The 123,151-nt window shown below is 57.6% G+C and overlaps 7 protein-coding genes across 18 annotated transcripts; 3 read left to right on the top strand and 4 right to left on the bottom strand.

The window, feature by feature from the left end:
• Positions 1–2,545: 2,545 nt before the first annotated feature.
• On the top strand, positions 2,546–18,412 carry LIPE (lipase E, hormone sensitive type). 3 transcript variants are annotated; one of them, XM_055311972.1, is made up of 10 exons: positions 2,546–2,797; positions 9,495–10,030; positions 12,230–12,320; positions 12,436–12,581; positions 12,808–12,993; positions 13,142–13,436; positions 14,452–14,679; positions 14,899–15,075; positions 17,131–17,555; positions 17,762–18,412. In XM_055311972.1, the coding sequence occupies exons 1-10, from the start codon at positions 2,680–2,682 to the stop codon at positions 17,981–17,983; spliced, it is 2,424 nt and encodes an 807-aa protein (XP_055167947.1). In that variant the 5' UTR covers positions 2,546–2,679; the 3' UTR covers positions 17,984–18,412. The 3 variants fall into 3 exon arrangements, with proteins under 3 accessions (XP_055167947.1, XP_055167946.1, XP_055167948.1); XM_055311971.1 differs by lacking the exon at positions 2,546–2,797 and adding an exon at positions 8,088–8,237; XM_055311973.1 differs by lacking the exon at positions 2,546–2,797 and adding an exon at positions 8,162–8,563.
• An 8,867-nt stretch (positions 18,413–27,279) lies between these two features.
• On the top strand, positions 27,280–29,455 carry CNFN (cornifelin). 3 transcript variants are annotated; one of them, XM_055311981.1, is made up of 5 exons: positions 27,289–27,368; positions 27,901–28,081; positions 28,524–28,634; positions 29,013–29,149; positions 29,240–29,455. In XM_055311981.1, the coding sequence occupies exons 2-5, from the start codon at positions 28,045–28,047 to the stop codon at positions 29,327–29,329; spliced, it is 375 nt and encodes a 124-aa protein (XP_055167956.1). In that variant the 5' UTR covers positions 27,289–27,368; positions 27,901–28,044; the 3' UTR covers positions 29,330–29,455. The 3 variants fall into 3 exon arrangements, with proteins under 3 accessions (XP_055167958.1, XP_055167956.1, XP_055167957.1); XM_055311982.1 differs by having other exon boundaries at positions 27,314–27,368; positions 27,961–28,081; XM_055311983.1 differs by lacking the exon at positions 27,901–28,081 and having other exon boundaries at positions 27,280–27,368.
• A 4,509-nt stretch (positions 29,456–33,964) lies between these two features.
• On the bottom strand, positions 33,965–76,359 carry MEGF8 (multiple EGF like domains 8). Of its 2 annotated transcripts, none has more exons than XM_055310435.1 (41): positions 75,427–76,359; positions 67,802–67,965; positions 67,276–67,482; positions 66,303–66,483; positions 66,133–66,221; positions 64,952–65,367; positions 64,384–64,529; positions 64,124–64,246; positions 61,539–61,693; positions 61,120–61,239; positions 60,611–60,755; positions 60,365–60,528; positions 57,509–57,709; positions 56,904–57,104; positions 56,225–56,461; positions 55,284–55,402; positions 55,063–55,194; positions 54,851–54,964; positions 54,190–54,438; positions 53,500–53,699; positions 52,966–53,176; positions 52,613–52,862; positions 51,988–52,120; positions 50,378–50,625; positions 50,187–50,297; positions 49,918–50,036; positions 49,320–49,527; positions 48,624–48,804; positions 47,967–48,130; positions 47,056–47,200; positions 46,004–46,235; positions 44,753–44,876; positions 44,427–44,640; positions 44,076–44,290; positions 40,080–40,287; positions 39,758–39,917; positions 39,238–39,430; positions 38,542–38,712; positions 38,307–38,437; positions 37,686–37,818; positions 33,965–36,818 (listed from the first exon to the last, which is right to left on the bottom strand). In XM_055310435.1, exons 1-41 carry the CDS (start codon positions 75,611–75,613, stop codon positions 35,550–35,552), a joined length of 8,370 nt encoding a protein of 2,789 aa, XP_055166410.1. In that variant the 5' UTR covers positions 75,614–76,359; the 3' UTR covers positions 33,965–35,549. The 2 variants fall into 2 exon arrangements, with proteins under 2 accessions (XP_055166410.1, XP_055166409.1); XM_055310434.1 differs by having other exon boundaries at positions 44,744–44,876.
• Positions 76,360–76,814: 455 nt separating this feature from the next.
• TMEM145 (transmembrane protein 145) lies at positions 76,815–85,561 on the bottom strand. Its single transcript, XM_055310987.1, has 15 exons — positions 85,442–85,561; positions 84,606–84,680; positions 84,412–84,489; positions 84,243–84,329; positions 84,048–84,149; positions 83,844–83,928; positions 83,661–83,732; positions 83,477–83,545; positions 82,602–82,682; positions 82,440–82,518; positions 82,201–82,294; positions 81,316–81,488; positions 80,390–80,510; positions 78,090–78,296; positions 76,815–77,601 (listed from the first exon to the last, which is right to left on the bottom strand). The coding sequence occupies exons 1-15, from the start codon at positions 85,559–85,561 to the stop codon at positions 77,353–77,355; spliced, it is 1,692 nt and encodes a 563-aa protein (XP_055166962.1). The 3' UTR covers positions 76,815–77,352.
• Positions 85,562–87,490: 1,929 nt separating this feature from the next.
• Positions 87,491–89,093, bottom strand: PRR19 (proline rich 19). Its single transcript, XM_055311338.1, has 2 exons — positions 88,077–89,093; positions 87,491–87,957 (listed from the first exon to the last, which is right to left on the bottom strand). The coding sequence occupies exons 1-2, from the start codon at positions 88,681–88,683 to the stop codon at positions 87,491–87,493; spliced, it is 1,074 nt and encodes a 357-aa protein (XP_055167313.1). The 5' UTR covers positions 88,684–89,093.
• Positions 89,094–91,781: 2,688 nt separating this feature from the next.
• Positions 91,782–94,250, top strand: PAFAH1B3 (platelet activating factor acetylhydrolase 1b catalytic subunit 3). Its single transcript, XM_055310338.1, has 5 exons — positions 91,782–92,140; positions 92,322–92,411; positions 93,028–93,144; positions 93,223–93,345; positions 93,923–94,250. The coding sequence occupies exons 1-5, from the start codon at positions 92,063–92,065 to the stop codon at positions 94,208–94,210; spliced, it is 696 nt and encodes a 231-aa protein (XP_055166313.1). The 5' UTR covers positions 91,782–92,062; the 3' UTR covers positions 94,211–94,250.
• Positions 94,251–95,148: 898 nt separating this feature from the next.
• Positions 95,149–121,650, bottom strand: CIC (capicua transcriptional repressor). Of its 7 annotated transcripts, none has more exons than XM_055310340.1 (21): positions 121,582–121,650; positions 115,587–118,406; positions 103,895–104,044; positions 103,578–103,812; positions 103,368–103,497; positions 103,091–103,273; positions 102,842–103,007; positions 101,836–102,038; positions 101,527–101,752; positions 100,990–101,093; positions 99,507–100,743; positions 99,238–99,425; positions 98,737–98,858; positions 98,462–98,628; positions 98,064–98,354; positions 97,642–97,967; positions 97,132–97,388; positions 96,878–97,032; positions 96,667–96,798; positions 96,240–96,371; positions 95,149–96,141 (listed from the first exon to the last, which is right to left on the bottom strand). In XM_055310340.1, the coding sequence occupies exons 2-21, from the start codon at positions 118,393–118,395 to the stop codon at positions 95,774–95,776; spliced, it is 7,581 nt and encodes a 2,526-aa protein (XP_055166315.1). In that variant the 5' UTR covers positions 118,396–118,406; positions 121,582–121,650; the 3' UTR covers positions 95,149–95,773. The 7 variants fall into 7 exon arrangements, 6 of the variants coding, with proteins under 6 accessions (XP_055166315.1, XP_055166316.1, XP_055166317.1 ...); XM_055310341.1 differs by lacking the exon at positions 121,582–121,650 and adding an exon at positions 120,796–120,895 and having other exon boundaries at positions 97,642–97,964; XM_055310342.1 differs by lacking the exon at positions 121,582–121,650 and adding an exon at positions 120,796–120,895 and having other exon boundaries at positions 96,878–97,029.
• Positions 121,651–123,151: the final 1,501 nt, after the last annotated feature.

A 123,151-nucleotide genomic window follows, 5' to 3' on the forward strand; every position in this document is an offset into this window, starting at 1 on the left:
TTGCCCAACATGAAGCTGAATCCCAGCAGGAACCTAGCACCCACCAAAATTCAGCTTTGCAGAAGGAACTTCCTGCCCCACAGGAGCCTGCACCACAGCAATCACCTCCCATCCACCAGGTGCCATTTTCTCCACAGGAAGTTGCCTCACAGCAGACACCTGGGTCAAGAAAAGAGCCTGAAACTCAATGGGAACCAGAACTGAGAGAGGCAAAGGTTGCCCAGCCAGGACCTGGCCCAGAGCAGAAACCTCCAGCTAAGCAAAAAGCTGGAACAACACCTCCAATCCAGCCTAGACCCAAGATTAGATCACCTGCTCAGATTGAATCTATATCCCAAGAGAGAATGGGACATTCAGACCCTAAAGCCCAGCAAACAGATCCAGCTCAAGGAGCCAAATCCCAGCAAAGATCGCCGATCGAATGGGGATTTCTATCAAAACTGCACCAGCTATCCACACAGGGGCCAGCTTCAGAGTGGAGGACATTGTTTGAGTGGGTCACGGATTCTGACTCAGAATCAGATCTGAGGTCTCCATTAAAGAGCAATTCACCAGCCAAGAGGAGTGGAACAGTTGCCCAGGGAATGAAGCTGGCCTCCAAGGGGAAACATGAAGTGGCATTAGGACACAGTGGGACAACGGCACACGGGAAGAAAACTGGCAGCCAGAGTCAAAGACGCTACAGGGACACAGGTGAGTCTGAGGCCAGAGGAATGGGAGCCTCCCAGGGACAGTCATTTATTCAGTCGGGAGGAGGTAAGGACCACCAGTGCGTCAGGCTGGCTCAGGGGATCCCTCAATGTTCTTCCAGACAAAGATCAACAGCTTCATTTGATAGATGAGGAAGCTGAGGCATGGACACGTCAAGGCCCTTGCAGGAGGTGGGGCAGATATAGGGACTGGCACTTCTTCCCCTGCACCGGGCTGCCTCTCCACTGGGAATTTGGGGGAAATCAGACAGAAACAGGACAGGGCTCTGGGTTAGGGAAGGGGCCAGGAAATGGAGAAGCTGTCCCCCCACCCAACGCCAGTATTCACCCATCAGTCCCCAAACTCAGCCCTGCGGCACCCTCTGCCTTAGGCACCGGCCACCTGGTGCTGCACATACACCCTTACCCTCTCGGCGTTTCCATCCCCACTAGGTGGAAAATCCAGGTCTCAGCCAGTGACCCTTGAGCTCTCCAGGTCCCCCGGGGTGGGCAGGGACACGCTTCTCTGCCAGGCCGCCCCTCAGAGGAGCCCCGGTCCAGCCAGCACCGGTGGCCTGGGGGTTGTGTTCTCAGGAACGGCAGCGTAGGAGAGGGGCTGCGGGGTCTGCCAATGTCCCGGGCAGGGCGGAGGCTGGGCCAAGGGAGATCTGCCGGGAGCAGCATCGGAGCGGCCGGCCCCTGGACCCCGCTGGCCGCCAGGGATGCCCTCTCCTCTGACGCAGGCAATGGTGTCCCTGGGGGGATGGGGGGAGGCGGGGGCAGGCTCCAGCTCCACGGCGCTCAGGCAGAAGCGGGCACGGAATGCGGGGCTACTGCCGAAGCAGCCTGAGAGGAGGCAAGGCAGCCCCAATCCAGAAGCAGAGGGCTCCCGCACAGCCGTGGAGTCCGAAGGGCCGGCAACGGCGGCCTTGGCCCGGAGGCCAGTCCCTCTCCGAAGGGCTGGGCCATCTCTCAGGGCCGACCAGACTAACGAGGTCTCAGGGTCAGGGCTCCTCGTGCGCTTCAGGAGGGAAGGCGGGAGGGCAGGATGGAAAGGGAGGGCCCGAGGTCGGCTATCTCTGCCAATGAAGACGAAGAGCTGTTTCTCCAGGCTCCTGAACCCAGTCTTAAGGGACGCCCTCCCCACACCGCCGCGGCGGGCCCGGCCGCCACTCCCACGCTCTGTCGGCGGTTGACTGAGTGCGCATGCGCGAGCCTCGAGCCTCTCCCGTTTCCCGCCTTTTCCCAGGCACCCGCCGGCACTCTACGGTAACTCGCTCTCGGCTGGCGGAGCCTTGGCTTCGGGCCAGTGCGCAGGCGCCGGGCCTTCTCCTTCCCCCGCCCTTCCATTCTCTGAGAGACGGGCCAGGCAGAGCAAGGAACCCCCGAGAAAGCGAGCAATAATAGGACGCAGAGGTCGGGGGAAGAAGACGGGGCTTCCTTCTCCAACGGCTCGCAGGCGGAGCCCCGCCTCCAGCGCTGTCGCCCCTCCCCGGCTTTGAATTGCCGGAGGACCTGGCCCGCCTCGCCCCCCCCCCCCCAGGCGGAGGCTCAGAGGCGCCCCGCTTTCCCCTCCAGCAGGCGGGCCGGGTCGCGTTCTAGGGGATCCCTACTTGGGAAGGTGAGTGGGAAAGCGAGGCTGAGAGCCAGCACGTAAGAAGATCGAGGCTTCCCTTCTGGCGTGACCCCCGCGGGACTCCCCACGAGTCCTGTCCGAAGGACACTTTTCGCCGCCTCCAGGGCTGCATTTTCGTTAGTCACGGGCCCTTTAAAGAGAGTAAGGAGGCGGGGCCAGGCTTGAGGCCCCGGGGCTTGGGGGCGGGACCCGGCAGTGGAGAGCGTCCCGGATTGCTCAAGGGGCGGGACCCAGAGAGGAGCAAGCCCAGGATTGGCTGGCAGGGGGCCCGATGGCAGTGTGCGGCGAGGATTGGCCATCCGGGCGGGGCCTGGCGACTGGAATCGGCCCCCGCGTGGGGACGGCGGAGAATTGATGGAGTCTGTCTGGGGAACCGGGGCAGCCAGGGCCGACGGGGCCCTGGCCTCGAAGAGGGCCAAAGAGGACTCCAAGAGCCGTAGCCGCCGGCGGTGGCGAAAAAGCAAAACCAAAGGTGAGCGCGCGGGGGCCGGCAGCAAAACGGAAGGAACCTTGGACATCCTGCGGAGAACTGGGGACGAGTGGACTGACCCACTGCCACGAGAAGTGGGGGAGCCCGTGGGCTGGCCCATTGCCGCCCTGCGAGGGGGTGCGGGGCTGATGCACTGTGAGAATGGGTGATGTGAGAGTGGAATATTCCCCTCAGCATAGAGACCACCGTTCGCCGCCGTGCCGACTTGGGAAGAGTGGCCTGAATGCAAGTCTCCTAGACTAGGGTTCCCGGGCAGGCTTCGTGCTCAATGTGTGACCCTGGGGTCAATTCCTGGCCTCAGTTGTTTCCTACCAGCCCCGGTTTTCAGGTCCCTGGTGCTCATGAGAGGATAACGGAGAGGTTTAGAAACTGTTGCTCAAGGAGGAAGTTTAGAGGACATTCACTGTCAGAGAAAGGTAGGAGGAAGGGTGCCTCGTAGTGGGAAATGCCCCAGTATGGCTCAAAACAGTCCACCGTCCCATCCTTCATTCGATCCATGCATCCATTCCTTGTCAGCCACCTGCTTAGCCCAGCACCACTGGAGCCTAACTTCCTGACCCCCACTCTTTTTAGGACGAGGGGGCCCTGGGTAGGCTTCAGACTACCACACCTTCCCTACGGCAAAGAAGAGAGGGCTGTCAACTGGGTTCCTAAGGTGTCACATTATTTACAGATCTCAGCAAGCTGGAGAAAGACAGACCCACAGATGCTGCAAGCCTCAGGCAGGGGCACACGTTAAGTTCTCCTTAGGTTATGGGTATTTGTGAAGCCAAGGGAGGACCTATGGGAAGTTCAGGTGAAGGAAAGAAACCGAGGTAGCCCCCCAGGCCCTAGAGACATCAGGCCCATTGTTCTCTCTGCTTTAGGCAACATCATCAGCCAAAGATAGAACTAGAGTTGGCTACACACAAGCATGTGTGTGTGTGCACACACGCAGGCGCAGACAGGCTCAGAGCTCAGACTGGGACCTGAGGGCATTCACTGTCATACTGCCAGACACAGCCTCAGAAGCAGGACAGCATGCCCAGAGGCAGTACAGACCAAAGTTAAGAATGTGGCCATTGGGGGCCTAGTTCCTGGGTCATAAACTGGCACATTGGGCAACAGGTTTCTTCTTTCCCTGTCTGAACTTTCTGAGCTGTAAAAGGGGCACAATGATAAGACTCCCTGACTTGTGGTGGTGTTGTAAGGTTTGAATGAGTGTAGCATATTTGGCACTGGCACACAGCCTGCCTGCATGAGGGGTAGAGGTTATTATTACTGTTACTCCCCATTAGAGAGCGAGTTCCCTAAGCCGGGGACTGCATCTGCCTTGTTTATCCCACATTTTCATAGCCTGATATACCAGGCATAGAGGCACTCAAATATTTATTGAATTAGTAAGTGAAGGAATGTATGAACTGTAACACTGGGATAATAATAATCGTGCTGCCCTTAGGGTTGTCATGAGGAATCAGAATCCTCTTGGGTGGGGTGCCTTGCACGGGGCTGAGCCAGTCCTACCCACAAACCCATGGGCCCACCTACTCACAAAGGCTCATTCCAGTAAGCTCTGAGATTCACCTGTCATTTCCTGAGGCTCAGGAAGGATGCCACACCTCAGCAGAGTGAATCAGACCTTGCCCCTCCCCTGAGGGCATCCAGGCTGGCTGGAGCTGTCCCTAGTCATCAATTTGATCTTGCCAGTAACCGATGACTCTAGTGTCATTATGATCACCCCATTTCCGAGATGATAATGCTGAGGCTCTGAGGGAGCAAGGTCACCTGAGCTTCCTTACCTGGCCAGTGAGGGCAGAGAGATGGCCAACCCAGCCTCCTGAGGGCAGGGTGTGTGAACTCAAAACTGCTCTGTGCCCCAACCTTAATTATGAACCCAGAAAGCTCCAGTCATACAGATTCATTCAGCAGACATTCACTGAATATTTACTTGAGTCAGGCCTGGACTCTATGTGGTGAGGACAGACTCACATTTGACCTGGGGACACAGACATCAATCAAATAATCCACAAATCAGATATAATTATAAACTGGCAAATACAATAGGGAAAGTCCTGAGAAAAATGTAAGAGGTAGGCTTCCCAGGAAGGTGACATTGGGCCCAAGGATGAGCAAGTGTTGACTACTGGGCAAGGGGGCAGGGAGGCGAAGGGGACAGTGTGGGCAGAGACCTTGAGCCCCAAGGAAGTGGCTCATTATAGCACAGAGGGAGCTCAGCAAGGGAGGGGAGGGCGAGGGGGGCTGGGTGGCAGGGAGCCCAGATAGCACCTGGTTTAGGAGGCCATGTCCAGGATTTGGGGCTTTATCCTGAGAGCAAGGGTGGGGGTGTTGCAGGGTTAGGAGTATGTGACCGGATTGAAAGTTCTAGAAAAATCCTTTAGCTGCTATGCAGAAAAGAGATTGAAGGGGGCCAAATCAGAAACACAGAAGGACTTGTTACAGTCATCTAGATGTGGGGTCAGTGGAGGTGGGAGAAAAGCCAGATTCCAGAAGTTTCTGTGGGGGCAGAGGGGAAGAACTTTATGATGCATTGAATGGGAGTGGGAAGTGGCCACACACACACACACACACACACACACACACACGACCACAGTGCACACAAACGGGAGTATATATGTCCATACACATACAAACACATGCCCGTGCAATCTCACAGGGCAAGGAAAACACACAGATACACTCAGGCCAAGAAGCACAGGCCATGACACATACGTACAAACATGCCTTCAAGCAGACCGAGAAATAGACAAAAGCACAGACTGGGAAAAAATGTCAACACACCCACCCACAAACATCCCGGCCGGCAAACACAAGGCATGACATGCACCCACATATGTATATCTGTGTGAGCCTCAAAGACACTCACACCTGACCACCCAGAGAGCTGCCAGTTTAGACATGATGGCGAGGAGACACACACACACACACACTCTGCAGAAACGCTGCAGGGACCAGCTGAGCCATCCCTGCCGGCCCTGTGACTGTGGGCAGTCCCATCCTCCTCTGCCTCTCACTTTTCTCTTCTGCCAAAGGGGTGATGATGATGATGATGACTGTCCCCATGATGAAATGAGTTACTTCCCGTGAAGCCCGTACAGAACAGTGCCTGGCCTTGGCCCACAGGGTCGTTAGAGCAGTGTTTGCTTTTTTTTAGGCAGACACACTCAGGGCGCCGGCTACACTCACTGTCCCCAACCCAGCAGCTGCCTGGCAGGCTCCCAGGCCTCAGACCTGGCCCTTCCTCCTCCATCCTCCCGGAGTTTCCTTCCCTACCACCCTTCTCACCTCTGCTCAGTCCTCAGGGGCCAGAATCCAGGCTGGATCCAGCTGCCCTGTGGCTCTTTAGGGTAAAGGGCTGGCACCAGGCAACAGGACCCCTTGGCCCCACCTCTACTCCACTTGTTGCCCACGGGCCTTGTGCGCCTGCCTCTGCCCCAGTGCCCTCTGCCTGAGATTCTTGGCAAGCTTCTGGCAACTTCAACATCCCTCTGGTCTCCACCCAACGGCCCCCATGGACCTGCCTAGAACAGGGCAAAAGGCAGGGCCTGGAATCCTGAAGGCCTCGGATTCAGCCTTTCCTCACTGCTGCTCACCCAGGCCCATCCAGGCTCCCCCGGCCACCAAGCTTAGCGCCGTCTCCACAGGCCTCTGTCTGTTCATGAGGGTGGTCCTCTCCCAGGCTCCCATTCACCTGCTTCTGCCCCCACTCTGACTCTTTACTCTTCCTTTCCATCATCAAATATTTGCTAAGCACTACTATGTGCCAGACCCTGTGATGAGCCCTGCGGCCACCCCCTGCCCTAGGGGTCATGATAATCAAAGACGAGAAACAGGGACGCCTGGGTGGCTCAGTCGGTTAAACGTCCAACTCTTGGTTTCCGCTCAGGTCCTGATCTCAGGGTCTTGAGGTTGAGCCCCACATTGGGCTCCCTGCTCAGAACAGAGTCTACTGGAGATGCTTTCACCCTCTCCTTCTTCCCCTCCTGCTTATTCTCTCTCTCTCTCTCTCTCTCTCAAATAAATAAATAAATAAATAAATAAATAAATAAATAAATAAATAATTTTTAAAAGATTTTATGTATGTATTCATGAGAGACACAGAGAGAGAGAGGCAGAGACACAGGCAGAGGGAGAAGCAGGCTCCATGCAGGGAGCCTGATGTGGGACTTGATCCCAGGACTCCAGGACTATGCCCTGAGCCAAAGGCAGATGCTCAGGGGTCCCTAAATAATAAATTAAAAAAAAAAAAAAAAAAGAGGAGAGACAGGATTCACCCATAGCCAAGCCAATGACACTGAGGTCTCAGGGCCTCTCATTCATGCAGACCCCTTCCAAAGCCTTGTCCCTAAGTTTGTATTTGTGATCTTATATCTTTTTTCCTAAAGAGCTCTACCTCTACACATATAAGCTTCACAGCTCCATGAAGTCTGGTTCTGTCCCAGGGAACGGGGAGGGGGGACAAACAAACATGTAAACAAATGCATATAATTACAAGTGTGTAAAATTCTAGGAAGAGACACAAGTATGAAAAAAAAAAGAGACACAAGTATGATGGCAGAAAGTAATGATAGGCGTATGTATCTTAGGTGGGGAGGAGTAGTTAAGGAAGGCCTCTTTGAGGAGGTGACAGGCTGAGCCCTGAAGGGTGAGAAGGAGCTGGCCAGGCAGGAAACATGTGGAATAACATAGGTAAAGTATTTCTTGGAGCTTCAGTTTCCCATATGTGAGGCAAGGATGACAGTCACAGCAGGATGGCCTGTGAAGTGTAAGTGGCAGGTGCCCAGTATGGGAACACCACACAGTAGGACCTGTGGCTCAGAACCCCCAGCTGAGCTTGGCACCACCCTTAATCGGCCTTTGTCCTCTTGGGAGGGACAGGCAGGGCTGGCTACCCTCTCTCTCCCCCCAGCAGCTGGGGCCGGCTGTGCCAGGGCCAGCCTGGGGGCCCAGGAGCTGAGATCACTGGGCCTAGGGAGAGGGAGTTGCAGCAGGACTGGGTGAGCAGGGACAGTGTGTTCAGAACTGAGGGTGAGGTTCCTGGCTGCTAAGGGAGAAGAGGGTTGGCAAGCTAGATGCCAGATGCCTCAGGTTCTGATTGTTGAGGAGGGAGTTGAATGCCTGGACTCCTAGACCCAAGGGAGGAAGGGGCTGGGGCCCAGACTCCTGGGTTCTAAGGCAGAGGAGCCTGGGACAAGGACTGTCATTGGAGCGGGAACCGGCAGAGGGGGCTGGGAGTTGGGCTCGCTGCTCTGTTTATAGCACATGGTTTCCGTGTCCTTTCTGGCTGGGAGGTGGAGCCGGGTGGCCACACACTGGGCAGGCTCTGTCCCTCCCCCTGGTTTATCGTCCCAGGACTCTACTGGCACTAGCCACACTGCGCAGCCTGCAGCTCAGCCTAGGGGAGCTCAGAAGAGGTCTGGGAGGGGTGAGTGCACTGTCTGCTGAGAGACAGGAATGGCCACGCTATAAAACCCAGGGCCTGGAAGGGAGACACCTTCTGGGAAACGAGGCAGTAGCCAGGCAAGGTCCTGAGTGGGCTTCAGGAGGAAAGAGTCTCCAGAGCACAGAGCGCCATCTCCACCAAAGGGGTGCAAGAGTGGCTTGTCCAGGACCTGGGTGACAGTACAGGGATCCTGGAGGGACACACCAGGGACCCTGAAGTGCGGGAAGTCGGACCTAGTCCAGAGCAAGCCTTTGAGGGCCATAGCTAAAGGTGCAGCCTCCAGAGCCCTCGGAGCGAGGGAGACCAGCGTAAGTAATGGCTCTGGACCCAGAGATCTGGGTTTGAATTCTGCACTTCCGCTTTCAATGCAAGCTTTAGCTCCTTACTGAACAGCCCTGAGTCTCAGTTTCTCCTGTAAAATGGGGATGCTACCGGTAATAATTGAAATGTGAACAGAAGCAGTCTGGTTCTCAGGGTTAGCAAGCACTAAATGAGCAAACACACAGAAAGTTCTTAGCGCAGGTCTGGCACAGAGTGAGCTCAAGGCTAATGGCAGGGATGAGGACAGCTGGCCCGTGCAATCCAAACCAAGTGGAGAGGCCTGAAGGCCAGGGGATCCAGCTGAGGAGTGGTGGAACCAAGTTTTGGGGATCCCACAGAGGAGCAGGGAAGCAGCCAGAACTTAGGGGGGTGGTTCCACAGTCAGATATGAGGGACCAGGAGGGGGCAGGAGTGACTCCTCAGTTTTAAGTAAGTCTAGAATTACAAACTGGGATCAGGGAGAGTTGGGCTTGAGACCGGGGTCCTAGGACACCACCAGGTTGATGGGAATGGATGGGCTATGGGCTGAGCTCTCCCAAATACTGGTGGAGGCGAAGAGCCTGTGGATGACGCCTGGGGCCTGAGAAGGAGGTAGGATGGGGGCCTGAACTGGGTCCTGAGAGAGGGCATCGGGTAGGGTTCCACACCTCTCAGAATCTCTGAATCCTGGGCCCCAGGAGAATAAGTGGAGATGGATACCTGAATTATTGGGTAATTCTGGAAGGAAGCAGAGAGTTGGATAGACTTCTGGGTTGTACGTGAAGCAAGGAGTTAGGAAACCAGTAAGCGTCCCACACAGGAGCCGGCAAAGAAAAGAGGGGTCTGGGGCCTGGACTCTTGGGTCTGAAAAAGGAAGATCCTTTTCAGGGGCACCCTTGGTCCACTCCTGCCTAATAGGGGCTCCCCACTTGCCCGCAGCCTCGCAGCTCACACAAAACATGGACCTGCGCACAATGACACAGTCGCTGGTGACTCTGGCAGAAGACAACATGGCCTTCTTCTCAAGCCAGGGCCCTGGGGAGACCGCACGACGACTGTCCGGCGTCTTTGCGGGTATTCGGGAGCAGGCGCTGGGGCTGGAGCCAGCCCTGGGCCGCCTGCTGAGCGTGGCGCACCTCTTCGACCTGGACGCAGAGACGCCGGCCAATGGGTACCGCAGCCTGGTGCACACAGCCCGCTGCTGCCTGGCACACCTGCTACACAAATCCCGCTACGTGGCCTCCAATCGCCGGAGCATCTTCTTCCGCACCAGCCACAACCTGGCGGAACTTGAGGCCTACCTGGTCGCCCTCACCCAGCTCCGTGCCCTAGCCTACTACGCCCAGCGCCTGCTGGCCACCAACCGGCCTGGGGGGCTCTTCTTCGAGGGCGACGAGGGGCTCATTGCTGAATTCCTGCGCGAGTATGTCACTCTGCACAAGGGCTGCTTCTACGGTCGCTGTCTGGGCTTCCAGGTAAGCCCCCCGCCCCCCTCCTCCCGGCCAACAGTGAAGGCACGTGGTGGACCCCGACCTGTCCCGACAGCATCACTGAATAACCACAGTGATCAGTATCACCAAACTTCAGAAAGAGTAGATTCAAGAAAGGAGAAGCGGTCTAGGGCTCAGACGGCTGCACCGGGGGTCTCAAACCTGTGGCCCCTGGGTCGATTCTACTTTGTAATAAGAAATCTTTAACTTGGTAGCTCTTTCCGCCAGGATCCCCACTGCTCCCTTCCATCCTACACTCAGGGGAGAGTCGTTTACCCTTTGCCATGACCTGTCTGGCCCCTGAAATCATTTGAGACCCCTTAGGAGGGGAGTATTTTCTCAAAGACCCATTTATAAGAGCACACCCCATCTAGTCATCCACACTGAAGGCGTGGGCAGGATGGAGGGTGCCACCGCCACTTTACAGAGGCTCAAGGGGCTCAGGCCACAGCTGCTCAGCTAGAGCCCAGTCGGCCTGGGCTTTCTTCTGGCTCACCTAAAGAACTGTAGAATCAGGGTTTTCAGGCCACAGAAAAGGCCAAGGAGCACTTCTGAGTTGGTGAGAGCAAGGAAGACCTAGCAGTGGCCCCTCTCCTCCCAGACTCAGGGCCCTGGCTGCCGGGTGCAGGTCTTCCACCCTCTGCCCATCCTAACCACCCCCAGGGGGTAACTGCTCACCTTAGCACTGAGAGGAAAGCAGCCTGGGAGCCTTTGGACTCAAAGTAGTTAAGGATCTCAGAACTGGGGGGAGGGGGGGGTCCTTGGACTCAGAGCAGAGGCCGAACTTGTTCCTGTGTGAGGTCAGTGCTGGGTCACCCAGGCCCCAGCCACATCAGGGAACCCCCGCAAGAGTATCTGGACCTGCGTGACACCGCAACCGTTCAGATCCTCTCTGGGCCTCCCCATCCCCACTCCAGGTGAGCTTGACAGTTTCTCAGCCTTCATCCCACCTCACCTTTCCACACTTCCCCACAGAGCAACCTGTCCTCACCAACCCAGCCTGGGAACTTCCCTTCACCTGAGCTGACCCCACAAATATTGATCAGCCCAGCTGGGCCAGCTGGCTCCTCCCTGTGTCTGGGCCATGACCTTAGAGTCACGGGAGAGAGATCCTGGGGCCAGAGAAGCCAGCATTCCGGTCAAAATGGCCAGGCACCGCTGTGCTCTCTGGCCCACTGGGCCCCTGGCCAGGGGCAAGGGCATGCTGGATAGCTATTCTCTGAGGGCCCAGCTGCTATGCTGCCAGACAGCCCCTGCCCCCAAAACGTCAGCTCCCATAGGCAGAAGCCTCTGGTATGTGGCTCCAGCTCAGCCCCCTACTCTACACCCCCCCCCCCAATTCAAGCCTCCTACTGAGCACACAGTTAGGATATATAGGCCTGTTGTGGAGTGAACAAAGCTGGCCCTTGCCCAGCTTCCTGTGTTTTTTTTTTCCCCTCTGATCTGGTCTCCCTATTGTCTTTTCTTAGCCTGCTGAGCTCCTCTCTCAGACATAGTCTCCCCTTTCGCTGTCTTTCTGCCTCAAGATCTCTGGCCCTGTCCATCTCTAACCATCTCCTGTCTGTCTTCCTGCTGCCCAGGAACTGGTCCCCATCCGTCTGCCTGGCCTCGTCTCTGTCCTCACTGACTTTCAGGAAATCCCTGCACCTTCCTCCCAGCCTTCTATGGCTCCACCAACATCTGGAATAATATATCCAAATGCCTCAGGCCTTGCGAGAGCTCCCTCTGCTTCTCTGACCTTGGCTGCTGCCCCTTCCCCTGGCTCAGTGCTCCAGCCACACGTTATTCCCGCCAAGCACAGGCTGCCTCAGAGCCTTTGCACTTGCCATGTCCTCTGCAGGGAGCAGCCTTCCCTCCCTTCATCTGGACCCCTCCTCCAGTGCTCCCCAGATAACCATCTAAGCAGCCTGACCCGAGTTGCCAGTCTATGTCCCTTCCAATACTGTTTTTCCAAAGCATTGGTCATGAAGCATCATATAACATATGCCTTTATTTGCTTATTGTTGGTCTCCCCTTTGACATCAGCTCCCCGAAGGTGCCTAGAGCAATGCCTGGCACATGGCAGGAGCTCACTAAGTGTTTGTGAATGACCATGTCTCCTCCCAAAGCACGTCTCTGCCCCTCATTCCTGCCTGCCTCCAGTCCCTCCTGGGCAGTGGGTGACCTAGCAGCATCTCTCCACAGTTCACACCAGCCATCCGGCCATTCCTGCAGACTATCTCCATCGGGCTGGTGTCCTTCGGGGAGCACTATAAGCGCAATGAAACAGGCCTTGGTGAGTCCTGGCCAGGTCCTGCCTGTGGCCTCACCTCCTTTCCTGTCCCTCCTCCTCCTCTGATTCCCACCCCCTCCACCCCGCTGGGCTCCCTGACATCCCTCCCAACCCCTAGGTGTGACCGCCAGCTCCCTCTTCACCAGCGGCCGGTTTGCCATTGACCCAGAGCTGCGTGGGGCTGAGTTTGAGCGGATCATACAGAACCTAGATGTGCACTTCTGGAAAGCCTTCTGGAATATCACCGAGATTGAGGTGCTGTCGGTAAGCATGGGGCCTGACGAAGGTCCTACCTGTTACAAGATGGGCACACAGAAGACCCAGAGACCCAGCCCAGCCCAATCAGGCATCCGCAGGGCTCCAGGCCCAGGGACAGCCTGTGATGGCAAAGAAGGGATAAGGGTGGGGAGGAGGGCGGGGAAGGAGAGGAGGCTTGAGGGCAACCCCTGCAAGCAGCTCCTCCCAGCATCCCTCTGTTCCTTCCCACCAGTCTCTAGCAAACATGGCATCAGCCACCGTGAGAGTAAGCCGCCTGCTCAGTCTGCCACCAGAGGCCTTTGAAATGCCATTGACTGCTGACCCCAAGCTCACAGTCACCATCTCACCTCCACTGGCCCACAGTGGCCCGGGGCCGGTCCTTGTCAGGCTCATCTCCTATGACCTGCGTGAAGGACAGGTAGGAGACAGCCCTCCCACAGGTGCCCTCCCACCTCCCACCACTTACACCTGCCCCCCAATCCTGTCTCTCTGAGCACATCCCCTTGGTGGGGTGAGCCTGTCAGGCTGCCCCGGCCTCACCCATACCCTCCTCCCTCACCCCCCAGGACAGTGAGGAGCTCAGCAGCCTGGTGAAGTCCGAGGGGCCCCGGAGCCTGGAGCTGCGGCCGCGCCCGCAGCAGGCACCCCGCTCACAGTCCCTGGTGGTGCACATCCATGGTGGTGGCTTTGTGGCCCAGACCTCCAAATCCCATGAGCCCTACCTCAAGAGCTGGGCCCAGGAGCTGGGTGTCCCCATCGTCTCCATCGACTACTCCCTGGCCCCTGAGGCCCCCTTCCCCCGCGCGCTGGAGGAGTGCTTCTACGCTTACTGCTGGGCTGTCAAGCACTGTGCCCTCCTCGGTGAGCCCCCGCCCCTCACTGTCACCCACTCCCTGCTCCAGCCCCAGCCCACTTCAGCCCCCACCCCGGGACTGCAAGGGGGATGAGCCATGTATTCCCTCATGCCTTGGCCTTGCGCCGCTAGGGCCTGCCCTCCCATCTCCTACCACCCAGCGCTGCCATCTGTTCACCCCCTCTTGCTCCACTGCTCCCCAGATCTTCTGTCCCAACCACCTCCTTCTTCTGCTTCCTGCTCCCCAACTCTAGCCCTGATGCCCCATCCCCCCATCTCTTCAGCAGCTCTGACCTTTTGTTTCTCCTCCTTTTTCCACCCTCTTGTCCGGCACCGCCAGCCTCCTGGCCCACGCCCCAGCTCATTCTTTCAGCTCCTCTGACCTCCTGCTCCTCTTTTTTTTTTTTAATCTAGATTTTATTTATTTGAAAGAGAGAGAGACAGAGATAGCAGCAGAAAGCACAAGCAGGGAGGAGAGGGACAAGCAGGTTCCACGCTGAGCAGGGAGCCTGACATGGGGCTGGATCCCAGGACCCTGGGATCATGACCTGACCCAAAGCCAGACGATTAACTGACTGAACCACCCAGGTGCCCCTGACCCCCTGCTTCTGACCTCTTCAGAGGCAAAGGGCAAAGTGGCAAGGCGGCACAGGGCAAGGCACAGGCCACATCCCTGGGGCACAGGGATGTGGCTCTTTCGCATGGTCAGCTGAACCCTGCCCTTCCATCCCCAGGCCTCAGCTGCCCCTGAAATGGGCCCTGGTTTCCCCTCTCCCACCACCTGTCCCCCTAAGCTTCTGACCTCCAACCTTCCCAGAGCTTCCTAATCTCCACATCCTCAGTAGGCTTGATCCCCTTTACCATTGTCCCCCAAGCCCCTCCCTCAGTTTGCCATCTCTAAAATTGCAGTTGGCTAGACCTTGGGCTTGGGGGGCCCCCATACCCCACCTCTGAGAGTCCAGCGCTCCTGGCTCAGAGCTTGAGTTCCTCCCTGCGAGGCTGATCAAGCCCCCTCCAACCCAGGCTCGACAGGGGAACGGGTATGCCTCGCAGGAGACAGCGCAGGTGGGAACCTCTGCTTCACCGTGTCCCTTCGGGCAGCAGCCTATGGGGTGCGGGTGCCAGATGGCATCATGGCAGCTTACCCGGCTACGATGCTACAATCTACCGCCTCACCCTCCCGCCTTCTGAGCCTCATGGACCCACTGCTGCCCCTCAGCGTGCTCACCAAATGTGTCAGCGCCTATGCTGGTAAGGCCAGCACACACAGAACTGGGGGCCCGGGGGAGGCTTGGGTGCTTGAGTCCTGCAGGGACGGGGCTAGAGCCCAGGCCTCTGGGACTCAGGAAAGGAAATCTGAGACTCCTTGTCCCTACTGAAGCCATCAGAGCTTCTTGGGTCCCCAGGGGCACAGATGCCTGAAGTTTCGGGTATTGAGCTGGGCCTCAGCCCTCCACATATATTCCACAGGTGGAGAGACAGAGGACCGCTCTGACTCAGACCAGAAGGCACTGGGCATGATGGGGCTGGTGCGGCGGGACACGGCCCTGCTCTTCCGAGACCTCCGCCTGGGTGCCTCCTCATGGCTCCACTCATTCTTGGACCTGAGTGGGCACAAGTCCCATACGAATTCAGTGCCCACGGCAGGTGAGTGAAGCCCCTCCCCTCACACACCCATTCCAGGTAGACAGCAGGGAGGGCCTGGTGCACCTGAAGTCTGGGTGAAGAAAGGGACTGTGCCCTGGGGTGCTCATGGGAGCAGAGATCACCTGGCTCTAACCCCTTATTTATCCCCAGCAACTTCGGCACAGCCTTGATTTTCCACAATGCCCCTCATCCCAGAATTTCCAGGACTTCCAATCCACCAGGTCATCTCAGAACTCCCAGAACTATACGAGTTAACCTTCCAAACAGCCCATCCCACAAAAAGAGTGTAGAAATAACTCAGAAGGCCTATGACATGTGCCGATTTTCAATCCCAAGAATGCCACTCAAATCCAGCCCTCCCAGATTCTTTCCAGACTTTTAACATGGGGGGAACACCCTACTCTGGGGCTGGCCTAGGAACCTGGACTTACAGAGATCAGAAGATTGGATAGACCTTGGTCAGTGGAAGAGGTTCCCAGCCTGGGGCAGGTGGCAGGATCCTCATGCAGCCAAAAACCACTAACAGCCAGGGATCTATTATTTTTCCCACCATTTTTTAAAAACATTTTAATGATTTTAAAGTATAGCCAACTCATTTTCTATCTCCAGCAAAGCAACAGTATTTTCTGAATAATAGTGCATGTTCAAAAGTAGGTACCATTCCTATTCAGAAAATTATTCCAACTGAATGTTTTACTTTAACTTTTTTAATTTTAGGGTATTCAAATGGATGCAAATAAATACAAAAACAATCAAAAGGGATTTGAACCATGGGCCACTGAACACTGGAGCTTTCCTTATACAGGTTAGAGGTGACAAGTGTAGCTCCTAGAGGCACATGGGCCAGTCTAGCAACTTGCTGTAGTAGAAGTTCCCTGGTTGCCAGGTGACAGGGGCCAGGTACATATCTGTGAGCCTTCTTTGCTCCTCCATGAAATGAGTACAGTAAGAGTACCTCCCTCATGAGGTTGTTGTAATGATTTCATGCAGCTATTTGTGCCAAGCACCCAGCACAAACCTGACACAGAGTAGGTGCTCCTAAGCAGATGCTGGCACCCTGACAGGCTGTGCCCTGTGACTCCGGTCAGTGGTTCTCTTCCAGTGACCCTCTGGGTCACAGAGCACTTACACAGTTGTTCTCATATTGTCTTGCATCTTACCTTCGTGGATTTATAAAGATAAGTTAAAAAAAAAAAGTGAAAAAGGCAGGGTCCTGGCCCTCGTGGTAAGCATCATGGATCTGATAAAATTAATGGAGCTGAGACCAAAATGAGCGTTCCATGTGGGTCAAGGCGCATCTTTAGCATCATTGAAGTGATAACAATATGCCAGATCACTCAAAGGGAAGGGATAAAACCCAAGAACACGAAGGAACTGTGGGGAGATCTATGTGGCTGCAGGTGTGGGATCCCTGAGGACTGAACAGGCTCCCTAGACTGTCTTTAGCTCCCCACGAACCTGGCCTTGTTTCAAGCTGTGTGGGCTTGCTCACCCCTCCACTTGGATCTGTTCACACCCTCTGTATTGAGTGGCCCTAACAGGTTGGCTACCCGTCACTGCGAGGCAGCCAGAATGTAATGTTACTAGGCACCATAAAACATGATAGCAAAAAAACAAAAAACAAAAAAAAAACATGATAGCATGTGACTTCCCAGGGGGCAGCAGTACTGCATCCCACCCAGTCCTACATTTCCTATGAGGTAAGGACTATTTTTATCCCCTCTTTGTACAGAGGAGGAAACTAAGGCTCCCAGAGGTAAACTGACTTACATTTAACCCTCCCAGTGACCACACACACACCCTTCCACCTCCACCGCCAGGTGACTCCTCCTACCTCCCCCTTGGAGTTGTAGCCTGGGGCACTTGGGGCTCCCCTCCCCTCCCCAAGGATGGATTCTGGGGGAACACTCTGCCTCCAGAGCCCTAGGACACAGCTCCTCCTGCAGAGGCCACTGCCCTTCCCATGACCTTTCTTGCCAGCCACCCTCACACCAGCCCACAGAGCCAGGCTGATCTGTGGCCCAGCCTGGCCACCTGACCCTGCTCCTCTTGCAGAGCCGGTGCGTCGCAGCGTGTCTGAGGCAGCCCTGGCCCAGCCTGAGGGCCTGCTGGGCACGGACTCCCTCAAGAGCCTGACACTCCATGACCTGAGCCTAAAGGGCAGCTCTGACACATCAGAGACCCCTGAGCTGTCGCTGTCTGCGGAGACACTGGGCTCCTCCACACCCTCCAACGTCAACTTCTTAGTTGGCCCAGAGGAGGCCCCGGAAGAAGCCGCCAAGACGCAGGAGGAGTTGAGCACCAAGGACAGAGGCTGTGGCGCGCGAGCCGCTTTCCCTGAGGGTTTCCACCCCAGGCGCTCCAGCCAGGGCTCCACTTGGATGCCCGTCTGCTCCTCGCCCATTGTCAAGAACCCCTTCATGTCGCCGCTGCTGGCGTCTGACAGCATGCTACAGAGCCTGCCGCCCGTGCACATTGTGGTGAGCGCCTGGGTGGGGCGGCCCCGGGCGGGGAGGGGGGGGCACGCAGGTGCCACCGGGAGGAATGACCCACAAGGGGAGGGCTGGGGGCACAGGGGGGGCGCTGGGGGCACATCGGGGAAGGGGAAAGAGGCGGGATGGTGGGTTTGGGGCGGGGGAGAGGCTGGGCAGAGGCTCATTCTCCGCCTCGCCGCCCCATCCCGCAGGCGTGCGCGCTGGACCCCATGCTGGACGACTCGGTCATGTTCGCGCGGCGGCTGCGCGGCCTGGGCAAGCCGGTGACGCTGCGCGTGGTGGAGGACCTGCCGCACGGCTTCCTGAGCCTGGCGGCGCTGTGCCGGGAGACGCGACACGCCGCCGCGCTGTGCGTGGAGCGCATCCGTCTCGTCCTCACCCAGCCCGCCGCGCCCTCCTCACCGCCCCTCTGAGCCCCAAGCCCGAGCCGCGCCGCGCGGGGGATGGGGCTGCGGGGGGCGGCACTAAAGGCCTCTTGTTCCCTCCGAGCCGGCCTCCGTGATGAATGCGCCCCGGGGTGGGCGGCGGGACCCCCGCGAGGGGCTCCCGGCCCATGCGGCCCCTCCCTCGGGCCGGGCGGGAGGGGCAGACTGTGCCTTATGGTGGGGGGGGCGGGGATGGTCGCCGGGTGGGCGGGGGGCGGGGCGGCGCCGAGAGCCCAGACCCCGGCCTGGGGGGAGGGGGCGCACACCGACCAGTCTCCGAGACAGCTGGAGCTGCACTCCACCATTGCCTTCTGCTGCTGCTGCTGCTGCTGCTGTGACCGCCGCGGGGTCGGGGGCCTGGCCCTACCCGGCAAGTCAGTTGTTTTGTTCCTTTGTAAATAAAAGTATTTAATTAGTTTGGTCTCTTGCAAATAGGGACGGGTGTCGTCCACCAGGGGGCAGCATCAGACTCTGCTGCTGGGATCCGAGAAACCCGGCCGGCCGGTAGAAAGCTGGGAGCCCAACTTCTGGGTCTTGAGCAGGGAGGGGGCTGCGGCCCCAGATTCTTGGATACAGAGCGATTGGACTCCACTCCTAACACAGACCGCCTCCCCTTCAGACAATCCAGGTGACTACCAGAGGGCCCTGGGTTCTCAGCTATTTCCCTTTACAGACCCAGCCCCAGCACCCACCCCCCCAAAAAACCCAAACTCCCTAGGGAACTGCAGCAAATATAACAGGAAACCAGAAGCAAAGCTGGTCACCCCAAATACTGGAAGCCCAAGCTCTGCCCAGCTGTGACAGTCAGTCCCTCAACCAAGACTCTGCGGCTCTTGCCCTTTTGTAGACCTGGGTTTGGAGCAGAGATGATTTTTTATCCAGGGCCTGCCCTCAAGGGACTCAGGGAGCGTGGGCAGAGCGGCTGAGACACAGCCAGTCACAGTCCCCCCAGGCTCCATCTGTGGTAATCAAGGAGGGCTTCAAAGTGGAGGTGATCTGAGCTTGACCTTAAAGGATAAGCAGAAGTTTGCCAGGCAGAAGAAACATGCAAAGTTGTGAGAGCCAGTGGGCAGTTAAAGCCTCCACCTGGCCAAGAGGTCAGGTGTAAAGTGGGAAGCGGCCTGAGGGGCCTGGAGCAGTCAGCAAGAGCAGATCCTGAAGGGCCTGGAGTACAATCTGGACTGTAATGAGAACAGTGGGAGCCACAGAGGAGCTTTGAACAGGAGAGGGCCAGGATCAGCTAAGGTCCTGAAAGGGCCTGCTGGGACACTGGGGAATAGACCAGAAAGGGCAAGACTAGAGGTAGAGGAAGCCAAGGAGGCTGGGGACAGGGAAGACAGGCCTGAGCTGGGGCACAGGCTGTGAGTTTAGGGAATAGGAGTAGGAGCCATAACTGAGGTTGAAGAGGACTCCTTGAGGGCAGAGCAGATGTTACAGGAGAGCAAGGGGGTGAAGGGGGCACTCGGGCCTAGCCACAGAAGCATGTAGACAGTGAGCTGTGTCTTTACTGGGAAGAGGCTCTGGTGTGTACAAGGTAGGTGTTGGGGTTCTGAGAGCTGTTTTGCACATGGAGAGATCAAAAGGTCTCTGCGAGACAATCCAGGGGGACATCTGGGAGGCAGCAGGGGGCAGGAGAGCAGGCTGGGTGCTCACTTCTGGCTGAGGGACCAGAACCTTTCCAGGAAGAGTAGACAGGTGGGATGAGCCAAGGGCCAGGACAGAGAGAGCCGTGAGGACGACAGCCCCCAGTAAAAGGATGGACAGTAAAAGGGGAGTCAGTCCTGGAAGGTTCTAAGGAGCAGCCAGAGAGGGAGGAAACTAACCATGAAACAAGAAAGATGTAAGTAGAAGGGATTTCAGGTGGGAGGGCGTGGTCTGGGTCAGATGAGGATGGAAATGTTATCCTCACCAGGGAGCAGGTGGGACCGACCTTGGTGACCTTGTCCAGAGCCATTGCAGGGCCATGGCATGTGGGCAGCCAGGCATGGAGGGCTGAGGAGGGAGAGGAAGGTAAGAGATTTAGCCAATGGGTAGCACAAGTGTTCAGCTGTAAAAGGGATGAGAAATAATGCAAGGGAGCTTGGTGTGTGTGTGTGTGTGTGTGTGTGTGTGTGTGTGTGTGTGTGTGTGTGTGTGTCTGTGTTTAGAGGTGATAGAACATGTTTTAATGCTGCCAGGAAAGGAGGGGGAAGAGGGAGAGGCTGAAGATGCAGAAGCACAAGAAAAGTCTCCTGAGGGGCTAGGGACAGAGGGACCCTCATCTCAGAGGCCCTCTTTCACCCAGCAAGTGACTTCAGAGCCAGGGCTGTGATGGGGGACGGAACCATGGCCCAGAACTGTCCCTGAAGGTCCTGTTGCCCCTGAGAGCTCATAGGACCCTTTGTTCATCTCTCCCAAAACAGTCATCCACCCACCAACCTGCCTCTTATTTCCTGTCCCCATCTCAGGGACGGCTCTTCTACCCCTGTACCCCAGGCCAGAACTCTGGGTCTTGTCCTGGACAGCCCCTCGTCCCAAAGCCCATCAAGCCCCATATCCTGTTGTTTCGGCCTCCTGAACCCTCTGCATTATTCCCTCGGTCTCTGTCCTAACCCAGGCTTCATCTTCTCCTGCCTGTATCCCTGCCCAAGCCACCTTCTGGGCCACTGGCATCCAGTCTCACTTCTCCAGTTCTGGCTCCAGCTCTGACCTGGCTCCCCACTACCACCCTACCCCAGGACAAAGTCCAAGATGCCAAGGCTGCCCTTGTGCACTTCTTCATCCTCTTCCAGCCTTACAGTTACCCCATCACAACATGGACGTGACCGGCCTCCTTCTTGGGCACCTACACACAGTAATACTTTGCTTGTGCTGAAACACCCTCCCACGTACTCATCTCCTTTGCTTGGCACCTCCTGCCCCTCCAGGATCCGGTCCCAATGTCCCCTCCTCTGGAAGCCCTTCCCTGTCCCAGCAAAGCCAAGAGAAGGGTCTCCTGGAGAGACTCACCCCTGCCCATCAACGTGTCTGTCCTCCCGTCTGACCCGGGATCCTCGAGGGCAGGGCCTCGATCTGACTCATCTCGGTCACCACCGTCGCCCGGCACAAGGCCTGGCACACTGGAAGCCTCGGGAAACGTTTAAGTAATAAGTGTCTGGGTGTGCGACGAGCGAGCGAGTGAGTGGCAAGAGAAGGAAGTGGGAAAGCCAGTGAGTGGGAGAGACAATGAGGCCAAGCGAGACTGAACGGATGGGTGTGCAGGCCGGGAAGGGGCAGAGAGAATGAGGCTCGGGGCGAGAGGCTTGGAACGGAGAGATGGGTGTCTGGGACTCAGTTTCTCCATCAAAGCAAACGCGCGGTCTCCCGGGCTCAGCGGCCCCGTCCGCCTCCAGCCCCACCAAGCCTCGCCGTTTTCCCTCCGAACTATCTCCAGAATCCCAGTACGGGGCGTGCTGGAAAGGCCTTACCCACTGGTCCCGCGGAACCCGTTTCCCGCACGAGCAGCTCCAGCCTCTGCAGTGCGCCGCGGGAGTCCCACCCCGCAGGTGCCCCGCCTATTGGCTGGCTGGCGGAGACTGGCGTCTTCCAGAGCCAATCGCTGCCCGACATAGGCCGTGGGCTCCGCCTACCGGGGAACCTGCTCCTATTGGTCAGGGCGGTAGGAGGCGGAGCGTCTATTGGCTGGAAGATAGTGATTGACGTAATGGGTGGCTTATCCCAGCTAGCCGCCGGAGGACCGTGTCACGCCCGCCTCTGGAAATACGCGGAGCGCTGCGGGCGGAGGGCGTGGTGGGCTGCGCGGGGTCCGGAGAGTGGCCGCTGGCCTCATCCCTGGGTCTTGAGGGAAGATGGGGACCTGAGAAGTCCAGACTCCTTGGTCCCGAGGGAGGAGGGACAGAGGAACCTAGACTTCAGGGTCCCAGGAGCATCTGAATGGTTGGATCCTGAGGGAGGTGGGAACTGGAAACCCTGAAAGGTCCGCGTGTAGGGACAGGGACACCCAAGAGTCACTGCCCTGGCCAAGGATGACAGATTTGAGGCTTAAGATTTTATGGGATTGGAGCCAGGCCTTGTCCCCGAGCAAGGGTTCTGGGTCCCGAGGTGGGGCTTAGAAACAGAGATGAAGAGGCAGCGGCTGAAGGGGAAGGTCTGGCCTCCATGTGCCCTTTCCACCTCCCCTAAAAGGGAAGCCAGGGTGCTGCCTGCCAAGGGCACCCAGAGCGGGAGGAGACTTGAAACTCTCACGGAGACAAAGAGAAAAACATTGATACCAAGAGAGATTAAAATATTGAAAACAATAATTAAAATAGAGCTCTCTTGTATGGCGTGTACTCCGGCCCCGGTTCTACGCAAAAGCATTTTACATAATTATCGCGTGTCTTCCTCATTACAGTTCTAAGAGATCAGATTATTATTATTTTAATATCCATTTTACAAGTAAGAAAACTGACGCCCAGTGAGGAAGGATCAGATGCAGATGTAAAGAGACAGGAGAGACACAAAACACAGATGGAGATAAAGAGATAAAGACAGGCCCAGAGAGATAAGAAAAGACAGACGGCAAAAGGAGACAGACGGCTGCAAGGGGGGACTCCTGGGTGGGGTGGGGAGGCCTAGGATTCTTGTGTCCTGGCATTGGAAGGACCCAGGACTCAGACTTTCAGGTGTCTCCTCTCCGGATCCTTAAAGACCAGACTCATCCAACCCTTCTCACTGTGGGCGTTGGACCTAGTTGGGGCCAAAAATAGTGATTAGGAGGGGGCAGGTGTGTCATTATCCTATTAGGAGATGATAAGAAAGTGATTCATGGGGGTGCCCCCAGCCCAGAGGGACCTTCCCCCCATGGCTTCTGTTCTTTCATCTGGACAGATAAGGCCTCAGGAAGGACTGGGGAGGGGCAGGGTCCTCTCTCTGTCCCTCTCTACCGCTGCGTCTCCATCACTCAAAACTGGCACTAAGCCCCACAGTGGAGACGAACAGGCCCCCCTGGGCCTGCTTTCCTGGTAGGTCTTCCTCTCTCTGGGTCTCTCTTCTTTCCCCCAAACCTTGAAGCAATGCCCACCAGAGGTCCTGACCCATCGCAGGAGCTCAGCAAATGCTTAGTGAGTGGATAGACAAACTCTCTGGGCAGTTCCTCCTCTGTCTCCATCCTGACCATCTCTCCATGTCCCCATCATGTTTCTCAGCCTCTCCTTGGCCTCACCCATCTCCTCCCACCTTCCCTTTCACACAGATGTTTCTTTCGAGGCCACTGTTCCTCCACCCCCAATAGGAAGAAACTGAGTATTTGGGGCACCTGGCTGGCTCAGTCGGTGAGCATCCGACTCTTGATTTCAGCTCTGGTCATAATCTTGGAGTCCTGGGATCCAGCCCTGTGATGGGCTCAGCACTCAGCGGAGAGTCTCCTTGAGATTTTCTCCATCTCCTTCTGTCCCTCTCCCCCCAAAGTAAATAAATAAATCTTGAAGAAGGAGGAGGAGGGGGAGGGGGAGAAGAAGAAAAAGATGAAACTGAGGCTCATTTTGGAAGGAGTCACCTTCCCAGGGTCACCTGTGGGACATGTAAGGAGTAGCTGAGAGGGGTTCTCAAGACCCCAAATACAGACACACCCCTGGCACCTCAGAGTCAGAAATGCAAGATCACACCAAACACGTGCCCTCAATACCTGCTTAGTGCGATCCTCATTTGCACCCACACAGAGAATCACATGCACCACTCGCAGTCACCTACAAACACAAATATAAACACAAGCACACAATCACACAATCAGCCTCACAGAAACACACAGCACACACAGAAATATCCTATTTCATATGCAAAACAGATACCCCAGGTATGCAATTACACACCCAGCCACCAGCAGGCCACTCATTCATCCCTACCAGGACTGCGAGCAGAAACGAGCAGACTTGGTTTCATTCACGACTGAATCTCCAGCAACTAGAACAGCACCTTGCCAACATTATTGGCATAAACATAAAATGTTTGCTATGTGCCAGGCACAATTCTAAGCACTTCACATGAATTAACTCATCTGATCCTCTCAACCACCATGTTGTTGTTATTTGCAACAACTCATTTTGCAGATGGACAAACTGAGGTCCAGGCAAGCTTCATGATTTGCCGAAGTTATCACAGCCAGGAATGGGCTGCAGAATTTGAATTCAGGGGGCGCTTGGGTGGCTCAGTCAGTTAAGCATCTGCCTTCAGCTCAGGTCACGATCTCAGGTCCTGAGATTGAGCCCTGTGTCAGGCTCCCTACTCAGGAAACAGTCTGTTTCTTCCTTTCCTTCTGTGTGTTCCACCCTTGCTCTCAAATAAAAATAAATAAAATCTTAAAAAAAAAAAAGGAATTTGGATTCAGGCTTTCTGGCTCTAGAATCCATCACACAAGGCTACACTATTCAATAAAACACTCCTGGGCAGCCCAGGTGGCTCAGCGGTTTAGTGCCGCCTTCGACCCGGGGCGTGATCCTGGAGACCCAGGATCGAGTCCCACGTCAGGCTCCCTGCATAGAGCCTGCTTCTCCCTCTGCCTGTGTCTCTGCGTCTCTCTCTCTCTCTCCTCTCTGTGTATTCTCATGAATAAATAAATAAAATCTTAAAAAAAAAATAAAACACTCCTGACCTAATCCAATCAGAATTATAGAACCATGACAACTGGCCACACCTGAACCAGATGCAGAGTAGGTTAAAAAAAAAAAAATTTACATGCACAGTAGGGAGAATCACAGAAAGGCCATACAGACACACAAATTATAAAAGACCCCCTCATGTGTCATCATGTGTCATCCCCCAGAACACAAAGAGACATCGTGACAACCCCTACAAAGACACACAACACCCAGAGAGAGGCACACACCATACGCACACACCACATGCAGAGACACAACACACCCAAACCCAGACACAGTGTCCCACCCAGAACTCCACTGAGCTCCTATTCTGCTCCCAGCCTCACTGGGCTGGCCCTTGAGGAAGCAGCAGGCTTGGGATGGGAAGAGGGGGCAACCTCACTTGTCCGCTCTGCTTGACTGGTTCCACCAGGGCCATGGATGGCACCACCCGCCTTATGAAACCCACATTGGGCAACTGGACCCAGACTTGGCCTGGACGCTTAGATTCTGGAGAGAAAGGGGATGGGAGCCTGAACTCCTGGGTTCTGAGGGAATAGGAGCTGAGTGCCCAGTCATGGATTCTAGGAGAGGAGGACGGGGGGTGAGGACCTGGACTCTCAGGTCCTGAGGACAAGGAGCTGGGGGCCCGGGATCCTTGGTTCTGGAAATAAAAAAAGGTGGGGGGCAGGGACTTGGATTCCTCTCCTTTGTCTTTAAAGGCAGAGTTCCAGGTTTAGCAAATAAAATACAGGACAGCCAGTTAAATGTGAATTTCAGATGAACACCACATACCTTTTTTAGTATAAGTATATCCCAAATATTGCATGGAATATACTTATGCTAAAAAAATTATTGTTTACTTGAAATTCACATTTAACTGGGCATCCTATATTTTATCCAGCAACCCTATTGAGGAGATGGATGTTGGTGCCTGGAGACTGCCGTGGCCACCGGACAGGCCCCAGGCCCCTGCTCTTCCTGCTGCCCTCCTCCTCACCCCTAAGCAGGCCACCTCACAGCTTCCCCACCCGATTTCCTCATCTACATGAGTTGCTGTCTAATTGCAGCCCCCAGGCTGTGTCAGAGTAGAGAGAGGAAACCTGAGGACAGCTCGGGTTGTCATCCATCCTGGGAGCCGTGGGGTCCTCAGAGATAACTCACCCTGAGTCACCTGCAGCCCATGGTCTGGACAGCTGGGGGATGGGGCCCTGTGACTGCCTCCGCAGGAAGGCCTGGAGATGGGGATGTGGGGATGGGAGGCAGAGACCCCAGGATGAGGGCAAGAGACACACAGCTTGGGGGAGCAGAGACTCAAAGAGGGGGAGCCAGAGAACCAGAGCAACCTGGAAACAGATTGGCAGAGATAAGGAAAGAGATCCAGAGCTGGCGAGGCAAAGATTCCAGAGATGGGAGCACAGGGACACGACACCAGAAGCGGAGAGAAGATGTTCCTCTGGACACTCAGGCTCCTGGACCAAGTGATGGACACACACCAGCAAAATGCTGAGTGCCACCCATCAGTCCGGGGACGAGGACAACAAGCCATCCGGGTGGTGCTGGGAGACCAAGGCTTGGTCCTGGTGTGTTGGATCAGGAAGGAGGCGAGGGAAAAGCTGGGATCCCAGGCAGACAGGGTAATCCACCTGCCATCGCCCCATACCCATTCCCAGTGGGGTGACAGCACCACCTTCTCTGCAGGTGACACCTCAATTTTCCAGTGCCTCCTACATTTTTGGGGTGACACCCATGCTGGAAACCCCACCCGGCTCTAATGCTGCTTCCCTCACTGAGTCACTTCCAACCCTGCCAGGCCTGTTGGGGGCAGACTTTGGTGACTCAGGCTTCCAGGCCCCTTGCTCTTTCACACCTCAAGAGCCCAGCAGCCAAAAATTCCAGGACCCCTGCACACTCAGGGGCACAGCCTCGCCTGGCCCAAGAGTCTACACCCCCGGCCCTCCCCTCTCAGACGGAGAACCTGAGCCCTTCTCCCTCCTCTATTAGAGGCCCACACGAAGCCCCAGTCTCTCCTCCCTGGGACCCAGGAGTCCAGCTGCCACCCCCCATCTGCTCTGTTAATCACACACCACTGCCCACCAGCACCCCGTCCTTAGTCCTGGGCCACATCCACCTCCTCCAGAACTACAGCATCTCAATTCCCAGCCTCCTCCCTTCCCAGTTTGAAGGTAGAGTGAGTTGCATATGTTTACTTTGGTTTCAGCATGAGTCACCCCCAAAACACACTGCCCCCCCAGGTGCCTGGTGGCCTCAAATGGGAGGGAAGTGGGAACCTCACTGAGGGGGAACAGGAGAGGCCCTCGCAGGGGCACCCCCACTGCACTCCCCCACACCCCCCATCCCTTCCCACACTTCCCTCCTTTGTGTCTCCCCTCTGAACCTAGCTCCCCTGTGCTGTTTTTCCCCAGATCTTCGTCCTTCTCTGTCTCACCCAACAGCACTCCCTGCACCTCATCCCCTGCCCGCCCCCCCTCCCCACTCCCATCCACATCCCTGGCCCCCTCCCTGACTTCCTTGGTCCCACAAGAGCTGGAGTGTAAAGGGGGGATGGAGGATGGAGCCTGGGGAGAGGAATTCCTGTGGGGGGGAGGAGGGAAGAGGGTCAGCCAGACCGGCTGGGCTCCCTGGGTACCTCCGTCAGAGCCCCGCCCAGGGCTGAGTAGCCGCCCCAATATAAGCAGCTCCTGGCCAGAGACAGAAGTCAGTGCCTGGCTCACCCACACCTGCCTGTATCATCGCCATCACCCATCGCGGTCCTGCAGGTAGGAGCATCTGCCCACAGCCCTCTGCTCTGTGCACCCCCCACCTCGCTCCACTGACATCTCTGTCTCCTTGCATCTCTCTGTCTCTGTGAACATCTCTGTCTTTCTCAATGCCCTCTGTGTCCACCTTCTCAACCTGAGTGGTGTGGGGTTGAATTTGGAAGTCCTGGGGCCTCGTACTGCCTCTATTAACCCCCTTGGCTTGGGATGCGGGGCATTTCTCTTCACCTCTCTGAGGCTCAGTGTTCCATCTGGGAAATGGGCTTGCAGAGAAGGCAAAGCACCGGGCAGGTGTGTTACTGGTGGCATCTTCTGTGAGCACCTGGTTCAGGTCTCTTTCTCCCCGTGTCTCTAACTCTGCCTGTCTCTGTCTCTTGGTCTCTGCCTCCAGCTCTACCTCTGGTATAAGGAAGATCCTCTGGGGTCTGTCGGGCAGCTGTACAGAGATGGGCGAGTTTCTCGCCCCCACTCCATACACCCCTACTCCATGTTTCTCCGAGCTGGCAGGCTGACTTGGCCTCTTTCTCCCCAGTGCCCTTCCCCCTGAGAACCCAGCCCCCAGTGCCCCTGCTCCTTGCCCACCCCTCCCCAGTATCCAGCATCCCTTGGACAGACCCACCACTGTCACAGCCGCCACCTCTGCCGTCCCCAACGCCACATCCTCAGGGCCAGCAAGATGCAGTTTGAGATGCACGACAACGTGAAAGGCAAAGGTGGGATCTCTGGATGGACCAGCAACCCTTCCAGTCCCTGGAACCTGGCTGCTTCCCTCCCCTGGGCACCCTGGCTTCGAAGACAGATGGCACCTGATTGCACCCCAGAGGTCCCCGGAAATGCGGGAACCCAACACCCCAGGCCCAGACGTGGAGGAGGCAGCAGCACGTCTAGGTCCTGCCCGGACCACCCTTCCCCAGACATGCAGGAGTTCCCCACTCACAGCTCAACCAGATGTGCAGGAGGCAGTGGCAATGGGGACACACTGGGGTGTCAGCACCCAAACGTGGCAGAAAGGAAGGGGGGGTGCAGTGGTGTCCCCTCAGTGGGCGGCCTGGTGGCCCTGCCCAGACCTGCCCGGCAGGGGAAGGGGCAGCAGGGAGGTAGGGTCCGGGAGAGGCTGTCAGGCCGCCCCCTGACCCTGGCCCACCACCTTTGCAGCCATGTCCTACCCAGTGACCAGTCAGCCCCAGTGCGCCAGCAGCTGCTACCAGACCCAGCTCAGTGACTGGCACACGGGCCTCACCGACTGCTGCAATGACATGCCCGTCTGTGAGTACCTGCTGCTCCCAGGCTGGGGGGGGGGGGTCACTGACCTCACTCCCCTCTCTTCCTTGGATTACCCTGAATTCCCACAGTCTAACCCCCCACCCCTTCCTCCCACCTCCAAAGCCCCTGGAATCCTGACCTCACTCCTTTCCAGCTCCCGCCTCAGACCCTCAACCTCCCCCGTGCACCCTCTATTTTCCTCATTGTGGCCCCAGCTCCCGCTCCCAACCCTACCCCCCAGCCTCTAAATCCCCCGCGCTGGGACCCTTAATTCCCCCCGGACTCTGGACTGGGCGCTGCGCTACCTGCCTTGGCCTCTCCCCGAGGCGGAGCCGGCCCGGCGCCCTGGGTCCGCCTCTGACGGCCCTGCGCCCGCCCCAGGTCTGTGCGGCACCTTCGCCCCCCTGTGCCTGGCCTGCCGCATCTCCGACGACTTCGGGGAGTGCTGCTGCGCGCCCTACCTGCCCGGAGGCCTGCACTCCCTGCGCACCGGCATGCGGGAGCGCTATCACATCCAGGTGCGCGGGCGGGGCCGGGCCGGGCCGGGCGGGGGAGACGGGCCTCCCGGGCCGAGGCCGGGCTCCTGACCTCTCTCTCCCACCCTCTAGGGCTCCGTGGGGCACGACTGGGCGGCCCTCACCTTTTGTTTGCCCTGCGCCCTCTGTCAGATGGCGCGGGAATTGAAGATCCGAGAGTGAGGAGGCTCCCCCGGGCCTCCTCCTCCGCCGCCCCGGCCGGCCTCCTCTGCCCCCTCCTGGGAGGGCCTGCCCCCACGCCCTATCCCGCTACCAGAAATACACCCACAATAAAAACCTGAAAACCAACTCCGCCTACATTCTTTTTGTCCCAGGGAAGGAATCTGGGTGGAGGAGGAGGCTTGGTGAGGGGTGTGGGGACACAGGGAAGATGCCTAGGTGTGGAAGGAGTTCCAGAGTCAGATCCTTGACCCCAACCTGCTGTGTAAGAGATTGGCAAGTCTCTTACCTCTCTAAACCTCATTAAGTCCTCATTCACAAAGTGAAACCACTAACCTCTTAAGCTGCCCAACCGAAAGTCTGCGTGGACCCTGAAAATAGGCAAAACCAGAAAAAGCTGTCTTGGTAGAGTTTAGACACTCCAAGAAAAAAGTTTAAGAGAGCCCCTCCCCCACCCCCTATCTCCACTAAGTCAATACTTACTGACTCTTGGCCTACACACAATGGTAACAGGTTTGGGGAGGGAGGGTCCTTTGTCTCCAAAGCAAAGAACTGCCAGGTTTAAGGCTCTCTGGAGCTGAAACTAATCCTTAAGGATCACCCAGTTTTCTTTATTGCAAAAGCAACTAGCAGATTAGAAAATCTGGTCTCAAAATTGGGCAGACCTAAGATCTGATCTTGAATCTTGCCACTGACTACGCGTGTTATCTTAGTGAGCTAGTTAGCCTCTCTGAGTCTGTTTCCTCCTCTGAGGATAATCCCTAATATGTCATATGGCTACTGTGTGAGCAAGAGATAGAACAGATGGAAAGACCAAAGAGTGACCTTAATAAGCTTGTTAATAGGGGATCCCTGGGTGGCTCAGCGGTTTGGCACCTGCCTTTGGCCCAGGGCGCGATCCTGGAGTCCCGAGATTGAGTCCCGTGTCAGGCTCGGCATGGAGCCTGCTTCTCCCTCCTCCTGTGTCTCTGCCTCTCTCTCTCTCTATCATAAATAAATAAATCTTTTTTTAAAATAAGCTTGTTAATATTATTATGTGTAATAATATTATACTATTCTGTTATTTGTATTATTTGCTGGTATTTTCTCTCTCCATCTGTGTATCCAACCATCAAGTGATATCTTCACTTGGAATATCTAATGGGCATCTCAAATTTATTTATTTATTTTTATTTTATTTTTTTTTTAATTTTTATGATAGTCACACACAGAGAGAGAGAGAGATAGAGGCAGAGACACAGGCAGAGGGAGAAGCAGGCTCCATGCACCGGGAGCCCGACGTGGGATTCGATCCGGGGTCTCCAGGATCGCGCCCTGGGCCAAAGGCAGGCGCCAAACCGCTGCGCCACCCAGGGATCCCTATTTATTTATTTTTAAAGATTTTATTCATTTATTCATGAGAGACACACAGAAAGAGAGAGGCAGAGACAGAGAGAGAGAGAGGAGGCAGAGACACAGACAGAGAGAAGCAGGCTCCATGCAGGGAGCCTGATGTGGGACTCGATCCCGGTCTCCAGGATCATGCCCTGGGCTGAAGGCAAGCACTAAACCACTGAGCCACCCAGGGATCCCTGGCATCTCAAATTTAAAACCTAGGGGCACCTGGGTGGCTCAGCGGTTGAGTGTCTGCCTTTGGCTCAGGTCGTGATCCCGGGTTCCTGGGATTGAGTCCCGCAGGGAGCCTGCTTCTCCCTCTGCCTGTGTCCCTGCATTTCTCTCTCTGTCTCTCATAAATAAATAAGTAAAATATTTTAAAAAAATAAAAATAAAAAACCTAACTCCAAAATCACCTGATGGGTCAGTTGGTTAAGCATCTGATTCTTGATTCTGGCTCAAGTCGCGATCTCAGGGTTGTGAGGCTGAGCCCCCACCAAAGGCTTTGCACTGGGCATGGAGGCTCGTTGAGATCGTCTCTCCCCCTACCTTCCCTACCCTGCAAGTGCACCCTCTTTGCAAAAAGAGAAAATAAAAATAAAACCTAACCTGATTCCCCCACCCATAACCTGCTTCTCCCATTTCCCTCTCAGGACATAGCAAACCCCATCTTTCCAGCTGCTCACTTTGTTACCCCAGGTCCCAATCTGTCAACTAATTCTGTTGGTTCTACTTTCAGAATATATCCAAAACCTTACTTCTTCCTACTCCGCTGCCCCCACCTAGTTCCAGTCACCCTCCTCTTCAGCCTAAACTAATGCAGTGGCTCTTCACTGGGCTCCCTGCCCTATATTCACATCTTTAGTTTCCTCCCACAGAGAAGCCCCATGAATACCTGAGTTAGGTCACATCCCTCCTGTGCTTGCAACCCTCTCATGTCTCCTCCTGCACAGAGTTTAAGCCAGAGTCTTCACTGTGGCCCAAGGACCTGCTTTCCCTGTAACCTTATCTCCTCCTTATTCCCTCAACTCCAAGCATAGGAGTCCCTTGGTTGTTTCTCTAAAATGCTAGCCATGCTTCCCCCTCAGGGCCTTTGCACTAGCTTTTCTGTCAACCTTGAATTCTCTTCCCTAAGTTGTCCCTATGGTTCATTCCTTCACTTCTGCTCATATGTCATCTTGAGAGGCCTTCCCTTCCATCTTATATTACATAGCAAGTACCAACCCCTTTCCCTTCCTTCATCACCTTATTTTTCTGGTCATATATCGACATACCACATCATTTATTTATTTATCATCTGGCTTCCTGCTGGCTTGTCAGCTCCATGAGGGCAGGGATCTTGATCACTGCAGTGTCCCCAGCACCTAGAACAGTGTGGAGCCCACTGCAGGTAGAGATGAGTGATGACAGGTGGGAGACATCAGCACAGAAAAGGGACACGATTTTAGAGGTAATTGGGAGTGGGGGACAACGGGCAGTCAGATAGGCTTGCACCAGAATCTGGGCTCATCTGTCAATCTGCCCTGAGTGCTTAGGCAAGGGACTTAGTTTCCAAATCCACAAAATGGGGGAACAAACCTATACCTCCCAGCACTGATGTTGGGAAGAGTAAAAGACTCATACCAGGGCAGCCCAGGTGGCTCAGCGGTTTAGCACCACCTTTAGCCCAGGGTGTGATCCTGGAGACCCAGGATCGAGTCCCACGTTGGGCTCCCTGCATTGAGCCTGCTTCTCCCTCTTCCTGTCTCTCTCTCTCTCTCTCTCATGAATGAATAAATAAAATCTTTAAACAACAAAAAAAGACTCGCACCCAGCACCCTGCCTGTAATGCTGTAGGCCCTTGGTGAAATACCAGCCCCCACTTTCCTGAAGACCCCAAGGCATTGATGGCCATACACAGAACAGGGTCCAGAACTTCAGCACCCAATGCTCAGTGTTTCTCTCATAGTCCCTGAGCCTCATGCTTTCAGGTACATGGACACCAGGGGGAGGTGCCAGCCACGGGCTGGCGTGGAGGGAGGAGGACCATGTGCTATGGGGCATTCATGCAGGGGCATCCGCACCTACATATGGGAGCTGGGAAGGTGGCTCTGCATCCCAGACAAAGGGTGCAGCCACAGAGCAAACACCCTGCTCGGGAGGGCAGAGTCACGGGGTGGTGGCCAAGGAGAGGCCTTCCCAAAGGTCTGATCATAACACAGACGAGTCTTGGAGAGCCACCTTAGCTCCTTCCTGGTCACAGATGAGCTCTCCACTGGCTGTGGACTCCCTGCGGCAGTACGGCTCACTTCTGGTGAGCTTCCCGGTTGGGAAATTGTGCCTTATCACCAGCAGAAATTGGCTTTTTTTTTTTTTTTTTTTTAGAAATTGGCCTTTTTGAACACCTGCCCCTACCGCCCGCTCTGTGCTGGGTCAGCACTCAGCTAGGTAGGCTAAGTAGGAACCTGCAGGGCACCTGGAGACTCAGTGGTTGAGCGTCTGCCTTCGGCTGAGGTCAAGATCCCGGAGTCCTGGGATTGAGTCCCACATCGGGCTCCCCACAGGGCGCCTGCTATTCCCTCTGCCTGTGTCTCGCCTCTCTCTGTGTCTCTGATGAATAAATAAAAACTTTAAGAGAAAAAAAAAGTTGCCCATATATCTGAAACCACTATGATTTTCAGGGGCCATACTAGAGACCCAAACACCCCCTAGGCACACCTCACTGCCAGGTCTTGGGCTAAACATCAGATGAAGCCGCGTGTGCCACAGGCTGGCCCAACGGGAACATGTGTCGTGAACTCAGCCAGACTCCCACTGAGGGCACACTGCCACTGCCTGCGCCATGCGCCTCCTTGCCCTGGGGGCCTGGCAGATGAAGGCTCCCGTGATGCTCCCAGTTTGGGCCATGAGAGCCTTTTCGGATTTGAGAAAACTCATCACGTTGGGGTGGCTTGGTCTCTCCACTGCCTCAACGCTTCTGTCAGAGGCCAGAACAAAACCAAGCCTGAGACCAAGGCAGTCGGTCTCCTGAAACAAATGGGTCTCCCTGCGACAGGGATCGACACCCTCCTGTCCCCCAGGTCTGTCCTTTCCAATAATGATCGAGAGCTTCCGTAGTGGCCCCACCCCAACACCCCTGCCTTGGGGAGGCAGGGTGGAGCCAGGCCCAGCTGTGTGGCTCAGAAGGGTCACCAAGGTAAGCACCCCGACTGGACTTCTCCACATTCGGTGCTGTTCAGAGAAACAAGACACCCCATCTCCTGCATGCAGACGGCGCTCAGACACTGGCCCTTCCCCACTCTTTATTTGCTGCTTCACCTGCTCCCCCCCTTTCAGCCTCTGACCTCGGGCACATACACACATGGACAGGTCTCTTGGACAGAAGCTCCCAGCAGAGAAGAGGCAGCGCCCAGCTCCTCAAGGTCCAAAAACACAGCTCAGGGATGGAGTCTTGCAAAAGAAGTTCCAAGTTCAAGATGGGTAGGAGGGGGGTGGTCCTCAAGCAGACATGAGCTCGGAAGTCCAAGGTGGTGGCCAGGTGGGCGGGAGCAGCACCGAGAGAGCCCAGAAGTCTTCAAAGCAGCACGGTCTGGGGAGAGAGCTGTGCACTGAAGATCCCACCGTCTCCATCTCCTGCCCTGGTACCTCGCCCACCACACACACAACCCCCTACTCCCTGGGGCAGCATCTCAAGTTTTGTCTCCTGGGACTCCTGCTGAGCCAGGTGACCCTGGTGCTAGGGTCAACATCATCTGAGCTTTGTCCCTCCAGCCTAGAGGTGACAGCTGGTCCCTGGGCTGCCTCACCATCCCACCTCTGACAGCTGAGTCCCTCACCAGTCCAGCCAATCCCCTGCACTCAGTCTGTCTCCCTGGCTGGACCCAATAGAAGTGATGCTTAACGAGCATCCTAGAGTCTAAGACCGGACCTCTGATCCTCCCCACATGCCCTAGTCTGCCCCTAGTTCGGGCCACAGACTTGAGATGGTCCTGGACTCCCCCCTCCCTCACCCCAACATCCACATCATCCTTTACTCCTCCCACACACATCCTGCACCTGTCCCTGACCCACCCCCTCCCCACCACCAACCTAGTCCAGCCCATTGTCATCTCTTGTCACCTCTGGCCCATTCTCCACACCACAGCTGAGTGACCTCTTGAATAGATACATCGGATCCTGTCACTCCCCCTCCTAAACCTGTCCCACGGCTTCCCATTGCCCTGAGAATAAAGTTCCAAACCCCATCTGGGGCCCACTGGGCCCTGGCTAATGCCCACCCCTGCCTCTCCCCAACCTCACCTCCTTTCCACACTCCATCTGGGTCACACTGACCATCTCTACGATCCCTCCAATAAAGCACACTGGTTCCCACCCCTGGGCTTTGTCCTTGCAGCTCCTGCTGCCTAGGCCCCACTCCCCAGAGTTCTCCCCATGGCCAGTTCTCTCCGTCATTAGACCTATCTTCTCCAAGTGCCCAGTGACTCTACCCCGCCATCCCTCACAACCACATCCTGTCATCACCCATGGCCCTTCTGCACAGACATGATCCTACTCATCTGTGTGCATGTGTGCAAGTGCTGGCACGCACCAAGCGTCTCCCTCCACTAGACCCTAAGTCCCACAAGATCAGGGAACTGGTCTCAGTTTCTGCTTGGCCCAGGGCCTTCAACACTGCCTGGCATATAGGAAGTAGTCAATAAATAATCGTTGAATGCAGAACGTTGAATGCCCTGTCTGGGGAGCTCCAGGGAAAGGGAGCCAGAGGTCTCAGAGGACACAGGGTCCCGGGGCCCCCCGGGAGGAGGAGCCCCAAGTCCAGGGCGACATCATCCAGGCACTCAGCTGCCGCGGCTGAGGACCCCACTGCGGGTCAGAGGGACATGCTGGTGAGATTGTCCTGGCTCAACAGCCCCTTTCGGCCTGCACCAGCCCCATGCCCACTGCCCCCGGCACCCCCGCCGCCCCCACAGTATTCATGCAGCCTGTGTCTCAGTGTGACGAGGGCTGAGCCCAGGCAGGCACCGTTGGGTGCTTGGGGTCCTCCAGGCAGCTGGAGCAGCAGAGTGGCCACACCAGCCATGCCATCTTCGGTGGGCTCGAGGGTGATAGGCCCGGCTCGCAGGCCGGCAGTTGTGGCAGGGATGGCTGGCGGGCAGCAGCCTCCTCCCACGGGTCCCCAGGGCCCACCGGCCCCTGTCAGCAGTAGAGGTGCCAAGAAGGGTTCTGAACGGCGGAAGGTGGGCGGTGGGAGCCCAGCCGGCTTCCAGGCAGGTGCTGGGGCAGCAGGGTCGGGCGGGAAGCAGACGGTGACCTTAGCAAAAGGGCGGCTGGCCATCTTGGTCATCTCTTGCAGATGCCGGCGCTGTTCCTGCCGCTGGTCCAGGGCCTGTTTGGCCTTCCAGAGGAGCACACAGAGCGAGAGGAAGAGAAAGAAGCAGGAGAAGAAGACGGAGAAGAAGACAAACAGGTCGATGTGGGCCTGGTCCTGCCGGAAGAAGAGCAGGCCCTGCGAGTCAGCCGAGCCATTGGCGCCAGGCCCACTTGGGTCCCCCACGCCCAGCAGAAGCAGGTAAAAGCGGCTGGACTTGAGAGCGTGATGCTCATGCGGGTAGGTGATGACCAGCCGGTCCCGCACACTACGGACCACAAGCACCGCCGACGGCTCAGTCACGGTCACATAGGTGATCAGGCCCCGTGGCCACACTTCCCGCACCCGTGGCTCGGCCGGGGTGCCTGGCCCATTCCCGGCCCCGGGTCCTCCTGGGTCCCCGGCCACCCGGGGTCCACCATCAGCAGGGGGTGGGGGAGGCGGTGGGGGCGGAGGTGGCTGGATATGCACGGTGTGGACGCCTGTGTCAGGGGCCACACGGACCACAAAGGTGTCATAGGAGGTGGAGACATAGAGGTCCACAGCACCGAAGGTCACATCCAGCGTCAGGCGGATGTCCACATTGGTGAACTTGGGCTGCACGCCAAAGAGGACGGTGCGGCCAGGGCCCAGGGCTCGGCGCTTGGGTTCATGGAAGCAGTTGGTCTGGGACGTGGGGTCTAGACAGCACTCCTGCTCCACAGAGATGAGACGGTAGCATTGCTGGCCACCCAGCGGGCTCCCGTGGAATGACTCCCGGCACTTGGCGCACTGCAGGAAAGGGGTGGCGATCAGGGCCAAGCTCAGGGGCCAGCACATGCAGTAGTGACATTCTGTACCAATCAGTGGGTAGCTACTGCCCCAGGCTCCGAATCCCTAGTAGCTTCCTTGTGACCGTGACCACCCCCACTCCAACCCCCAGACCTCCCTGACACCGTGTGGAAGCCATCAGGACCCGACACTCCAGCACTGCTATCCCTGCTGTCATCCCCAGTGGCCACAGCACCCTGATGCGGAGGCCTTTGGAACTCAGGCACAGTGATAAAGAGCTCTGTTGAGCCTGCCTCTACCTCCCCACTACCTGTGTGGCCTCGGACTAGGGACTTAACCTCACTGAACTGGAGATCTTCCTCTATACCCAAACAGTAAACAGGGCTCGTTCACGGGACTGCCGAAGCCCCAGGCACAGCACAGGGCCAACCTCACCTGCCAGCCTTGCCATTTCTAGACTGCATAAGGTATGTCCCACCTCAGGGCCTTTGCACTGGCTGATCCTCCTGCCTGGCTCACTCTCTACATCAGGTCTTTTCTCAAGTGTCACCTTCTCACTAAGGCCTCGTTGGTCATCATGCCCACCATTCCCACTCCGCAGCACCGGCCTTCCTTTCTCCTAACGGCTCATCACCAGCATACTGTGCATCTAACTTATTCATTTGTTTATTGCTGACTCCTCCACAGGAATGTACGTTTCCTGAGGGCAGAACACTTTGCCCATTCGGTTCCCTCCTGCGTCCCAGTGACTCCCACACTCCCACATTACCTGGCACATAGTAGGTGCCCAGTAAATAAGTGCTGAATGCACGAGTGGACCTCTCAGGGTGCGGGTCCCCTGGCCTGGAACTCGCCTCTCCACCATACCTGGTACTTGTAGCAATCTCGACGGTCGCTGGGGGAGCTGCCCTGGCACGTGCCCGTCTCTGTATTGTTCTGACACGGGCAGCCCGTCCCGTCCTGTTCGTTACATGTATCTGCATGGCCATTACACTGGCATCTGAGGAAGGGGAAGAAGATGGGGGTCACAGAGCTCCCCTGACCTAGGGGAGCCTAGGGGTCCAGGCTGCATATGTGAGCTCCAATCCGACCAATAGGCGAGAAGGGGAAACTGAGGCTCACAGTGGGGGCAAGCCATTTGCCCAAGGCCATGGAGCCAGTAAACAGCAAGGTCTGGATTTGAAGCCAGGTTGGAATGACTCCAGAGTCTAGCGACCAATCGGAAGGAAGGGCTGGGATGGGAGGCTGTCCCAAGGCCTCGGCCCTCAGCTGCTCTCTCTCTGCCCACCAGTCTCCACGGGGGATGCTCTGTAGACTGTTGTCAGCGCCGGCCTCTGGGGCAGGGGGCCTCCCACCGCAGCCTGGCTCATTGCCCCCAACTTTGCCTGAGCTCGGGGCCTCCCTGGGGTTGTCGTCGGCTCCCGACTGAGGGCAGAGAGCTCGGTGGGGGGAGTAGGCAGGGCAAGGGTCCCAGGCCCCCCTTCTCACTTGGTGCACTTCCCATCCAGGAGGAAGTAGCCGTGCAGGCAGCTCTCGCATTTGTCCCCATAGCTGTTGTTCTGGCAGTTCACACACACAGCCTCATCCTCACTAGGCCCCTCTGTCACCCAGTTTTCAATCTGGCCAAGGAAAGATGGGGTGATCACAAAAAGGTGTGGACACCCCCCTCCTCCCTGAGTCACAGCCCCTCAGACCCAGGAGTCCTGGACTGCAGCCCTTTTACCTCCTCTGGATCCAGCGGATACTTCTCTGGCTCCTTCCTGGCCATTTCGAGCTCTTTCCTGGAGACGCAGACGTGGCTGTTGCCACGACAGAAGGCGTGGCAGGGCCGGCAGGTCCCGCCCCCCACAGCTGAACCCACGAACAAGGGGAGGCACTGCTCACAGTGGCTGCCCTAGAAACGAGGGATGGGGTGGTCAGAGGAGGTGGAGAATCATGGGGTGGGTACGAGTTGGGAGTGGGAAAGGGGCACTCTGAGAGCACCACGGGAGGGCAGCAGGGGCTCAGGCACCTGGTTTGGGCCATCCCAGCCTTTGTGCAACTTAGCCTTCTGCCTTCGCTTGCACACCTCCAGTGACCGGCGGGGTGTGGTGGTGGTGTGGGGTTGTGTTCATGCCCATCCGGCCCAAAGTGTGAACTCAGAAAGGCCTTCCCTACACCATCCTAAGTCCTCCTCCCTGGGACCAGCCTCCCTAGGCCAGCACTCCCTCTGTTCACTATTCCGGGGTGGCCCCTCTCTGACACAAATGTAGACAGCAGCCCCCAAATCTCCCTGCATCCCCTTGGGTTGGGGCTACGCCACCTCCTCCCTGAACCTGGCTTATCAGGACTTGGAGTGAGTCTCAAGACACCTGAGCATGGGCTGAAGGCAAGGCAGGGTCTGTCCCAGAGGAGCGTCTGGGCCCCTTAGGTGGCCCACCTTGGTGTGGTTGCGGCAGAGGAGGCAGTGGTCACGGGCCCCCACACCCGCGCACTCGCTGTGGCGGTTGCAGCGACACTCTGTGGAGCAGTTGCGGCCAACGAAGCCGAAGTGGCAGCGGCAGTGGTCAGGCTCCACACAAGAGCCATTCACACAGCCCTGGGCACACACGGGGCGGCACAGCCCGGTCACACTGCAGGGGTGGAGGGTCAGGGCAGGGGAGGCGACCTCAGGGCTCCAGTCAGCCTACCACCCCCACTATACTGCCCACAACTGGTGGCTCCTCCTTGGTTCCACACTCCCCTTCCAGGCTCTACCCTCTACCTCCTTCAGGGGTTAGCCTCCCACCCTCCCTCTTTCCATCATGCCCTGATGAGCTCATCAACCCTGCCCCTCCACCTTCACCCCTTCCTGGATGAATCCCATGCCTCACACATACACTGGTCCAGGCCTCACCCTTTCCTACTCCCATAGGCTCTCCCACCTCACTTGCCTGGGCCCACCACCCCCACCCACTCACTTGTCCATAGTGTAGCCCGCCTTGCAGCTGCACTCGTAACCATGCGGCCGGTCGTGGCAGTTCTGCGTCTCGTTGCAGTCGTGATGCCCATTTGCACACTCATCCTCAGGGGGGCAGGACAGGAAGGCCCAGGAGGCCTCAGGCCGCCCACACGTCAGCCCTGGCACAGGGACACTGAGCTTTACCTGGGTGCCTCTGCAGCACCCACCCAGCCACCCGGGCCCTCACTCCACCTCCCCCTGAGCCTTTCCCCTGGCAGGTTTTCTGTGCCAGACCCCAGCCCAGGGTCAGGCCCTCTCACCTCACCCCTAGCCCATCTCACCATCACGGGGACCGCTGAGTCCACCCTCCAGGCAGTGGCCACCCCCATCCTGGCCTCCCCAGGCACACCAGCCACAGTGGGGACGCCGCAGGCACAGGGCACACTGGGTTGCCTGAGCACAGCCCAGGGAGCAGCTCTCGGGTCCTCGGAGCAGGCGTCCACAGCCTCCAGCCATACATCGCAGGGGCAGGTAGGAGGGGCTCAGGCACTGTACAGGGGAGGAGAAATGAGAAATGAGGTGGGCAGCAAGAAAGAGGCAGAGGATCAAACATATCCTGAGTGTCTTCCCAGATTGCACCCTTCCTCGGGGCTCTTGCCCCTCCCTGGCCACAGCCGCTGGACCAAAGTGGACACCAGCATGGGCGCATCACATTCTCCTTGTCAAGTATTTGTAACTGGGAGTCCACAATGGCAGTCAGGCTTGGGGCATCCTTGAAACTGGAAGATTCTGGAGATGAGGCCTGGTGGGGCTGTTTGCATGAGCAAATCACAGCAAATGAAGAGAAGAGAGGCACAGGAAAAGAGCAGATGCAGAAGGAAGCATTGATGAGGACCACACACCCAAAACTGCTGGTGGTGGGAGCTGGGGGCAGGGGGTGGGTAGCTTTCCAGGCTCTGTCTCCAATCCCATGGAAAGGCCTGGCCTGGCTGCACTTTCCACCCTGGCCTGCAAGAGGTACCACTGCGTTAGTGCGACTGGTGGTGTTAGGTCTCTCCCTTCCCCACCGACTTAGTGTGCACAGCTGTTTCTCACAACCAAAGGAAGGCAACAATTCCAGATGGACACAGAAACTAGTAACAGGAGCGGGGCTGCAAGCCACTATCACTTAGGAAAAATGTAGAGCTGGCTGCTGGGACAACAGGGTCCTCCCACAGAGGCTGGGAAGTGGAATCTGTGGTCAGGGGTGCCCAGTAGCTCACACACCATCACTTCTCATGTCCTGGGACCCAGATAAGGTGGGCAATGAGGCTCAGACTCCTGGGAACTTACCTAAGGGTGTCAGAGTATTTTATTTACTCTCTGGGCCTTAAGTATAAAGACGACAGAGATTAGCCTGGGCTGTCTGACAGCACTCAGCAACCACGCGATCCTGAAATAGACACCCTCACCGCTGTGGCCGGAGCTCTGAGCCCACTGACGGTTCCGGCCAGCAGTGAGCTGAGCCTTGCCGAACTGCCGGAGCCAGGTTCCAGATCTAAATTTAGTGCCCCCCCTTGGCAGATGGTGGGGCAATCTGGAGGGTGGGAGGGGGAAACCAAGTCCCCGGTGTGCACAGCGTCTTTTGCTGTGACCTCCCTAGTGGCCATACGCCATGCTGCCCAACACCATGAACTGCATCTCTGGTGTTCACTGAAGAGACATAAGGATGTAAGTTCCAAATGCAGGACTCTAGCTTGTGCTGACAGATGCCCACAACCTAACAAAGTGCCTGGCATACGGAAGGTGTTCAGTAAAGAACCTGGTGAAGAGAAGCCAGGCAAGAGAGCACTGTCGCCCCATCCCAGGCTCTGAGGCCAAAGTCATTCAAAAGAACAATGCTCGGGCAGCGGGGAGGTGGGTAGGTGGGGAGGTGGTGGTGTGTGCACCTGGGTGGCTCAGTTGGTTAAGCATCTGCCTTCAGCTCAGGTCATGATCCTGGAGTCCTGAGATCAAGCCCCACATCGGCTTCCTGCTCAGCAGGGAGTCTGCTTCTCCCTCTCCTCCAAGCCTGTGCTCTATCTGTCTCTCTCTCTCTCTCAAATAAATAAAATCTAAAAACAAACAAACAAACAATGCCTGGTGGTTAACAGCTGCCCTTGAGCCAAATCATAACGGGTCTGGTCTGCACATCTGCTAAGAGCCTGAGCCAACATTTCAAAGCTAGGAGACTGCACAGAAATCCGACGTTCTGGCAGAAGTGCTCTCACATTCGCATGTGGCACTGACTTTGTGCTGGAGGCTCATGCCCCACAGCTCCCTCTGGCCTCACTGAGCAGCACGGAGGGGCTAGGGGAGAAGTGGGTGCCTGCCGACAGGCTCTCTGGTGTTGCCTCCCAGTCCCTGGAGTCCCCACAGACACAGATGATGGGAATCTCAATAGTATGTGGGGAGAACTCGTATCACCATAAGGCCATGAGGCCTCTGTGCATTAGAGACCCACCCTGCAGGATCACACTGAGAACCCTTACTGGGAACACTGCCCACCCTGCGGCAGTGACCCTCTGGGTGTGTCACAGAGAGTGGAGGTTGGGAATCCTCCCGCTCGGCAGAACTTGGGGTGCGACTGGGTTTTTACTGAGTCGCAAGCAGGGCCCTAGGCTCCAAATACACTCTCCCATTTAATTTATACAACCTGCCGGTGGGACTACAGGAATCGTTTTTTTTCCTGAGTGCTGGTATCTCTTCTGCTATTCACAAGAAGCTGATTTCATACCTGAGATTATGTTAAAGAGGTGATTTAGGGAGGGTGTCACCACAAAGACCAAGGGGTTAATGGGTTGGCGCTTAGAGTCACCCTGACTGGGATGGGGGTGGAGTTGGGGTCCATAAAAACTCAAGAACACGGAGGTTCAGAAAGCTCCCCACAAGCATGGTGTGCCCCAAGGGGGTGCGGAAGCTCTGTGCATCCACCCCGTACCTTGTCCTATTCGTCTCTTTCACTTGGCTCTGCCTAAGTTACAGCCTTTATGGGAAACTGGTATTCATAAGTAGTTGTTTCTCTGAGTTCTGTGAGCCATTCTAGCAAATTATCAAACCCGCAGGGGCGGGGGCAGGACGCCTGGTTTATAGCTGGTTGGTCAGAAGTGGTCTCCAGTCATGACTGGCCTCAGAAATGGGGGCAGGCTTATGGGGCTCTAACCTTGCAGGATCTGGCTCAAACTCTGGTGGGCAGTGTCAGGAATAAACTGAGTTGTTAGATACTCAGTTGGTGTCCAGAGAATTGGAGAACAGGTTGTTGGTGCTGGATGACACCCCAGTGGGTCTTTGTTACTGGTCCTATTTTACCAGAGATTCACGTAGGCTCACATGTTGTGAGATGGTGAATGACCACATGTGGAATGGGTGTTCCCCAAGAAAGATGAATGAGATGTGGACATCACTGGGAATCAGAGATCCAGACCTCTGGCCCAACGACACTGCTTCTAAATATGATGGCAGGAGGTGAATCTTTCTTGTCTCCCCCTGGGGTGGGGTTGGGGGTCCAAGGGCTTGTGTCTGCCACTGGGACGGCCAAATCATCCTAGGAAGAGGCATCTTTGGAACAGATTATATAAGGAAGCTTGAGCTTCAAAGGGCTTGCCTGGAACAGGCCCACAAGGAATCATCTCTCCAACCCACAGCCATAAATAAGGAGTGGGTCTGAACCGCTGTGTTAGAACCGTGTACTCCTACCCATCCCTGGCCACATCTCCCTGGGTCAAGGCTGGATATCTAACTTGTGAGCTGAGCTGAAGTTTCCCCTTAAGAACGTGAGCTAACTGAGGAACACAGAGATGACTGTCTTCTCTGGAATTAGAAAGTCACATAGACCAAAGGCCAAGGGCTGCCGTATGAAGCCCAGTGCCCAGATGATCAAGCCCAGCACAGATGGGGCTGTGCAGAGAGCAGCCGAGATTAGAAACCACAAGGCCCGAGAAGGATGGAGCAGCAATACTTCCTACCCCGATTCCGTACAATAAAAACAGCTTGAGGAGGTTTCTGTTTCCTACAACCAGAAGTTCCAAAAGCAGAGAAAGAGATGAAGGGAAGCGCAGAGGTTTGGGAGAGAGAGCCAAGATGGCATTAGCAGTCACAGGAAGGACTGGGGGAGTGTGAACCCGGCTGTGGAGTCCACAGCAGATGTGACAGGGAGACTCACGAAGCCAGGAAAGAGGTGCCAGTGGGAAAAGGGAGGAAGCAGGAGGACAGAGGAAGCACCACGGTGGGACCAGAGCCAGGGAAATGGAGCAGGAGGCAGGACAGGCGAGCAGGGTCAGGGTAGGGAGGGCCCCCTGGACATCCAGCCTGAGTGGTACCTGCTGGAGGCTGCTGCTCCAGACACAGTGCTGCCAGCCCCCGTCCGCACCCTTGGAGTCCAGGCAGGAGGTGCAGTTGGGTAGGAGGTGACAGGGAGTGGGGCAGGGGAGTGGGGGCGATGATTCCACTGGCATCGGGGACACGTTCAGCAGAGAGTGGCTGAAGCACGTCCAGTCGTAAGTGGGCTGCACTGAGAGAATGCGGCGGGTCTCCCCTGGAGTCAAGGACACAGGAATCAGAGCCTGGTCCAGGCCGTCGGCCCCTCCCCTCCTCCTCCATCCCTTGGGCCCAGGAGTCCAGGCCCCCTGGACCTCTCCAGGAGGGAGGCCTGCGGACTGAGCCAGCCTTACCTGTTCTCTTGAACTGCCTCGTCCACATGCACTTGCCCTCTCTGGTGCACTGCTCACAGTCAGCAGCCCCGCACACAGCCTCCGAGCAGTTCCCGGCCCAAAAGACCTCTCGCTGGTTGATCCGACAGTCGTTCTCCGAGGTACAAGACCCATTCCGCCCGATGCAGGCACCCTCCGGGCAGTTGGTGCACCATTTACAACGGGGGGCCGATGCCTGGTGGGGGAACAGGGGCTCAGCAGGCTCCTCGGAGTCCCTGGAACCCCTCCTGACCCGGCTCTTCCCACCCAATCCCAGCTGAAGTGCCTGAGACACCCACCCCATTCACCTCTCCATCTCCAGGCTGCAGGGTCCGGGGATGGCGGGCCAGGCACTCACTGCAGGTCCGGAGACGTCGACATTCCTCGGGGGATCGAGGCATTGGGGAGCAGGGGGGACCCCCACAGCCCAGCCTGGGAAGGCAAGAGGCCTGGGTCAGCACACCCAGTCAGACCCCATACTACCACCACCTGGCCTCACCCCTTCCTGGTGCCTCCTGGACATCGTCCTGCAGGGCCCCCATGTGCATCCCAGGCCAGTCTCAGCCCAGGCCTCCCGAGGTTGCTTCTCTCCCACCCCACTCAGCAACGATTTCATATCTCCCCTGCCACTCCCACAAGACACTGGACACTATCCCCCACTCTCCACCCCTGCAGCCTCTTGCCCAGTTCAGGCCTCTTCCTCTTACTGCAGCCTCCTCCTCCTCAGCCTCCTCCCAGGTCTCTACCCACAGTCTCCCCTCACTACTGGCTCCTTCCCAACAGCCCCAGGGCTTTCTGCCGAGGCCTGGCCCTGATCGCCCCCGCTCAAATCTTCCCTGGCTCCCCATCACCCACACTGGAGGTACATAATCCCTTACCCAAAATCTTTGAAGGCACACGTTTCAGAACTTTCCAGATTTTAGAAAAGCAGTGGGTGTATACACTGTTACATAACACTCCTAGTGAAGTGCGGGGGAGCACCCCATAAATCAAACCCTTTAATAATTCGGGAGCAAACATAGTGACACATTTAATGGGATTAGCCAAGCCCATTAGTAGCCTCATACTGGTTCAGGATAATTCTGTAGCCCAAAGAGTGTGCTGAATCTAAGACAGCCCTATCATCTTTCTGAGATGTCTGGCTTCCCAAACAACAGAAGCCCAGCACCACAGCCAGGCACTGGAAGCCCTTGCTGAGCTATCCCCACCCACAACTCTAGTCTCATTTCCCCCCAGTACAGATGGTCTTCTAAAATACACCAGGCACAGCCCCACTTCTGAACCTTTGCTGGTCTAAACTCTTGTGGTCATTCAGGAGTCTGTTCAGAGCCAGCTCCTCCAGGAAACATTCTTGGATGACAACCCAGCCCACAGGCAGGGCTACTCAGGGGTCCCCCAGCCTGACCCTGCCTGTGAGGCAGCTGACCATTTTCCCATGGGAGCTGGTATCCTCCTGATGGTACCCTCCTGAGGCCTCCCCGCAAGCCTGGCCTAGCACAGAACCCCCTTCAGAGGGCACCAGACTGCCCACCCATGTGCTGATCAGTCACGATGGTTACCTATGAGCCTGGTCTCCGGACAAGCAGGCCCCATGGCACCAAGTACAGGTCCCAGACTGGTTACAGGCTTCGGGTGAGGGCAGCAGGCGGCAGGGGTCAGGGGGTAGGGTCAGGGCCAGCAGGCGGCCCAGGGCTACTCCCCCAAAGCCCCCTGAGAGGTACAGGCGGCCCCCTACTGCCGCCACTGCATGGGCCACAGACTCCTCCATCGGGGGCCCCACAGAGGCTGGGCCTGGGGAAAGACAGAGCATTCAGAGACTCAGGGAAGAGTGCCCCCACAAAGATGCCAGTCAGAGAGGGATATTGGGTGGAGTGACATGCTAAGGACAGTAGACACAGAACAGACAGAGCAGAGACAGAAGGCCAGAAAGGGCAAGAAAATTGGAATGGAAAGCAAGACCAAAGAGGGGAGACACAAACAGAAAAAGGAAGCAGAAAAAATGGGATAAGGATGAAGACACAAGCTTCTAAAACAAGACATAGGTTGGTGGCTGCACAACATGAAAGCATGAGGTGCCACTGCATCGTTCATTTCACAAGGGTTCATTTTCTAATGTGAATTTCGCCTAGTTTTTTAAACCCTCCAGGAAAAAAAGGCGGGGCACAGGAGGAGAGAGAGAAAGGCACAGAGTAGCCAGCAAGATAGATTCTGGGCAAAAGGGAATTAGAGACAGAGGGTCAGAGAGAGAAGCAAAAAGAAAAGGAGGCAGGCCCAGAGCATAGGCAGTCACCTGCACCAGTAAGCGAAACAGACACTGTACAGGCCCCTTTCCAGCCTCTGAACAGCAGACTGGAAAAGAAACAGCCCCACGTTAACAGTGCTGTCTCTAGAGAGCGGGATCATGGGGGATATTTTTCTTTCTCATTTCACCAATTACATGCAATGAATATTATTACTTTTATAATCAAAACAAAAGATACACTTTCTAAGAAAAGAAAAAGAAGGCAGGCATCTCGGCGGGTGTTTAGGTAACAGAGGGGAAAGCAGCTTTGCCGTGGGTGATGAGTGAGTGTCCCAGGACAGGGGCTCCCAAGGGGAGCACTGGACTTACGGGTGAGGTCGGGCAGGAGCCAGGCATTGCAGTTGACTTGGTAGAGTAGAACATCACTGCTGAACTCATCAGGGTCCGAGCGCCCCCCAAGGACCACCATGGTGTCCCCTAGCAGGGCTGAGGCGTGGAAAAGCCGGGGCCGGGGCTGTTGAGGAGACACCGCAGGATGGCCGGTCAGAGTCCACACTCCTCTGCTCACCTCTCAGCCCACCTGCCACCCTGACCCCTCCCACACCTCAGTCACCACCAGCCCACCCAAACCTAACCTCCCTCAAATCTCAGCTCCTTCCTCCGGGAAACCTCCTTCATTCTTCAGAGCAGTCCCCAGGGCCATCTCCCTTCCCTGGACTCCCAGAACCCCCATGCCCTGTGCTGTTCCCCAGGAAGCTGGCCCAGGCTGCTTGCGCTGAATCCTGCAATTCTCGTGTGACCTTGCCAGCTGGACTGGGGGCACCCTGGGGGTGAAGCTCGGGCCTCCCTTATAGTCCAGTCCCCAAAAGGACTTGGAAAGATGTTTGCAGATGGAAAATCAATGGTCTCTACCCAGCACATCCAGAGTCCAGACTCCCACCCACTATCTACCTCCTTTGGCCTTGAAGGCGGAGGCACAATGAGGCTCAGTCCCAGCCCAGAAGGGGAGGCTGGGGAGTGGAGGGACCTGTCAGGGCCACCCCCAGAGTGGGGCAGAGCTGGGGCCAAACCAGGCCTCTGACCTCCTGCTCTAGGATTCTTCCCTCCAAGTGCGTAGTGCAAGAAGGGGAGACGTGCGGGGTGCCACAGTTCAGTCGAGGGGACTAGGAAGGAGGGGAGTAGGAATCCAGGGTTGAGCTAGTCCCTGGGGTGCTGGGAAAAGGGGGGCCCTTGCCTTCCTGCCCCCCCCGTGTCTGTCTGTGTACACCTCTCTTCCTGACCTTTGCCCCCTGGGAAGGGGCCAGCAGGCTCCAGGTGCGGTCAGGACAGTGCAAGGAGTAGAGCTCAGGGGACGGGGCTGCCAACTCTACATGGAAGCGGAAACCCCCAAACACGTAGAGGGAGTCCGTGGCCTCGTGGTACACTGCAGAATGACCGTAGAGACCTGGGGGGGAAGGAGTGAGCAGAGATGGGGGAAGGGCTGCTGATTAGGAACGATCTCCCACCTTCCTGGCCTCCCCTTCCTGGGGCCACACCACCTAGGAACTCTCCTCAACCCCTCCTTCCTGCTACGGCTCGAAAGGACAACCACGAGAGACTCTGGGCAAGGGAAGAGAGGGAGACGGGGTGACCTGAGTGTCCTGGGTCGGGGGAGGGACAGTGAGCAAAGAATGGAGAAGGAAAATACCTGAGGGACAGGGATCTAGGACCCACCCGGGAGAGGAACACGGTGACCCCCTGACACTGGGCTGGAGATGGGCAGCCTATCCTGGGCTAGAGAGAGAAAGGCTGACCTTTTCAAGAGCTGCTCTGAGGATCTGGGTGGGCATGGGGGGAAGACAGGGGCCTCAGGGGCAGTGACAACAGGGTATGGCAGTGGACAGAGAACCTACACAGAGCCCCAGCTGGCGAGGTGCCCGCCCTGTGCCCAGCCCTACCCGTGGGAGGTGTCCCACTCTGGGCTCCGGACACCCAGGTGCCAGTCATCAGCTGGTACTCGAAGAGCTGCTGGTTGAAGCCACTTTCAGGGGAGTAACCGCCCACCAGGAGCAGAGACAGGCCTCGGCGGGATGTAAGGGTGTGACCAGCAACCGCTGGAAGCTCCACAGTCTGAGGAACCTGGGGGACAGAGGGCAGAAGTCACCAGGGAGCTGGTGAGGGGTGATTTTACGGGCAGAAGCAAGCCTCAGAACTCGACACTCCCCTCGAGCCCGTAAGGAGGTAGTGAGCTGCCCAAAGCTGGTCGGATCCTAAGCTACCAACCGGCCATGGTCCCAGCAGGCGTGCGGTGGGGCCCCCTGCTATTTCCACTCACTCACTGTCACTGATGCAGGTCAGGACAGCCTGCTGTTCCTCTGGGAAGCCCTCTTCTCATTCTGGCTGCATGGGGCTGATCGTACCCACCCCACAGTGGGCCACAGCCCGGCCCGGCGGACAAGAGTATCCCACCCACTTGGCCACAGGCTGGCTTGGGAATATGACGTGACCCAGGATGGCCAGTGAGATTCAACTCTCGGACTCGTGCTGGAGCCCTGGGGAGAAGCTGCATCCTCTCGGGGGTAGGATGGGCAGGAGCTGCTCTGGCCATCCCTGCTAGAGATGGATCATGGGGGCTGGGAGAAGAGGGGACTCACCTTCTCCTGCCGCCACTGCAGGGTGGTGAGGTTGAGGATCCAGAAGTCGCGAGCAACACCCCCAGCTGTGAGTCCCCCCAGAAGGTACATGGCACCACGGCCAGAGGACACATAGGCAGCTGCGTGGAAGGAGCGGGGTGAGGGGCCCGGGCCCCCATCCTCAGCTCCCGCCAGCATCTGTGTCCAGCGTCGCTCACTCACTGAATACCTGGCACCATGGAGCAAAAAAGAAGTCTTGCTATAGTTATCCCAGCATCACCTGGGATGACCCTGCAATAAGTATCCTAGCATCACCTGGGATGATCCCTCACACACACAGATATCCCAAAATCCCTAGGGTGACCCTCCTATGACAACCATCTTACCATCCCCGCCTCCCCCATGTAGCACCACCCAAATAAGTATCCCAGACCCCGAGGTGAGCCTCCTGTGACAAGTGTCCCAGCATCTTTTGGGGTGTCCTTCACCTGCAGAGGTTTTTTTACATCAGGTTTGGTTTTGTTTTCACCCCTAAGGGACTCTTATGACACACATCTCAGCATCTCCTGAGGTGACCTTCTCTCATTCACACATCCCACCTCCTGGAGGCAGTCCTCACCTGTACAGGTTTCCTAGCAGTCCCTGGGGGAGGCCTAGGCCCCCAAACATCCACAAGGTGGCATCAGGTCCCTCCACCATGGTGTGCCCGAGGCGGTGTAGGAATCGGCTGGCAGTGTCCTGGGGGTGGAGGTGGGACATGTGGGGTCAGGCGAAAGTCATTATAAAGTGGGTGTAGGGTCGGAGGGGTGGTCCCAGAAATGGTGCAGGGAGAATGATCCAGAGGCAGGCTGTGTGGCCCCTCCTTGGAGAGTGGCATCCACAACTCACAGCTGAGAGGCGGCTGTCCATGAGGGTCTCCCAGACCAGCTGCCCGCCATCCAGCTTCGTGGCACAGTCAGGGCCCCCGAAGCCCTCGGCACAGATGCACACACCTAGGCTCTGGGGAACAGTGGAAGGAGGCTCAGAGGGAGCCCAGATCTCTACCCGGGTCCCACTCAGCTTGCCTGTCCTCCACATACCTGGTTACAAGTCCCCGCCCCACTGTGGGCGTTGCAGTTCTCAGGACACAGAGCCATGCGGCAGTGGGGGCCAGCCCAGCCCTGGGGACATCGGCAGAGTCCAGCGCCTGTGGCTCCATCCTGGGGGATGCACTCCTGGGGGACAGGGCAGCTCCCGGGGCCCCCCGACCCGCAGCGGGCGGAGCCCACTGAAGCGTTGAACCCCCACGATGAGGAGCCATTGGCCTCCCAGTGGAGCACGAGCAGTCCTGTTGGGGGAGAGGCCAAAGGCTTGTGGCAGGGCCAGGTTCCAGGGCATTGCTCTACCCCAGGTTCTCAGTGTCACTGGCCAGGACAGCAAGGCCCTCCTCATCATTTATAATCACTGCCACACTTAGCTGTCATCCTGCACCCTGCACACCCTCTCCCTCATCCAACCCATCAAATTCCCATTCCAATCCCATCACTGGCAAGCTCTAAACCCTCCACAGCTCCCTGCAGCTCTGACATAAAACCCAGTCTCCTTACAAAATAGATTACTGGTGGGGGAAGGGAGCAGGAATTAGTTATATGCTATGCAAATAGTGCCTCAATAAAATTATGTCCAAAGCAGGTGGGCAGCTGTAGGCTCTCTGACCTTAAGGCCTCCCTGTGTCCCAGCCCTAAGCACTCCAGCACCGCAAGCCCCCTTCTGGCCTCTTAGGGCCTGGGCACCTGCTCCTCTGGCCTGGAGAGGTCGCCCTCCTCCCTCGCCCTTTCCTGTGCCTCAAGTGAAATATCGCCTCGCAAAGAAACCCTCCCCAACTCCCCAGACAGGCCAGGTGCCTGCTCCTTCCCACATCCTCTCCTCCCTTAGCAAAGGTGCCACTCTCCTGACTCTAACTGGTTAAGTGCTGTTTGTCACCCCCTGCACCCCCTCCCACTGTCAGTCCACAAAGGCCTGTGTCCCTCGTTCATTCCTGTATCCTCAGCATCCAGCTCAGGTGCAGCTTGGTACACATTTGCTGAATGAAATAAAATCGACGGCCCCTGGGGTCAAGTTGCTCCTTGCAGAGGGGGTTTGGGGCTTCAAGCGATCCCCAGCAGGCCCACGACCACTCCGCCCTCTCTCTCCCAGCCTCGGAGATCTCTCTGATCTATGATGTGAAGAGAAGTGTTTCCAGGCTCAGGCCCAAAATGCCCCAGGTAACAAATTATTTTTAGCACAACTCCATCAGCCTGAGCTGGTTTCCCAAACTCCCAGCATTGCTGATGTAACGGGCCTGGTGATTCTTGTTTGTGGGGTGTCCTGTATGCTGTGGAATGTAGAGTGGCATCCCTGGCCTCCCCACTCATGATGATCAGAGTGTCTCTAAGATGTAGCCAAAGGGCCCAAGGGGCAAAATCACCCCTGGCTGAGAACCACCAGGCTGAGGAGATAGGCAAGGGGCCTTCACACCAGCCACATTCTGTGTCCCCCAAAGACTTGTCCCCAGCCAGGGCAATCCTCTCTACTAGAGAAACGGAGGCCTAGATGTGGCAAGTCAGGGGCAGAGTCGGGCTGGGTCTCGAGCCCACCTCGGGGGACAGCATACAAGAGGGCAAGGATTACACAGCCTAGGACAGGCTCCCACTTTCCCCAGTCCCCATACCAGACAGGGCCTGCACTGTGAGGGGCCTGTCCCGCCGCTGGCCACAGAAGGCAGCAATGAGGCTCCGGTCTGACTGGACGACACCAGTGTCCAGGAAGCGCGGGAATCCATCAAAGGCCAGGACGTAGCTCAGCTAAAGGTGGAGGATGCAGAGTGAAGAATCAGGGGACAGGAAGGGTGAGAAAGAGGGACACCTGGGGTCTGGGAGGAGGAGGAACTCAAGAGGAGAGGGCAATCTGAGACCAGGAAGCAGGCTGCTTGACACTTCTGGGCAGACTGTCAAACAGTGGCGTGGAGGCCACCGTCCCCCTCCTGTGTTCACAGCAGACATGGTTAATCAATCAGGCACTCTCACATGGAGCCTCTTTCTCAATACATAGCTCCTGGTGGCCACTACCTACTGGTGGGAGTTGGCACACAAAGTACAAATATTAACCATGCCCAGACTGGGGAGTGGGGACTCCGGAGATGGGAGGTGGTCTGGGGAACCGAAGGTCTGCGGTCTGAGGAAGAGAGCTTTGGATTTGGAGAATAAAGAAACAGGGATGTGGGATTAGGATCTGCCTGCAGATTCAGACTGGGTGGGGGAGACATGGGCCTGAACTCTGGAGCCCTCGGGACTCACCGTGCAGGGGGTGCTGCTGTCAGGGGAGAAGGTGAGGGTGAGTGGGGGACAGAGGGTCCCAGGGGCACAGGGCTGTAGCACCTCGGTGGCCGAGACAACCCACACACAATAGGACAAGCCTGGCCCGGCTCTTGCTGCCCCGCCACCTGGAGGCAGCAGCCCCCCAACCCGGCGTGAACCCAGGGCCACTGAGGACACGTTGGTGAGGAGGGCACGACCTCCACACTCCCGGAAACAGGAGCCACCAGCCCTGGGGAGATGGAGGAGAGAGAGCAAGAACGTCAGACCATTCCCACCCCATCCCATCATGTCCCTAACCCCACCCTGGCCCACCTGGCTGACCCCTGGCTCACCGGGGGTCCCCATAGTAGCCGGGGGAGCAGAACTGGCAGTGGGCACCTTCAGTATGGTCCTGGCAGAAGCAGAGCCCGCTGAGGTTGTCACAGTGGCCACGGCGAGGGTCCCCGTGCCCGTTGCACTGGCAGGGCCGGCAGCCACCCGAACCTGTGGCGTTGCCAAAGCTGCCAGGCCGGCACCGTTCGCAGTGCTCCCCCCACGTCCAGTCTGTGGAGGCCCCACAGGCAGGACGTAGAGTCAGGGCAGGGCAGGAGCCCGGAACACTCAGCTGATCCCTGACCCCCCATGGCTGCTCCAGAGGAAGATAACTGGGGCCAGATTGGGGAGGAATTGCAAGCCCCAAGAGGGGAGCCTGAGGCCCCATCCAAGAGATGGCTGGCACTGAAACCGTTTGGGGTCAGGAGCAGGCAATGGGGCAGGGGGGCCCAGAGCTGGGTGAGGGGACCCAGAAGCCCAGGCAGAGAAAGGAAACCGGAGCCTGGGGAGGGTCCCTGAGGCCAGCCCCGGGAGTTGAGGATGAGGCCGCTCACCCTGGCACTCATCACAGAAGCCAGGTCCCCGCTTGTGACAGTGGCTGTGGAAGTTGCAGCCGCAGTCCCGGGAGCAGCGGGGCGCAGGGGGTCCCGGGGCAGGCGTGGGTGGGGGCAGGTCGGACGTCCAGCCCAGGTCACACACACAAGTGAAGTCGGGGGGACCGCTGCACACACCATGGCCACAGTCTTCCAGGCACCTGAAGGTGTGGCGGGGGTGGGGATGGGCTGGGCGGGCTGGAGCCCCCAAGGCACACCTCCCTCTTGTCCCTTTCCACCCCATCCTCTCCCTAGCAACGCCATCACAGGGTATTGCCTATTCCTCTGCCCCACCCAAGGACTCTGTGGGCGGCCCTGTCTCCAAGGTAACCCCACCACACGTGGTAACTCCTGTCTCTATAGTAACCACATATCACCACTGGTGATCTGCTCTGTGAAAACCCCTTTCAACTTGGTCCTCCTCCATCTCCATGGCAACGCTGAAGACTATGGCCCGCAGTCCGTGGGTGACCTGTCCCCACACTAACTAGTGTTACACCAGGGGACCCTGTCACTCTAATGAGGACCTACCCTGCAAAGTAAAAACCCCAGGCTCACCAGAGATGCTGGTTCCCTGGGAGGCACCCCTCCCTCCATCTCCATAGGCCCAGCTCTGGGGCGACATCTCCATGGAAACCCATACCCACTCACGTGCGGTTGCAGTACGTGATGCCATCGCCCTGGTAGCCCCGCTGGCAGTGACACTCATAGCTGAGGGGTGTGTTCAGGCAAGTGGCCCGCAGGTGGCACCGCGCCAGACCCAGGCGACACTCATCCACATCCGGGCAGCGGGCATATGCCCAGCGGGCAGGAAGGGCCACCGACAGCCCCAGGCCCTCTCCCACCCATAGGGAGCAGTTGCCTCCCCCCAGCGGCCCTGAGAAGTCCCCCTGGAGGCACCTGGGAGGCACAGGAGATGGGAGGTTTGGAAGGGGGAGATGATAAAGGAACAAGAGACACAGCCAGGGAGAGAAGGGCCAATGGGAAGGAAAAAAATGGAAATATGAATATGGAGAGAAAGACACGAGGAGAAATGAAAGAGACAGATGCCCAGATAAGTCAGACAGGCAAGATTTTAAGAGGCAAACAAGAGAATGAGACAGGGAAACAAAGAAAGGAAGAGAGAAGGAAAGACAGAAACAGAAGGACAAGATGGGAAGACCAGAAGAAACCAGTCACAGAGACAGGGAAAGAGTAGGGATGGAGAAGGGGAGGAGAAACAAAGAGACCATGGTCATTAGAATCAGGGCAGGAGGAGAGCCGCACACCCTGCCCGCCCTCCACCCTCCACCCTCCGGCCACCCAGCCTCACCGTCCCAGGGTGGGGTTGTCCTCATTGCCACACCAGCCGCACTCATGGCTCTGCAGACACTCGTGGCAGGTCAGGAAGCGGTCACAGCTCCGGCATCGAGGTTCGGAGTGCACGCTGTAGGGCAACAGGTGTGGGTAGGCGTGTCTAAGCCCTCTCCCCCCTCCCACACCCTCCTCTTCTCTGTGAGCCCTGCCACCCTGCCCAGACTGCACCTGTCGTCCCAGCCTCGGCAGCCCCCATGCGGGTACCGGGCCAGGTAGGCGGCAAACAGGAAGCAGGTGTGGGTGGACTGACACCAGGCACACTGGCTGGAGTTGGCCAGGCAGTCATCACAGGTCAGGCGCCTGGGGATGGGGAGCAGGGGCAGCGTCAAACCGTGTACCAGCCCCCACAAACCCCCTACCTACCCTCTCTCTGGGCCCAGGCGGCTCACTGGCTACAGAGCGGGGGACATTCCTCAGGGCTCTTCAGGGCACCCCGACTCCGGCCCCGCCGGCTGCATGCAGCATCCCCTTTGCGGTTGGTGCTCTGATGCCACTCGCAGAAGGGGTCCTGGGGAATTAAAGATGTAAAAGCCCAGTTAAGTCATTTACCTTGGGCTCCCAGCAACAGTCCCATCACCAGCTCAAACCCACAGACACCCTCTTCCAGCTCTCCTCCCCTCCCCAGCTTTCCCCAGGCTTTCCCCTTCCTGGAGGGCATTCACAGGACCCATCTTCCTAGGACCCACTCCCCTTTGGGGGCAAAAGAACACGTATGTGTGGTCTAGTTGGGGCTAATCCATCCTTAAGATCCAGACGTGGGCCAGGAGGGCCACATTCCCTCCTCTTCTAGCCTCACAGATGGGTCTGAGAGTCGGCACAAGACCCAAACAGAGCCAATGAAATGTGCTTCTAAGACTTCAGTTGAACTGGGGGGTGAAAGTGGGGTGGGGACAGAAAGGTACTCTCTTCCACTTGGGACTCGGGGCTGAGCAAGGGGGTGAATATCTGGAGCCCTTGTGGCTCCCTTGCCACTCCCAAGGAATAATTCTCCAAGGAATGGAGACGTGGGTGTCTGACTACATGGTGTGTAACAAAGGCCTAAAGACCTACTCCTGGGCTCTGGTGCCCCAGCCTATAAATGTCCCTCCAGTAAAGAGGTGCTAAATTGCGTTTTCTGGCCCTTACAACAGGGACGGTCTTGACTGCCGGGAGCCTACTCTCTAGCCTCTCTCACCTCCAGAGCAAGGACGACGGCCCCATCTCTCTCTCCCCACTGCACCCAGGAGACCTCTCAGATGACCCTGCCAACTCCAGGGGGCCCTCCCCCTCCCCAGTTGCCTGATTCAGCTGCCTTGATCTTGAGACCTCCCCTCCGTGGCTTGGCAGGTACCTGAGTGCAGGCGTGACAGTCACGATGTTCCTCACAGAGAGGGCAGAGGGCAGGCACCAGCACCAGCAGGGACCCACCGGCCCCGTCATCCCCGCAGTGGGCCCCGCTCTGGCGCAGGTGGCAGGTGGCGCTGGTCAGGCACCAGCCGCAGCCCTGGTCCGCCAAGCAGCCCAGGCAGGAGGAGTAGGAGGAACAGGCTGAAGAGCGGTAGGGCTCCAGGAAGAAGAAGGAGATCTCCTGGGGGAAGGGCTCACATGAGGGGCTGGGATCCACACTCCCCAGTCCCAGGGCAGGAGTTGAGGTTAGGGGTAGGGGTTGGGCTTTAGAGCTAAAGACTTAAGTGTTTGGAGACAAAGTTGAGAACTCAATCATGTAGAAATTCAGGATTTGGGATGAGCAGACAAAGGGGGATCAGGGTTTGAGAGAATCTAGAGATTAGAGAGCCAAGTACGGAGGCAGCAGTCAGGGCCAGTGGGGTAGAGCAGGAGGAGTCAGATGTGGGTCGAGGTCAGAAGTGAGATCAGGTCAGAGTCTGGGGGTCAGAGGTTGGGGTCTGGAGGGCTCAAGGAGACTCAAAGTTCAAGAGTCAGAGAGTGGGAGGTCAGGTCAAGAGAGTCAGACTTTGCAGTCTGGGGTTCAGGTAGTTCAGGGGATCTGAGGCTGGGGCCTGGGTACTCACGCTGCCACCTGGCACGCCAGTCCGGTCCCACAGCAGGGTAAGTTCGCTATGCCCAGGGCCTGCCGAGCCATTGAGCTGGCCCCGGATCTCCACCGCGTACTTGTGGCCCCGGCCAGGCAGAGGGAAGAGGCGAGCAGACCCCGGGCGCTGTAGCCGCCTCGTCTCCTTCTCCTGCTGAGCCACCCAGCGCCCCACCTCCTCCTGCATAGGGGTGAGGGATAGACAGGGGCCTCAAAACGTTCCAGCTGCCCCAACCCCTGAAATGCCAAAGAGCCTCAACCCCACCTAACACTCACTTCCATCCTGGGAAGAGGAAGAGGGCCTCAGAGTTCCTTGGACCCCAAAAACCTCCGAGAACCCTCAACCCCCCCAACACTTCCACCCACCTCCTCCTTGGGGGAAGTCTGACTCAGTAACTTAGGCTTTCCCCATCTTCTTCAAAATTCCCCATCACACAATTCCTTTCATAACTGAAAACCCCAGGGTCCTCCCTCCACTGAGGATATATCCCACGTCTCTGATTTCTCCCAGGTCCTACCCTGCACCACACACCACAGTCCCTGTATTCATAACTAACAGCCCCTTGAATGTTCAGGCACCCTCACCATGTTTTCCGTATCAGGGCCCCGGGCCATCCGGGCCAGGACATGTAGACGCTGGGCCCGGGCCCACACAGCTACATCCTCAGCCCCCGGCCCCCCAGGCCCTCCCGGCAGCAGTGGGTGGATGAAGCCACGGTAGACCAGGGATACGTCGGTCTCTGGGCTGGGCGTCAGAGTGATGGTCGTACTGCGGACAATCAGGACCTGCACCAACCGGGAGGGAGGGGATCCATGAGTGTCTCTCCACATGGCCCCACGGTGTCCACACCCCTCAGGTGAACATCAAAGCCCAAAAAGATCAGGCACCCCAACCTCCTTCCCTCTTTCATCAAACAAAAGACAGAGGCCAGGGGCCCTCTGAGTTAGGACTCCAACTTCAACAATAGACAGCAGGGTCCTGACCCCCGCTCATCACCTCTCTCATGAAACTCCGGGACCCCAGACCTCTCAGGAGCTTCTTCTCCGACATTCCACCTTTCCACTAAACCCCTTGAGAGTCCATGCTTTTTAAAAAGTCTCTTAACTACAGGGTTTGGAGAACTTCCAAGTTAGTGGACACATCGGTGCGCCAGCAGATGGTCACACCCCAGCTCTATGGGGACAGAGCTCCTTTGCTCATGGCCCTTCTGGACCTCACCCTATGTAACTAACATGTTCTCTGTTATATAATAAACAAGTACATGAGTTAAAAAAAAAAAGAGTCCAGATCCAACATTCAAAATGACAGATACACTACATGATTAGCATGCATTTTGTAATTGCAAAAGAATGGAATAACCCCAGTAATTGTCAATGGGAGACTATTTATTTAAAGTATAGCACTTCAGGCCTAGAATCTAAATGAAATATTACAAAGCTATAGAAGAAAAGAAAAAAGAGGGTGTTTCCTAAGTTCTAAAAAGCTTGCTAGCATACATTTTTTTTTTAAGATTTTATTTATTTATTCAAAGACAAAGAGATTGAGAGAGAGGCAGAGACACAGGCAGAGGGCTCCACGCAGAGAGCCTGATATGGGACTCGATCCTGGGTTTCCAGGATCATGCCCTGGGCCGAAGGCGGGGCTAAACCGCTGAGCCACCCGGGCTGCCCACTTGCCAGGATACGTTAAGAAATAAAAGGAATGGTGCCTGGGTGTCTCAGTTGGTTGGGCGTCTGCCTTCAGCTCGGGTCATGATTCCAAGATACTGGGACGGAGCCCTACATCAGGCTAGGCTCCCTGCTCAGCAAAGAATCTGCTTCTCTATCTCCCTCTCCTTGTCCCTCCCCCTACTTATGCTATCTTGCAAATAAATAAAATCTGTAAAATAGAGAGAGAGAAAGAGAAAAGGAAGTGGCAATATAGTGTGGCTAGAATATTACTTTTTGTGCAAGAAAGAAAAATAATTAAATGTCACATTTACACATATTTGAATAGGTAGACCCTGCAAGGGTATAAAAGAAATCCAAATAGATCTTCTAGGGAAAGTCAGGGTGGGTTGAGTTGAGGAGATGCTGGGGACAGCTTCCCACACTGAAGGCAGGGAGTGGAATAGATGGGAGAGATTTTTCACTCCACAACTTTTTACATTATTACAGCTTTTGAACCATACAACTATATTACCTCTTTTAAAAATCAATAAGGAGGGGCACCTGGGCGGCTCAGTTAAGCAGGTCAGCTCAGGTCATTATCTCAGGGTCTAAGATTGAGCCCCATGTGAGACTCCACGCTGACCATGGAGCCTGCTTAATATTCTCTCTCTCTCCCTCTCCCTCTCCACCTCTCCCGCTCTCTCTTAAAAAAAAAAAAAATTTAACAAGAAGCCACTGTGGAAAAGTTTGGTGATTCCTCAAAAAGCTAAATATTGAATCACCACATGACCTAACAATTCTGCTCCTAGATACGTAACCCCCCCAAAAAAATAGGTGTTTGTTGCAATATATACAAATTTCAAATCACCTTCTATGCTTGAAACAGAATATTGTATGTCTCTCTCAATTTAAAAAAAAAAGAAAAGTATTGTTAAAAAGAAAAAAACGTATTCCAAAAAAAAAAAAGAAAGAAAGAACATACGTACTCAAACAGTGGCTTACACATGAACATTCATAGTAGCACTAGATACCCTGAATGTTCACCAGCTGATGAATGGATGTGGCATACAAGAGAATATTACTCAGCCATAAAAAGGAATGAAGTTCTAAGGCAAGCTACAATGTGGCTAGACCTTGAAAACATTACTCTAAGTGAAAGAAGCCATGTGCCAAAGACAACATACATGATTCCATTTATATGACATATCCAGAGTTGGCAAATCCAGTTAGTGGATTGCCAACCACTAACCACTAAACAGTTAGTGGTTGCCAGGGCTGGGGCAGGGGTGGGGTAATGGAGAGGGATTACTTAATGGATCTGGACTTTTCTTTGTGGGGTAACAAAAATGTTCTGGAACTAGAGAGTGACAGTGGTGTAACATCACGAATGCACTTGTATCACTAATGGTAAATTTTATGTAATATGTGTTTCAGCACAATTTTAAAAAATCTTTTGAGGTCAGTGCAAAAAATCAGACCCTTGGGACGCCTGGCTGGCTCAGCGGTTGAGCATCTGCCTTCAGCTCAGGGTGTGATCCTGGTCCAGGGACTGAGTCCTGCATCGGACTCCCTGCAAGGAGCCTGCCTCTCCCTCTGTTTATCTCTCTGCCTCTGTGTGTCGCTCATGAATAAATAAATAAATAAATAAAATCTTTTAAAAAAAATTAGACCCTTGAAAGTAAAGACTTATTGGGCAAACATAAGAGTTGGTACAGATCCATTTGAAAAATGAAAACTCTAGGACCAGACCCTTCAACACTCCACACCGGGCCCCACCCCCTGGCCCCCCACCTTGTCAGGCTGCGAGGCATTGGGCGGCTGCTGGAACGTGAGCAGGTGCAGGCCAGGCAGGAAGCTCTGGGTGACACAGGCCTCCAGGGATGTGACAAATACGGGGGCAGGCCCCCACCAGCCCACAGTGCCTGAGATCTGCTCCCCTCGGCAGCGGGCCTGCTCTGTGAGGATAGGAGGGTGGGGGAATGGAGGTCACTATGGGGTGCTGCACCGCCCCCTCCCACACTGCCCCTGCACACTCACCAGGCCGAGGGAGGCAGCTCTCATTATGCACACACCAGCCCAGGGCCCCAGGCCCCCGGGGAGGAGCTGTGGGGCTGCTGAAGGCCAGGCAGGCCTGGCAGTCACCCAGAAGGCGGCCCAGGCCCAGGCAGCTGGCAGCTGGACACTGCGGGGAGGGGAGGGGACAGGGGTTACTGTCCACAGGGTAGTATGGGACCCGAGAAGTACTGTAGATTCAGGAGTCTTGGGGTAGAAAGCATCAGGAAATTGCAGAAAGGAATTGAAAACCAGTTAGAATGAGGAAGATCAAGAGGGCAGGAGCTGGGGGATCTGGGGACAGGATCATAAGTTCAAAAGGATCAGGAGAGGTCAGAGGCTCAGGGGACAGCAGTCAGGAATGCCAATCTTAGGTGTGACACCAAATCTCCCAAGTGGAAGAAAGTCCTTCTCTACTAGGTTTCGACAGAGGGAGACACTAAGGGTCGTCGGGTCTCTATGCTAGGAGACTCAGCACTGTGACAGTCACTCACCGCCCCAGAGGGAGTCCCAGGAGGTGGTGCAGCTTGGCAGGCTCCCTGACACCAACTGCATTCAGGATCTCGGGAGCAGACACTGTGGTCCGTGTACATGGAGCAGTAGTCTAAGTGGTACTGCAGAGAGATGGGGGGGAAGAGGGGTCTCCTCAGACCTGGAGCCTGTTCCCTCATGCCCCTGCACTCTGATTACCCTCACCTGCTCGGCACCTTGGACCCCTCTCTATCCACTCTGCCCTCAGCCCCAGGGACCTCCACTCCTCCCCCCGCTTGGGCCTGGGAACCAACCTTCCTCTCCTAGGGACTTGGGACCCCCAAGTCCTTCTCCCAGGGACCCACCCCACCTTTCTCCCTCCTCCCTGGGGACCATGCTATCTCCTCCCCAGCCACCCTCTCCCTATCACCCCCGTGCTCACGTCCGGGGCAGGCGCCTGGAACACAAAGGGAGGCACCTTGTAGGCCATCAAGTCCCCACGGGGCCGGCCACTGTACCCCCCAGCCACCAGCAGGACGCTGCCACCTAGCACAGCCGCCACATGTGAGTATCGACCACTGGGAGGTGCTGCTCGGCCTAGGAGAATACAGGACACCCCCCCCCCAACCAAGGACATGAGATTCCAACCAATCTCCCCTCCAACACTTTCGGCTCCCTTGCCTGGAGGACTACGGACTCTCCTATGCCTCAGTCCAGCCTCTCACCTCCTGCTTTACTTCAATGTGTCCAAGGAAACCACCCTAGCTCCCCTGGCCCTGGCCCTGCCAGAGTTCCCACAGCCACAGCCCAGACCACCTTTAGGACAGAGCATGATCTTTGGGGTCAGAAAAACTTGGCTTCAATTCCCCGGTCTACCACTTACTTGGATTCATTGTATTTATTTCACTTTTTTAATTAAAAAAAGAATTTCTGCGACACCTGGATGGCTCAGCGGTTGAGCGTCTTCGGCCCAGGGCGTGATCCTGGAGACCCAGGATCGAGTCCCGCATTGGGCTCCCTGCCTGGAGCCCGCTCCTCCCTCTGCCTATGTCTCTGCCTCTCTCTCTATGTCTCTCATGAACAAACAAATAAATAAAATTAAAAAAAAAAATTTCTGGGCAGCCCGGATGGCTCAGCGGTTTAGCGCTGCCTTCAGCCCAGGACCTGATCCTAGAGACCGGGATCGAGTCCCACGTCAGGCTCCCTGAGTGGAGCCTACTTCTTCCTCTGCCTGTGTCTTTCTCTGCCTCTCTCTGTGTCTCTCATAAATAAATAAAGTCGTTCAAAAAAGATTTTTTTTAAAGATGAGAGACACAGGCAGAGACACAGACACACAGAGAGGCAGAGACACAGACACACAGAGAGGCAGAGACACAGGCAAAGGGAGAAGCAGGCTCCCTGTGAGGAGCCTAATGCAGGACTTGATCCCAGGACCCTGGGATCACAACCTGAGCCAAAGGCAGACGCTCAACCACTGAGCCACCCAGGCATCCATACTTCCTTGGGTTCAAATCATGGGTCTGACTAGCTGTGTGGCCTTGGGCAAGGGACTCAGTTTCTCTGAATTTTGGTTTCCTCCTCAACAAACAGGACCATCTTCCTGCCCTCAGGGAAACACGAGGCAGGCTGCCCTGACTCTCACATGGTTTTGTCTGTCTGGCACCAGCCTCCCTCCTGGTGATAGCCTCTGATTTTACTCTGGAAAATCACCCTCTCCCACTTTAAAGAGAACTAGCTGATGCTATCAGGTGAGCACCCAGACCCAGGCCAGCCTGAGGCCAGCTGTCACTCAAGTGAGCTGAGAACTTGGTTCTGCTCAAGCTGGCTGGGTTGGATTCTGTTACTCAGAACCAAGAGTTCTGACTGATGGGTAAGTGGTCAGTGACTGGTGATCCCTCACGCACTTACCGATTCGTATGCTCTGCAAGCACATGGGACTTCGCCCAGGGACTCACAAACCATGGAGGAAGAGGCCTCCAGAAACCTCACACTCTGGCCTAAAGGAGAACCTGGGGAGCACCTGGGTGGCTCAGTGGTTGGGCATCTGCTTTTGGCTCAAGGCGTGATCCCAGGGTTATGGGATCGAGTCCTGCATCAGGCTCCCCGCAGGGAAACTGCTTCTCCCTCTGCCTGTGTCTCTGCCTCTCTCTTTGTGTCTCTCATGAATAAATAAATAAAATCTTTAAAGGACAAGCAGAAAGGCCCTGGATTATAGGCCTCAAAGGCCAGGCCAAGGCTTTATTCCTGATGGTCAAATAGGCTTCCATGGGGAACCCTTTGGCCAGCCTACCCCTTAAATGTCAATGTCCCTTCCTCATGCTTGTTTTCTCTTCCTCGCTCTTCTGTTAAGTGGCATGGGGAGAAGAGATGGGCCTCTTGGAAGTCCACAGCCCCATGAAAGGATATGCCCAGTTTGTGTGTACAGGTGCCTTTCTGGAGAGGGCCCATGGCTTCCTTCTGATTCTCCAAGCAGTCTGATTGAGTGAGTCTGAAGGGTTTCTCCACACCCCCTTCCAGGCAAGCCCTCAGGCCCTGGGTCAGGATCCTGACAGTTTCAGAAAGTCAACATACTGAGCCCTTTGCTAGGTGGTCTTCATTCTTTGCACTTCTTGTGACAGCCCAGTGGTGTGTTACTGTCATCCCCACTTTACAGACGGGGAGATTGAGGCACAAAGAGACGAAATGATATTTTTGTGTAGACGGTTGCTCAGGGCGAGCCATCCTGGTTCTGCCACTTGCCCATCATAGGACTTTGAAAAGGCTACATGGAGACGGTTCCCTGGGCAGCTGGAAACTGGCAAAATCTGGACTAGAGCCTAGATGGCTCTAACTCCTCCCGTCTCCATGGCAACAGTGCCCCTGCCCTGCCTCCTCCCGAGGCTTGCCTCTGGAGGCCTCCTCCAACGGGACACCTGGCTCACCCTACAAGGACCCAGGTGGCTCCTGCCCAAAGCCCAGATTCGCTGTCAGGTGATGTGTGACTCTCAGAATCTCAGGACCCCTCAGGAAAACAGACAGGCCACTCACCCTCTGGGGTTCCTGGGGGTGCGAGCTCGGCCCCTGATACCCACTGATGGCAGCCAAGGTGGTAGAAGAAGAGGCCGTCCTCATAGCACTTTTCCTCCTGGTAATGGGTGTGCACGTTGCCTCCTGGGAAAGGACGAAAGGGGCACAGCTGGCAAGCCTGGTGGCAGTGAGGACACCCATGCAGGGAGCCCCGGCTCGGTGTGGGCTTGGGGCCCTGGCTGGCAGGTAGGCAGGCAGGTGGGACCAGGGAGCCTCCTCACCATAGACCACCATGTAGTTCCCCAGGACACTGGCTGTGTGGAAGGCTCTCTCCCGTGGGCCCTGAAGCCCATCCCGGCCCTTCAGGGTGGTCCACACGCGCCGATCCACATGGAAGAGCTCGGTGGAGTTCACCCGCACAGAGAACCTATTGGGAGGGACAGAGGAGGGGCTCAGGGCAGGAAGGGCTCCTTTCCCTCCTCTGGGCTCATCAAGACTGGCATGATGGGGTTTATGTCCCCCCAGAACAAGAAGCTCCTGGTGGGCAAGACCCAGGTCTGGCTCATCACTGGGTTCCGCACATAATGTAGCCAGGGTTGGCTACCAAGCAGGGCATGGCTGAGTGGATGGACAGGTGGGAGTGCATGGGAAGTTAAGTGGCCAAGAGAATGGACGGAGGGTTAGAGAGTTGGTGAGCAGTGGAGGAAATAAGAGAATGAATGAATAAGTGAATGACCTAAGGAAGGAGGGACCAGATGACTGCCCTAGTCCATCAGTGGGCAAAGATCACTAAAGACTGAAGACCCAGGGTCCTGAGCCAGGTTTGGCACTGCCGGGCAGGTCACTCACCGGGCGGTGGAGGGCCGGTGTCCACCGTGAACAAGCAGGGTGCGAGAGGGGGCATGAAACACCATGGAGTGGCCGGTGGCAGCAGGGGGCCGCCCGCCTGCTGGAACCACCTGCTCCCAGTAGCCCCCACTGGTGCTGTCGAGACGGAAACGGAAGAGGCCAGAGGAGAAGAGGTCGTGCTGGGTGCGGCCACCAGACACATAGAGCCAGATGTCGTCCACTAGGGCGGCCGCGTGACCTGCCAGGCCTGGCGGGCCTGAGGAACTGGAGACAGGTGGTGCGAGGAGCTCCCAGTGGCCCCCGCCCAGCGGACTGAAAGCCCACACGTCGCTAGTGAGGGAACCATTGGCCAGCTCACCACCCATGAGCACCAGGGAGCCGGCCCAGGCCACAGCTACATGGGAGTGACGGGCAGCCTGTGGGGAAGAGACCAGGAGACAGGATGGTGACACAAAGGAAGAGTGACAGGGAAAGCCAGCCAGAGAGATGCAGAGACAGAGACATGGAGGGAAAGACAGAGACATAGAGAAAAATAGCCTGGGATACACAAAGAGAGAAAAGAAGACAGACTTAGGAAGGCAGAGACGAGTGAATAAAAACAAATTGAAAAAAAAAAAAGTAGGGGGGGGCGCCTGGGTGGCTCAGTGGTTGAGCATCTGCCTTTGGCTCACGGCATGATTCCAGAGTCCTGGGATCAAGTCCTGCATCGGGCTCCCCAAAGGGAGCCTGCTTCTCCCTCTGCCTATGTCTCTGCCTCTCTCATGAAGAAATAAATAAAATCTTAAAAAAAAAAAAAAAAAAAAAGAGGCAGAGGAGGCAGGGGGACAGGAATAGGAGAGATGGCAGAGAAATGTAGAGAGACAAACAGACAGCCCAGAGGGGAGACACAGACACAAGAGAGCAGAAGATCAACACATGAGACAAAAATGGAGAGAGAAAAACCAAGAGAAAGAGATGGAGATGTACAGAAGGATAAGATGCAAAAAGGGAAATACAGGAACAAAAAAGAAAATAAGAGATAGAAAAGCAGCCTCGGGAGGAGGTGGGCCCATATCAAGCTGCAAGGGTAGGAGCGTATGAGGTGAGGGGCCACTCCAGGGGACCCCGGCTGGGTCTCCCAGAGTGCACAGGTGCCTCCAAGCAGGGTGGGGGTGGGGTGGGGGGCAAAGGGGGATCCATACCGGGGCAGGACTCAGGTCCCAGCACTCCCAGGTGTTGGCAGAGAAGTTGTACAGGACCAGATCCCCCAGGGCGCTGTTGAGGTCCTGGCCTGTGGAGAGGCAGACAGGCTCAAGCCCTGGCCACAGGCTGCCAGGCCACCAGACCCCAGACATGCATCCCATCTGCTCACCTCCAAACACGGCCAGCAGCCCCGGCGGGGACAGGAAGGCACCAGCCGCCCCGATTCGGGCCGAGAAGGCAGGGTCCCCGGCACTCACATTGTGCCACCAGCCAGCGCCCTGGTTCTCCCACAGGTGCAGGTCACAGGCACGTCCCAGGAAGCCAGGCTCACAACGGCATGGTCCCAGGGGCTGACGGGACACAGGTGCACAAAGGCAAGGATAGAGAGAGAAAAAGAGAGAGCCAGGGGGAGGAGAGACAAAGCCAGAGTGAGACACATGGGACAGAAAGGGAGAAGGAAAAAGATGGGATGGAAAAAGAGAGATGAAATAAGAGCCAGGAAGGAGACAGGCCAACAGACGGAGGAAGAAAGGGACACAGAAACAACCAGATGGGGGCAGAAAGGTAGAAAAAAGCAGACAGACTCACACAAAAAAAAAGGGAATGGGAAAGACAGAAGGCCCCGGAGAGGACAAGGAGAGACAGCAGGAAAGGTTGGAGGAGGACAGTGGTGAGGGCAAGGTCAGCCTGGGCTGGAAGACCTCAATATGGGGAGGTGACGGCAGGACAGCTCAAGACGTGCCGCAGCCCCAAAGCTGGATGTGCACGGCTGAGGTCCGAGGTCAGTGGTCAGACGTCAGGGCTGACAAAGTGGCTGGGTGGGAGGATGGAATTGGGCCCAACAAGGGGAAGGCAGGTGTTCACAGGTGAGAGGTAGGTTACAGGCAGGACAGAAGTGGGCTCAGGCAGAGAAGGGGCTCCAGGTGAAGGTGGGATATGGCTGGAGTGACAGGTGGAGGTGGGATCTGTGGGTGATGGCGGGATCTGTGGGTGATGGCAGGATCCCAAGAAGCGATGTTGTGGCTGTCACAGGAGAGGGCACGGTGGCAGGGGAGTTTCAGGCAGGGTTGAGGCCGGAGATGGAGTGGGTGAGATGGCCACCACTCAGGGGCCCAGGGAGACACAGCTGGGGACAGGCTCACCGAGGCACAGGTGCCATGGCTGCCGCAGTAGGCTGGGCACTCCTGTAGGCTGCAGTCAGGGCCCCCCCAGCCAGGCTCACAGGTGCACACGCCGGGGGCCTGGCACTGCCCATGGCCGCTGCAGCCCCCGGGGCATAGGGTGAAGCGGAAGGAGGCATTGAAGCCCAGCAGGTTGTAGTTGGCATCGCTGAAGAGATGCAGCAGCATCTGTGGGCATAGGATGGACTCGGCTCTGGGGCCTGGACTGGGATGGTGGTATGCTCCTGTGCCCACCCCACCCTCGGGAGCCCCACCTCCTTCCTTTGTCTCTCCACCCTTCTCTGCCCTTGTATCCTTCGGTCTGACGTCAAGTCTCTCCTGCTGCCTCTTTGCCCCTCTTTTGCTTCCTTCTGTGTATTAAACCCCCTCTCAAAAAAATAAAAAATAAAAAAAACCCTCTCTCCTCCAAACTCCACCTAGACCTCCAGCCAGAACCCCACAGTCCAGTGCCCCCACAGTTCCCCCACCACAGTCTGGCCCCACCAACCTTGCCTGAGGAGGCCTCGATGGGTGGAGGCCGAGTGCTCCCACTCAGACTGGCAAGCAGGGGCCCTTGGGGAGAGTCACCATCGTACACGAACAGGTAGTCGTAAGTGCATTCTGTGTCCAGGAAAAGGAAGTCCAGCAGGATCCGGTGCTGGGGGCTTGGGGCTGGGTGGTGAGAGCACAGGGGCCACGCTCAGATGTGCACCCCCTCCCCGTGCCTCCATGTGCCCCTACCCAAAAGTACCAAGCCCTGCCTGGTGATGTTGGAGGCCCAAAGATGAGTCAGACCTGAGCCCTGCCTTCGAGGGGCTCCTGGTCTCACGGCCCCGGGAGATCAGAGCTGTGACAGCAAGAAGGATAGGAGCCAGAGAAGGAATCCCAGTGTCAGTCCTGAAAAGGACTCCTGAGACCAGGCGCCCCACCTCCCACCACTCAGATGGGAAAACTGAAGTGCCCCAGACAGAAACCCACTCCAGTGGTCACATGGAGCTCTTCTTGTTTATCCCTGAGCTTCAGACACTATGCCTGGGGGGCAGGGTTCAGACCTGAGCAGAGAAGCCTACTCCCAGGTGGGAGGGTCCCCTGTTCCAGGCTGATCAGAGTTCCACGGGAAGAGGCCAGTTTCTTCCCCCTGGACGGGCCAAACCTCGGAGTGCCAGAGGTCCTCTGGGCCCTCATCCAGGTCTCATCTCAGTTTGTCCTAGTAGCTAAAGGTACCGGCTTGAGTCAAACTGCCTGCGCTCACATCTTGGCTCTGCCACTTACCAGCTACCAGCTGTGGGCTTGGGCAAGTCACCTAACCTCTCTGGATCGGTCTGTTCATTTGTAAAGTAGGGTTATAACGGCACTAAGGTCGATTCAAACTTCTTGGCCGCTCCTCCCATCGAGAGGGGAGGGGTGATTCTTTGCTGTTTGTATCCCAGAAGACCCTCAGAAAGACGAGCTTAGCAAGACAAAAGAGCAGGATGGACACTCTGGCACTCACACAGCTAGATCAGAGAAGCCTTGCGCCTTCTACCTGAACATCACAGAATGCTCCTTCTCAGAGCACAGCTGTCAAGCTATGAAAAGCCAAAGCCACACGGAGGGGCCATGTGTAAGCGCCCCAGCTGACGGTCCCTGCTGAGCGGCCACCAGCTGCAACTGCCAGCCCTGTGAGGGAGCTTTCTTGGGCATGTGACCCAGGTGAGTGTTCCAACAACTTAAGTCCCAGCTGACATCGAGCTAGGACCACCGGAAAGGTCTGGCCCTTCCTTTTTTTTTAATTTTTTTTTTAAATTTATGTACGATAGTCATGGAGAGAGAGAGAGAGAGAGAGAGAGGCAGAGACACAGGCAGAGGGAGAAGCAGGCTCCATGCACCGGGAGCCCAACGTGGGACTCGATCCCGGGTCTCCAGGATCGCGCCCTGGGCCAAAGGCAGGCGCTAAACCGCTGTGCCACCCAGGGATCCCCTGGCCCTTCCTAACTCTCATCCACATCCCACATCCCACACTAGGGGCTCAGAAGACTAGACCTGGGTTTCAGCTCTGCTCCTGACCTGCTGGGGGACCCTGGGCCAGCCCCTTCCCCCATGCCTCCAGCACACCCATCTGTATACCAGAGATGCTCATGCACTACTCACTAGCTGTGTGATCTTGGGTTGGTTCCACAGGCTCTCTGAGCCTCAGTTTCCTTGATGTAAAATTAAGATATTCTCCCCACCCACCAAGGCTGGTGGGAAGATTCAAGATGGTGACTCCAGGGGATCCCTGGGTGGCTCAGCGGTTTGGCACCTGCCTTCGGCCCAGGGTGTGGTCCTGGAGTCCCAGTATCGAGTCCTACATCGGGCTCCCTGAGTGGAGCCTGCTTCTTCCTCTGCCTGTGTCTCTGCCTCTCTGTGTGTGTGTGTCTCTCATGAATAAATAAAAATCTTAAAAAAAAAAGATGGTGACTCTAACATGCCTGCCCAGGCCTCGTCCTCTCCCACCAGGACCACTGATTCAGCCTCTCCCTGGCCTCCTGTCTTGCCCTGACCAGGGTCCCTGAGATTGTTCCAACTTGGCATTTGGCCGTGGCCCCACCCTGTTCAAAAGCCCTCCATGGTTGGGGCACCTGGGTGGTTCAGTTTCTCTTTTTTTTAAAAAAATTTTTTTTATTTATTTATGATAGTCACACACACAGAGAGAGAGAGAGAGAGAGGCAGAGACACAGGCAGAGGGAGAAGCAGGCTCCATGCACCGGGAGCCCGACGTGGGATTCGATCCCGGGTCTCCAGGATCGCGCCCTGGGCCAAAGGCAGGCGCCAAACCGCTGCGCCACCCAGGGATCCCTCTTTTTTTTTTAAGATTTTATTTCTTTATTTGACAGAGAGAGGGGGCATGTACAAGTAGGGGGAGCAGCAGGCAGAGGGAGAAACAGGCCCCCCACAGAGTAGGAAGCCTGAAGTGGGGCTGGATCCCAGGACCCCAAGATCATGACCTGAGCTGAAAGCAGATGCTCAAACAGCTGAGCCACCCAGGTGCCCCAAGTGTCTGACTCTTGATTTCGGCTCAGGTCATGATCTCAGTTGAATGTGGAACCTGCTTAAAGATTCCCTCTATCCCTGGTTCATTCCTACTTTCAGCAAAAAAAAATAAATAAATAAAGTTCTCCCTCTGCCCCTTCCCCCTATGCTTGCTAGCATTCTCTCTCTCTTAAGAAAAAAAAAAAAAAAAGCCCTCCATGGTTCCCAGCTCCCTAACCCCGTGTTTAAAGTCTCATCTTGGGGATCCCTGGGTGGCGCAGCGGTTTGGCGCCTGCCTTTGGCCCAGGGCGCGATCTGGAGACTCCGGATCGAATCCCACGTCAGGCTCCCGGTGCATGGAGCCTGCTTCTCCCTCTGCCTATGTCTCTGCCCCTCTCTCTCTCTCTGTGACTATCATAAATAAATAGATAGATAGATAGATAGATAGATAGATAGATAGATAGATAGATAGATAGTCTCATCTTGGGCAGCCCTGTGGCTCAACGGTTTAGTGCTGCCTTCAGCCTGGGGTGTGGTCCTGGAGACCTGGGATCGAGTCCCACATCAGGCTCCCTGCATGGAGCCTGCTTCTCCCTCTGCCTGTGTCCCTGCCTGTGCGTGTGTGTGTGTGTGTGTGTGTGATAAATAAATAAATAAAACCTTTAAAATAAAATAAAGTCTCATCTTGGGGATCCCTGGGTGGCTCAGTGGTTTAGCGCCAGCCTTCAACCCAGGACGTGATCCTGGAGTCCCAGGATCATGTCCCACATCGGGCTCCTTGCAAGGAGCCTGCTTCTCCCTCTGCCTGTGTCTCTGCCTCTCTGTGTGTGTGTTTCTCATGAATAAATAAGTAAAATCTTAAAAAAAAAAAAGTCTCATCTTCTCTCACGTCTCCCCACTGCTTGCAACTCCATCAGGAGCTGGGTGTTTGCACTAAGCCTCTCCCTCTGTCTGGAGCACATACTCCCTTCACACCAGCAAACTTCTTCACCTCCTCCAAGAAGTCTTCCCTGATGCCACCTGGCTATGTTAGGTGCCTATCTTGGGGGTTCTCATTTTCCATTGTAACCTTCATTCCTCTGAGCCAGAACCATCTATGTCTGGGTCTGTCTCCTCTACATCCAAGGAGGCCCAGAGGGCCAGGCCAAAGCCTAACTCATCTTAGGGTCCCTCCCTGACATTAACCAACACAGGTCCCAGCACTGAGCAAGGGCTCAGGAAATGCTGGATGAAGGAATGAAGAAATGCACAAAAGAAAGAATACTGAAGTTGGCAGCTCTCCCTCAGGTTCTGATCAGAGCCCCCCCACTGAGAACATCACATAGACCCCAAACCATGGTCTGGAGAATAAAGAACCATTTAGCCAGACCAGGCAACCAGACCTCCCAGAATCTTGCCAACCTCAACTAAAATCACAACAAACTCAGTTCCCAGGATCACAACAAGTACATCTTTGTCATGGACATGCCAGGGGCCAGCTCACCATCTGCTTTCCCCAAGTTCCTAAGTTCAAAATCTCCTGCTTCCAGCCAACATGGCCCCAACCCCCATGTCTTCCTGGACAGAGCTCCAACCCCAAAACGCCCTGGTTTTCTTTTTCTTTTTTGAAGATTTTATCTATTCATGAGGGACACAGAGAAAGAGACAGAGATATAGGCAGAGGGAGAAGCAGGCTCCCCATGGGGAGCTCAATGTGGGACTCAATCCCAGGACACAGGGATCACAACCTGAGCCTAAGGCAGATGCTCAACCACTGAGCCACCCAGGTGCCCCTATTTTATTTTTGGATATGTATTTATTTGAGAGAGAGAGAGAGAGAGAGCCCACAGGGATGGGAGGTGGAGGGGCAGAGGGAGGAGAGAGAAACCCAAGTAGACTCCACGCTGAGCACAGTGCCTGACACAGGGCTCAATCTCATGACCCTGAGATCAGGACCTGAGCCAAAACCAAGAGTTGGACACTTAAGAGCACCTGGGTAGCTCATTTAAGTGTCTGCCTTCAGCTCAGGTCATGATGCCAGGGTCCTGAGATCAAGACTGACATCGGGCTCCTCACTCAGTGGGGAACCTGCTTCACCCTCTCCCTCTCCCCCTGCTTGTGCTCTCTCTCTCTGTCTCTTTCTGTCAAATAAAATCTCTAAAAAAACCAAACACTTATCTGACTATGCCACCCAGGCACCCCAACCTCTTTTCTTTTTTTTTTTTAAGGCTTTATTTATTCATGAGAGACACAGAGGGAGATGCAGAGACATAGGCAGAGGGAGAAGCAGGCTCCCTACAGGGAGCTCAATGCTGAACTCGATCCCAGGACACCAGGATCACGACCTGAGCTTGCTTATTCATGAGAGATAAGAGAAAGAGGCAGAGATACAGACAGAGGGAGAAGCAGGCTCCCTGCAGGGAGCCCAATGTGGGACTTGATCCCAGGACCATGACCTGAGCTGAAGGCAGACGCTCAACCACTGAGAGACCCAGGTGCCCCAACTCCCTGTTTTTCAAAAGCAGAATGCCTCTTATTCATGAGGATGTTCTGAGGACTAGCTACAATAAAGCATGAATGTGGTACAAAAGGAAGTGGGTCAGCTGCTTATTTTTAAAAGATGGGGGAACATGTTGGTTCTTAAAGGTGATAGCCAGTGGGGAAGCACGGGAGATCAAGAGGATCTGGAAGCCGCCTGGACTCCCTCCTACCCCAATGTCCAGGCAGCTGGTCCCCAAGTCTCACTGGTGAAATTTCCCCAACATCTCTCAGCGCTCTCTCCACCTCCTCCATTTCTGCCCAGTTCAACACCCATCCTCTCCTGTGAGACCAGCACGCCAAGTCTCCAGTTCACCCCCTACCAGGCTGATGGCTCAAAATTCTTCTGTAGCTCCCCACCTATCGCAAGAGAAAACGCCAAGCTGCTCAGCATGACTTTCTTCCCCTGCTTGTGGCACCCTCCCCACCTCTCAGCCAACAGTCCAATCAGACCAGGAAAACCCAGACATGGCTCCAGAGACACACCTGCCTCTCTTTTGTCTTCACAGAAGCTGTTCCTTTTTTTCATACAATAAACTCCTATGAATGCTTCAGAACTCTACTTCAGAGGCTCCTCCTCTGTGACCCGCCCCAGGAGAATACTCTCAACCCCCTAAGCCCATCTACCCAACCCCCCTACCTCCTTCTGTCTCAGCCCTGGACATACTGTGGGATGAGTGTCTGCGTCCAGCCTTACCATCCCCAACCAGGCTGGGGCTCTATAAGGCCCAGAGAATGATGTGTCCATCAAACACATACATATACTTCCCATTCTATGCTCACCCACACCCCCAGACAGGGATGGCTCCCAAGCTGGGGACAGACATACTGGTCCCCAAGAAACATGCTTCATCCATACCCCACGCAACAGCCACAGAGACCTAAAGCATAAATCAGATCACGTCCTTCCCTGTTCAAAACCCTCCCACAGGGATCCCTGGGTGGCGCAGCGGTTTGGCTCCTGCCTTTGGCCCAGGGCGTGATCCTGGAGATCCGGGATCGAATCCCACGTCGGGCTCCCGGTGCAGGGAGCCTGCTTCTCCCTCTGCCTGTGTCTCTGCCCCCCCCCCCTCTGTGACTATCATAAATAAATAAAAAAAATAAAATTAAAAAAAAAAACCTCCCACAATTCCCTGGATAAAGACCAAGGTCTGCAGCCTGTAAAGGGAGACTATGCATGATCTGCACCATCACTCCTCTGGCCTTTGCCCAGAACCTCCTCTGGAGGACTCTTATTTCTCCTTGGACACTAGCTCCTATATCCACTGCCCAGAAGCCTTCCTGGACTTCTCCATCCCCTGCCTTTGGACTCCACTACCACCACCCTACTGCCCTCAGAGTATAGCTCAAAATCACAAGGTCCTCTACCCTCTGGCCCACTGTCTTGTATTCTGTGTCCTAGCACACTGGATTTCTAGTTTCTCCAAAGCATCATCCCTCCTGCTTCCAGGCCTTTGCATGGGCTATTCTCCTGGCCTGGGGTGCCCTTCTGTTCCCTCCTACACAAGCCTCTGATCTTAGCTACAAGCCAGGCTAAGTCAGAGGTCTTCCGAGCTTCTCACTCCCTGGGGTGGGTTTGCTCCCCACACTGGACTAGGAACCCATAAGGATAGGGATGGGGCCTTTGCACAGGCTGTTCCCTCTGGAATGCTCTTCCTCTTCCTCTTGGCTGATTACTATTGGTCCTTTAGATCTCAGCTCAGACATCTCTTCTCCCAAGAAGCCCTCTCTCTTCTCCCAGCCTCCAGGCCAGGCATTTCCTCTGGGCTGCCACAGGCTCCTGGAGTTCTTCCATCACAGTCCCAACCCCTCTGGATTGTCATTGTCTATTCATGTGTTTGTCTTTCCCACTGGATTCTAAGCCCCAAATCATCACAGATTGCTAGGATTGTCCTGGTCTCTGTTATGTCCCAGTAGCAAACATGTCTGGCACATGAATGACTGAAAAAAAAAATGTCTTTATCAAAGTACTTTAAAAATAACAACAGTATAGGGACACCTGGGTGGCTCGACGGTTGAGCAACTGCCTTCAGCTCAGAGTGTGATCCCGGGGTCCAGGAACTGAGTCCCGCATTAGGCTGTGAGGAACCTGCTTCTCCCTCTGCCTATGTCTCTGCCTCTCTCTGTGTCTCTCATAAATAAAATCTTTAAAAATAAGTAAATAAATAAATAACGACAGTATAATTCTAATACCATTTATTGTGTACTTACTATGTGCCAGGCCTGTTCAATAGTGTTCTCATTTAATTCCAACAACCCTATGAGGGCAGTACTAGCGTGAACCCCACTTGGGAGGAGGGGAAGTGCCTGCCCAAATTCACAAAGCTAGTGAGAAGTGGAACCCAAATTTGAAGCAGGTGGCTGGGCTCAGAGCCTGAGCTGGTAACAGTTATTCAGAATAACTCTCATTGATGCTCTTGGCTTGTAACTGTCCATCTGGGTCTGGGTGCAACTCCCCCACCAGACTTCAAGGCCTTCCCAGGGCAGGGCCCAGGTTGGCTGCTTTTCAGAGCAAAGGGCCTAGACCAGAACCGGGGTGTGGGAATGCGGTGAGTGGGATTAATGAGTGCACAAATGAATGAATTAGCGAATGGGTGGGTGTGTGACCCACGCGGCCCCACTCACCCTCGATGAGCCACTCGCAATTGCCATTGACGCTGTAGTTGCCCGCACCATCCGTCACGAAGCCTGGAGCCTCCCGCAGCACTTGCCGCTGCCCCTTGCAGTCCCCTGCCCGCGCCCCAGGGAACAGCGGCCCCAGCAGGGCCAACGGCAGAGCCAGCGCCACCGCCAGAGCCGAGCCCAGGGCCATCGCCGCCTCCCGCAGACTCTTACAGACGGGACAGGCCTGAAAGACCGGGAGAGGAACCTCCACGCGGCGTGAGGCCCCGCAAATGTGACCTCTATAGACGGGACATGGCCTCGTAGACCCGGGAGGTCGAGGAACTGCAGACCCCGCGACGGGGACCGCCGCTGCAGACGGGCTCGGGAAGTCGAGGAGAAGGCCCTATAGGCCCATGCAGGGACCTGTAGATGGGGTCGTTATGGACGGGGCCGACCCCTAGGGACCGTGGGAGTCCCTCATAGCTACGGGCCCCCACAGGCTAGCTGACCCCATAAACGGTGTCCAGCAGTTACGGACTCGGGCCGCTGCAGGCGGAAACGGACCTTATATACGGGTGGGTCCCCAGGGGGCGAAGGGCTCTACAGCCCGGCGGGGGCCTCCATAGAGGGTGCGGGTCGTGCCGGGCCAGGCCTGGAAGGTCCGAGAGAGACCCCTCCAGCCGGGGGCGGGGCGCGAGCGGGTGTCGGGGGCGGAGCCCGTCTGCAGGGGCTCGGGCCTGGACCCCATGGACGCACTCGCTTGCTCACCCACCCGCGCCTCCCTCCGGAGCCGGATGGGCCGGATCAGAGAGACGAGGGGACGCTCGGGCCAGAGCGGCCTGGGAAGACCCGCTGGGAGGACGAGGGGGCGGGGGCCGAGCGGCCGCTGTGGGAGGAAAGATGGAGAGGAGGCGAGAAGCTGCAGAGCCGCAGGTCAGAGCGGCCCTGGGAGGACCGCGGAGCTTCCAACCCCACCCCTCCACAGAAGGAGACTTCCGGAAGCTTCCCCGCCCATTTGCTCCCAGACGCGTGCGCAGCAGTGACCGCCTCCGTCTGCGAAGAGAGAAGTACACATGCGCAGTGCGAAAGTCGTAAGCCGGACTCGGGGTACAGGTGGTTGAGCAAAGTTTGTGCCACTGGAGGGCGCCTCTAGCTCTGACTGGAGAAGAGACGGCAAAACTAAAAGCGGTGTAGTGAAGAGGGTTCTGCTAGAGGAATCGCTCGTGCAGTGCTCCCAGCGTCTGGGCCAACATGAAGGCCAGGTTTATGCAGGCCCCTCCCAAAATGCCATTTCACAGATGGACACACCGAGGCCCAGAGCCTGGGCTGGTTCACGCTCCGCCCCGCCTCTGAGCACTGGCAAGATGTAACGAGGCCATTTTATAGATAAAAACTCAACGAATCCGCTTTATTTTGGCAAGAAGGGAGAAAGTCTTTCTGCCGGGGACCTGAGGGAGGGCCCCCGGATGGAGATAGGGGTGGGCAGAGCTCGGGTCCGAGGTCACAGAGATCCAAGGGAAGGTTTGAGTCGAGACCAGATTCACAATTTCCGTCCCAGGAGCAATGGCTCGGGGTCGCGGAGTCCTGGAGAGTCACGGGCAGGGTCCCGGCGATCGTCACTGGTGTTCCGGGGTCCGGCGGGATCAGAGGTCTCGGAGGGGGCCAGGGGGCCGTAGGTCTCGGAACAGCGGGAGCCCAGAATCCGGCGCCGCTCGGGGCAGGGGCTGAGGGAGGGGACGGGGAGAGCGGCTCCCGCGGGACCGTTTGGCACAAAAGTCGGGGGAACGGGAGAGGGGAGCGGGCCAGTACGCACCCCTACCTGGGCGCGCGGGGTGGGGAGGGTCGGGAAGGCCTGGGATGGCAGAGCCCTGGGGCCGGGATAGAGCGGGGATCCGGAGCCCGGCCGGGGCCCGGCGCGCGGCCCATGGGGCGGGGGGGCAAGGGTGCTCAGACCGGGGGTGCGGTGCCCCCGGCCGTGCGCATGCTGAAGTATTCGGTGAAGCCGGTGTGCGGCGCCGCCGTCTGGGGCACGAGCGGCTGGTAGGGCGGCGTCGGGCCATCCCAGCTCGGGTCGGCCGCCTTGGGGAACCGAGCGGGAAGGGGCGGGGAGGCCGCGCCCGGCTCGGCCATGGTCACCACGCGGCCCCTCGGGGCCACCGCCGCCGCCACCGCCGTCTCCTCCACCTGCTTCCCGGCCTGGGAGGGGGGTCAGGGTCAGAGGCCGTCCGGGACCCACGGGGGGCAGATGCGGCCCCGAAGGCCCGTCCCCCTCCCCGCAAAGGAGCCCCCCTCCCGAGGTGCGGGCGCAGGTGTCAATCGGGGAAGGAGCGGGTGGCCGGGCGTCTGGGCAACGGGGCCAGGTACTCAAGGGGCGGCGTCGGAGCGCGCGGGGCGAACTCCGGCGGCGGCCGGGGGGTGGGCGGGGAGCCGCGGAAGGCGGGGGGCGGGGGCACCGCGCGTGGCGTCTGCGGGGGCGTGCGCAGCAGCGCCAGGACCCAGTCGGGCAGGGTGGGCGCGGGCGCCGGGGGGCGTTCGCGGCGCGGTGTGGGGGCTGGGGGCGTGCGAAAGGCAGGGGGTGGGCTCAGGCGCTTGGGAGAGGGGGGCGGCGGCGGGGCCGGGAGCGGGGTCAGGTACTCCAGGGGCGGCGCCAGCAGCTCCTCGTGCGCCGGGGGCGCGGGGCTTACGGAGGAGGCGGGCGGGGGGATGGAGAAGAGCTCCGTGAAGTTGGGCACCGAGTCGCTGATGAACGTCACGTTCCCATAGACGTGCTGCGGGAAGGCCTTGTCCGTGGATTGGCTCCCTCCGGGGCCCGGGGCCCCGGCTGAGGCGATCTGCGACGTGCGCACGTGGTACGGGAAGTTCTTGTTGGCCGCCGATGGGCGCGTCATGATCTGGGGCGAGAGCCAGGTGCTGGTTGGAGAGTACTGTCCAGGCCTCAGGCCGGCTCCATAAACACGGGGTCCTAAGGATTCCCCTCACTTGACATCCCCCACGCTTCCCTGCGGCCCTTCAGCCTGGATTAGACACCTACTCTGAGCTCTCACTGCGCCCTAGCTCCGACCTTTCTTCCTCCCTCCCTCAACCACCCTGCGATGTTTCCTCCATCAGCCCTGATCACTGACCTATCACTGGCTGGTTAAGGGTCAGAGCCTTTCACTGTCCAGTATGATAGCCACTAGCCATATGGAGCTGTTTACATTCATATTAATCAAAAGTAAACAAAAAGTTTTGCTTTTTTTTTTTTTTTTTTTTTAGTTTTGCTTCTAATTACACTGGCCACATTCAAGTGCTCAGTTGCCACACGTGAATAGTAGCTCTTGTACTGGACAGCACAGAGTTTAGAATATTTTCATAAACACAGAAAGATCAGTTGGACAACACCAGATAGACTCTGTAGAATGTTAACTCCATGAGGGCAGGAATGTGTTCAGTTCCCTACTGAATCCCCAACAGCTAGAACAGTACCTGGGCTCATAGGTGCTCGATAGGTATTGGTCAAATGTAGAGATGTGTCCCCAGTTAGTCTAGTAGGTCATGGGGGCAAGGACTGAGTGTGCAGCCCATGGGAACCTAGCACAACCCCCCCACCCCCACTCCTCCAAGGTTGTGCTCAGTAGGGAACAAGGAACTGTGGAATGCCAGAGGTGGAGCAGTGCTGAACTAGCAGCGTTTTTAGGAAAGAAAGCAGCTGAACGTGAAATGTAGCTAAAAGGGCACTGCGTTTCCATGTTCGGGCTAGCACCCTACCTCTCGCCCCACAGCTCACTGAGTATGGGATCTGGGGTATGTTGATAAAACTCCCTGAGCCTCACTGGGGAAAAGAGGTTGCAGTGCCTACTTAGAAAGATGAGGAGAGGGTAGAAATGCAAACCCCTGGCGCAGAGCTTGGCACATGATGGTTCCCAGCATTTCTCCTCTCTCTGTTCCTTTCAGACTTCCCGCAGAGCTTTTATTTTTTTTTATTTTTATTTTTTTTCCGCAGAGCTTTTAGAAGTGCTGTCCTGGGAAGGTCAGTCTGTACTTAAGTCAGGCTCTGGGGTGGAAGATGGGGGACTGGACCATCTGTGACTAAGTACATTCCCTCCCCAGGTCCACGTTGTGGACCTCTGGGGTAAGGACCTATATATCTGTCCAGCTCCCTCTGATGGTATGCTGGGGAAGGACTGGGCTCAAGTCTCTAACCTAATACCAAATGCTATGGAGCCCTGGCAGGTCACCTCCCCTATCTGGGCCTTAGCTTCTAACCCTTTCTGTAGAGTGGGTTCAACAACCATTATCCATCCTGTCCTGGGGCTGCTCTGACAATTAAACAAGGCATACAAACATATAGATGAATGAACTGTCACCCAGAAGGCCATATAAGATATAAACCAGGGCAAAGAGGTTTGGTGCTGATACTCTCTTGATATCATTCAGATCTAGGCCTCCTGGGGTCCCCGCCTGGCCCACCCCACCTGCTTCTTCCTGGACAATGGCCTGTGATGGCAGATGGGAGAATGTGTTGGGGAAGGGTGTAGTAGTGACCAAGGAGTTTGGGAAAGGTAGTGGGGTGGGATACAGAAGGGAAATGTGAGTCTGGGGACACAGGTTCCGAATGGGAATGGAAGGGGGCAAAGAAAGAGGGTAGAGTTATTGGACACACGACTGGTTTAGTTGGTACAGCATGCAGCTTCCTGATCTCAGAGTCGTTGAGTTTGAGCCTCACATTGAACATAGAATTTATTTAAGAAAAAAAAAATGGGGCAGTAAGGTTGGGGAAGAGGGCAGGACAAGGTAGGAGAGAGGAATAAAAGAGGGTGGACTCTGGGGGGTATATAGAGTAGCCTGCAGGCTCTCAGTAAATGTCTGTTGGATGACTAAAGGAATGAAGTGAAGGAAATGGATGGAGAGCTCAGAACAGAAGATTCAGAAAGATCAGGGGTGGGGACCCTCACGTGTCCCCTGCCCATCAGGCTCCCACTCCCACCTGGATGCCCTTCCTCACCAGGAATACGCCATGAGCATACAAATGGATCCCCAGCTGGATGCCATTGACAATCTTCTCCCGGGCCCACTTAGGGATCCCAAAGTTGGCGATCAGGGCCATGACAGGAACCGCAAAGAACCTAAAGGGAAGGTACTGGGTCAGTAGAGACACTGCCCTGCCCTCCTCCCCACCCCATGGCCCCAGCTCCCCTGCCATGCACACGCACAGGGCCCCAGTGGGTCCCAAACCAGAAAGAAGTCAGTGTGACCTTCAGAAGCCAGACGTTAAAAGGGGCCAGGAATCCCACTAGCCTGGGAAATTCTGGAAGGAGAGACTAGGTTGAATTTAACTCAGCTCCACCCCACCCCAAATCCTAGCACCTGATAGGAAATCAGAAGGTGTCTGGTGAATGAATGAACATAAGGACTTACTGCATCTCCCGTATATAAACTCATTAACTCTCACAATGACTCTGTGAGGCAAGTACAGTTTCTATCCCCACTAAACAGGTAAGGAAACTGAGGCAGACAGAAGTTAATTGATTTGTGTGAGGTCACACAGCTTACAAGCTTTGGAACTGGGATCCAAACCCAGGCAGTCGGGCTGAGAATCTGTCTACTGTCCTGCTATGTTACATTGAATGATTAAAAAAAAAAGGTTACAACTAACTTTCATTGAACACTTATTATGTGCCACACCCAATATTACCAACGCATGCTCAAGATAATCCTTTCTTTACAGGTAAGCAACCTGAGGCACTTTTTTTCTTTTTTAACTTGGGAAAGTAATTTTTTCCAGGCCACAGAGTGAGTAAGTGGCAGACCCTGGCACAGCTGCCTGACTTGAAAGCCCGTCAGCCTCACTGAGGAGGGTCTGAGAAACGGATAGCCATTTCTGGGAGGCCCTAGGAGACAGGGACAGGTTGGGGCCCCAGCACGTCTCACCAGAGGGTGTAGGCAGCAAAGAAGGGCACGTAAAAGGGCTGCTTCTCCGGGAAGTGGCGCAAGGAGATGAGCACGGCGTAGCAGAACCACACGTAAGCCGCCACCTGCAGCCCAATGAGCCCATAGCCCGCCGGCGACTCATACGTGTACAGTACCTGGCCCGGGTCAAAGAACTGGACCCAAGGGAGAGGGTTCATCATAGCCCTGACCCCCTGCCTTCCACACAGGGGCCCCAGACCCCACCCCTGGGCACCCAGGGAGCAGAGGTACTTGGTCAGGACAGAAGCAGCAGGAGAGCACAAAATGGAAATAGAAGCATGTAGAGAAGGGCAGCACATTTTCTACCAGGGGCCCAGCATGGGGCTAGACACCTACGACACATAAGCTTTTCCATTTGCATGGAAAACTTGATGAAGTTAGGTCTTATTATCACCCCACTTCACAGATGGGGACACTGAGGCTAAGACAGACACCTTTTGGTCAAAGCTGAGGTGGCATAAAGCCTCAGAGGAGCCCCCTGGGACAGGTAAGACCCTACTAATTTTACAGAAGAGGAAACAGACTTAGAGGGGGTGGGCATTACCAGAGGTCAGCTAGCTGGGAGGTGAGAGAGCTAGAGTGGCATCCAGATATGTGGGACTCCTGAACTCTCAGGCATGACATCGAGCATAAATGTGACAGACAGCGAGAGACAGAGGGAGGAGGAAGAAGGCTCCTCAGAGACGGGGAAGAGGGGAGGCAGGCACTCAGAGAGACAGATGGGCAGGCAGAAATTGCAGAGTGGGAGAGAGCGAGCCAGCAAGGGTGCGATGTGGGGAAGGGCTGGCAGACAGGTGGAGGAGGTGGCCAAAAGCTTTGGGTGGGGTGGGGGCAGGTGGCACTCACCTTGGCCTCATAGATGAGCAGCACCACGTGGGTAAGGGTGTACAGGGTCATGTAGACCGACAACTTCACAGAGCCCGAGTGGCTGATGCGGCCCCTGGCGGCCAGCCATGAGGGGAGACAGCAGGGGTGGGGGCTGTCAGGGAGAAGGGGGCAGCCACCCCCCAGGTCCACCCAAGTGCCCTGTTCCCTAGCCCCACCACACCTCCCCCTCGCATGCCCTCCCGCCCCAGCCTGGGCACCGTGTCACCGTGAATCCCTTCCCCAGAAGGATGAGCATCAGCAGGAAGATGAGGAAGCTGGAGGAGAAGAGCAGCTTGGCTGGGAGAAGGGAGGAGAGGGCGTCTCAGACACCGGGCTCAGAGAGAGCCCGGGCACCCTTCCCCGGCCCACTTCATTCTCACCCAAGATCTTCAGACTCTCGTTGCCAATGCCATCAGTGGCATACTGGCCCCAGTAGATGCAGAAAAACAGGAGGCTCAGGACTGAGGGGAGAATGGGCAGAGGGAGGAAAGACAGAAACGGGCTTTGGGGCATCACTGTTCCCTAGCACTGTGATCCAGATGGCCAGAACCCCTCCTTCATCCCCATCAGGATTCAAGACTATTTATTCCCACTGATGTCCTGGGAGACTCCTGAGTTCAAGCCCCAGCCCCACCTCTGCAGGACCCAGATTCCAGGCCCACAGCCCCCTCCTCCCTCAGACCCAGGAATGAGGCCCCCAGCTCCCTCCTCCCTCAGACCCAAGAGTCCTGCCCCCAGCCCCTTCTCCCTCAGACCCAGGAGTCCTGCCCCCAGCCCCTCCTCCCTCAGACCCAGGAGTCCCGCCCCCAGCCCCTCCTCCCTTAGACCCAGGAATGAGGCCCCCAGCTCCCTCCTCCCTCAGACCCAGGAGTCCTGCCCCCAGCCCCTCCTCCCTCAGACCCAGGAGTCCTGCCCCCAGCCCCTCCTCCCTCAGACCCAGGAGTCCCGCCCCCAGCCCCTCCTCCCTCAGACCCAAGAGTCCTGCCCCCAGCCCCTCCTCCCTCAGACCCAGGAGTCCTGCCCCCAGCCCCTCCTCCCTCAGACCCAGGAGTCCTGCCCCCAACCCCCTCCTCCCTCAGACCCAGGAGTCCTGCCCCCAGCCCCTCCTCCCTCAGACCCAGGAGTCCTGCCCCCAACCCCCTCCTCCCTCAGACCCAAGAGTTCTGCCCCCAGCCCCTCCTCCCTCAGACCCAGGTATCTGGACCCTAGCTCCCTCCTCTGACAGAACTCAAAGTTGTGATACTCTAAACCTCACCCTCCACTCCTGCTGCAGCCATGAACATTTTATAAGTTGTGTGGAGTAACTGTCGACCTTTCAGCAAATCTAGAAGAGAGGGAGGGTCAGGTGGTTCACAGACAGGAAGGAATGTAGCTCATCTATGCCAGTCCTGCCCCCCATAACTCCTAACCCCACCACTACCACCATGTCCTGGACTCACATCCAAAGTAACAGGAGAGGAAGAAGATGAGGATGAAGATGAGAAGGAAAGTCACGTCCGTCTCCAGGATCCCTGCCGATTTGGAAGAAGGAGGAAATGGTAAGGTCCAGATAGCCATCCCTCAGCAGGCTTCCACTCTGACGTCCCTCAAAGATCCTGGCTTCTGGGTCCCCCTATGCTCACCAAACTCATCAGCCGAGAAATGCCGAGTCCAGAAGGACTTGCCATTGGTGAGGACCATCTCGTACTCCAGCTGTAGCCCATCTCCCTGTGGAGAGTGTGTTAGCCTAAGTCAGGGAGTGGGGGGTGGGGGGAGGTGCTTGGCAGGCAGGGGGTCAGCAGGAAGGCAGGAAAGAGAAGGCCCAGGTGGCCGGCCCAGCCCCTTACCCCACACTTGCTGAGTGCGATGTACCACCACCTCTCTCGCACTGAGCGGAAGCTCCGGCCACTGGAGCAGCTCAGGTAACGAGTTCCCTCCTCTGACACTACCTGAAAAGGAGCAAGAAGAAGGCTGAAGCCTGTCTGCACAGCCCTGAGGCTGTCGGCCTTCAGCACCTGCCCACTCCCAGACTGGGCCCATACCTGACAGCCTGACCAGGCGTACTGGGTGGTAAGGTTGATGACTTGGTTGTTCTCGGGCCTGATCACTGACTCCTTGGCCAGGCAGTCCTGGGGAAGGCAGGGACTAGGTCACCCTCTGGCCAGCCTCGACCTTCTCCTCCCTCCCATGTAACCTCCTCACAGCCTTTACCTTGTCCCCTGCCTTGTACACAGCCGGCCACTGGGATGGGTCGTCGAAATAGAGGAGGATGTTCTGACAGCACTTGGCCTGTAAACCCAGAGCTTTTGAAGTTTGGGGAAGTGCGGGGAGCTGGGCTGGCCCTTGCCTCAGGAGGCCAAGGGAGTACCCAGCCTCAGCATGGAGACTGGCTGGGGAAGGCTCACCTCAGGGTATCGGAAACGGAAGTCCAGTCGGCCGTAATCCGAAAGAAAGCAAAACCTCGTCAGGAACACCCAGTCCTGGAAAAGGGGCCCAGTCCGAGTCCTTTGAGAACTCCCCTGGACTCCATAGGCCTTCAACTTTCCTCCCCTACCCTTCGGTACTTGGTTCCCACGAAACACAAGGGGACCAAGTTACCTCCCAGATCCTTCTGTGATCCCTTCACCTTGGGTCCTGGATTCTTGCCTCAGATGCCCCCCACCCAAGTTTCTTCTCCCCTCAAACACTTCTCCCGTTTTCCAAGTGCCTTGAGAAAGACCCTGGAGGCCAGATCCCCACCCTGGCCACGTTCAGTCCTAGACTCCACCTGACTGCCATCCCTCCCTCCCGGGGGGTTATCCACACACACACGCCCCCACGGTGGTCCCAGAGACCATCTCGTGCTGGGGAATATTCCAAACGGCTCTCTCCCGGGCCTGAGCAGGAGTGTGAACTCCAGGCTCTCCGCGGAGTGAAAAGTGCTGTCCCTTCAGCACCACCTCGGCGTCCCCCCAACCCCCACTCCAAACTCCGACTCTCCCAACCTGTCCCTCCTCCCCGCCCAGCTCTGACCTCAGTGTCCCTCCTGCAATCCCCAAGTCTCTTCCCCACCCCACAGCCCCTCTCGGCCTCAACACTGACCCAGCCCCCCCACGCCGTAACCCTCAGCCCCGTTCCCCCCCGCGGCTCCCGCGGCTCCCGGGGGCCGCCCGGGAAGGGCGGCAGGGGGCGGGGCGGCCCCCCCTTTCCTTCGCGTCCCCGGGGGCCCGGCGGGCGGCAGGGGAGGGCCCAGCGCGCTCACCTCTTTGGAGCTGAGGTTGCCCCGCACGTACTTGGCCCGGGCGCGGGGGGGCAGCGGCAGCAGCAGGAGCAGCAGCGGCGGCAGCAGGCGGCGCAGAGCGGGCGCGCGCGGGGGCTCCATTCCGCCCGCTCCGGGCCCCGGCCCCGGCCCCGGCCCCGGCCCCAGCTCGGCTCCGGCTCCGGCCGGCGACAGCGGCGAGAGCGCGCGGGCCGGCCAGCGCGCGCCCCCGATTAAAGGGGCCGCCGGGCGCTGCGCTCCCCGCCCCCCTCCTCGGGGATGGCCCGGCCTGGCGCCTTCCCAAGCGGTGTGACAGAGGACGCCCCTTTCCTAGCCTCTCCACCCCGCCCCAGCCTCAGTTCTCCCCTCTGGGGGTGTCCCTGATACCTCTGGCTCCCCGTGTCCTACGCTGAACTCCCGTTCCCCCAGCCATGCCTCCTCCTCCAGACTGCCATCTCGGGGTGACCCCCAACCCACAGACCCCAGCTCTGTCCTGACTTCCCCCAGATTTAGTCCCCAAACTGCTCTTTGATTGCTCATCCCCGCCCCCATGACAACCATCCCCAGCTGTGTCCACCCGCGATCCCATGGGCTCTGTGAAGTGCCCACAGGGACACCGAAGAGGGAAAGGGCACACCACTTGTTCTGGGCCAAAACCACTACACTCTGTTGCCTGACCCTGTCCAGTCGCCGCTCACCAGGGTGTGAAATCTGGCTGCTGTGAGGCAGAAGAGGTGGTGTTGTATGAAGCCCAGAGCAGAGTGAAACCAGCCGCCTGGGTTCAAAACCCAGCTTTGCCACTTTCTCATTAGACCTCCGCCAAGTCGTGTGATCTCCCACTTCAGTCCCCTGCCGGCTGGTTCCAACCTTATGGTTTCCCAGTGGGCAATGAGGATCCCTGGAAAGGCTTAACAGAGTAGCATCCAAGTCCCTCAGCTTCGTTTTCCTGATCAGATTCCAACAAACATTTCTAGCTTCATTCCTCCCCCTTCTCTGAAAAAAAAAAAAAAGTGCTGCTCCTCAAAATATCATTTTAAAAAACTTTCTAAGCCAGGGGCCAACAGGAAACATAAGTGCATGAAACACTTCAGTGTAAGAGAGTGTGAGCCCCATGAAAAGGCGGCCTCGGCTACTTGGCTTGAGCCAGTTGTTGCCAGAAGGGATAGTAGGTCTACTGCCAAATTTCTTTCTTTTTTTCAGACAAGCCAGAAATGTGTTGGGCTTTTTTTGTTTTGCTTTTGTTTTAAAGCATACTGATTTGTAATGGTGGGTAATGAATTAAAAAATTTTAAATGTATCTTGGGCCAAAGTAAAAAGCCTGTGTGGCAGGTTCGGGCCTCATCTGCCATTCCTGTCATGATCCTTCAAACACAGTTCCAAGCCCACCAGACCAGGAGCCCAACAAGGGCAGGGACTGGACATGACTCACTCTAGGTCCCAGGATAGCCTCGGGATATGGACTGAATGAAAATAGTCTTCTATATGTCCTCCTCCAGGCCTTGCACATGCTATGCCATAGAACAGCAATTTGGTATTGCCTGAAATGTTTTTCCCCTATTTACTAGTAAGTTCTTAGTAATCTTAAAACATGTAAAGTCTAGATCTGTTTCTTTCTGAAGGACTCCCTTATCACTAGGGCAGTGTCATCACTCCCTCCTTGGACTCCCTCAGCCCCTCCACCTCTCTGTCTCTCAAATGCAACCACTGGGGCCAGACCGCCCACCACCAGGCTAGAAGTCTCCTGGGGACAGAGCCACAGTAGCGCTTACTCTGGCGCCCCAGCATCACCAGAGCTGAGCCCAGCACATAGTTGGCTTCAGCGGGTGAATATCTTAAACTGACCGAAGCCCCAGGTTTCTCCAGGCTGCTGGCCCCTCAAACCCCAAGAAGGTAACAAGTGATGGTAGCTTCCCCTCCATCTTGGACACAGAACTCAGCAAAGCAAAGCTGCTATCCTGGGTCAGCCACTCACTAAAAATCAAGAGAACCATGTAGAAGTTACTTTATTGAGGTGATTAGGAGTGCCGGTTTCCTGTCTCCTGTCCAGCCCCCTCAGTACAGTCTCATGGGTGGAAAAGACCAGGCCTCTGGGCTGCTCTGGGCCACTACCCAGGAGAGGCTGGGCAGTGGGGCAGGGGGGCTGGGGCTCCAGTCCAGGGCAGAGGTTCCGGGCAACAAGGGTGATGGTGGCTGAGGCAGGGGCTGTTGTGGCCCAACCCCCCAGGGCCGCGGAGGGGGCGGTGTGGCTACCAGCCAGATGCTTTTCAGCAGATCAAAGGCTGTTGGGGGGCCCCAGGCTGCCCCAGATGGTGAAGGCAACAAGGGCAAGGGGGGTGGCCAGGGACCTTTTGATGGTGCCAAGCTCACCCTATGCACCATAGGAGTGCTGGAGCTGTGAGCAAAGGTGAGCTCCTTTGTCCTCTGTTGCCTCCTCTGCCTCCCCTCCCCTGGGCACTGGTTGGGGCTTTTGATCCAGGAAGGTGTCATTCTTTGGCTTTCAGGGCCCCCAGTCTTGGTCCCTGGAACAAAGGAAAAAAGCATTGGGGACAGCTAAGCTAGAGCAGACAAAGGGAAGGAGCATACAGGGAGCTAGAGCAGACAAGGGGAAGGGGAGTACAGTGAGTACAGGTAGGCTCACCTGGTAAGGGCGGCTGGCAACCACGGAGCACCAGAGTGAGGTCAGGCACACAGCCATGGCAGGCCTGTAAGGTGCTCACAATGGCATCCCTGGCTTCTTGCACTAGGTTCCTCCTGGGGAAGGCCTGTGGCAGAATCAGCTGGCACTGCAGCTCCTCCAACAGCTGCCCGAAGCCAGGGAGCTTTGCGGGACTGGAACTGGGCAGACCTGGGCCTGAGCCTCTAGGGACCTGGTTCTCCTTGCCTCTTGACTGTAGAGCTGGTTCTTGCACTGGGCTTGGGCTTGGGGAGGGTTTGGCAGGGAGTGACGGGGTGCCTGGTTCCAGGGGCCCACCTCTAAGCAGCCGAGCCACGTCCAGAGATTTCACCTCATGGTTGAAAAGACCCCGGTGCTCCCGGCTCAGCCGGCCCTGGGTTATGACCACAAGCTTGGGAGCAGTAGGGGCCACAAGAGGATCTTGACTGGTCACAGAAGGATGCTGACAGGTCAGTGGCCGGCGGCTGCCCATCAGGGCCTCATTACGCTCCCGCCTGGTCTTCCGACGGCGGACTCGACCAGGTTTCTCAGGCCGCTGGAAAGGCTGGGGGGCTGGCCCCCGGGGGTCCATAGTGTCCTGGAAGAAAAAGCTAGAATGGCCATCAGTATGCAAGTAAGTCGGGGACTAAGAGTGAAAGGTGAGAAGAGGAGACAGTTTGGGGTGAGGTGGAAAGATGAGAGTATTTACAGAGACAAGAAGAGAGTAAGGTAGTAAGGAGGGAATCTTTGGCAAAGGCTTGGTCAGGAAAGGAGTCATAGGGGTCAGATGGAGTCAAAGGAGTCATGGTAAATGAGATTTGCCAGGGAATAGAGAAAGGGTTACAGGGTACAGGGAGATAAGGAAATAGCTAGAAGATGGGGGACAGGACAGCATCATGAGACCACAGGGAGCTGGTGAACCAGAAAGGGACTGTGAACAGAGGAGAAATCCAGGGGTAGAGGAGGTACTAGAGAACGCAGGGAGACGTGGCAGAGAAGGAAAGGCAGAAAAAAAGCTGGAGACAGAGAAGACCTTGGGAAAGCAGAAGGGGCGATGGAGCAGCTACAAGGAACTGGGGCCTACTCACGGGAGTGAGGTGGCCCAGGGTAGGAGACAAGGAAGGGGTGGGCAGTTGAGGTTAGGAAGGGGGGGGTGCAGTTGGTGGGGGCAGGGCGTCGAGCACCTCACCTTCTCCTGGACCAACGAACCCCGCCCCCACCCACCCCCCGTGGCTGTGGGGTGCAGTGGCTTCTTCTCCGCGGTAAGCCCAGCTCACGACGCACTGGGCGTCTCTTCCAGGCCTCACGCTGAGCCTCATGCGCGCTGTGCGCATGCGTGTGCCCCACCCACGCCCTTCGGCTTCCTGCTCCCGTGAAGCACGAGGCGAGGCCCAGAGTGCCGGTTATAGTCCCGCCCATTCCAGCCTTACTTTCAGAAACCTCTCTCATTTGTCTTTGGACACCTCCGATCCACCAATTGGCTGCAAGGCCCGCTGGGGCCCGCCCCCTTCCTGATTGCTGATTGGCTCAGATGTCTATTGGCGGACTTTCTGGAAAGTGCGAAGAGGCGAGGCACTAGGGGGTAGGGGGGCTAAGGGGCCAGCATAGTCTCCTATGGCAGGCGGGCCCCAGGCAGTCACGGAGTTCATCCCCAGACAATCATTGTAGAGTCATCATTCAGAACTAGGATCTGGGGCAGCCCGGGCAGCTCCGCGGTTTAGCGCCGCCTTCAGCCCGGGGCCTGATCCGAGACCTGCGATCGAGTCCCACGTCAGGCTCCCAGCATGGAGCCTGCCTCTCCCTCTGTGTCTCTGCCTCTCTCTCTCTCTCTCTCTCTGTCTCTCATGAATAAATAAATGAAATCTTAAAAAAAAAAAAAAAAGAACAAGGATCTGGAGTTAAACTACCTAGGTTCAAATGCCCAAAGTGGCATCTTTGAACTGTGTGACCTAGGGGATGTGTATAGCTGCTCAGACCCTCAGTTTCTTTATTTGTAAAATGGAGTTGGTAATAGTACACCCTTCATGTGGTTGCTGTATGAAAATGAGCCAATATATCTAACTTGAAACAGCACTTGATTTGAATGAAATGAGTGCCTCGAAGCCATTTCCTGACAAGCTTTGCTTCCAGAAGTTCTTTTCTACCTTTCCAACTTTTCTATTTACAATTGTCCCCTCAGACCAAAAAAAAAAAAAAAAAAAAAAAAAAAAAAAAATTGAGAGAGAGCATGCCTGAGCAAGGGGAAGGGCAGACAGAATGGAGAGCAAATCCTTGAGCAGGCTCCCTGCTGAGTGCCTAGCTGTGGCCCGAGTACTCCCCATGCCCTGATAAGCTATATTACCTGTGTAGTATTGCTCACCCAGTCTTCCTGATTTTTCAAAGCCTAACTCAAATACTGCTAGGAAACCCCTCACCCTCAGGGCCCTCCTCTTCCTCCTCCTCCTCTACTTCTCTTAATCACAACCTTGATCGTTCTCCCAACTCTGTGTCTGATCTGTCTTCCCCAACAGGCTGGGACAAGGCCAGGATCTGACCCATTCATTTAATATTCAAGTTCTTATGAGCAGCCATAATACTTGGTACTATAAGGGCCTGTTCCAAACTAGTGGATGGAGGCAAAACATTAACATGATAAATAAGACTATCTCAGTACCAACCTACCTAGAAAGAATGAATAGATTGAATAGATGGAAGGTCCCATCTGGGAGCAGAGCTACAGGAATATAGCCAGGAAGTTTGGGGGTGGGTAGGTAGGGGACCCCCACCTGGTCCCTGAGAACTGGAGAGCTGGGAAGACTTGAGATTTGAGATTAATATGGGACAGTGGGGGGCGACCTTAGGTGGCCTTGGCTATGGTTGTAGGTTTCAGTGCCCAGAAACACTTGAGGGTTTAGGGAGAGGAACGGAGGCCACAGATCTGCAAGATGAGCTGGGCGGGAGGGCCGCCAGGCTGGACCTGGGCCTTGCAGCATCTCTAATTTCCTTTCTCTTTCTGCACTTTCTGCTGCCCTCTTTGCAGGGCCAGTGATGTATGATGTATGTAACGCAAAGATAGTTTAGATCTTATGCCACAAAACCTGGTTTTCAGCGGGGCGGGAGGGGGTATTGGGAGGAGGCACGAGCAGACAAGCTCACTAAAGTGCTAGTGCTGCCTTAGCCTTACAACTGAGGCTCTATTTTTCACATGTTGCCATCTTCCTTTTTTCTCCCCACATCAGTAGAAAATAGGAGCGTCCCCTCCTAGCCAGGTGCGTAGGAGCCACCCCCTCAAAGGATCCAAGAATGGACTCGTCCACTCACTCCCCTTCCCCCCCCCCACGTGAATGAGACACACAGCGCTGGTGATGGCTCACACACACAGCTGGTGATCTCTCTCTCTCTCTTTCACTCTGACACACACACACACACACACACACACACACACACACACACACACACACACACACACACACACACACACACACAGCTGGTGATCCCTTCCGCACATTTCTCACCCTATAGCAAATGGTTTCTCCTCCCAAGAAAAGACTCTAGATTCACCACCCCCCCCCCCGCCCAACACACGCTGGGCCTTTCAGGTAGTTCACCCCTCCCCCTGCCGCGGGTGTGGTGGCTTCTCCCTCCCCCACGGGTGCTGATGGTCTCGCCTCGCCGTCCCCGGGCGCCCCGGTGCGCTAGCGGCCGCCGCGGGAGAGCGAGCGGCCCGGGCGGGAAGCGCTGGACGAGCCCACTGCGCGGCCGGCGCGGGGGAAGCACGGGCTCCCAGTTCCACCTCCCCGTCTAAGTGCGGGTTTCCGCTCCTGCAGAGGGAGGCGGCGCCCGGGATCGGCCAGCGGCCTCGCGGGAGTGCGGGCGGCGGGACCGTCCATTGTTGCCTGGAAGGGAGGGGTGGGCGTGGCGGAGCCACCCCCTGGGCCAACTCTCCCGGGTCGACCTCGCTCGCCCATCCTTGCAGGAGCGGCGGCGCCAAGATGAGCGGAGAGGAGAACCCAGCCAGCAAGCCGACGCCGGTGCAGGACGTGCAGGGCGACGGACGCTGGATGTCCCTGGTGAGCGACCCGGCCCGCGAGACTCTGGAGTCCGGGAGGGGCCTCGGGAGAGCAGCTGTTTGGCGCTGTCTCTCTACGTGATTAGGAAACAGGGCAGTTGGGGTGGTGCTGCCTAAGGAAGCAGAGCGGGGCGGGCCCAGGAGCGCGCGTGGCACTGACTCCCCCTTGTACGTCCCCGAAGCACCATCGGTTCGTGGCCGACAGCAAAGATAAGGAACCCGAAGTCGTCTTCATCGGGGACTCCTTGGTCCAGCTAATGCACCAGTGCGAGGTGAGGCCCGTGCAGGTCCCAGTCCCCCTGCCCCACCCAGGCCTATGCCCTCTCACACCCGGATCAGAGCCCAGGCCAGATCCAGTATGAGGTACCCGAATAGCAGCAGGCAGCACCCACAACCCCAAATCTTGGTGTAAGGTGCAGCATTCTCCTGAGAAGGAACTGTGTGACTGGTCTTTGTCAGATTGAGGCTTTCTTGCAAGAAGGTTGCCTAAATTGAGACTCTATTGTTTGCTTAAGGGAGTGCACAGCCCAAATGGATGTCCATAAAGCTGTGGTCTTTCCACGAAGTGAAAGCTGTAATAGCACTCCACAAAGGGGGCTCAATTATGTTATCTTTCCACTAAGTGAGGTCAAACTGTAATAGCTTTCATGAATTGTAATGTTTTTGGTTCAATGCATGACTCAAGCAAATGGCTTTTCATAAAGTGAGTCTTGCTTCTGTGGGGCTCCGTGAAACAGAGAGTATAATAGGTTTGCATAAAGTGAGGTTTTGACCACACTGCTTCTGTAAGGCAGGGCTCTTCCACGATGACGTTTGGTTAACACTTGTACAGAGGGCAGTGGTCCCTGCTGTCAACACCCCGGTGCTCACACCACTTCTCATCTACAGATCTGGCGGGAGCTTTTTTCTCCTCTGCACGCGCTTAACTTTGGCATTGGCAGTGACAGCACGCAACATGTGCTTTGGCGGCTGGAGAATGGTGAGCTGGAACACATCCGGCCCAAGGTGAGCAGAGCCTGAGTGGGCAGCTAAAGCACCCTAAGCCTCTGCCCTTACCACTGCTTCATGCCTCTCTTTCCACAGATTGTGGTGGTCTGGGTGGGTACCAACAACCACGGGCACACAGCAGAGCAAGTGACTGGTGGCATCAAGGCCATTGTGCAGCTGGTGAACCAACGACAGCCCCAGGCCCGGGTCGTGGTACTGGTGAGAGCAGGGGAGGTCAGGGACGAAAGAATGGCAGTGGTCTGGGACCCCCTAGGGTGCAGCTGCAGCTGGCACAGTTCTGGGCAGCAAGGCGGCAGAACAGTGGCTTTCAGGCAAAAGCTCACATTGAAGCTTGCTACACACCCAGCAGCTGCATTTAAGGCCGTGTTCAGGGACCAGTAAGCCCCTTTTTCCTAAGGAACTGCTGATGATTCTGGGGGTGTTGCAAAACCCAAAATGGTTAGCCAAAAGTAGTCACATTCCTAGGGTGAATCCAGGCTCCACCCTTCCAGCTGGAATGTTTGCTACTCGGAAAGAGGGACTGACCCTTTGCCATCCATGCTGTCAACATTTTTATGATTGATACTTGGAAAGGGGCTGGCATCCGGAAGGTTCTTGCTGAGTTGGGGGTCTCAGACTTGGTATCAGGAATTATCCTGCCAACACCCTGCTTTCCCATTCTGAGTGTATTCCACAGGGCAGAACTCTGTGGGGCGGGTGAAGGGTTTGGCCCAGAGCACAGGATACCCAGATGCTGGTAGAGTGTCTCCTCACAACCCTTGGTGCCCCTCCCCAGGGCCTGCTTCCAAGGGGCCAGCACCCTAACCCACTTCGTGAGAAAAACCGGCGGGTGAACGAGCTGGTCCGAGCGGCACTGGCTGGCCACCCACGGGCGCACTTCCTGGATGCCGACCCTGGCTTTGTGCACTCAGACGGTACCATAAGCCACCATGACATGTACGATTACCTGCATCTGAGCCGCCTGGGCTACACACCTGTCTGTCGGGCCCTGCACTCCCTGCTTCTGCGTCTGCTGGCCCAAGACCAGGGCCAGGGCATCCCCCTGCCAGAAGCTACACCCTAAGCATCCTCCTCCCCCGACATTAAATTCTCATTCCTCAGTCTCCCGTTTCTTGCTTTATGGCCAAGCCTTCTGGGCACCTCAACCTCAACTTCGACTTCTGCAACCCTGGAGCTCTGGAGGGTGTTCTGCTTTTGCCCGAAGCAGGCATCAGCCGATCCATCAAGGTGTTCTGGTTCTTGGAGAGTCTGGCAGGTTTCTACTATCAGCTCCACACAGGCACTACTGCTCAGTAACACACTAGGTGAAACCAGTTTGCCAACACTACCTATAGGATTAAGGTTAAGCAACAATTCTAGAAACATAGCAGCCTGGCAAAGCCCATCCAAAGCTACCCTCTCCTCCTTGCCGAAGATCTTCCCCTGGCTGGTACTTCTGGTGCTCTGGTCTTAGCTTAGATGCCACTTCCTGACACTCTCCATCCCAAGCAGTCCTCCCTTCACACCTGGCATGGTTATGTGTCTCCCCAGAGGGACACTGTCCACAGGCTGGCCATGAGGGGTGGAACCCAGAAGAAGCTCCTTTGGGCCTGGCTGCAGTGCTGCCTCACGCCATGTGGGGGCAGCAGGAGCCACTGAGAACTGCACTGTACCCCATTCCAACTAGGTTCAGACCTCCTGGGTCACTTCGAGGGTGGACTGCCCTTCCTGTAGCACCTCATCCCAGGCCTTCCCCGACCCCCTCATACTGGATGGCTGTGAGAGAGACACACAGGCACAGTGACTCCCAAGCACCGGGGCTGGAGAGGCTGCTGTTCTGGGTGAGGCTGGGCCGTCAGCCCACAGGGTCCCTCTGATGTTGGGAGGGTAAGGTCCTAGACTCACTCCCCCAACATCATTGGGGGGCGGTGGTGAGTGTATAGTAGAGTTCCTTGCCCCATCTGGGGACAGGCCCGGTACAACCCCCACTCCTTCTCCCTTTAGAATGGGCAACCACACAGGTGTGTTAAACAGCTTTAATTTCGGTCATTTCGGCTTCTCGGCACAGTAAGAAATATTGCACATGATCAACATGTTTTGTTCTGGGGACGGGGACAAGGGTAGGGGGAATCACCTTCTTAGAAAGTACAACCCAAGTTGGGAGGGCAGAGGGGGTGGGGAGAGAACCCTCCCCATGCCTGTGGCAAAGTGCAGGAGCCCCCACCCCAAACTAACCTGAGTCCAGCCCCTCTGGGGAAAAAAGGGGTGCATGAACTCCCCCCTACTCCACAGGCACCTCCCTGTGGCCCAAGGCCCGCACTACCCTCCAGCTTGTAGCCCTCACATGAGCCATTTTGCATAAAGTACAAGTGAAAAGGTCTGAAGGTAACACACTCCAGGTTATATACAGGGGCTCGGTGGAGGCAGACTGTGCCCCTGCTTCCCCTCAGCTGCCCCCCATCACAGGGAGAAAGCTGTGGGGGGAGGGGATAGACCAGAGGAGCAGACCTCATTCCGCCCCACATTAGAAAGGACGAAATGGCTTTATTGGGGAGGAGGTAACCATCCTGCCCCCCCATTCCTGCCACCTACATACTGTCCATGTCCTGAGGGGGGTACTGTAGGTCCTGGGATCTTCTCGGACCCCTCACCTGCCTGTGGCAGCTGTGGAGGGGCCGGGGGGTGGGGGGGATGGCTGGGGGGGACCCTCCCAGCCAGGCTGTCCGGGACCCGGTTCTGGAGGTGGAGGCAGTGGCGGGGCAGCCGGAGCTGTGCCAGAGTCCGAGCCAGGTGAGGTGGGGTCGGGGCCCCCAGCAGGGCTGGGAGTGGGGACAGGGGCAGCAGCAGTGCCAGCAGGGGGCGGTCCGGGGAGAGGGGCGTCAGCTCCAGGGGGCTGCTCCGTGGGCGTGGCGGCCTGCATGATCTTCTGGCGCACCTCCCGGATCTTCAACTGCAGGCAGACCTTTGAGGGGAAGATGTCTGCGTAGCGGGCCTGGAAGGCTGCCGTGGCCTGGGCTGGGGACAGAAGGACAGTGGTGGTGGGGGAAGGCCAGGGTGAGAGGAGCAGGCAGGTCCTCTTCCAAGTGTCCCCCGCGGCACTAAGCTAGACTCACCTGATGGGAAGAAGCCATGGTCCTGGAAGAGCTGCATGACCAGGGCCCGGCGCTGGTCCAGGGTGCGCCGCAGTGAAGAGTATGGCACCTTCTCATATTCCAGCTCCCCGAGCACATCCTCGGCTTCCGTACCTGGGAGCGGTGCAAAGAGCAGGGTCGAGGGGACCACAGCAGCCTTCCCCCCGCCCCTGACCCCCATCTGATGTGTCCACCCAGCAGCCCTCACCAGTTCTATTCCACAGCAAAGTTCAGAGGGGGCACCCGCCTCTGGACCCTGTCAGGCTCCAGAACCCACCCTCCCATTCTTGACCTGCCATCCTGCTCAGGGACACCTGTCTCACTTCTCATCTGTAACCCCATTCCCAAGACCCCACCTTTCTTGCAGGTCCTGGATCTCCTATAGCTCTGCCTGCCTCGGGGTCAGTACCTGTACGGTCAAAGGTGAAGATGTCCCCCTCACACTTGGCACTCTTAGGGGTGTTGGGCTCTGAGCTGCAACTGGAGCGTCTCCTCATCTTGCGCTTGGGAGAGGTGGGGTCCTCAGGGGCTGAGTCCAGGTCTGGTCCAACAAAAGCAGGCTCAGCGGAGGCAGCCCCAGTCTGTCCTGTACCTACCCTGGGAGCCCCCACCTCGCCTACCAGTGGAGTTCTTCCTCTTCTTGCGGTAGGAGCCCAGGATGGCCCGGGGCGAGGTGGCCAGAGACTGCAGGGTTGGCGAAGGCAGCACCTCCTCAGGCCGGAACTCAGGCAGCTCAGCAAAGCGCTCCTCGAAGTCCACCTCTGACAGGACCCTGCTGGAGAGCCGGCAGGGTCACCTCTCCTGTCCTGGGCTGCAGCTACCCCCTCTCCTGCCAGCCCCGCACACACTGCCACGGACCCCAGCCCATGCTCACTTGTCCACAGAGTCAAAGGTCTTCTTCAGGGGCGGGGGCCGCACCTTCACCTTCTTGCCGGTACCAGCGGCCTCCTTGCGCTCGGGGGTGTCCCCAGCTGCCCTCCCACTGCTGCCCTCGCTACTGCTGCTGCCGCCACCGCCAGGGGCTGGGGCCGGAGCTGGTGCTGGGCTGGGAGGGGTGGGAGGCTCCCCACGGCTCTCCAGACCCAGCCCAGGGACTCGCCAGTCTGAAGATGAGCCGGGGAATTTGCTGGCCTGGGGTAGGGATGGCGGGGAGACAGAGGACACTGGGTTCAGACTCACCGGGGCCGAACCCAGAATGACAAATAAATGGATGCTGACTGCCCCAGATATAGAGCCTTGGAGAAGACCCAGTCACACAGACAAGCAAAAGAGACAGAAGCCCCCTGCCCCACCAACAAGGACACAGGTCAGACAAGCATGCAGGATGGAACAGAAAAGCAGGCAGTGGACTGAGACAGAGCCCCCAGGCCCACTGTGCACTCACCATGGTCTCAGGGCCCTTGCTGCTAGTCCGCTCCTCAGCAGGCAGGGGCGGTGGGGGGCTACTCCGGGCTGTGGGAGCCCAGGTCTCTGGGGGCGGTGGAGGGGCCGGTGTTGCAGGTTGCCCCTCAAGCTCAGACTCAGGGGTAGGGGGCTCACGGGCTGGGCCAGGCTCCAAGGGCTGCCGGGCTGCAGGGCCTGACCGCCCAGGGGCACCTGCCTCAAAGGAACCCACGGGAATGCTGGCGATGGCTGCCTTCACTTTCTGGGGGGCCTTAGGGGTGGGCCGCTGGGCCTTGGGGGCCACTAAGCTGTAGGTCATGGAGCCTGCTGGTGGGGAGAAGAGCATTTGCTGAGCCAGGCCTGTCTGGAGCCCATCTCCTGGGTCCCCCAACTCACCCCACCCTGGGTTGGCCCAACACCCACCTGTGGCATTAGGGAAAGGGCTGGTAGGGGCCGGGGTGGCAGTGGCAGGGGCCGGTGGGCCCTTGGGCAGGATGTTGGCAGCAGGTGGGGTGGTACTAGTGGCCACAGTGTAGACCAGGCCCGGGGGAGCCTGGGATGGCTGGGCCAGGGGTGCTGAGGAGGTGGGTGCAGGGCTGCCAGGGTAAAACGCTGTGATGACGGGACCTCCGGGGGCTGTGCAGGTGGGCGGCAGCTGGGGGCTGGGCACGGGCGACACGCCCACCTGGCCAGGAGCCAGCAGCGGGGCTTGGCCTGCAGGGACAGAGACAGAGAAAGAGAGGCAGGGACCCCAGTTAAGGGCCTGGGCCACCTCAGCACCACCCTGGGTCCCCAGCTCTGCCTGCCAGGCTGCCCCTCACCTGAAAGCAGGGGCTGCACAAAGGCAGGTCCGCTGGGCCCCAGCGAGGTGAAGCCTAGGGCTACCGAGCTCGTGGGCCCATACGAGGTGACTGTTCCAGCCTGGCTGGACGTAGGGCTGGTGCCCAGGGGCAACGCGTGCCCACCCGCCGACTGCACGTAGGTGATTCTGCCGCAGGGAGAGGAAGGGGGAGGAGTGAGGTGAGCTGCGGCCCCCCCACCGCCCCGCCAAGCCCTTCTCTGGGCTGGCCTCCAGGTGAGGTTCAGCTGCCATTACCTGGTGGAAGAGGGCAGCAGGACCTTCTGAGGCTGCGAGGTGGGTCCAGAGAGTGTGGCTGGGCTGAGGGGCGGCACCAGGCCGCTGGGTGTGCTCACAGGCACCGGAGTCAGCTGGATGATCTGTGGGCAAGGGCACCCACAGGTTGGGGTGAGCTGGGGACTCAGAATGGGGCAAGGGAGGACAAAGGAAGGTGGGTCTTAGCAAAGACAGGGAACACAAAATTTGGAATTGAGACAGAAAGGGACAAAGACAAAAAAGCAAGGCGTGTGAAAAACAAAGGAACAAGTTGCAGGCACTTAGCACAGAACCGAGATGCACAGACGTTGAAGCAAGCAGAAAGACACGATCCTACAAACAGGATTCCAGAGAGACAGAACTGAAAAAAAGCACGAGACCAAAAAAAAAAAAAAAAAAAAAAGCAGACACAGAAACCATGGCACAGAAACCAATACCCAGGAGAGAACAGACAAGGAACAGGTGGAGCCCAGATGCCTTTACCTTGCTGGGTGGCTGGGCACCATTCTGCACAGGTACTGAAAAAGGTGGGCTCACCAGGGGCAGGGGCTGGCCAGCCCCTCCACCCCGCACGGACATGCTAGGGGCCGCCAGGGGCACCAGCACCTTCCCGGGTAGCAGCTGGGCTGAGCCACCCGGGGGCGGGGCCTGCACAGGAGAAACGGACTGGGCTGCAAGAGGACAGAAGAAATTACGAGGGAGCCACAGGGGCTCTGGGGCCCCTCTCCTTCACGGCTCAGCCCAGGCCTCACCTTTTGGGGGCGGAGCGGAGGGTACAGACTGCAGGATGGGGATACCAGGAGTGGGTGCAGTGGCCGCCAGAACTTTGCCATTGGTAGAAGTGCCCGGTGGGAGGGTGAACCGGATGCTGGTGGTGGGTGCGGGGCCGCCGGGAGCTGCTGCCTTGGTCCCAGGGGCTGGTGCCGGGGCGGGCGCCACCTGAAGCTGCTGGGGCAGCGTGGGCAGGATGTATTGCACCTGGGTGATTCCCCCAGCTTTGCCCAAGGCACCTGGCTGCAGGATGCCCAGGGGCACAGGCCCATTGGGGCCACTCCCCGCACCTGCTCCTGAGCCTGTAGTGGCCCCACTGCCAGGGGCCCCCTGGGCAATGAACTGAACAGCAGGGGGTGCTGGGGCCCCATAACCGGGCGTGCCCACCAGCAGGTTGGTGACCGTGGCGGGGGCCTTCCCCACGGTGCCCAGTAGGGGCCCAGCCACCAGATGCGGGGCTGGCGAGGTGGCTGCTGCTGACTTCTTGTCCGAATATACTAAGCTTACACCCAGTGGGGAGCTCCCAGGAGCCCGGGACCCTGCGACCGGCTCAGTCCTGGCACCTGCTGTGTCATTTGGAGATGCCTCAGCCCGGCCAGAGGTGGGGAAGGGCTTAGAGGCAATGGGCACAGGAGTGCTACTGACAGGCCGTACCACGTTGGTGACCATGGTAGCAGCTGGGCGGGACAGGGGGGCTGCTGGGGCCCCATAGGACAGTGATGGAGCCGGGGCCGAGGGCATGCGGCTTCCGCTGCCTTCCCGGTCCTCCTTGTTTGGGGGCAGGACCAGTGTCTGTAGGACACTTCCTCCCCCACCAGGAGGGGCTGCAATGACTGAGGGGCCTGGCGGCTCCAGGCTTCCCACACTTTCAGGTCTCTTGCGTCGGAAAGCCGCAGGATCCGTTGGAAGGTACCGGGTGGCCTTGGAAGGTGTCACTGGGCCCCCAGCCCCAGGGGGTGGGGGCCGTAGTGGGCCTGCTGTGCTGCCCTGGCCTGACTCCTGGGCCTTGAAGGTCCCTGAGCCCAATGGGAAGGAGGTGGCTGCTGAGGCTGAGGAGGAGGCAGGTGAGGACGAGGAGGAGGAAGACGGGGTGGGCCCGTAGCCTTTGCCAAAGGCTGGAGGTGGGTCCGGGGGCCCTGGGGGCTCAGGGTCCAGCGGTGGGCGGCAGTGGGTAAAGGAGGAACGAATCACAGGCGAGAACACCTTCCGGCCGAAGCCCTAGGTGGAAGGAGAAGACACAACCACATCAGGGAGCCTGGATACCCCCAACTTGCCCAACCCTGTCCTGCCCAGAAGTGAGGCCAGCTGAAGGCCTCAATTCATCCAAGGTGTGACCATTTTGCCACGGGATGAGTAGCTTGCCCTTTCTGGGCCTCAATCTCCCCCTGTGGTGACACGCCCAAGAGCAGGTTATCTCCCCTGCCTCGGACTGTTACCAGAGAGCACCAATTCCCCAGCCCTCACCTTGCTGCCCTCTGGGTCCTCCCCAGAGCTGTCTCCGCTCTCACTGTCAGTCACCCGCTCCTTGCACTTGAGGTCAATGTCAGTGGTGCCAAAGCCGTCGTCAGCTGAGGGATGGAAAATTATTGGCAAAAGGGCTGGGGGCCGGACTGCCCAAGAGGAACAGCACAGAGCCCAGGCTCAGGCTTCAGCTCCCCGCTAAGCCAGAAGGAACTGGCGTCCAAGAACACTGTTCCTCAGTCTAGGATGTACCCCCCTGCCCGACGGGGGGCCTAAGAGCATGCAAATAACACCACCTAACACTGTGCCCAATGGCCTGGCCATCCATGCCCCTGTCCTCCTGGTTTCCTGCCTGGCCGGGAGCTTCCCAAGGGCAGGGCTGGGTCTACTCAGTTTGGCCTGGACTGAATATGCCTGCAATCATAAACAGACATGCAAGAGAAGAAAGAGGAAGAGCCTGAGGCCTAGATCAGATCTTTGCCCACCCCCCAAACCCTAGCCTACTGCTCTCTGAGCAGGATTCTGGGCTTTGCAACTTACCAATGACATCATCGTCTCCCTCCTCCTCACAGATGACCATGCGTTCCTCGTCACTGGTCATGTCCTCACTGGCTGCACGCTGCGAACGGGAGGCCCGGGTGGGCAGCAGCGGGGGTCGCCCACTGGCCGCCAGGGCACCTCCCTCACCGGAGGCTGAGAAGGGGCCTGGAGCCCCATATTGGGTGGAAGGCTTTGGACCGGAATAGGACGCAGGGCCAGACACCATCTGCAGGGCATGTACCAGGAGAGTTCAGTGGGGGCCATCACCTCAGGGCAGCCCTCCTTGCCCATGTCCCCTACTCCCCAGACCTGAGTCAGCTCCTGTAGTGCCTGGCTATCTACTTCGCCACCATCCAGGCTGTGGACCCCGCTATGGGAGAAGGCTCGAGGCCGGGCTGAGCCAGGTCCGCCCACTGTATGCAGACGCTCTGCCCCACAGGAGCCGCTCCCCGGAGCCTTGGTATCCGAACTCAAGAGTGTCTGGGCTGCAACAGACAGGAGCTCCGAGGACACTGCAGAGCGGTAGGAGAGAAGCGCCACAGCGTCAAGACACCTTGTGCCGGCACCCAGACTGGCCAAGACATCCAAAAACAGCTCTAAATACTGGACAAGAGAAGTTTAAAAACCCTGGGCCACCTGGCAGAAAATATACCAGTCACCAGCCCAGCATTTCCTAACAGATTGCTCCCTGGGAGGCGGGCCTTCTTTGAGTAAGAAAAGCTGAAGACAGGGGGTGGGGTGCTGGCCAGCTACCTAACCATCCACACATCTCAGAGAGAAAAGTGACCCCACCCTCAGAGTTGCAGGCCCCACCATAGGAGCACTCCCCAAAAGTGCCTCAGGACGGCGCTGCACACGCTAGACACTATGCCACTAGCAGCAGCCACGAGGGGCTTCCAACTGTGGTTCTGGGAACCAGCCAAGCTGGGGTTTACAGCCGGCTCTACCATTCACTGGTCTCCCAGAACTTCCCACAAGTGATTCCACCTCTGTAAGTCTCGGTTTTCTTATCTGAAAAGCGGGTTACAGCTTCCAGAAGTAGAGATCATACTCCTTTTGTTACCTGGCATGTAGTAAACGCTCAGTAAATGACAACCGATAACGAGATCACTGCTTGGAAACTTTGTCTGTCTGGGCCTCCCTGGCTCCTTCATACGAGACAAGGGCCAGTTCCTTTAGGGGTAAGGGTCACCAAATAAAATGATCGGACAGAGAGAGGCTTCTGGGGTGAGGGCGGAGGCAATGAGGGAGAGGTAGCTGGCACTTCTCAGGGAGGTTGGTGCAGCAGGGAGAGAAAACAGAGGCGCTGACCAACCTCCAGGGGCAGCGGCGGTTCCCGTCTCTGACATGCTCCGCTCCCTAGTCTCCTTGTGCCCTCCTGCCAGCCCCAGGCTCGTGGGCTTGGCCTCTGAGCTGGACTTCTTCCTGTCCTTGTTGCACCACTTCCAGTCTGGGTGAGCTTTAAAGTGGGCCTCCTTCACCTGGCCAGGGAGAGAGGAGGGACCCTTCATTCCTTCGTCCCACCAGAGGAAGCTGGGGAAGAGCCAAGAGGAAGAAGCATTACCTGGAAGGCCAGGTCATGGTACTTCTGCTTCTCCTTGGGCCCCAGGGCATACCACCATTCGCCCAGGATCTTGCTGACGGTCCGGTTGTCCTGGTTGGGGTGACGCTGGTGGACCAGGGCTCGGTGCCGCTTGCTGAAGATCATGAAGGCATTCATGGGCCGCCGGATATGGTCCTTCTCCCGCTGCAGCAGACACAGGCCCAAGTGGGATGGTTAAAACCAGGAGACAGGCTCCGGCAGCCGTAGAGCAAGCTAGGGACAGGTAGAGATGAGGCACCTTGTTGGGGCTGCGTCCATCCTTCTCTGAAGAGGAGTCTCGTTCCTTTGGCAGGGCACTGAGAGACTGGGTCCGGCGTTTCCCGGGTGGCAGGGGCAACTGGATCTCAGGAGACATGATGGAGAGGAAGCTGTGGCAGGAGTGGCAGAGACAGTGAAGGCCATATCGAGGGCCACCCCACCCCCCAGGCCCAAGCCTCGTAGCACTCACGCATCATCGTGGTCACTCTCTGTCTCACTGTCCAGCCGGGGCTCTCCTGGAGGGCCGGGGGTATCCTCCTCAGTGGCGGGAGGGGGACCCTTTCCAGGTTCCACCACCCCCAAAGTGTGGGGGGGTCCAGGCCCTGGACTCTCAGGGCATGTGGCTCCAGGGGGCCGCCCAGGATCGGCATTCCCTGTCCCACCTGGGGGCTGCTCATGAGCAACAGCTGCCGACTCAGCAGGTTCTGGGGGCAGAGAGGCAGGTCAGAGGGCTCTTGGACCATCTGGACCCTATCCCCACACCTTCTGTGGCCCCCCACTCCTCACCTTTGCTCTGGTTGGAGGCCACTGGGTGGCTGGCAGGTTGCTGGGCCTCACTTGGCTGCACAGAGGGGTCGGGCTGGCTGGGGGCCAGAAAGGGGACTAAGGAGTGCCAGGGGAACACAGCAACAGAGCGAGGTTCCACATTCGTCCACACTGTGGGAAGAAGCCAGCTAAGCTGTGCAGAAGACCTTGCCCTTGACCCCCAACTCAAGCTCTTTTCCACCCTGGATGAGGTGGCTCTACTCTTCTTTTACATCCCCTTCCACTATCCCAGAGCCTCAGAGGCTCATGCACACGACATCACTCAGGAAAAACTCCTCCCTAAAAGATTTCGAGGTTTATAAAAAAGAAAACAGAAGCTGGGAAGGGAAATAGGCCTCACGCCCCATTCCCTCCCCCACCTCCACCAGCCCTGCCACCAGGGACCAGGCCAGAGGAATGACTGGCTCCTGTCACAAACCAGGCCATGTTCAACTGCCATCTCATACTCCCAGGGCCCCAAGACCTCATCAGGGCTAGGAACCCTCCCCAGTCATGCCACGTTCCCAGCGCCCGTGTTGCTATCTCACATGATCCTACATCTTTGCCTTGCACTCCCTTTCTCTCCCTTGAGGAGACCATGGCTTGGTTTGCCCCTCTCTTCTCTGTTACCCATAAGGGGTGGGGCCTTAAGTCTTTCTCCTTGCCTCCCTCGCCATACCACAAACCCCAAGGAGCTAGACCCGCCTTTCCTGGGTTGGGCACAGGTGGCTCCAGCATCTCCCCCACCCACTAGGAGAATTTACTGCCCATTAAGAGGTCTCCCAGCCCCTTTCCCTCTCAACCCTGAGCTTAACCTGAGTGCAGCATCCAGCCCCCTTGCCCAAAAAGAGAGGAGGGTGCAGTAAACTCCTTGGAAGAAAAGGCACAGACAATAAGACAGACAAGAAAACTGTAACAAGTCTGTGCCCAAGGAATACAAAAGTGCCAGGTGTTTTCTTGAACACATGCACAGGAAGGCACCTCCCTCCCAGGGCGGTAGTCCCAGGGGTCCAACCTTCTACCCCAGGAGCTGGGTGGTAGCAGGGTTAAGCCCTGGTCTGGGACCCATCCCTGGTGGGGCTCCCGGGGCAGGCTTAGGCTAGGAGTGGGCTGCCCTCTCACTGCTGGCTCCCTGGGGGAAGTGGAACCAGCAGAGGAGGCCCCTGCGAGGGAAGATGATGAAGAGAGAAGGGAAACGCCCTAGCCTTGGTCTCCATCATTCCAGGCCTCCCCCTGATCCAGATCAATCTGACCTGGGGTGACCCCTCTATGCCTTCAAAAGCCTGGACTAAGAGAGCTCTATAAGTGACACTGGCCTCAAGACCTGAGTCTTCAAGGGGCTGACGAAAGAAAAAGTAGCCATCAATCAACCAAAGGAAGAGAAGGAAGCCAGCACCGGAGGGGGGGGTGGTCTCAAGACCCTGTGAGGACCCTGTCCCCGATCCCTGGGGGCACTGGGGACCACAAAAGCCTACTCAGCCCTCCAACCCCAAAGACCTGAACCTGTCCCTCTCTTCACCAAGATCTTTCTCATCAGGTCTCCTCATCTGCTGGGTGGGGAAGAAGGGGACCAGCAGACAATGGGGGAAGAGTCCTTTGGTCCTGCCCCTCCTCTAGTCCTCCTCAGTGCACTACCGTCCAGGTTCTTGGGTCCCTCCCTCTGTCTCTGCAAAGCACACCACAAACACTCCAGCCCATCACTCTGTTCTAAGCAAGCAGAGCCTCACTCTTCTCAAGCCCTGTTCTTAGCCCCACTACTAGATCACAATCCCTTCCCCCTCTCTTCCACCTAAGGCCAGCAGGTCTCACGCTGCCCCTATTCTAATGCACGCTCCCCAGCCAGTTACTCTGCACCCCTCACCTCGAATGACAACGGACCACGCCACCCCATCACCCAAACACCACAGCTGTCCCCAGCTACGCCCCTCTCCTCATTCCCATCACTTCCGCTACACTCCCACCTGCCGTCACTAACCGCTTGGCCCAGCCGAGCTCTAACTTTCCGTCACCCCTGTACTCCGCCTCTATCACTCTCGTACTATACCCCTATCACCATTACGCCGCACTCAGCACCCCGACACCTTGACCCCTGCAGTCCCAGGGCCCAGGCGCTACTGACCGAACATGCCGAGGCCACGGGAGGCCCCGCCGGACGCGGGCACCAGGGGCCTGTGGGCTGAGTACATGGTCCGGCGCGGGGGGGCCCGGCCGGGGCTCTCGCCTCCTCAGCGGCCGCCGCCACTCCGCCCGCCGCCGGCTCCTCGGCCGTCGCCGCTCGGGCCCGGGGGGAGCTGGAGGCCGTCGCCGCATGCCCCCCCCCGCCGCCCCCCTCCGGCCGCCCCACGCGGGGGTCTCCGCCGGGCGCGCCTGCGCACAGCGCCGCCTGCCTCCCGCCGCCCGGGGGGCGGGGGAGGTCAGAGCGCGCCGGCCCCGCCCCGCCCCCCGGCGCGAGCGGGGGCCGTCACGGGGCGCGCGGCACAGGGGCCATCGGCGCCGCCCCCTCCCTCTCCCTCCTCCCGCGCGGTGCCCGGCGGGCGGGGCAGGCGGGGCGGGGCGCGGCGCGCGTGCGCGGGGGCGGCCCCCTCCCTTCTCCTCTCGCTGGCTCGCTCCCTCCCTCCCTCGCAGCTCCGGCGGGTAACGGCTCTGGCCCCGCGCGCCCCGACTGCCGGTGCCGCCGCCCCGCCTTTCCGGGCTCCGGGCCCGCGGCTCAGCGCCGGGTCGACCTTCGGCTCCGAGCGGGCAGACGGACCAGCGTGCGTGCGTCCGTGCGCTCCGAGCGAGCCCCGCGCAGAGCCACCGCCGCCTCCCCGCCCCGCCACTACTACGCGCTCCCCTCCCCCCGCCGCACCTCCCCCCGCCCCTTCCCCGCTTCCCCCGCGGCCTTCCGCGCAAGCCCGGCCCCCCGCGCGTGAGCCCATTGGCTGCCGCCGCCGCGCGCGGGTCAGGCCCCGCCGCGCCCGCCCCCATTGGCCGCCCCGGGGGAACGTCAGTCATATGCAAATGCGGGAAGGGCGGGGCGGGCTCCGGTTGGCCCCAAGCCGGCCCGGGGCGGGACCGCGGGAGGAGGGTGGCAGGGAGGGCGCACTGCAGTAAAGGCAGCGAGCCAGGGGGGCGGTTCGCGGCACCGCGCTGCGGAGGCCCCGGGGTTGTGTGTGGTGCTACGTGTGTCCAGTCCACGCGAGGAACACGCTCCCGCGCGGCTTGGCCCGCCTCCCTCACGCCCGCCTGGGCGCGCACGGCTCCACAGGGCAGACGAATTGCGCGGTAGGGCTACGCGAGCCACCCTGAGCCCTCACCAACTCACACGAGCCGACTCTGACCCCCCCCCACATACATACAGGCACACACACCCCTCTCATAGACTTTTCCTGCCACACCCATTATCTCATACACACCCCACGGTCACATGTACCTTACAAACACGAAGTCACACACCTTGAACACCTGCTCACATGTATGTACTACCTCCCACACTCCTGGTCCATCACTCCCCACCCATCATCATACACACGTTCTCACCCTTCCTCCACATCACCCATTTCATACACGCCTTGTCATACATGCTTCACCAACGCATATTCTCATTGCCAGCCCACATGAATCATCATACAAACAACATATCAAACAGGCAGCATTATCTCACACGTCTCATCACAACCACTGCTTGTCCATCATACACACACACCCCCCACATCCCTCCCACCCAGCCACACACACAATCTTCCATCTTCACACACTCTCATGTGGCCTTCCTGGCACCTCTCATCTCGGACACGGGCAAACTCTTACAGATGCCGTCATACTGACCCCGGCACACTATATAAACTTACCGCAGTGAGCACTACTTCAGTATCCTGGCCCCCCAGGTATATAGAGTGCCAAGGCCATTCATCATCATTCAGCTACCCCGCCTGACACTTAGCAGCCACCTGGGACCCTCTACCTCACAGTGTAAGGGGGGGGGCGGCACAGAGCACCATTGTGGGCTGGGTCTACCACTCTAGGCTAGGAACAACCCCTTCCAGAAAAGGTCCAGGAGAAAAAAAGGAAACTAACATGGGGGGGAGGGGGCAGCATGCTGAGAGTTTGTATGTATTATACTGCTTACTGAATCCTCACAGCCACTAGGGAGGTATACTTTATTACACCCATTGTTCAGATGAGAAAATGAGGCTCAGAGAAGCAGTAAATTGTGCAAGATCATGTCTTCAGAACCTAACAGCCCAGTGTTCCAACTCAGCTGCTCTTTCCACTACTGAAAATTTAACCTTGGGGTGGACCCAGGCAGACACTCCCAGAAGTCCCGGACTATGGTCAAACAATGATACAGAGAACTGCAGAAAGGTCAGAGAGCACACACAGAGACACTTGCAAAGGTCTGGGGCCCATTAGGGAGAGAGGCAGAGGCCTGGGATCACCCGAGATGGGCCCTGGGGTCACATTCAGTAGCGGCATGGCCCTGGGGTCACACCTGGGCAGGTAAAGGTTGCACAAGCTCAGATGGATAAAGAGTGGGCTCCTACACAGGTGGAGTCAGCAACAGGCACAAACAAATCCCATTCCCAGCCTATTCCATCCACTGACAGAGCTGAAGGCATGGAAAGGGGGCAAAAACTGGTAATCTGAGCCCAGAGGGGAAGGGAAGGTCCATAGCCCTCTGACCTCCAGAGACTGCAGGACCAGACACTTGGCTGTGAGCCTGGAGGGGGCCACTGGAGGGACTATTAGGTGACTGCCCCCTCCTCCCTACGCAGCCCCAGACTCAGACCCTCCATTACCTCACTGCCCCAGGGACTGCAATGTGAGGCAGAAATCAAGGCTGAAATCAATGTGGCCCGCTATCTCCCCACCGCTGCCCCCTCCTCTCCCCACCGGTGAGTCACCTACTGGCAAGTTAACCCCTTTCCTACTGCAGTGCAGGCGAGGACTGAGCTCAGAGAAACATTGCCCCCAGCTCCCCTACTTCTGCAGGGTGAGAGAAAGAGCTAGGCCTGGCACAGCAGGGAAAAGAGGGCCCCACACATCTGGGAGGGTTGCACATCTGGTAGAAGACACAGTGCCCACATAGGAGGGATGGGAAGAGGCCCCTTACAGGGTAGGGTACAGCCAAGTGGGGGCCCAGCCTGGCAGGGAGGGGCCGGATTCCGGGCGGGAAGGGCCCCCCTGCCCTGGGCACTGGGCCAGCCCTATACTTAGCTTCCATTGTTCAGAGTGGAGGAACCCTGGGTGGGGGTGATTGGAAGTGAAGAGGGAGCAGGTCCTAACCCCAGACAGCTCCATCTCTCCAGCCATTCTCAACCCTAACTGGGGCCTCCCTAATTGGCAAAGGCTGAGGGGGTTTCCCAAACCAGGGCCCCAGCCCCTCATCTGAGAGAGGGTGCAACGCCATCCTTCACTCAGTGCAGGTCCTCGGCAGAACTATGGTGCAACCCAACCCTCTGCACCACCCCATCACCAATTCCACAAAAGGTTTGGCGCCAAACAGCCCCCGCAGCACTACCCCACCCCCAGCCTGGGGACAGGGAGCCCAGACAGAGACACCAACTGCCACCCAGGGTGGCACAGGCTGAGGCCTGTCCAGAGGCCTGGGGCGTACAGCCAGGGATGCTGACAGACTGAGGAACAGGCACACACACTCTGAACTCACGGGCCCATTTATTGAGCCCATGAGGCACCGCACCCCTGTCGCCCGCGGCTCCCCACCCTGCTCTACAGGCCTGGGTCCCCGCCTCGGCTCACCACCCCGGTGTCCCCAGCTCCCCTCACCCGCTCTCCACATACACACCCACCCACCCACCCACCCCGGGCGGCGTCGGCGACGGCCAGGGTTGCCTGGGGAACGAGCCCAGGATTGGGCTGGTGCGGCTCGGGAAGGATGGGGGCCTAAAAATAGCGCCGGGGTGAGTCAGTGTGAGTGGGGCTGGGGTAGGCAGGGGGACTAGGAGGGAAAGAGGCAGGCGAGGTGTGGGGGAGGGTCCCCAGGGATTGGGAGACGGACGGGATAGGACGGAGGGGGGCATGTGGGTTCGGGGGTGGAAAGGGGCGGCGGGTGGGGGACTGTACAGGCACCAGGATTTCAGAGGGCTGGTCGGCGCGGACTGAGGGAGGCGCCCCAACCCGGGCGGAGGAGGGGGCGCCGCCCTGCGTTCTCCTCCCCTCCCCGAGCTCACGAGATTTTCCACTCGCCGCCTGGCCCCCAGCCAGCCCCCGGCGGGCCCCACAAAGCCGCTTTGTGCTGGGAGGGCGGGCGGGCGCCCGGCCGGCCTGACACCCACGCGGGCCGCGGCGGGGCACGGGCCAGCTGGCACCCGAGCTGTCTGCGGGGGGGCCCCCCCACCCAGCCCGAGGGCGCGGCCGCTTAAGGGTTAAAGGCGCAGCCGCTTTGTTGGGGGGAGGTGTTCTCGGCCAATCAGCGTCGGCAGGCGCGTAGGCGGCCAATGGGAAAGACAGAGGCCCGCCGCTCCCGGCCTACCCCTAGGGCGCGGGAACCCGCGCCCCTCCGTGCGGACGGGGGCTGGGCGCGGTCCTCTCAGGGTGTCGGTCCGGACCTGCAATGCCCCCGGTGCACCCTGTTTCCCCGGCTGCTTCGCAAGAAAAAGGTTCAGAGGGGGATAGGACCTTGCAAGACAGGAGGTGGCACGCTCGGGATTTGAACCCAGGTCTGCCTGGCCTCACAATCAGCTTTTCTGCGGAAATAGGGAGACGGGGGGTTCCCTGGCCCAGGCCTCCGTGGGGAGCGGGAAGAGGGGACGGGGTGCGGGCGGAGGAGGCGGCGCGGCGGGCTAGGGTCCAGCCGCCTGCGGTGCAGCCGCTGCCGCCGGTGGTAATGGGAGCCAGACGCCGTCGCCGCCGCTAATGCGCCTCCCTCCCGGCCACTAATGGAGCCATTAATGCCCGGGCGCCGGGGGCGCCGGGGCGCGCCCCCGCCCGCCGCCCGGCGCATGCGCGCGCCGTTCCCCCCCGCCGCTTGCGGCCCGCCGCCCGCCGCCGCCAGGAGGCAGCCTGACCCCTCGCGGCTCCCGGCGCTGGGGTCTCTTCCTCGAAGTCTCTAAGACTACCTCAAAAAACGCCCCTTCTCTTCTCTCCTGGGCAAGTCATCCTCTTCTTCCCAGCCGAGGCCTCCTTCCTCTCCAGGACAGTTTCCAGGGGTCTCTGACACCCAAGCCTAACCTATTCCCTCTCCTGCTCTAAACTTTTGGCTCTTCAGCGACCAGCATACAAGCTGGCCTGGCGAGACCTGGACTCCTTGGCACCCTTCTGCCAATCCTGGGCTCTAGTGTCAGCTCCAGCTTCAACGAGCAAGAGAGGTCATGCACTTTCACCCCTCCTGGCCTTTGATCCTACAGCTGCCTCGGCCAGGAACACCCCTTTCTTTCACTGTCCTGAAATCAACTCGTTCCTCACGCTTCAGCTCAAATGTCACTTCCACTGTGAGGCATACCTGTACCTCCCTCATCACCCTGCACCGAGCCACAGAGTTGTCTCTGTCCTCTGGCTTGCCCAGACTACCTCCTTCCGCTCATCCTCGCCCGTGCCTGCATCCATGTCTGCATTCCCCACCCATTTCCCCCAGGGCTGCTCAGCCTGAGCTTGGTACAGATGACTAGGGACTTCTGGTGGGAGAGAAGGGGCTCACTGTTGGAGACAAAACGAAAATTCTGGTGGGCAGAATCTGGATTTGGGGAGTCCGGAGAACCTAGGCCCCTCTTTGGGCCTTATGTTCCCCATCTGGCCAAGCACAGTTGGTGGGTACAGCCTGGTCTCTGAAGTCTTACTCACTGGGGCAGACTACATGTGGAATTCTGTTAAATGGAGCTGGCACTAAATGTGTCTCCTGCAAGGTACTGAGGAGGTGGTAGAGGTGATCCAGGTCATGCCCCCTAGCAGGTGGGTGGGCACGGGAGCTGCTTTCCTGTTGTTCCCCTACAGCCGGATCTGCTAGCTTGGCCCAGGCAGCCCCCGCCTTCCTGCCTGACTTGGGTAACAGGTGCTTGGATGGAGATGGCTCCTGGCACCTCTCAGCATGTTTCAGGGACAGTGGTGGGCAGTTAATTTGTCAAGGAACAGGAAGGGACTCTCAGGCCTGTACAACCTCCCAACACTCCCCAAGAAGGGAGTAAGGGACCCTAATGCTTAGCAATTGTCCACTGACTCAAAGGGATGGAGCACCTGGACGTGCAGAGAGTGGACGTGAGGGGCTAGGACAGGGACAGCAAGTCTGTTGAAGGAGGGGGAGGAGGGCCAGGGGAGGCCCAGGGACACAGGATCCCAGGATAGGGGACCAAAACAGAAAAAAGGTGGGATGAAAGCCCAGACAAGGACTGATGTCTAGGGAGGGACAAACCAAGAAAGATATAGGGAGCCAGACAGAGAGAGAGCCAGAAGTCCAGAGAGAGAGACTCAGACAGACCCAGAAATAGAGACCTAGACAGACAGATGTAGGGACCCAAGGGAGCAACAGATAGACACACAGTGGCTCAAAGGCAGGCAGGCAGAGGCCCAGGGGAGGGGGGCACTGCCTGTCAGTACGGGGAAGCCAGGCGGAAGCTGGGAGCTAGAAAGGAGGCTGTGCGAGGAATGGGGCTGAGACATCTGGCCTCCTGGGCTGGGGCTGCAGGCCCTGGGGCGGCTTCCTCTCCTGGGGAGCAGGCGGGAAGAGTCAGAGGGAGGTGGCAATGGCAGCTGGCTGGCCTGGCCATGCACAGAATGTGGAGAATGCCGGCCGCCTGCCCCGGCACGTCCCCCAGCGGAAGCAAATGCCTGGCGGGGGCAGGAGCAGGCAAGCTGTCCCAAGCCGCCCCCTCACACCTGCTGCCCTGAGTGAGGGTCAGGCCTTGGCATGAGTGGGCAGAAAGGGACCAGACCACGGCCTCACTATGCCACTGGGCATGGTCTTCCCTATCTGGGCCTCAAGACGGAGAACGCCCCAAGGTGCCTGCCTCCCAAGGGCTTGGAGAGGCCTCTGGGACAAGAACAAAAGGACCTGCTGGCTGAGAACCTGAGGGCAGCCTGGATACCTCAGCATGGGTGTTGTTAGGGAGGCACTACTCAGAACCGCCAGGACAGGCACTGGACAAGTTCTGACGACTAGACAGCCTGCAGCCTCCCTTCTCTGAACCTCAGTCCCCACCCTCCCACCCCCCAAACCGGGCTGGTAATCCCTACTGCATAGCATCAGGTGGATCCGACGAGATGGCCCCACACCTGGGGCTGAGCACACGGTAAATGCTTAATAAAAGACTGGTTACTATTATCGTTACCATTATTGTTGAGAGTACTTAAAAGCCTGGGCTCTGGAGCTAGACAGCCTGGGTTCAAATCCTGGCTCTCCCTCTTCCTAAGTGGGTGGCTTTGGACAAGTCACTTAACCTCTTGGGGTGTGGTTTCCTCCTCTGAACACTTGAAATACTAATGGCGCTGGCCTCCTGGAGTGTTGTGAGGATTTGGTGAGTAAATGCTCAGGCGGCTCTTAGAGAGCTGTGTACCACACGCACGCATTGGTGGTGCTCAAGAAATTCTGACGGCTGTAGCTTCTGGCAGATCTGGAGATTGGGAGACCTGGTTCAAGGCCCGGTCCTGACCCTCCCTGGCAGGGCGATCTCAATCAGGACTCCTCTGTCACTTTTCCTCATCTGGAAAATGGTGGCAGGTACCCCTGTTGGGGCTGCCCTGGTAGGCCTCGGGTCACCTGCATCAGAGCCATCCCTCCCCAAGTGCCAGCAGTCAGGGTCACGTGACACAATGCTCTGAAAACAATGTCGGGGGCTGTAGGCATGTGGCAGGGGGAGATGGTTAAGAGTCCTTCTGCTTCATTGTCTTCATCTGGCTAAGGACAGAAATCCCTGCTGTGCCCATTTCTGTGGAATTTCACTCGTATCAACTACCCTAACAAATGTTAGAACTGCTGGAGGCAGAGCAAAAAACAACTCACAACCTCAGTCTATGAGTCTGAGGGACAAGCACAGCCCTGTGTCCCTGTGTCCTGGGTCTAGACCTGGAGCTCCGTGAGGTCAGGGCCTGGGTTCCTTCCTGCATCAGCCTCGGGCCCTCGTCCCTGCTTCCACCCAGGTCCCCACCATGGCCTCCTTCCTCCCTGGTCTCCTTGCCTCTGGTCTCAGACTCTGGAAATGGCCCTCCACAGTACAACCATGGTTGGATCAGTTCAAAACCTTCCATGGCTCCCCAATGCCCTCCAAGGTAAAGTTCCCAAGTCTCCTGAGGGCCCTCGATGATCTGACTCTCACTCATTAATATAGCCCCATATCCCCACACTCACCCTCATCGTCTAGAGCCTTTGACTTTGCAGGTTCCACTCCTTTCAAATACTTACTTTGGCCTCAATGCCTTTCCCCAAACCCTTCCCTCTGCCTAATCGTCTTCCTGCCGGCCTTGCCAGGCTCACATCTGCACACCCTGCATATGTCACTCTAGAGACCCTGGCCTCTTCTCCAAGAAGCCCTCCCTGACTTCCCACAGCCTCCTGGCTTCCCCCATCCCAGCTCTGATCACTCTGGATGCTCACTGTCTGGGGACAGATCTGTCTATTCCAGGACCATGAGCCCTGTAAGGACAGAGCTGTGTCCTCAGACCAACTAGCACATGGCCAGGCCCAGAGGCATAGGGCCGGGATACTCAGTCAAAAGTGGATTAATAAATAAGATGTTAAGGAAGGGTTGGTGACTGGTCACCCTCCCTGACAGTTGCTCTGACAAGGCCTGGCCTGGCCTCTGGCTCTCCCCGCCTCTGACCTCAGCCCTCTGGCCATACCAGCTTTCCTCAGCTGTGCTCCTTCTGGCCTAGAAGCTTTCCTGCCAGCCTCCTAGGAGGCTCTTCCACCCCGCGGTTGCTGGTTACAACTCATCCTTCAACTCTTGGCTTACACGCCCTTTCCTGAGGGCAGCCAGACTGGATTTCACACCTGGAGGCCTGCCCAGCACACCCCCAGTTCCCCTACATGGCACCGACCGCACCTGTGATATTTACCCGGCACAGGCGTGAGGTGAGGGCTCCAGTCCTGATCCTGCCACCCCGAGGCAGAAGGCCCTGCTGGAGCCTCCATCTTCCCATCTGTAACCCAGCACTATGGCCCAGGGGGACGAGCCAGCCAGCCTGGCTTTGAAGGCTGGCTCCAGGATTTACTAACCATGGGATCCAGGGCAAGTTACTAACCTGGCCTCCGTTTCCTCTAAATGAACATAATCCTAGTACCCGCTTGTTAGGTTTGTGAAGACGAAATGAGTGAATATTTCCAAAGGGCTGAAAACAGACCCTGGTACCGTAGGGGTGTGTCTGAGGGTTCGGTGAGATAACTCACACGCAATGCCTATTATCACGGTGATGCCCCCGCCAGTCCTCCAGACATGGCAGCTGTCATCACGATTGTCAACTCTGTTACTCCATCAGAATTGTGGGGGCCCGGCTCCCAAAGCTCAGGAAAGGTTTGCTAACTGGTAGAGCCCTTGAGAGTGCATTTCCAACAGGAGCCCTCTGGAAGCACGGCACTGAGCCTTCCAAGTCCAGTCCCTTGCCTGACATGTGACTTCCCGCTGAAACATCTACGCTAATCTCCCCGAGCCCCTCCCAAGGTGGGGAGCTCACCTCTCTTGGGAGCCAGTTTGCAAGTGGCCCCGTCTAAAACGAGCCCTCACCCGACCCATCCACCCAAATCTCTTACCTGTCCCAGGTCGGCCCATGATGACTTCCTTTTTAGGGGCAGGATGGCTGGTGTAGCTGCTGGGCACCAGGACGGGCAATAGGGCAGCAGGTGAGGGGTGGAAGGCCACCGGCTGGAAGGGTGAAGAAGCCAGGCCAAAGGTAGGCATCGGCTGGGCCACGGCAGTTGGCGCGGCTGGAGGCACGGTGATGGGCACAGGGGCTGGCAGAGGTGGGGGCAGGCCAGGCTTCCCACTGGCCACCCCGGGGGGCACTGGGGTCTCTCTGCAGCCCCGCCCAGGTCCCGCTGCCCGCGCCTCGCCAGCAGTGCTCACCTCCCCAGGGAATTTGGAGGGCAGCGGCACATCGGGGTTGCGAACAATAACCGGCGAGTCCCGCTGCACAGCAGGAACCCTGCGCACAGAGGGCCCAGGGTCCGAGGTCAGGCCAGCAGGTGGGGGCAACAGCAGCAATGGCGAGGGCTGGCGGGAGCGAGAGAAGGGCACAGCAGGTGACACCGCCCGGAAGCCAGCCGGTGTGGAGGGCGTTGGCGTGTGGGACACCGAGTCCACGCCAGAGTCTAGGCTGTCGCTCTTGGGGAAGTCCGGGGTGGCTCCTCCGCCCCCTGTGCCCGGGGCCCCCAGAGCCCCTGGGTGGGGCAGCAGCTCTGTCTTCCTCCGCCCAGGGCTGATGGGCACGGTGAAGGTCAGGTTGGTCTGAAAGGTAGGCAGGATGCCAGAAGAATGGCGCTCTCTGGGGGCGGGCGGCGGTGGGTGGGGGCCCAGGTCTGGTGGCGTCAGCACGCCTCCCTTTGGGGTGCTGGCACTCAGGTGGCGGCTGCGAACAGCAGTGCGTTGGATGACTGGTGAGGCATTGATGGGGCTGAAATTGGCAGGGCGGAAGCCAAAGAGCGGCGACGGGGAGGGCGATGGGGCAGGTGAGAAGGGCGACTGCGTAGACACGGGGGAGAAGGAGGGCGTGCCCGAGCGAGAGCTGCCCAAAGACACCAACATCACGGCTGCCTCGCACTCATCGAACTCAAAGCGTGACAGGTCAGCGGGAGCCACCAGGCGTGGGCGCGAGTCCCCACGGGCCGCCACACTGCTGGCCTCACTGTCACGCGATGTTTCGTCGCCCCAGTCAAACTCGGTGCTGCCCTCGCGCGCCGCCACGCCCGCCGGCCGCCCGGCGCCACCAGGGCCACTGTCTGCCAGGCCCTCCATCTCCTTGGTTCGCATGGACAGGTGGCGTGAGCAGTAGCCCCGCCGCTGCGACTCCTTCATGCAGCCGTCTCGGGAGCACAGCCGTCGCCACTGCTTGCCGTTGAACTTCTTGCGAATTCCGTTGGGTGTGCAGACCACGTCACCCTTCTTATACTTCTGCTGGGCGGCGGTCAGCGGGGTGCGGGCCCGGGCGGCTGGCGCAGCCCCCTTCTCCAGAGAGGCTACGCTGCTGCTCCGGCTGCCGCCCTGGCTCCCCTCTTGGCAGGGTGAGGGCTGCTCGCCAGGGCGGCCTGGGCCTGCGAAAGCCGGGGACTTCGGTGGCGGTGACAGGAGCTGGGGCGGGGGCAGTGGAAGCAGGGCCGGGGTGCCCAGGGCCGGCGGGTGCTTCTCCTCGCCCTCCTCACAAGTCCCCAGGTTGCCACCGAAGCTGATCTTAGACACCTCGGCATCCTCAGGCTGCTTGGGGTCCAGGGCAGCAGGGCAGGGGGGTAGGGTGCCCGCTGGCTCAGCCTGCTCCTCCTCGGGGCCCGCAGGGGGCTTCCTCGGTGGAGCCTCGGGTTCCCAGGGGGGCCGCAGCAGGCGCAAGCTGGAGCGGGCCACCCACACGGCCTCCTCGGGCTCACGGTGCGGCAGCTGTGGGGGCTGTGGCAGGGCGGCTGGGGGGCCTGGCTGGGTGTTGGGGCCGGGGCTGAGGCGGACCTTGTAGGCAGCCGGCTTGGTGGCCACCTCCACCACCACACCCTCACGGTAGGCAGCCACGCCAGGCTCCACACAGGTACAGACAGCGGTACCCACTACCAGGGCACCCGGCGGCGGCGTGGCATCCAAAACCACATCTACACCGCCGCCGGGTGCCCCCTCGTAGAAAGTCAGGGCCCGGTCCCCGGAGAACTGTACCCCCAGGTCCTGGCTTCTGCGCACCTGGCGCACCACGGCCGGCAGGAAGAGGCCATCTCCCCGCCGAGCCAGCACCCGTTGGGACCTCAGCTGTCGCAGGTCATATCCACCACTGGTGCCACTTGGGGGCCAGGGGCCTGGCCCGCAAGCTTCGGCTGGCTCATCTTCCAGGTCGGCCGAGTGCTCGCTGGCTGTGTCAGTGGAAGAGGAACGGGTGGAGGTGGGTGGCCGTGGAGGTACACCCAGGGTGCCAGCCTCCTCCGGGGTCCGTGCTCTTTCTTCGGGGGCCCCGGCCGCCCCACTGCTCCCACTGCCAGCTCCGTGCTCCTCCACATATTTCTTCTTGGGCGCTCGAGACTTGAATGTGGCCGTCTTACGGCTGAGGGAGGGCTCCCAGCGGCTTGCCTCCCCCTCTACCTTGGGGTCCTCGGCTGGGCCTGGGGCCGCCGGATCATCAGGGTGCAGCTCGGGGGGCAGCCCTTCCGCCCCAGGGCCCCGCTCGGACTCCTCCTCCTCACCCTCCTCAGCCTCTTCTGGCCCCGGAGGTGGCTGCTGCTGCTGCTGCTGCTGCGCCTCGTCGTCTTCCTCCTCTGGCTTGTCGCCCTCCCCAGCCCCTCGCCGTCTCAGGGCCTTGGCCCGGGTGGCTGGTGGGGACTTGCCGCCACTGCCAGAACCCGGGAGGCCGACACATGCCTTCTTCATTGGCTTCATCTTTTGTCCACCTGCAGGTGGGAGGCAGACAGGGATCATCGGGAGCAACTCAAGGGCCCCCCAGAGCCAGTGTGCCCCAAGACTTCTCACTTGCTGAGGCCACTGCCTCAACTCCATGATGCCCAAAGCCTCTTTCCTGGCTGTCCTCCACTCATGTGGGCCAGGGGCCCCAGACACAGACTGGCACCGTGTACCCTGAGTTACACAGTCTGGCTCCTCGGGGACACTTACATATATCTGCTCCCTCTACAGAGGCCACAGCAAGTGTGTGCAACTGCCCAGGGGGACACAAAAAGCAGTAACCGTTCATGCCTATGGAGCACTGACTTTGTGCCAAGCCCTGGGCCGAACTTGATTTTATTAACCCGTTTGATCCTGAGAACAGCCCTGAGAGGCAGGTGCGACCAACAGCCCTAGTTGAGGAAACTGAGGTACAGAGACATCAAGCAACTTGCTCAAATTCATCCAGCTAGGAAATGGCAGAGCTAGGGTCTGAACCCAGGCAATCTGGCTGCTCCAGAGTCTGTGCTCCTAACCATTTCAGTGTGCCGCCTGTCACATGATCCAGAGGGCACGCTTCCTTGCACTGTCACTGTCCAGAGAGCACACACACTCATACACACACATGCACAGGAACACAGTCACAGAAAAGGAGGTGACTGGGCTGTGATGTGAGCCTCTCTCCACCCCCACCCCCAACCCCTCTGGGCCACCTGGCATGGCCAGACATTATGGGAAGGAGTGGGCAGCTGGAAGTCCTAAGGGACGGCTGCCCACTCTTCTCTGCACCCCAGGCCTGCCAGGTATAGCCATCTCCCCAGATCCTGGCAGGGAGCAGGCAGGGGCACGTCTGGGGCAAGAGCTTATACCCAGTGCTGCCACGGGGCCGTGCATGAGCACACGCACGCGCACAAAAACACACACAGAGGCACACACACGTCATCACACAGTGGGACACAGAACTACACCCCAGGGTTTCGCTGTCCCACTGGATGGGAGCCTGCCCCTCCCCCCACAGCACCCAGCGTGATACCAGCAAGCCCAGCCCCCCTTCTGGCCTGTACACATCCCCGCCCTGACTGGGCTGCCTCTGGCAGGGTGGCTGAGCTGGCCAGGCCCCCTGGGGCCCCCAAATATGCCCTCCGGCTCCAGGTGGGGGGTAAGTGGGAGAAGGTCAAAGAAAGCAGGGCAAGCCCAGCAGGCCAACCTCACCCACTTCCTGAACAGTCATTACTGCCCGCCCCCTTTCAAGCTGCCCTGAGAAAAGAAAAGGGAAAAAACTTTACTCTAAAGTGACTAAGAGAATCTGAGAGGCCAAAAGGGGGCCTCTGGGAGGGTGGGGGTGCCCGGGACCATAACCCAAACGCAATCTGAGACACCCCCAACTCAGTGTGCCAGCTCCCCCAGGAACCCCTGATCTTGTGTTCTCCTACTTGGGGCCTGCTCCTCCTGTGGACCCTGCAATCTCAGGCTGCTCCTTCTCTGGACCAATCCTGGGGTCCCCACAGGCAGAGCCTGTAGGGTCCGGGGCTTCTCACACTGGGGCAGGCATCCAAGTGCCCAGGAGTTGGGAAGCTGCCACCACCTTCTCCCCACTGACCCGCTGGGCCACCATCCTGGGGACTGAGATCCGGCCCCAGTCCTGCCCAAACACAAACCTTTGCATACCCCACCCAGGGCCTACAACCATACTGCCTGGCACCCCTGAACCCTGCCACCTGATCCTGCCTCTTCACCCCAAAAGCCAAGCCTTTTTCTTTCCCCTGGAGCCTACTCTCTTCCTGTTCACCCCACTTTGGAGAACTCCCACCCAAGGCCCTGTGGGCCCTCACCTCCTTCAGAATCTAAGCAGTAACTCCTGGAAGCCCAGGCCGGCCCAGGCCCTGGTTCTTCAGGGTCTCATGCCCTCTGGTCCCATCAGCCCTGCTGGCACCAGCTTCTCTGCCACTCTCTCTCCCATCCTGTCACCACCTCTACCTCTCTCCTCACAGGCCCTAGGCCCCCTCCTCAATCACCCCATCCTTGTCACCCTCATCTATCTCTGTCACCTCTTCCTCCCAGTCACTCTCCTGTCAGCCATCTCCGGACCTGTCACCTTTTCTCTCCATCACCTCTCCTTGTCACCCCTCCAACTCTGTCCCCTCCCTCTCCCTGTCACCCTGATCTAGTCCTGTCACCCCTCCATTCCTGTTACCCATTCTCTGCCCACCATCCCCTCTCCGTCACCCCTTTTCTGTCACTCTTCCTCCCCACCACTTCATCCACTCTATCCCCCCTTCCCACCATCCAACCCACCTTTTTTCCCCCTGTACCCCCTCCCCGTCCCTGCCACCTGTCCCCTCTCGGCCCCCAGCACCCCAAATCCCCCCTGCCCGTGTCAGCCCTGGCCCCGCCCCTCACCTCGGGCTCGGCGGGGTTTCGGGGCGGGGGGCCGTGGCCCCGGCTCGGTCCGGTCCGGTCCCTCCCCGCCCCCCCTCCGGCTCTCCCTCTCGATTCTCCCTTTTTTTTTTTACTCCAACACACAAAATGGTGAATGGACCTGCAACAGCTGGAGCAGCCAGCCAATCACCGGCCACAACCCCGCTGACCGGCGCCGTCCTAGACCAATAGATGTTCGCAGCCTGGTCGGCTCCGCCTCTCCACGACGAGCGACATTCGCCACGACCAATCCCGCCCACCCGGCAGCGCAAGGGGGAGGGGCCAAAGTCCAAGACCGGCCTCCCTCTGGGACCGACACCAACCTGAGCCTACGACCGCCTGATCTGCCTAGGGCCCTGCCCCACAACAAGTGATGGGCATCAGCCTTGACCAATTGCAGGCCGTCCTAGTGCAGAATGACGAATACAGTACCCAGTCGCCCTGCACTCTAGGCCGGAACCCAGCCTCTGTGAGGGACAGTAGCCAATGAAGTGCAAGAAGGAAGGGCTAAGGGATAGGCTGTCCAATAAGCGGACTGAGAAGGCGTGGCCTGAGCGTTTGTTGACCGGCTAGTCGCAATTCCTGCTGGGAATGGTAGTCTTCTGACGTCTCCGGCCCATAGTCGACAGTACATAACAGACTACAACTCCCATGTGACAGAGTGCTGTAGCACCAAAGAACCCGGGCGAGGAGAAAAAGTCGGACAGGGCAGTTCCTGTAAGTCTCCCTGCACACCGGGAGCATCTTAGACCCAGGGCCCCAACTCACCCGGATTCCCGGCTCTGGCGTCGCCAGTGGCTCCTCTCAGTGGCGGCTGTAGCGGCACGAGGGGGAGGTGCGAGGAGCAGCCAACCGCCACCCGCAAGCCCCGCAGCCAATCAGCAGCGGCCGGGGCGGCGCGATGACCTCACCGGGTTCTACTCTGTTACCCCTCCCCCACGTGGTTGTTGCTGTCGGTAGCCGGGAGTAGGGAAGTTTGGGGTGGGGGGGAGGGGAGGAGAACGAGTGATGTCACCTTTCCCCCGCTTGATTGGCTGTAGGGTGGCCGGGACTATGACCAATCAACAGCTTCAGAAAGTCCGGCGCGGCCCCGCGGAAAGCCCTGTTGCCACCGGGAGGGGAGAGAACGTGCGCGTGTAGGGTGGCGCGCGCTGCAGTGGAGTGGACGCGCGCGGCCTGGGGCTTGGGGACCCTGGGGACAGGTCCCCTCTTCCAAGACTTTGACATTTAGGGCGGTGCAGTTTTCTGACAGCCCCCCTCGGCTTGTCGGGGCACGGGATGGGGAAATGCGGCGCTCCATGGGCTTCACACCACATTCCCTTCTCACTACATTCTGTGGAGAGCTACTTTGTGGGTGTTCGCGCTTGGCGGGAGCGAGATTTTTTTTTAAGGTCTCGGGGTGGGGGGGGTGGAGTTCACACAGGGTAGGGAGGGGAGAGATATGCCTTGTCAGTAGTAGATTCCTGCAGCCCGGACACGGAGTTTATGCCAGGTGTGAAGCCGTCTGCAGTGCATCCATTCTCCAAATCCGTTGGATTTGCCCTAGATAGAGGGTAATGGGGAACAGTGAACACTGGCCTTAGGGGAGCCTTCCGCTGCCTGTGATGGGTTCCGAGGATGCACACAGGATTCATCCCAGTTGTGAAGAAAACGCACCCAACCTATCGCAGGTGCATGCCCCGTGCAACATTCCCACTGTGGGGCCAGTTCATCCCGGGGCTAGGAAGAAATATCAGTTGTCCATTGGGGTTCACTGAGTTTGAAGAGATTCATGTTATCCACCGTCCACAGAAGATTTCGCTTTGAGAGAGGGAGAAATTTCACTGTCTACAAGTTCACACTGAGAAGGAATCTTACACTATTACTTACGCTATTGTATTATGACTTACATATGCCATTTCATAACCATGCTATTTTATGCTATTTTGTGCTATTTTGATCATGTTCCAGAAGAGTATGCACTTAAGTATCGAGCAGGTTTTGAGTTTAGACTGTATGTTAAGTAGATGCTGGGTCTGAGGGAAGCTTATAGTCATCAGAAGAGTTCCCATTGCCTACTCAGGTAGACCCTTGGAGAGTGGTTTACACTGTCATGAAAAGGGTTCACGGCCGCTGCAGAAGGCTCCCCATACATGGAGGTGTGCACTGTCCTTGTTAACTTTGTCATGGATAGGAGACATTATACTGTCCACGGGGAGGCACATACGGGGTGGGAGTTCACATTGCCCATAGCAGATTATATTGCATTAGAGGGAGACTTCCATTGATTGGGATGGTATTTCATGGTCCATGGTCAGTTCACATTAGGTGTGAGGGAGAATCAGCCAGCCGGTGGGGA

Source organism: Nyctereutes procyonoides, unplaced genomic scaffold, assembly GCF_905146905.1.
Source record: "Nyctereutes procyonoides isolate TBG_1078 unplaced genomic scaffold, NYPRO_anot_genome, whole genome shotgun sequence".
NCBI classification, from domain to species: domain Eukaryota; kingdom Metazoa; phylum Chordata; class Mammalia; order Carnivora; family Canidae; genus Nyctereutes; species Nyctereutes procyonoides.

Bases quoted from the DNA above. Each gene is read 5' to 3' on its own strand.
- MEGF8 (XM_055310434.1), bottom strand. From the start codon at position 75,613: ATGGCCCTGGGCTCGGCTCTGGCGGTGGCGCTGGCTCTGCCGTTGGCC. The intron at 49,528-49,917 runs GTGAGGACTGCC...CCATGGTGCCAG, and splicing joins CTGCTAGGAAACCTGTACAG to GTATTCAGTGAGTGAGCGAC. The intron at 36,819-37,685 runs GTATGGTGGAGA...CCTTTCCTGCAG, and splicing joins GAGATTGCTACAAGTACCAG to TGCGCCAAGTGCCGGGAGTC.
- LIPE (XM_055311972.1), top strand. From the start codon at position 2,680: ATGGAGTCTGTCTGGGGAACCGGGGCAGCCAGGGCCGACGGGGCCCTG. The intron at 12,321-12,435 runs GTGAGTCCTGGC...CCCAACCCCTAG, and splicing joins GCGCAATGAAACAGGCCTTG to GTGTGACCGCCAGCTCCCTC. The intron at 12,582-12,807 runs GTAAGCATGGGG...CCTTCCCACCAG, and splicing joins CCGAGATTGAGGTGCTGTCG to TCTCTAGCAAACATGGCATC.
- TMEM145 (XM_055310987.1), bottom strand. From the start codon at position 85,561: ATGGAGCCCCCGCGCGCGCCCGCTCTGCGCCGCCTGCTGCCGCCGCTG. The intron at 84,330-84,411 runs GTAAAGGCTGTG...TGCCTTCCCCAG, and splicing joins TGTACAAGGCAGGGGACAAG to GACTGCCTGGCCAAGGAGTC. The intron at 83,546-83,660 runs GTGAGTCCAGGA...CCTCTCTTCTAG, and splicing joins CCTCTCCTGTTACTTTGGAT to ATTTGCTGAAAGGTCGACAG.
- CNFN (XM_055311981.1), top strand. From the start codon at position 28,045: ATGCAGTTTGAGATGCACGACAACGTGAAAGGCAAAG. The intron at 28,082-28,523 runs GTGGGATCTCTG...CCACCTTTGCAG, and splicing joins CGACAACGTGAAAGGCAAAG to CCATGTCCTACCCAGTGACC. The intron at 28,635-29,012 runs GTGAGTACCTGC...CGCCCGCCCCAG, and splicing joins CTGCAATGACATGCCCGTCT to GTCTGTGCGGCACCTTCGCC.
- CIC (XM_055310340.1), bottom strand. From the start codon at position 118,395: ATGAAGCCAATGAAGAAGGCATGTGTCGGCCTCCCGGGTTCTGGCAGT. The intron at 97,389-97,641 runs GTGAGTGCACAG...TCCCTACCCCAG, and splicing joins GCAAGGGCCCTGAGACCATG to GCCAGCAAATTCCCCGGCTC. The intron at 96,372-96,666 runs GTACTGACCCCG...CACCGCTCCCAG, and splicing joins CTTCACCTTTGACCGTACAG to GTACGGAAGCCGAGGATGTG.
- PRR19 (XM_055311338.1), bottom strand. From the start codon at position 88,683: ATGGACCCCCGGGGGCCAGCCCCCCAGCCTTTCCAGCGGCCTGAGAAA. The intron at 87,958-88,076 runs GTGAGCCTACCT...CCTTTGTTCCAG, and splicing joins TTGCCAGCCGCCCTTACCAG to GGACCAAGACTGGGGGCCCT.
- PAFAH1B3 (XM_055310338.1), top strand. From the start codon at position 92,063: ATGAGCGGAGAGGAGAACCCAGCCAGCAAGCCGACGCCGGTGCAGGAC. The intron at 92,412-93,027 runs GTGAGGCCCGTG...TCTCATCTACAG, and splicing joins AGCTAATGCACCAGTGCGAG to ATCTGGCGGGAGCTTTTTTC. The intron at 93,145-93,222 runs GTGAGCAGAGCC...CTCTTTCCACAG, and splicing joins TGGAACACATCCGGCCCAAG to ATTGTGGTGGTCTGGGTGGG.